The 144,179-nt window shown below is 37.7% G+C and overlaps 6 protein-coding genes and 1 long non-coding RNA gene across 8 annotated transcripts; 4 read left to right on the plus strand and 3 right to left on the minus strand.

The window, feature by feature from the left end:
• The first annotated feature begins 36,150 nt into the window (after positions 1 to 36,150).
• On the plus strand, positions 36,151 to 43,501 carry dmbx1b (diencephalon/mesencephalon homeobox 1b). The gene is made up of 5 exons (XM_082189499.1): positions 36,151 to 36,289; positions 38,921 to 39,074; positions 39,384 to 39,562; positions 40,275 to 40,644; positions 41,655 to 43,501. Exons 2-5 carry the CDS (start codon positions 38,921 to 38,923, stop codon positions 42,056 to 42,058), a joined length of 1,107 nt encoding a protein of 368 aa, XP_082045625.1. The 5' UTR covers positions 36,151 to 36,289; the 3' UTR covers positions 42,059 to 43,501.
• A 6,645-nt stretch (positions 43,502 to 50,146) lies between these two features.
• On the minus strand, positions 50,147 to 78,337 carry faah (fatty acid amide hydrolase). The gene is made up of 15 exons (XM_082136152.1): positions 77,968 to 78,337; positions 73,736 to 73,849; positions 70,712 to 70,855; positions 70,491 to 70,624; positions 68,567 to 68,773; positions 66,894 to 66,934; positions 66,684 to 66,808; positions 66,468 to 66,593; positions 62,028 to 62,125; positions 61,781 to 61,880; positions 61,611 to 61,654; positions 61,093 to 61,132; positions 59,805 to 59,913; positions 52,061 to 52,206; positions 50,147 to 50,821 (listed from the first exon to the last, which is right to left on the minus strand). Exons 1-15 carry the CDS (start codon positions 78,178 to 78,180, stop codon positions 50,675 to 50,677), a joined length of 1,788 nt encoding a protein of 595 aa, XP_081992278.1. The 5' UTR covers positions 78,181 to 78,337; the 3' UTR covers positions 50,147 to 50,674.
• On the plus strand, positions 52,147 to 53,882 carry LOC309474021. Its single transcript, XR_014197186.1, has 2 exons — positions 52,147 to 52,278; positions 52,868 to 53,882. It is a non-coding gene; the product is annotated as an uncharacterized lncRNA (long non-coding RNA).
• Positions 78,338 to 80,062: 1,725 nt separating the features above from the next.
• uqcrh (ubiquinol-cytochrome c reductase hinge protein) lies at positions 80,063 to 83,239 on the plus strand. Its single transcript, XM_082136278.1, has 4 exons — positions 80,063 to 80,213; positions 80,519 to 80,551; positions 81,357 to 81,518; positions 82,935 to 83,239. Exons 1-4 carry the CDS (start codon positions 80,169 to 80,171, stop codon positions 82,965 to 82,967), a joined length of 273 nt encoding a protein of 90 aa, XP_081992404.1. The 5' UTR covers positions 80,063 to 80,168; the 3' UTR covers positions 82,968 to 83,239.
• A 1,074-nt stretch (positions 83,240 to 84,313) lies between these two features.
• Positions 84,314 to 96,326, plus strand: lrrc41 (leucine rich repeat containing 41). Its single transcript, XM_082136149.1, has 10 exons — positions 84,314 to 84,509; positions 84,626 to 84,712; positions 85,069 to 85,139; positions 85,851 to 86,535; positions 88,578 to 88,805; positions 90,258 to 90,404; positions 93,976 to 94,074; positions 94,362 to 94,490; positions 95,786 to 95,858; positions 95,936 to 96,326. The coding sequence occupies exons 1-10, from the start codon at positions 84,422 to 84,424 to the stop codon at positions 96,153 to 96,155; spliced, it is 1,827 nt and encodes a 608-aa protein (XP_081992275.1). The 5' UTR covers positions 84,314 to 84,421; the 3' UTR covers positions 96,156 to 96,326.
• Positions 96,224 to 111,168, minus strand: rad54l (RAD54 like). Its single transcript, XM_082136136.1, has 18 exons — positions 110,872 to 111,168; positions 110,621 to 110,701; positions 110,296 to 110,400; positions 107,821 to 107,881; positions 107,581 to 107,716; positions 107,419 to 107,488; positions 105,855 to 106,143; positions 105,326 to 105,450; positions 103,499 to 103,649; positions 101,157 to 101,283; positions 100,999 to 101,073; positions 100,681 to 100,811; positions 100,471 to 100,581; positions 99,361 to 99,484; positions 98,236 to 98,314; positions 97,571 to 97,750; positions 97,289 to 97,452; positions 96,224 to 96,621 (listed from the first exon to the last, which is right to left on the minus strand). Exons 1-18 carry the CDS (start codon positions 110,872 to 110,874, stop codon positions 96,420 to 96,422), a joined length of 2,214 nt encoding a protein of 737 aa, XP_081992262.1. The 5' UTR covers positions 110,875 to 111,168; the 3' UTR covers positions 96,224 to 96,419.
• A 1,289-nt stretch (positions 111,169 to 112,457) lies between these two features.
• artn (artemin) lies at positions 112,458 to 139,939 on the minus strand. Of its 2 annotated transcripts, none has more exons than XM_082136242.1 (4): positions 139,683 to 139,939; positions 127,107 to 127,168; positions 126,386 to 126,563; positions 112,458 to 118,167 (listed from the first exon to the last, which is right to left on the minus strand). In XM_082136242.1, exons 1-4 carry the CDS (start codon positions 139,711 to 139,713, stop codon positions 117,743 to 117,745), a joined length of 696 nt encoding a protein of 231 aa, XP_081992368.1. In that variant the 5' UTR covers positions 139,714 to 139,939; the 3' UTR covers positions 112,458 to 117,742. The 2 variants fall into 2 exon arrangements, with proteins under 2 accessions (XP_081992368.1, XP_081992369.1); XM_082136243.1 differs by lacking the exon at positions 139,683 to 139,939 and adding an exon at positions 138,282 to 138,399.
• Between the last annotated feature and the right edge of the window lie 4,240 nt (positions 139,940 to 144,179).

The following is a 144,179-nucleotide window of genomic DNA, read 5'->3' on the forward strand; positions in this document are numbered from 1 at the left end:
TGCATTTGGATCTACGTACTTTCCTGTGTGTCCCCGTGACAGAATGACTCCGTCACCATATAGATCCACGCATGACATTAAATGAGTGTTATGCTTTGTGTGCTCATATCAGGGAGGAGAGTGCTGCGCTCCCGGTTAATTCCGGGGAGAGAACAGCACCCAGTCGCTCGCGGACAAGGAGGAGGAAGAGGAAGACTTCCCGTCTCCCTAATGGCCCGGAGGCTGTCCCCTCCGAGCAGCCCGCTGTCGTTCCGGAGGCCGTCCCCTCCGAGCAGCCCGCTGTCGTCCCAGAGGCTGTCCCCTCCGAGCAGCCTGCTGTCGTCCCGGAGGCCGTCCCCTTCGAGCAGCCCGCTGTCGTCCCGGAGGCCGTCCCCTCCGAGCAGCCCGCTGTCATCCCTGAGATCGTCTCGGAGCCGCCCACCATCAGTCCTGCCACGGCCAAGAGAGTGGTCTTCCTTTTTTATGCAGTGGCGGTGGCGGTACTGCAGGCGTGGAGGAGGCACAGGACGTCTGCCGATCCAGAGACTGTTCCTGAGCCTGTGTCTTCGGACAAGATGGCCGCTGCCGAGCCTGTGTCTTCGGACAAGATGGCCGCCGCCGAGCCTGTTCACGTCACGCCTGCCGAGCCTGGGTCTTCGGACAAGATGGCCGCCGTCGAGAGTGTTCACGTCACGTCTGCCGAGCCTGTGTCTTCTGACAAGATGGCCGCCGCCGAGCCTGTTCACGTCACGCCTGCCGAGCCTGTGTCTTCGGACAAGATGGCCGCCGCCGAGCCTGTTCACGTCACGTCTGCCGAGCCTGTGTCTTTGGAGAGGATGACCGCCGCCGAACCTGTGTCTTCAGACAAGATGGCCGCCTCCGAGCCGGTGGTGTCTGTTCCTGAGCCGGTGGTGTGTGTTCCAGTTCCTGAGCCGGTGGTGTGTGTTCCAGTTCCTGAGCCGGTGGTGTCTGTTCCTGTTCCTGAGCCGGTGTCTGTTCCTGTGCCATGGCCGCCCGAGGGGTCGTCTCCTCCCTGGCCGCCCGAGGGGTCGTCTCCTCCCTGGCCGCCCGAGGGGTCGTCTCCTCCCTGGCCGCCCGAGGGGTCGTCTCCGCCCTGGCCGCCCGATGGACTATCTGCTCCGCCCTGGTCGTCTCCGCCCTGGCCGCCCGATGGACTGTCTGAGCCGCCCTGGCTGTCTGATGAATTGTCTGCTCCGCCCGATGGGTCGTCTGTTTCGCCATGGCCACCCGACGGACAATCTGCTTCGCTCTGGCCATCGGCTAAACCGTCACCCCCTGTTTCCGATCCCTTCCATGGTCCTGGCCCTCCATCCCTCCCCCTGATCCTCCACCGTTCCACCTCCCTCCTGGACTTTTATTGTTTTTTTTTTGTTTCGTGTCGTGGAGCGTCTGGTAGCCGCTCCGTAGAGGGGGGGTTATGTCACAGTGTCTGGTTTGTGTTTCCCCGGGTGTCCACTAGAGGTCTCTTTCCCTTCCTGTCACCATTCACTCTGGAACCGCAATTCCCATAATCCTTTGTCTGTTCTCATCACTCATCATTGCATGCAGCTGTTTCCCATTACATTGTTTAGTTTCTGTGTATAAATACCCTGTCTGTTTTAGTCCTTGTCACGGAGTCATTGTTAATAGTCACTACACTTCTGGTCTGCGTTCTTGCCTGTTTCTTGTTTTGTGTATTTGTATTTTGGATTGCTATCATGGATTTTGAACCTTGCCTGGATGACTATGAGATGGATTACACTTTATTAAACAACTACTGCCATACTGCATTTGGATCTACGTACTTTCCTGTGTGTCCCCGTGACAGTTTAGGTTTAATCAGTTCAAGATCCTCCACAGACTTTATTATTACAGCAAGGCTGTCCAAGATATATGCAAATGTAGTCGATACATGTGCTCAAGCAGACTCATATGTTTTGGGCTTGCCCAGGCTGTTTGATTACTTTAAAACTACTAACATTTTTGTCTGAGGCATATTTTATATTATCAGGCCTAGTTCTCTTACGAGAGGTTCTCTCGTATTGCGTAAGTTAGCTTACGCTACGGGAAAGTCATCTTTTCTCGAGATCTGAAGCCCAAAAATTATCCTTAATTTTTATAATTTTGTCAACGCAGTGCAGCAGCACGCAGACCTAGGGCAGGCTTACTAGCGTGCCCATTGGCTGCCCTGCGGCAACTGCAGCAGCCTATCGCTGAGCCTTAGACGTGACGTCACGTCCAATGAGCGCGTTTGGCGCGCCTCATGCGTCACAGCCCGCGAAGAGGGGGTGTGGCTTAGCGTATACAAGCGAGGCTCAGAGGCTGCTTCACTGATTTCTGTCTCTTCAGCGACGCTCTCCGCATCGCTGGACTCTGAGGAAGCCGCCGCCGTTGAAACAAGCGACCAGCACGCCGAGGATATCAGCCTGAGGAAGCCGGCCGTCTTCGCCGCCTTCAGCCTTCCATGCCTGCTCCGCTATCCGGCGGATTATATCCTTCTTTGCTCTGTGTTGTGTGTGTTTGTGTGTTCGCCCCGCGACACACTGCATCTAAAAGAGCGCGAGGCGTTGTTGCAAATGCCTCGCTCCCCCTGTCTCGTGCAGAGCCCCGCTCAGCGACAGCGACCGCCATGTGATCTGCGCTCTCTGCCTGGGCCTCGACCACGCAGCCCTCTCCCTTACTTCGGGCGGCTGCGAACTCTCAGAGGAGATGGTGATGTCGACCCTGCGGGCTCGACTCGCCTTGTTGGACCCTCCTCCTGCCTCCGGACCCGGATGCAGTAGCTGAGCGCTCGCCGGAGCCCCTCCCGCGAGCCTCGCTATCTCCTTCTCCCCCCCACCTCCTGACGCGCAGCGGCCGGCTTTCGCCCGCACTGCCGTCGCCTCAGGGGATGAAGCAGACAACGCTGCTATCATAGACAGCTGCTTACCCCCCTCTGTCAAGCCGCGCAAACGGCGCCGCTCACAAGGGATGTCAGAAACGGACGGTCTCGGGCTATAGCTTCCTTTACGTTACAAGAAAGCTGCCCCCCCTGTCACTGGCGAAAGGAGAGAAGAGTGTTTAGACCCACCCAGGTCGGACTAACCTCCATTCTCACAGATTTCTCAGTCCCCTCCTAAGCTCAGGCGACTGGAAATACATATATTGCAGTAAACGAGCCTGTTTTTTATACACGCACGCCTGCAAACAAACGCTGACGCAAAACATAATGACGCTCGCTCCTTCCCGCGCTCTCCCTCTCTGTTCGAGCCGCGCAAACAGGCGCCGCTCACAAGGGATGTCAGAAGTGGACGGTCACGGGCTAGCTTCCTTTACGTTATAAGAAAGCTACCCCGCGTCTCGGTCGCGCGCGTCACTCACCTCCATTTCTTACACATTTCTCAGTCCCCTCCTAAGCTCAGGCGACTAGAAATATCAATATTGCAGTAAACGAGCCTGTTTTTAATACATGCACGCCTGCAAACAAACAATGTCACAGCACATGATGACATCTTCCCGCTCTCTCTCCCTTTGTTCGAGCCGCGCAACTGCGCCGTTCTCAAGGGATATCAGAGCGTACGTCACGAGCGACGCTCTGTCATATGCTCGCGCTGAGAGCTTATGTGTGCCCCTGTGGCTCAGTGGCAGAACATTGTACTGGAACGAGTATTGCGTAACCCGCCGTGCTCGCGCCACGAGCTCATTCGCTTCAGCGACAGAAACCAGTGAAGCAGCCTCTGAGCCTCGCTTGTATACCCTAAGCCACACCCCCTCTTCGCGGGCTGTGACGCATGAGGCGCGCCAAGCGCGCTCATTGGACGTGACGTGACGTCACGTCTAAGGCTCAGCGATAGGCTGCTGCAGTTGCCGCAGGGCAGCCAATGGGCACGCTAGTAAGCCTGCCCTAGGTCTGCGTGCTGCTGCACTGCGTTGACAAAATTATAAAAATTAAGGATAATTTTTTGGCTTCAGATCTCGAGAAAAGATGACTTTCCCGTAGCGTAAGCTAACTTGCGCAATACTCGTTCCCTCTTCTAGAGAGAACCGAGGTTACGTTAGTAACTGATTACGTTTTGAAATGGCTGTTTTTGGAGTAGCCTACCCGTGTGGTCATGTCCAAAAACGGTCAAGACGCATTCGCTTTTGCATGTCATTTGACTCGGAGAAGAATATTACTTGATTGGAAATCAAGTAAACCACCTTTAGTTTCACTCTGGAGTGAATTGGAGAAAATTAAATATTCTCTTAGAGGATCTACCAAAAGTTTTTATTCAATATGGACTCCAATCATCTCATATTTTGAAAAGGGAGTAACTCTTCCCCCAAACTAAAATGAATAGTGAAATGAAAAGGCCTGTGCACCATGCATCGGATAACGCAATCAGACACAATGGGCTAATAATGATGTCAATTATTTCCTCTGTTTGTATTATCAGAACTTTGAGATTTTCTTTTTCCATTGTGGAATTTGTTTTCATTTGTTTATTGATTGTTGGTTTATTTTTTTTATTTATTTTTTTGTGTTGGGAGGTGGGTTGTGGGAAAGTGAAATTTTTTTTTTGGTTTTTTTTTTGTAAAACCAAAAGGAGCATTGTTAACTCTTTTGTATGTAAAACTTCACTTTGTTCTTCCTTCAGTAAAAATATTAATGAAAAATATATATAATATATATATATATGTGGATAAATATTGTTGTTTATATACAAAATTTTTTTTAGCCTTATATAAATGAAAACGATTCAATGTTCTTTCTTGTTTATTTAGTTAAAAAAAAATAGCATGGAAAACATTCCTCGGCTATTATTAGATTTTATTTAGCTTCATAAACATTGTGAACCTACATTGTGAAATTATGAAACGGTGGTTCTTCTGGGAAAAATAAACTCTTTCAGGCGATTTCAGAGCAAAAACATTAATATCGAGGTAAACTGAATATCATTTAAGAAGGCTGAATGATCCTGTATGATTGTACGCTTATGTGCCAGCAGAGGGTAGCAGAACCACGTGTTACATTTATTTTTTACACACTCTCTCACACACACAAATATATAATTCTTTACAATAACATAAAAAAGATGTTCAAAACAAAGTTTCACAATAATAATACCTCAAGAATATTGAGATATTTGAGCTATTGCAAAATCTCAAGGCTATGAACTGTTATCCCAGATTTTATATCTAATAAAGAATTTAATTACAATTTAATTAAAATATTTATTTTTGATTGCATTACTTATAAAATATAAGTAGATTCTACTATTTTGAGGACATAATTTGAATGTGTGAATAAATTTAAGTTAGATTGACTCAAATAATGAAGTTTGTCTCCTGACCACGCCTTCAACACGGTGGTTTGATGCTGTGACGAGTCAGGTAACGCCATTTTGTCGTGGTGTGTGTGTGAATTCACGGAGCTGTGGATGAGAAGTTGGACCATTTGTTTTAGCAAGTTCTATGGACATTTTTCCTGACATTTACCTTTTTATTGTTTGTTTGTTTGTTTTCCTCGAGAGTCCGTTTGTGAGCAGTGAAAATCAGTGTGTGTTTGTTGTTTTAGCTAGCTAGATTTCTCACTGCTTGAATCTCTCACCGTCGAGTTCGAGATAATTTTTTTCTTCTTCCTATTGTTTCTTCCTGCTGGAGGTCATTTTAAGTTAAATGAACTTGAATTGTTAAGTTTCCATTACCATTACTTTTTTTTTTTTTTTTTTTGGGGGGGGGGGGGGGGGCAACCAGTTTGCTCAAATTTAAGTAGATTCAACTTGTCTGGTTGATAACAGTGTGATGCATTTGTTTCCAAAATTCCCAGCATCATCTACCTGACCTATTTGCATTTAGACACATCTTTCCAAACCAATACCTGAGAACTATTTGAAACAAGAAAAAAAATGGAAAAAGTTGGAAGTTTGAGGGAAAATATATTACCATCTTTATGATTGGAAATCACTTTCTATCACAATGTTTTTTATGAGCACACAAATTAATCCATACAGAGAACTAGAGTATCTGACACGCCTATTGAAATACAAATTACGTCTTTTTCTTCTCCTGACAATGTTAATCTCATTCCTGAAAAGGGCTATATTAAAGACTAGGGGAGGAACTGCCGGTTTTTGATGAATTTATTAAAAGACCAGCAACAAAACAGACATCATTCATATTCTATCAGCCGATTGGCGGATTCATTTCCCCCCTCACTCCCTCCCTCTCCTTATTTTAAGTAGCGAATTAATAATATTGTAGACACAAGATGACAACAGGCACCGATCAATATGTTTTGTGGATGTATTCATACAGCCAGAAATGCTCATTTCTCACTGTCTGTTGCCTCGTCTCGTTCTCCTCGAGGGTCTCCGGGGTGATGCAAGAGGGGCCACAGGCTCTCTAGCTGATGTATTAGTTGGCATATGCAAGCTATGAATTATCAAGGAAAAAGAGTCAATTATATCCAGTCCTGAAAGAGAACCGAGCCGCTGTGGCCTTAGGGCCTTCTGCATTTATACAATCATTTCATGGAGAACAATGCTGAGGAGCCAAGGGACTCCAGACGGGTGGAGACGAGAGAGTGTCCGGACACACACACACACACACACACACACACACACACGCACACACGCACACACGCACGCATGCACGCACGCACGCACGCACGCACGCACACACACACACACACATACATACCTTGTGTTTTCATGTTTTATGGGGACTTTCCATAGACATAATGATTTTTATACGGTATAAACTTTATATGCTGTCCTCTTACACTAACCCAACCCCTAAACGTACCCATCACACAAAACCTTCTGCATTTTTACATTTGCACACACACACACACACACACACACACACACACACACACACACACACACACACACACACACACACACACACACACACACACACACACACACACACACACACACACACACACACACACACACACACACACACACACACACACACACACACACACCTCATCTTCACCACCCAGAAGGCTGAAAGCATATTTTGAACTCCTCGATAATAATCCATATTTATAAACAGTGATTCCTCATAGAGATTTAACGAAAGCTTCGCGCCCCACTTCTTTCTTCTCTTTTTCCCATTAAAAATCAAAATAGTTTCTGATTAACAGTGTGCCCTGTCTTGTGTTGAGGATGATGGCAGCATACGGGACAGACCATTACGGTCTCATAACCGAGACACGTTTCATTCCTTTTTGGTTTGATTTTTCCAGTCAAGCTGCTTGACTTTGAGCTAATGTAGATGCATAATGTGTTTTGTAAATAGAAATAAAATACATTTCCCTTATGATTAGCCTGTGAGAGGACAAAAATTGAGAGAGGTTTAAGGTGACTGTAATTTCACAATATTATTGTTTTTATTGCAGCCCTTGTGAGCATAAGTGACCTCTTTCAAAAACATAAAAATCTTGCTTTTTTTTTTTTTAAGTACCTTGCTATATCAAAATTATTTGCTTTGCAAAATTATTGCCCTTATATATCTACACTATATCTCCCCCAGGGGCCATTTCCCACATGCTGAGGAGCGTTTACCCAAAGTGTGAACTACAAGACCCCTGTGGAGGCTTATTTACAAGAGTTTTAAACTAAACAACCTTCTTTTGACAAATTGTGTTGCTCCATCAATATTCAATATGCATAAATGCATTTTGATCATCATTAACAAACAAAAAAGCATATGTTCTGTGTGTGAGTAGGAACTTTATCCCTGTTGTACCCTTGCAACTTACAAAAATTGAACATCAAAAAGAGCGTGCAATAGACCACACACACACAGTGGTTAAACAGTTAGCGGTGCGAATCATTACAAAAGTGCATTATTATTGAAAGTGCTTTATTACTGCGGTGTTGTCATGCGGATTTACATCCTTTGTGGGAAGGTAAAAATGCTTGTCTCACAAGTCTCTGTTTTATTTCTCGGTTTCATTCAGTGCATGCTTTCTTACTTATCCAAACAGCCGGTTGGTTTTGATTCTTCTAATCTGTCTCTGCCTCTCTCGGTACAGTAAGCATTTGAGAAAGCACTTATTGAGAGGGAAGGAGAAAGGCTTGAACCTCTCCTGAAGAGGTGAGCTCCATCTCCACTCAGGGCTTAAGTGACAGGTAAATTGCAAGTTAAGTGGGGAACACAGCCTTTTAACAAGAGGCTTCGAGCCGCTGCAAATCCTCCTTAGTCTCTAATCTGAATACAAAAGCTTGAGGCGGGGTGGATTAAATTTGACCCCTGAATGAGGTGTTTGTTCCAGCCGAGGAGCCACTTTAGCCGAGAGGAGCGAGCCAGGTTTACGTTTCCTTTTGTGCGACGCGGCCGCGTTTAAAAACAACAGGGCCACAATGAATTCTCTTCAGAGGCTCATTTTCCTCGGGACAAAGGAAAGAGTAGAGCCACCGGCTTCCCCCGCAGGCTCGCCTATTTAAACGACTCTAAAAGACTGTTTATTTAATTGGGGATGAAATGCCATAACGGGCTCTGCTATCGGTGGCGCAGGAAAACAAATCCAGCTTTCTTTGGCGACAGGCTGAAAGGGGAGAAGGGCTTCGGCGAGAGCAAGAAGGGGAAAAGCGCTTTTGGGTTGTCAACTTTTTAGAGGCTTAGAGTCAAACCTATCCGGGCTCAGGGAAGAGAAGTCGGGTGTTAGGGAGGCAAAATGACTCGTGATAGAAGGTGTTTGCGGCTCAAGTCGAGGGGAATCGTCTTCGCTCGCAGGATGAGGGTTGGACTAATTGATTCTCTGAAGTTTCCTGTCGTAGATTATGATTACAGGTACGACTGGATCCTTGAAAACACGCGTGCTCACATACACACACACACACCGTCACGAAAGCGGTCTTACAGAATCAAAGGGAAGATGAGAGCTGCCAAACATAGCGTGAAAATACTGGGATAAGAGGATGTGAGAGAGTGTGTGTGTGTGTGCGAATGAGAGGTGTTGTACTTGTCAAGCAGGTGCATTCAGGGGTCATATCAAACCTTTTTTAATATTATTTAGCTTTTTCTTAAGGTCCACTAACAACATTAGGAAAGTTTTTCAAAGTAGTTTTTCATTACCATTTTTCAACCTTCTCTCTGACCCTTAAACATGCCCTATTTTGCTGCTATATAAGGCCTATATATATATACACACACACACACACACACATGCATTCATGAGATCAAAAATACCAAAATAAAGTAAAACAGTAATACTGTGAAATATTATTACAATAACTGTTTTACATGTTAATATATTTTAAAATGTAATTTATTCCTGCGAATTTTCAGCATCATTACTCCAGTCTTCAGTGTCACATGATCCTTCAGAAATCATTCTAATATGCTGATTTGCAATAATCATTTATTATTATCTCAGGATTCTTTGATTGATTAGAAATTGATTTTAATTAGAAAACTTTTGTAACATTATAAATGTCTTAACAGTCACTTTTGATAATCTTTTCTGAGCAAAAGTATCCATCCGTCCATCCATCCATCCATCCATCCATCCATCCATCCATCCATCCATCCATCTAAACACTTAAGTTTCAATAAAAGAGGTCAATACATTTTAAATTTTTCAATAAATTTTCATACTACTTTGTGCAAAAACCAAGTAAAATGTGAGGACAGAAGCAGAGGTGAAACAGGCCAAGCTTTACACGACCAACCAGCGTTAAGGCGTATATCCCGCTGTAAGCTGTCATATAAGAGAGTAAAAGGGCTTGCTTATTGACCAAGACTTGTGCAGGCCCTGCGAGAGCCGTAACTCAAGCTCCCAGCATTCCCCTGCAGCCCCTGATCCTGTACAGTAATAATTGTACTCATGTCACGTGGTAATTATCATTGATCTACAGAGAGCGGGTCAGACGCACTTGGAAGTGATTCATGCCTGACATGGGACGGTCTCCCTCTTTCTCAGCCGGTAACAACAGAGATGAAGCACTGTTAGGGGACGTCTCTCCACCTGCGCGTCCAGCATGAGACCGCATCATAAAGCATAGCTCCTGTTTCTCAAGCTGAGAGGTTTATTTCGGCCCCAGACACTGACATTCACTCCTCGAGGCCACACGCTATCATTATCAAAATCATTACAGGAAACTATAAGACCATAAAATCCCAACTTTTCTAATCACAGACATCATTGAGATGAAAAGTGTTCATTTTGAGCTTGTGGTTATAGTGCTCTGAAGAATAAAGCACAAAAGCACTTGCTAGCCATAACTTCACATCGCAAGATTTATGAACAAAGTTGGTGAAACACATTAAGAGTAGCGTTTCAGTCAATGTGAAATAATATGCTTGTTATTCTAAGCAAAAGATTTAATTTGGTCGATGCAGAAATATAGCAGGACTGGGTATATTTTCTGATTAATCACAATTTTTAAAGTGCATTATCTCATCCTGAAGATGTCCCAAATCTGGCACCAGTCGCTCAGCACACAGTTTGGACATGAAAATAAAGTGAAGTCAGAGCTTGTTAAATGCATGTTATACACCTTGATCAAACAATTACGTAAACACTGAAACGTTGCTGCTGAAACACTGAACTGAGAGCTTGTGAACTGGCGATGAATAGATTTTGAAAAATTAGTGCACTCATTATTCAAAAGCTAATTTGACTTCTTTTAAAAATGATAACTGCCGTTATTCTAATGTAAAATCATAACAAGAGAGTGTGGAATTGCAGTCAAGCCAACCTGAGAAAACATAAGATTTCATACGATGAGATTCGTACAGAAACATAAAACTTCAAAGATGACGGTGACTGGCAATCAATGTTCAGGGTTAAATGTATAATGGAATACTTGTATTTTTCTTTTCGTCGGCTGTTTATAAAGCCAATGTGAGTGTAACCATTTTTCTTCCATAACAGGCAAATTTTGCATAAAAGATGTGTAAACTGCACATTTGATTTCATATGGAAAATTATTGATTTTAAGGGAAAATGGTACATTTTCACTCCATTAAGTGTCCTGAGTTATCAAAGCAATCACTGAGCAATACAATTTTCCTCTGGAATGAATTGAATATGAAATCAGCGCAACGTCTTAATTTCCCTATTTAATGAATCAGATGAATGTGTCTTTGCATTTCAGGCCTCCTTCTGTTGACGCGAGGGAAAAACCAATTGTGTATCTCTGTTTCTGTGTGTGTGTGAGTGAGTGTGTGTTTGGGAAGGGAGGAGGTGCAAGGTTGAAGGAGGTGAGATTGAGTGAGCGGGCCAGACAATCAGTTTTCTTTTTTGCGGCCATTGGAGCGAGGGGTGTGCATGTCACCATCAGACAGAACCCCATTTCCAGCGATTAAGCCCTCTAAAAATATTCCATTTGTCAGTGTCACGGCCCCGACACACTGCAGCCACTCATCCATGTCTGTTGACTATGTCGCCCTGCAATTTACATCAGCCACTGACAATATTATCTCACTGATAATGTCCTACGGCCCCCTGGCTCCATCAGATGTGTGTTCCAGCGCTCACGGCCCGTTTGCATGCTTGCTCTGCTCACAAAGTCTGCTTGTAAGGTTGACTGGTGGTTTGTTGTCAAAATTGGTATAAAAAATAACAAAAATCACTGCCTTTTATTTGATATGATTGTTGTTATCAATAGCCGCGTTTCCATTACCTTGAAATTGCGAATTGAAAATACGCTTAATGGAAACATCGCAATAACTCCCATTTATCGCAAAAAAGTTTTTACGCTCGTATGAGGAGGTTTTTCAGGCAATTCGAAAAAGAAATATTTTGCAAAACTGCAATGGAAACAGTTTTTGTGCATTTATAGGTCACCTGACGTAGATGACGCGGTGTGTTTGGACAGAAGACGAGACAGAGTTCTTTATTAAATTCATAAAAGACAAAATAATTGGATTCTAAACCTCAAAGAAATTCCACAATCAAGACCTCGAAGCAGATTTGAGGGAGAAACACCCATAAGCAGCTCATATGTGCCGGTCTCAAGTATAATAAGGGTCGTTCCTTATCATTAATGCTTTGAAAATACTCATACGTCTCCTTCGATTAATAATAATGGCTAATGCAGTGGCTGGGATTAGTAGGCTACATAAACCTACCAACGTCCGTTGCCATGGTTTTTGGAATGACTTATCGCGAGAGGAAAAAAAGAAAAAAAAATGTTGTCGCATAACATCGGTCAATGGAAACGCCGTCATTTTGCAATATTTTTTTGTCGACATTTAGAAAATAAATTGCAAACGTTTTGCGCAAATCTGTAATGGAAACGCGCCTATTCTGCCTAATGTTGTAGCATGGTTTTCAACTGATTTCCTATAGGAATTAAAAGTGTTTACATGAAAATGTCTATTTACACTTGCAATTACTCTCCTCTCTAGTAACTGAATATCCAGGCTATGGCAGGTAACACTTACATGATGCATATATGCATATGTATACAATATCAGAATATGACCAAATTCATGTTAATGTGCTGAAATATTATTGTGCGTAATAAATGGCCATGTTCATCTGATGATTAAAGCTTTATTCCGAAAAAGATTATTGGGATTTTTACTGTAGGCTATATAAGGCAATCAGCATATTCTGAATAAACAAGGTCATTTCCATTCTCTTTTGGAAATACTAGGAGATTTGCTTAAAAAAAAATTTAAACAATTTCAACTTAAAAAAGTAAGTTTAGTCAACTCAAATATCCAAGTTGTCACTTTGTAAAACTTCACATTTCAAGTTGACTAAACTTAATTTTTTTTACTTTTACTTACTTTTTTTTAGTTGAAACAATAATTTTTTACAGTGATATAAAATGTAAAAAAGGCATTATTGAGAAAAGTCAACGCAACTTAATGCTTTCAGATTTTTTAATTCTGTACTTAACTATTTTTTTAAAAATCCTAAGTAAAACCATGCAGGGTTTTTCCAGGGTTGGAACTACATGGCCCACAAGTTTGCAAGAGACTGAAATACACTAGAGGACAGATGAAATATATTTCCATCTTTATCTTCTGAAAATGTAAAAAAAAAAAAAAAAAGTGTTTCTGTATTAATAGGAGTCCATTACAATCTCCTGATGGAAAACCCTCGCTGTCCTGCTCATGTGTTTTCTCTCTCCTGACAGGTAGCGGCGTTCGCCCTGACTTGATGACTAGACTCAATCACCTGTGACAGAGTTGATTTGATGTCACTTGCCAGGTCTCTCCATTTGTTTGAGCACTTAAGAGGTAATTGTGTGACATCCTAGAACCGACGACTTGCTCCAGGAGAGCACGGTGGAGCTGATGAACCACACACAGGGTGGAAGAGTGAAGCTGTTATTAATGACATCTATTTTCTCCAATATCCACTGGGAGAGGCAGAGAAAGACAGCTATACTAGAAGAATTGTCATAGTTCATAACAACTATCAAACATACATATTAAGGTCATATTAAAAATCATGTTATTTACTAAACTTCATGTGGTTCCAATCCAAACCCACATGTTGTTAGTTTTTCTGTGGAGCACAAAAATATCATTTTTGAAGAATCAAGGGGAGTAATTAAAAGGACAATATCTGTAAGAATTTTTATGTAGCCTATTCATCGCTTTTTTTTTATTACCAATCACCTTTCCCGACGTCCTAAGTTGTCTATGAAAGCCTGCACTGATTTTATGTGAAATAAGTTTTTGCCGGGAAAATTAAAAGGATGTGACTTTTACGCGCGCCCGAGTGCCTCTCTTTCAAAGACACATGAAATAAAAGCATACAATGTTCAGTATAAGCAGAAAGAGCCATTCTGTAGACTGTGTGATGCAAAGAAGAGGGATTAATAAACTCACATAGCCATATCTATACTTATATAATCAAACTAACATAAAATTGTCATCTTAATACGCTGATTTCACGCAGCCGCCATTTTGAAATCGAAAGTGAGGCTCCGGTGGGAAGAACCCCGGAAGTAAAGATAAACAACAATGCCTTGGACTACCAACCTGAAGCTGGTGCCGCGATTTACACTACTGGATGTTAATACCCATTATAGGATATGTATCATTCCTGCTTCTTTTTTTACTTTCTGAATTATATATATATTAAAAAATATTTTATTTATAAATGAATTTCACTGTATATAGTCTAAAGTATGAAAGAAATGTACGTACAGTTTAAGAATAACTCATTTTATACATTAAACACAACAATACACCATCGCATTCACGACTCTCCTGATTAAAGGCGAGACTTCCGGTTTTCTTCCCACCGGAGCCTCGCTTTCGATTTCAAAATAACGGCTGCGTGAAATCAGCGTATTAGGCTTACCTCATCTGTCCACATGATGCCGGTGAATTGCAGAGCTGTTGTAATCAGATGCTTTCTTAACTGATGTTTTCTATCGCTGTCATTTGTGTTGTGTGTTTATTTTGATATGAGGAAAGAGCGCAGCACATATTTACATATTCATCTAAACGCTCTCAGCATAGCAGTGTGGACAGAGTCGGGATGTATGTTAACAGTATATCGCTGCCTATTTATTTCCAACTTCTTTTAACATCTAAACAAAGAACGGGAAAAAAATTCACATTGAGTTTGTCAACATTCAGTAGGCTATCATGTACGTTGCGCGTGCACGACTCACGAGCAGTAAGTTGCTGGCTGCAGTTCATTTAACGGCCACAGATGTCGCTAAAAACAATGGTTTCTGAATTCTACATTTAGCCCATTTAATGACATAATGTTTATTTTAGATTTTTTCTTTCAGTTTTTTACTTTCCCTAACACATTCTTCCTTCACATGCTCCTTGGTTTCCAGCCATATTATATTCCAGGATGAAGAATGTTCGGATTAAACCTGCTCTTGACCCATCACCTCAATTGTTCAGCCGTTTTTTGCCTCAGGCTAAAGAGAAACAAAACAATTTGAAAAGTGTTTGCAGTATATCTGATGAGAATGGCCATGCATTGTTAAGATTATTCACAGACATGGTGCATTCACTGTTCTACGCTTTCAAATACCAGGTTCACATGCAATGAATTCAAATCTCCAATCTGCCTTTTCTACTTTTGCACAATAAAATGAGTTCATTAGTGACCAGAGTTTAACTGTTGCAATGAAATCAACATATTAGACTCTTTGATTCATTAGAGTTCTATATAGAACCCTTGCGTTCTTCAGAACAAGGTTCCATATAAAAACAAACTATTTTTTTTTTAGCACAAAAGCGTTCTTTCACTTTAAAAATATTATTATTATTATTTACTTAGATAATTCTATAGTAAGTGGTTTTGAACACTACATTATACCTCACATCTCTTTCATTCCTGTGGACAATTAAACGTTTATGATGCAGCAGAGACAGGGTACTGTTGTAAGAAATGTAAAAATATAAAGAATCAAAAATGATTATTAAAACCAAAGAAAGAATATGGTTTATAATTTGATTAATGGTGTTAATGGATGTTAAAGGATAATGACTGAATCAGCTGTTTCTCCTTTAATTTCAAATTAAATAAGAAAGGGAGACCAGATTAGTTGGGTGCATATGACTTGTCACAAGAGCTGAAAAAAGTCTGTTTATTGTCAGGTTTTCCTGAGGAGTATAATGATATAAATGTTCAATAAGTGGGTACATGATTTCCTATAATTATATGCATTTTCCCTACAGATGAAATCTCAAACCAATGCCAGTTTATTTTCCCATGCACGCCAAAAGGCTTTTCCTCGAAACGCTGCTCTGATACATTTGTTTGCTATCTCAGGGAGGGATTTCAAGAGATTCAAAGCTGATCAAGACACAAAAGCATATAGCGGATAAAAGACACTTAGGTAATTGGTTTAGAGCGGCTCCTCAGTGTGCTAAAACTCATCCTCTTTCTTCTCACTTTGTTTTCTTTTTTATCACTGTGACTTAACTGTGGAGAAGAGAAAAGTGGGTGAGAAAGCAGAAGGGAAGACAAAGCTGGAAAGGGAAGAGGCTTTTAGGCTGAGAAGACGTGAGATCAGAAGCACTGAAGGCCTCTCTCTGCTTGGGTTTATCTGACTGAGAGCTGCAGGCACTTGCCATTTCATTAGTTGTATCATGTCTCACGTTAAGAAAATAAGGCAAAAAAAAAAATATATTTGGTACATAAATTGGAATTTGTGACATGCTTACTCTTTATATATTTATTTTAAAGAACAATTTTCTAATTCATGTATAATTATTATATACTATGGTTCAAGAGTTTTTAAATTAATACTATAATTATTATAATACTATAAAAAAATAGTAAAGACAGTAAAGACAATAATAACATATTTCAAATAAATACTGTTCTTTTGAAATTTCTATTAATCAAAGAATCAGTTCCCATTAAATTATGAAGCAGCACAACTGTTTTCAACATTGATTATAATCATAAATGTTTCTTGAGCAGCAAATCATCATATCAGAATGATTTCTGAAGGATCATGTGACACTGAAGACTGGAGTAATGATGCTGAAAATTCAGCTTTGATCACAGGAATAAATTACACTTTAATACATATTCACATAGAAAAAAGTTATTTTAAATTGTAATAATATTTCACAATTTTAAAGTTTTTACTGTATTTTTGATCAAATAAATACAGCCTTGGTGAGCATGAGTGACTCCTTTCAAAAAAAATCTTACCTACCCCAAACTTTTGAACAGTATCCTCTTTACTGTTAATTGAGAGATGTATTCATTTTGAAAATAAATAAAAAATTCAAAATTGTATTTATTTATTATGTTACTGTAATAGATACAATAAACAAGTGCTTATCACACATGTGATACTTCATGAAGTTGGTGACATTTTTGATTAGTTGACATATTGTTCAAAAAAGTTTTAATGACTTTTTATGACTACTATTACTCTAAAATATGACATTAGATGTTTCTACCATTAGATACTATTTACTATATATTAACTTAAAAACCTGATGGTGAAAAAAATGATCTCAACTACTTTTTACCAAATGTATGTCTAATAAACAACAAGTTTTTTTCCTTCTTTTTTTTTTTTTTTAAGTTGTCTTTCTAAAAGGTTTTGTGCATTTGGACTGAAATCCTAATGAAAAAAAACTGGTGTATGGGGTCAAGGACACTGAGTGAAACACAGCAAACACATAATGTCGTTCCTGACGTTCTCCATATGGAAATAACCTGTGAGAAAGGTGCTTACCGAGGACAGATAACAGCAAAGATGAGCAGCTATGGATTAGAGACTGGAGGCGATTATGGCCAGAAGGAGGTGTGTGTGTGTGAGTGTGTGCGTCTGTGTGTGTGTGTGTGTGTGTGTGTGTGTGTGTGCGTCTGTGTGTGTGTGTGTTGTTTGGAGGGGGGACTGATTCCACTGTGAGTGTGTAAGTGTGTGTCTGGGCTGCTGGATATAAAGGAATATTAATCTGGGTTTAGTACAAGCAGGACCCCACAAACGGCTCAAGCAAACAGAGCTTAGAGGAGGCCAAGCCTCACAGAAAGTCCTAAATCTTCACATTAGCTCCCCACGTTTCTTCTACTGAACCCATAAGCTCTTTTTCTAAAGGACATCACAAACAACTCGCAACCCCCCAGCACTACCCCTATACGCCACCCCGCACCCTCGCAGACCCACCAAATCAAGACGGATTTCAGAATCCAAGATTGCTGGGAATTTATAAATCCAAGACCCAAGTGTGGATCGCTCGAGATTAGACAAACCCCCTCCCGCCCCAGACCCGAGGAGGCAGGGAGCCTCCGAAAACTGCCTCTTCTCCCAACGCCATGTCCTACTTCTGCATCTGCAGCCGCTAGGGAGGCAGGAGACACTTAAGGAGAAAATGAAAGGCAGGGGCATTTAGACTATAACCTACATTCCCTTACTATTGCCATTTATATACCTCTGTTCTGCTTGACAGCAGTTTTAGAGCCGATGGATGGACATCGTTTGGAAAATGATGAGTTCTGTACCACAGTTTTATAGCTTTATAGGAGCTCTATACTCTATATCATGGTGAATCCTGGTACTTTCTATTCAGACTTAATAAAAAAAAAAAATATATATATATATATATATATATATAGGCCTATATAAATAAATAAATATAAAATATAGTAAAAAAATATTTGTCTGTTGTTTCAAGGCTGTGATGTTTTTTTAAATGTTTTTCTTTCATTTAGTATTAACAGCTTTTTTCTTTGTAATTGTTAATGACAATGTTAATAAAGGAGTTTAATTCGGATTAAATAGTTAAAAATAAAAAGATAAAGTATGCTTGATTTGGAGCTGATTCTTTATTCCCATCATTAAAATTTAGACAAACAAACAAACAAACAAACAAACACACAAATCATTTAATAATTTTTTTGTCTGTTTTATGTCTTTTTCAAGAATCTCATTTAATGTTTTTTAATTCAACAGTATTTTACTTTGTAATAAAAATGTTAATAAATTGCACTTTAATTCTGATTAAAATATTTTTATATAAGTATTTGGAGATGATGCTTTATACCCTATTCATTAAAATTCAGACTTAAAAATAAACAAACAAATGAATAAATCATATTTTTTATGTCTGTGTTTCAAGGCCCTCATTTAATGGTTTTATTATTTTATTTTATTTTATTTTATTTAGTATTTAACATAATTTTACTTATTAATTGTCAATAACAATGTTAATATAATGCACTTTAATTCAGATTAAAATATTTTTTATATTTAAAAGTTAGAGTAATCAGAATGTATGATTTTTTAATACCCTATTCCCTTCATTAATCTTTGTATTTTAAATAACTATTCTAATCTAATTTAAATAAAACTTTTAATATAATTTTCATATAGAACACCCTATAGCAGCTGCATAGCAACACCCTGGCAACCACTCAGAACACGTCATAGTAAAGTTCTGCATAACACACTCACACTTTCCTAAGAAAATGTAAAAAGTCTAGCACTGATATAACGGCTCTATAAGAGTTAAAGTCGAGGAAAGTGTAATGTTTGGGCTGTAGTGGCACAGCAGTCAGCAGGTAGGCTGAGGTGAAGGTGTGGGATTTAACTAGAGATACTAAACCTTATTCTGTCACCTGCAGTTCTCCGGCAGGGTGTAAACCAGAAGAAGCTGCTGTCCTGCAGAGTTTCATTAACCTGCCTGCATGTCTCTAAAACCCTGCTTTACGCTTAATCAAACTGCAGCCGCTGCAGCTTCAGCGCTTCACACGCTTTTCCCAGCATGCACTGCAGGACACGACACAGTTTCAGTCCAATGAGGGTCATCTGTAATAGGAGAGAGACAGGTCTGCACTGTACTATTATATAACAGAGGTCAGACATTAATGGATGCCAGATTTTATTCCAATTGACAAAATAATAATTTACAGTAAAAAAAAAAATGGTAACACTATATAAGGTCCCATTGGTTAACGTTAATGCATTAACTAGTATGAATGAGCAATACATTTGTTACAATATTTATCAATATTTTTTAACGTTATTTAACAACAAAATACAACTTGTTAGTTCATGTTAGATCAAGTCTATTAAATAATATTAACAGATTCAACTTTTGTATTGGTAGATGAAATTAATGCTTTAGAAATATTTTTTCATTGTTAGTTCATACAGTTAACCAGTGATAACAAATATTATTGTAACTAGAAATATTAGATGGATGGATGGATGGATGGATGGATATGCAATGCAAAATAGCATACAAGCATGCATACTATGCTTACTATTTCTGTCTTACATACCAGCAATGCTATTCCAATTTGAGCCATTTTTTTAAAGGTTGCATATTATTTTTATTATATCCACAAGAATGACCTGCAATTTATCAGATGAGAACCAATGATTCTCCTGAACCAGAGTCTTCTCAAGAGCAAAACTTTCAGACAACCGTCAGTCATTTTAAATATAATATCATTAAAAATAATTTAGCATCCTGTCAAACGTTCAAACCAACCCATGTTCTCGTTAACAAATGAAGAGGTTTCCCACATCCTCCCATCAGGTTTAGCGTGGTCTGCGCTCCGTTCCTTCAGTGATGCTGATGGTGTGGAGCCTGAGGCTCTGCAGTGGACGCTCACACAGATCAATCTTCCTCTGACACTTCATTTAGACTGCATTAATGTGGAATTAGGAGCCATTATGGCCATTGGCAGGCCTTGACAGTCCTGAAACGTGAGCAGTTATCCAGCCTCCTGGGAACCGTCGTGGATTTGAATGGCCCAGATCAAGCTGATCCAGCCCCCGCTACAAAGCTGGAGAAGTCATTTGATTATTTAGCTCCACATTTTCATTCAGCACTGTCATCACTGTTTTCAGCCGGCTAAAGGAATGTGCAAGGATTTTTTCCTTTATTGCTCTCTCTCTCTCTATTGAGTGTAAATGAAATGCTGGAATGATGTTATCAACCACACAACAGCAGCGAACTGTTCGGACAACAGTCGACATCCCAGTGCTGGTATCAATAGGAGTAATTTGTGGGTGGGACGGGTGGGACATGTCTTTGACAGGGTCGATATTGCATTACCTCTGTAAATCTGTACACACAAAAAAAAAATGGTTCTTCAGCGGTTCTTCAGGGGTTCTTTGCGGTGGTTAAGGTGCTATATAGCACCACTACCATTTAAAGAACCTGTTAAGCCCAGTTTGGTTCTTCAGCGGTTCTTTAGCAGTTCTTTGGGGTGGTTAAGGTGCTATATGGCACCTCTTATGGTTCTACATAGCACCATTTGACAAAGGTAGGTGCTATATGGCACTTAAAGTGGTTCCCCTATGATTACAAGCCAATGAACCACTTTTAGTGCTATTTAGCACCATTTTTGTTTAGAGTGTATCGTTACTCATTGGCCACTATGCTGGATTAACCCTTGTATGGTGTTCCCGTTTTCATTTTTTATCAAAAGAAAAATGATACAATTAATTATTTTTTCAACCTCAGACTCATTGGCCTCGGCTCATTTTCTGTGAAGAACATATATCAGAACACATTTGTAATGACCACACACTGTACACCCCCCCTATACATTTATATTACACAAAGGATGTTCGGGTCCACTGGACCCGGGACTAATAAAAGTGTGGAAATTTTAGGTCCTCTTTACCTTTACTCTGTCCTACTCCTGTCAGGGCTTGCTGATATTGTGTGTGTGTATGTGTGTGTGTGTTCTTGTATATGGTTTATGAGGATACAAATGTGTATAATGACATGGGTATTACAACGTAAACATGGTTTATGAGGACATCTGTGTCCTCATAAACCAAACGGCTTAAAAAAAACATACTAAATGGTGTTTTTTGAAATTCAAAAAAGGCCAAACGTTTTCTGTGATTGGTAGGTTTAGGGGTTTAGGGGTAGGGTTAGGGGTAGGGTTAGTGTAGGGGGATAGATTATACAGTTTGTACATTTGTAAAACCATTACGCCTATGGAGAGTCCCCTTAAACCACATATCCAAGTGAGTGTGTGTGTGTGTGTGTGTGTGAGTGTGTGTGTGTGTGTGTGTGTGTGTGTGTGTGTGTGTGTGTGTGTGTGTGTGTGTGTGTGTGTGTGTGTGTGTGTGTGTGTGTGTGTGTGTGTGTGTGTGTGTGTGTGTGTGTGCATGAGTGTAAAAGTGAGTTTTGTTTCTACCCCTGCCGTTCCTGCACAAGGTTCAATTCTTAAATGTGATCTAATAAAAGGTAAAGGGAACATATGAACCATATATGCTGTTTATATTGCTTGTAATTGGGATGAAGTAAACATCTGTTGAGTATTTTTAAACATAAATTGTTTGATTATCTTGAATTAAAAACCAAGAAATGCAGCGAGTCCACCAGACCCACGAACACCGGCTGAATAACAAAAATATGAACACCACACAAGGATTAAACAGCGCTATACGGTAGATTTTGGAGTTGCTCAGAGTGCATCAGTGTTTTCAGACCTGATTTTCTTCATAAAAAACACTTACAAATTCACCTCTGAGACTTCCAGTATCTGAGAGCTACAGAACTAGTCTGAAAAATAGCTAATGCTAGATAGCAGCATTTTTTGTGTGTCACTTTCAGTGACATTTTCGCCCCATCACCTGCTAAATTCTGACCTTGCTCTCCTGTCACAATTTAAGCCAGGGACAGATAGTTTGGCTTCACACTGTTTTCTTGCCTCAGTGTGACTCCTTTTGATTTGTCCGCTTGCGTGGCGTCTTCAATCACACAGTAATTAGGATTAAATAAGCAAAAGCTATATGCAAGAGCAAAAGCACATTATATGTCTATGCCACGAACGTGGCCTGTGTAAAAATAGCTCGCCACCCCACATGAAAGCCATATGAATGGGCGACTCGATAATCACATCACGGCTATCTTTCAGACGTGAATGTACGAGATGACCCTGTCCGCCTTTGCATTGGTGTGTTATTATAAATGCAGTGTGTTTCCCCCCTCCTCCTCTCACTGTTAGTGACCAGGCGAGTGAGAGGCACACCGATACTCCTTAAGCAGCTTTGCTCTTGGGAGGAAACCTAATCTTCTCTTTTAACGCCATCGCAAAGCTCCTCGCAGACTCTGAAAAGAAGGGGTGGAGTCGCGTGTAGAGTATCTCTGTCCCCATGAGACAGCGTCGCCCTGGCCATCACACTCCAGGGAATTATCCCTATACGCGGGGTAAATCCCTCCGGCCTGCCCCTGCAGCGCCTCCTACAGGGAGGGTGTATATTCAGCTCGCTTATTTGGTTTCTTAACAACTGCATTGAGAGAAAAGACACACAGGCTGAATCCCAATTCCCATACTATATCCATAGTATATAGTGTGCAAAGTTTGGTTTAGTGCATCCCCAAAAAGGATGCAAATTGCAAGCAACTTAATTATTCTAATTCCAATTAACCAGTTCCTTATTGATTCTTTTAGTACTTGAAAGGAGTATTTAACAAATCTGTTCACATGTATGTGGTCAGTATTTTATATTTTTGAAAGAAATTAATACTTTTATTCAGCAAGGACACATTAAATTGAATCCTGAAAATCCTGAGAAACTTGTATCATGGTTTCCACGAAATTTTTATAACATTGAAAATAATCAGAAACGTTTCCTGAGCATCAAATCATCATATTAGAATGATTCTAGTAATGATGCTGAAAATTCAGCTTTGATCACAGGAATAAATTACAGTTTACAATATATTCACATAGAAAACAGTTATTTTGCATTGTAAAAATATTTCACAATATTACTGATTTTACTGTATTTAAAAAAATTTTTTTTTAAATCAAAGCATTAAACAATCTTACTGACCCCAAAATGTTGAACGGTGGAAAAACAATAGCCAGTATTTTGGCAATAAGTGTTAATGTTTCTTTAAATTAAAGTACTATTTATTATGAAAAAAAAAAAAAAACATTTGTTAATGTTTATCTTTAAGTTTAACAATTTTTTTTCTTTGAAATGTGGTTGCAAATAATTGTAATTGTTAAAGTAATTACATTTTATGGTAATAATTATAGTTTTATGTAAACAAATGGTCCCAAGTCTGGCATATCTCAAAATTACTTTTCCATCACCAGCAAATGATATGCTTTCAGTGTAAGAATGCAGCAATAGCACTAAATATTATTTTCTGATTTGATTAAAGCATTTTGAAATGTCCATGAATATTTTCCCTATAAAAATTTTCCCTCATAACTCAGTACTCTTATGGTGTTTATGCCACCTATTACCGTCAGGCAATAAATAGGCCTAATATGTACGTAAATAAATATTTTTATTTATACACTTCTACATACAGTACATAATGCACATGCATATTACTTTATTGTTTTTTAATTTAAATGTTATTTAAATGTTCTTTCTATTCTCTTATGTACCCAGAGCCCCAGGAAACCACAACAAATTCCTTGTGTGTTTGCGCACACTTGCCGAATAAAGCTCATTCTGTGATTGTGATTGAGTAAAAATAGAAAGACAGAAAAACAGAGACGTTCCACAACACCAGCGTGTCTAAGACACGCGTACACAGTGCTGACAGATACAGACACAGCTCTCTGTACAAGAGGTCACGGTAAATATTAACTCTGACAGAGCCGTGTGACAATCTCAAGAGGTTTCATGGGAAGAAGGTGTGAGAGATTACATATCCAGAGATTCCTGTGAGGAGAGACAAGTGACATAACTTTTCATCTCACAAACTCCTGGACTGACTCTCTGACCTTCTCTGCCAGTATTTTCCCAAAAACAAACGCACACTCAGCTCTCCTCTCTTCAGAAAGCACAGACTCTTGTGTACTTTACCCTTTACAGCTATTTAAGTAACTTGTTAGTTCGTCTCTTAAACATGCTGTGGTTGCTCTGAACATATGGCGTAGCGCTTTTGACCAGACATTTCTCGGCTGAAGATTAAAGTGACCATCCTTCTAGCATGTCTGCGTGAAAGAGAGCGCGCTTAGATGATGCTAGCGCAGGTCAAAGTGAAGGCAAACTGCAGGTATTTTTAATGAAGGTGTGACATTCTGACAGGACTCTGATAATACAGTCCTCACACTAGCTTAAGACAGACAGGAAGTATATAAGGAATTTAAAACCAAAAGAATTAACCCAGGGCAACAGCTCTGACAGCTCTACCACTGTACCATGGAAAGTACAGCCCATTTATTCTATTTCAAACACTGCATTTTATAAGCTTAATGTGTTTTATCATGCATAAGTGCTAAAGTTTCAGAAAGCACGGTTACACTCTGTTTACTGACCGTCTGATGCATATAATTGTCATGGCATGGTTCAAAACAAAGCTGAGAAAAGGATCTATGGGCAAGCAGTTTTATTAAAGAAAACAAAAACAATCCAAAACAGATAAAGGACTTCCAGAACTAAACATGGGGTATAAATACAGTGAGAAAACAAGGAACAGGTGCGACAAATCAATCAACTAATAAGTAATGGCAACAGAGGAAATGCAGGAATCTGAAAATACTCAAAATAAGTGAACAGAAACACAGAATCTGTAACAATAATGCACACAAAAATGTTTTTAATCAGTCCACCTGGAAGCAAAGTTGTGTTTATAGCATTTTTGATGAAGAACTAATCACTAGCTGGCTTTGCCGTTTTCCAGGTGCATCAAACATTTTTAGAGAATATTTACATTTTTTGTTCGAGACACTTTCATATAGGCCTATTAACGAGATCTCCACAAGCCGGGCTGTATATTCTGCTCTGGTATGCTTGTGAAATGATCTTGCAAAATTGAAACAAATGTAAAGCAATGTTCCATTTTACAAAACAATACATTTATACAACATTTTTCAACCTTTTCTATTTTTAATGTATGTAACAAGGTTAGATGTTGTGGGAAGAATGACTTTATTAATAAAAGAAACAAATACAAAACGAAAGTAAAAGACAGCAGCCGCAGTTTAAACCGCCGTTTAAGTTGACGTAGTTATGGTACTTACTCAAATAAGTATTGAATAATATTAATTAACATGTACTTACTATAGAGTTACAGTTAGGGGGTAACACTTTATTTTACAGTGTCATTGTTACATATGTTACATGTAATTACTGTAGTAATAACTATAAATGATGCATAATTACATGCAATTAACCCTAAACCAAACCCTCATCCTAATTCTAACCCTATAGTAAGTACATGTAGTTAATTATTATTACTCAGTATTTAAATGTAGGAATTACACTGTAATACTGACAGCTTAAAATAAAGTGTAACCCAGTTAAGGTTTGGTTTAGGGTTAGTTACTTGTAATTATGCTTAATTTACTGCTATTACTATAGTAAGTATGTAGTTACGTGAAACTATTTCACCTTAAAATAAAGTGTTACCAAATTTATTTGTAATTTACTTTCTGTTCATTATTTATTTGCCATCTCAGTCTTTGATTGCCATTTCTTCTCTGTCTCCTGTGCCTCACCCTGAGACAAACACAAAATAGTACAAAACAATTATTATCTTTACAGTAAAAGGGTTAAGCAGTCTGTTAAATGAATTAATCCACATTAGGAGTCTCACAGCTGTTAGTTTAATGGAGAGGCGGAGAACTAAGTTCATCAAGTGAGCACTAATAGCTCTAAATGCCCAATATGAATATCAGAAGCGCTGGGGTGGGGCGAGGTTTCTCATATATTATTCTTGAGAAGTCTTAGACACACTTGTCACCAAACCAAAAGTAAAATACACACACACTGTACAGTGAATCACCCAGGATTCTATTTTGGGGGGAATAATAGTATTTTTTCCCCCTGCCGGAGCCTTTCATGCCATTTAGAGAGGTGTTTAATAAGGATGGGCACTAAGAGGATTATGATCCCATTTGGCCATGGCCCCGTTGAGATGAGGGGTTGTGGGGGGGCATCCTTCTCACTGTCAAAACTCATTTCCCTCATAAATGATCAGCAAGATGACAATCCCATACTGAAATGTGCTCCAACCCCCCAGCCTCCTCTCCTCACTGGGTTAATGAAGAGCGAGAGCGAGCCGTCCTGATCACACCCGGTCTAAACTCATGTAAGGATGCAGAGAGAGAAACATTGCTCTTTTTGGAGATATACACTCTTATCCCTCTGGTGCTTTTTGCGTGTTGGTCAAAAATGACAGAATTTTTTTTTTTTTTTTTTAATGAAATGTACTATATTGAAAAAATTATTTGTTGTAAAAAACAAAACTGCATGCATTTTGCAGAAGAGCATTGTTTTGGTTGTGCTTCAGCTCTCCGTGACTGCGGATGAATATAACCCTTCACAATAGATAATGCTTTACAATGAACTCTGTTAAGAGAGATATGGCAATTGTTCAATAAAATACCCTAATCACCCGTTGAGTAATAAAAACACCATCTCCACGTCGCATTTACAACATTTCAAATCCTTCGGTTCTCACCATCTCCGAAAAGCCAAGCCAATGTTGATTCTTGTTTTATTACGAGCTCTTTCTCTTTTCTGCTCTTTCTCTCCTCTGCTCAGTGTTTGTATAAAACGAGTGAATCCTCTGAGGTTGGAGATTTAGCTGCTCCATGTCAACCTTTCTCACTCGTTGTAACAACTAACCTATGCCATTCATGCGTGAAAGTAGCCAGAGCAACTCTATTTACGGATATGACGAGACACACACGGACGATGTGACGCATGTACACAGTTTCCTGCGAAAACCATCCCGACAGGTCTAAACACTTATAATAGGCGTACCATAGTGAATCAGGGTAAGACAAAAACATCTTTTGGAAGAACGATTGACTCTATGTTCATTTTGAAGAAGAAAAAAGTTACATTGTGTACCTTTATTCCTTTGGCCTAAGACGTTTCACCATTTGTCTGTTTAATTTGCTTTTCTTTTCTTTGCTTTGTTTCAGGTAAACTTGATCACATTATACCATTAAAGACCCAAATCAAGCAGGAGCGTATCATCACTATTCCTGCCCTGTGTCAGTGACCTCATGATATCTTCGCCTCTTGCTTTCTTAAGAAAAGACGCAAGCTTCATTTCCCACATAAGAGTCAAGCTCTTGACTGGCTTCCCTATTCCATCCCTCCCTCTCCCTCTTTCTCTTCTCTTTTCTGCATGCTCTGGCTATTAAATGCATCTTCAATTCAGCAACTTTGAAGTGGCACTCCAGGAAATGCACTCAATCAATTATAAATGAAATAATCTCCTTATAATATTAGAGATTTTAAAAGTGTAAGAAATGCCGCCAGATTAAGGAACCCAAATCAGTTTTAACAGTATCTAAAGTGACAGCAGGAGAATCATGGGAAGGAATGGGGAGAAAGTTAAAATGATTATGTAGATCTGTGTCACGGGCGAATGTTTCTGTAAATCCCTGCAGGATCTCGCAGCACAGTGGAAACAGATTATTCCCAGCCTTATTTAAAGAGCTGTGGCTTTTTTTTTCGAATGGGAAATATTTATATAAATTTAAATATACTGCTCCTGCTATACTTTCTCTCTCGTCTGTTTGAACCAGTGTCTCACCACTGAGTTATTGTGGACAACTGGCTGTTGCATGTTGCAAATTATTAAAATAAATGAATGTAATTTAATTTAAAGAATTACAAAGTAAAACATTAACATTTTGGTCTGAAATGTGAACAGCACAAACCTTTGAAGAAAAATCAACATTTGATTAATGATTTATATGCAAACACTGAATTCATTTGTACTAACATTATGATTCACTTTTGTAGCTATGCCTGTTAACTTTGTCATCATCTATATGGTAATGCACACCTAATAAAAGCAAGTTTTAGCAGATAAACATTTAAAATCAACCAAACAGTTGACAGGCCCCATTGACTTCCATAGTATGAAAAACATATTATTGAATTAAATGGCTAACATCAACTGTTTGGTTTCCAACTTTCTTCAAAATATCTTCTTTTGTGTTCAGCAGAAGAAATAAATTCATACAGTTTTGGATCAAGGGTGAGTAAATTATGACAGAATTTCCATTTTTGGGTGAACAATCCCTTTAATAGGGTCTTTAAATGGCCCCATTTAAAATGTATTGTATAATAATTATTAAAAATAATTTACAGATTGATGTTTAAAATAGTTTTAGATAATACATAACACACGGCAGGACTGTGAAAAGGCTCAGTTATAGTTTAGATAAACGTAACTGATTTTTCCAGGTGCTCCTAGAAAAAAGAGGACTCCCTTGTAAATAATGAACGCTATTATGTGGAGCGGTGAACTTGCATGCTGTGCTTGTCCCGGACAACTGCTTCCATCAAAAATGATTTTGAAACTTTTGGATGGACAAAAAAATAACACTGCATGGAAGCATTACATGTGGAAATAATTTGGACTGACCTCAGCTGGGTTTCACTACCACCGTATCGGTCAAAAGCTGGACTGTGCAGCTGTCCCGGGGCAGCAAATCAATTGATCATTAGGGGAAGATAAGTAGGCAAACACATCCATCACTGCTCAGTTCACTAGCACCCCGCTGCTACAGTGAGCTACAGGGATTATCTGTGTTTAGGCAAGCGTCTGAGCGGTGTGTGTGTGTTCCCCGGTCAGTCCCTCATCTAACAGGTTGCTCTCACTCATTACATGGTTAGTTGAGCCCAATGAGGGCTCTTTCAGCGAAGTGAGAGGCAGGCTTGGAGGGTTCATTCGGTGTTTGCATCTGTGAAGGAGTTAGACACACTTGGTCAGCGGTTTGACAGCCTTGACTCCACTGAAGCAGCTACGATCCCTGTGGGTGCGCACACACACACAGAGAGAGAGAGAGAGAGAGAGAGAGAGAGTTTTCAAAAGAAAATGTGACTTATTATTTCTCCAATTTTACTATTAAAATAACAAAATAATGCTTTGAACTGAGGATGTCTACCACATTTCTGTAATAAAAAAGGCATAAAAAGCCTTAAAATAGAGTTTTATGTTTTTTTATGTTTTTCTTACTCTAATATGCTTTGTTTGCTCAATATCAGATTGCCAGTTAGCCATTGCAACAAAACACTGACAAGTGTATGACTTGATTTTAAGTGCAATTTAAGTTTAAAAAAAGAAGAGAGACAGTGTTGGGTATTTAAAAAGAAAAAAGAAAAAAAAAGTAATTACCTGTGAAAATTATTCAAGCAAAAAAGCAGCACAGAAATGTTTCAGTCTCAAAGCATTTAGGTCTACATTGAGAAATTGTAAATATTGATGAGATTAGATACTTCATGTTTTGTTTATGTTTATCACCCTCTTGGGTTTCACTATTTCAATAGTTCACTTTAGACATCCTAAGAGTGCAACTATATGTCAACTAACTCTCAGAGGATTAGTAGACTGTTAGGTTAGGGTTCGGGTTAGTAGAAAAAGGCATGTCATTGCAAAGTTACTTATAGTCTTAGCAGATATTAAGCAGACAGTCTAATACTCGAATGAGAGTTAGTTAACATTTAGCAAAGTTACTTATAGTTCGTAGAATATGTCTGAAGTGCCTCTTCAGAACACAAAAGCAGAGGTTTAGTTTGTTTAGTTTTTAGCAAAAGTACCATATATATTTTCTGTGCCAAATTAGTTTTCAGGAGATCTTTTTGTACACACACATCATATAAATATATATTGAAACATTTTTTTGAATATGAAAATGACTCCAAATGAGATTTGAGAGTCCCAGTGTAAATAAATATCTGTTTCTTACCAAAAAGCTTTTGAATGGCTAAAATTCATTAGTCATTTCAGTTTAGAACAATATTAAAATGAGTATAATAACAGAATTTATTCTGTTCATTTAAATTCCTCTATCTTTTACAGATCTTCAGTGTGGTGAACCTGATTTAAGTGCAACATGATCCTGGATCAACATCTTTGTTGATCCTGGAACAACATCAACCAATCAGATTTGAGGGACAAGATTAAAGTTTAGCCTTAGATCCGGGGTTAGGTGCTTCTCAGTGTTATTCACACATCATTTCCTTCTGATTTTAGGGATGAGTTATAGATAGGGTTAGATTTAGGAGTAGGAACTACTTATTTTGGATGAGAATGTTGTTCCAGGATCAACAAAATATGTCCATATTTTCCTCTCAGACTGAAGTCTGACTGAATTTGAATCCTCAGTCACACACAAACTGGAAAAATTACATTCTCCCTGTGTCTTAAGGAAGTGCAATTGAAGCGTAAAACACTTAAATGATTGTTTAACAATCCCATCAAGTGCTTCAAACACTCATTTGGATTAGCTTCTGAGTATAGTGTACTGATAAGGCTTTTTATTCATCAGACTGGTCTGTCTTAAGATACTTACAGAAAACAAAGAGGTCAGTAGAAGCAGTTTGCTCGAGGCGTTGGTGTGTGTGGCTGTGTTTAGACTCCAGAGAGTCATTGCATGGCTTGAGTCAGACTCCATCAGCTCATTCTTTACCTCAATATCCTTCTGAAGGAAAGAATCAGGACTACAACGGCTCTCTCGTGGAATGTTTAGTGTGAGGGAGAAAATGGAAGACTTCATCGCTAGACTCATAAAGTGGCCACTGAGGGTGAGATTTAGGAGGAAATCGTATTTAAGATTTATACCAGTTGCAGAAATCAGTCACTGTAATGCAACAGATTTCAAGGCCCAATCCAGACCTATTCATGCTCCAATGGAGAAGATCACTGAGCTGATCACTCAACTGGTTCTGCTTCAACAACCAGACACCAACAAACCTGTAACCCATATTTAACGTAATCTAGGTGGTATTTCCGTTTACATGTTAAGGCCCGTTCACCTCAAAGGACGATAACTATAAAGATAACGATAAAGGTATAGTTCTAAAAATAATTCTCAATATTAAGGAATATGATTTTACTATCCTAGTTGCATTTTATAAATTGCCCTCTTGTTGATGATGATCAGCGCAATTTTTGTTGAAGAAAAACGATTTTTACAAATAGTACAATGATTTTATTAATCATTAATGGGCCAGAATGGGCTTGTAAAAACAGATTAGATCTGCTACATACATATACACATACTGTACACACACACACACACATCACTGTAAAAATGTAAGTGTTCGTGCTGCCTTAAAATGTTTAGTCAACTTGAAATGTGAAGTTGTACAAAGTGACAACTTGGATATTTGAGTTGACTACACTTAAAACTTTAAAGCAGCTCAAACACTTACTTTTTTAAGTTGAAACAACTTAAAAAAACATTTTTTTTACAGTGATATATATATATACAGTAGCCTACATATAAACAGACTTTTAACTAGCTTCAGAAGGGGAAAATAGAAGAAAAAAGAGGTCATGTTAAGATACTTTCTAGAAACAAAACTAACATATTTATTGAAATAAATCCTAAAATTAAATTCTGTGAAAGTTTGAAATTGATAGTGCTTTGTTATTGAAAGAGTCAGATGGAACTTTCTCTATAACTTGGTACTTTGTGTCACTAGTGGCCCTGAAAGCCTGTCAGAAATGCTTAGTTTCTCCAGGAAAATGGTTTGTATGGATCTTTGCTCCGGGTCTTGCCCTGTTTCTGCACAATTTCTCTCCACCCTCTTGTTTTTTTTCCCTCCTTTTGTTTAAGTAAAGCTAGGATTAGGGAAGATTTTCCCCCTAAAGTAGTGGTTTGATGGTGCTTTTATCCCCTAGAGTTGCGAAGACGGTGGAGCCCCAGGATTAGACCAACACAAAAGGTGTTGTTGTGTCCGGCCACAGGCTGGAGGGAAGAAACTCAACTGCCAGTTTCAATATGTCAATGTTCTCAGGATGGGAAGTTGGCCAAATCAATTGAGGAGAGCTCTGGTGTCCAAATACTCACGGTTCAGACGCAGTTCAGATTTTGGGCTACCAAAGTTACAACTCTTCAAAATCCTTCTTTCAGGAAAGAATCCAAAGAATGTCCCATGTGTTATATCTAGAAAAACAAATCTTAAACAGTTAGAGTACACTTAAACATCTCTATAGGTCATCTATAAGTGCACTCCTAAAAGTTGACCAAATTCCCTTTTAGCAGATAATACGTATTTAAAGTGTACAGACTTTTTTTATCTAAGAAAACGGATGGTGGTTGCACTTTATTACAGTATTTGCACTTATGTGTATTAACAGTGTACTTACCTTAGAAAGTGCTGGTTAGTAACTACATGGGTTAAGGTTAGGTTTAGGCGTACGGTTAGGGTTAGCTATTACCCAGTTATTGTAATTACTATAATAAGTACATATGTATACGTATATGACTGTAAAATAAAGTGCTATACCCAAATGGCCAAGAATGAGAATGCCATACCCAAAAACCACTTTCACTAGCAAATTATAAGCACAATCTATAACCTATTATTATTTACTTTGATATCCACCCAAACTTCCTGCTTCTGAAATATTCCAACACTTAAAACAAAACTGTGTTCGTTGAGCCATTTCATGGATTTTTACAGACAAAAACTAGTTTCTGTAACTAAAAATCTTTTCAAAGCCATCGCTATGCCTGAGGAGAAAACATTGCCAGACAATCCCTGTCTCAAAACAGTAACATCATACTGTGTGTTAACATCACACACACACAAAAACACACACATCTCAACCTTCAGCTCAAAGTGCATGTTAAAGAAGAAAAATTCCAGTGCTGTTTAGCATTATTGAGGAAGGATTGATTGATGGCAAGTGTTATTTTGGCTCCTTTTAATCAGATTCAGCAGAAGCCAAAAGAAAACATTTTAACCAAATGTCTTAATAATAACACTTTTAACGGATTGCTTCTGGCAAGTTGTTTTGCTATTCTTGTCACAAGAGTCCCCAGGAAGCAGTCAACTTAGATCCATTAATCAAAATTATTAATATTGCCTATATCAGCACATGCAATACCCTTGACAAGAAACAGAGGTTCAACCCTCTACCAATGGCAAAGTAGGTTGTTTACAATCGAAACACAATAAGAGATAATTTTGCTAGCGTTCCCTTATATGTCTCTCAAAGGAAGACTTGTTCGAACTCCGTCCAAAAACCTTGGATGCATCCACATCCTAAACATGAAATTCGAGTAGGCTAACTAAAACCTTGCGTATTGCATTTGGCTCATTGGTTTAAAGTTGGTTTTACACCTCATTGAGTAAGCTTGCACATTTTGGCTGGTCGGTTGAGCTTTAAGAGAGGATAAAGTTTTGTTCTGAAGATCTGGCATGCGAGAGCATCATCTCCAAGAGGAAAGACGTTAAATCATCTAAAGAGGCTTTCTGTGATGGAGCCTGTTCATAGTAAAATACAGAGATATATAACAGACTAAATATGTTAGCACAGATGTGGGCTAGCATAGCAAAAGTGGTTATAAACGGTGGCCAGTGCAAAATAACCTCAAACAGTGATACTCAACTTTAGCCATGCAGTTCAGGACACTGACAAATTTCACATTTTAAAAACTCTTCATCTTTCAAACCTTTGTACATGTTGGAATGCGTATAAGTAATGTATTAAGGAATTGAAAACATCTTAGTGGTGTTTAAGGCAAGTGTCGCTGCAATTACTCGTAATTCACTGAATGTGAATTGCAGAGAAAAAGCAAAGTCATTCACTTTCAAAGGAGCATTATTGCTTATCATGACTTGAGTGGAAGTCTACAAATGCTACAACTAACTACTAGAACTAAATAACTAGAATATATGAGAACAAAGAAAGCTCACCAGCTAATAAAATGTCATACCAAACAGCTATTTTTAACTGCTGAGCCTGCTGCCATGGTTCTTTATCATGATGCCAGGTACAGTCAAAGCTAAAAGTTATTCACCCTCAATTTTTACCAAACCTGTATGAATTTCTTCTGCTGAACACAAAAGACTTAGCCAAACAGTTGAAGGTCACTGAGTATTAAAAAAGGAAACCACAGAACTCAATGGGGCCCATCAACTGTTTGGTTATTGACATTCATAACCAAGAAACTGGACATTTAACTGGACGTTTAAAAAAAACAAAAAAACGGACGACTAAAATAATGTTCGTAACTTAATGGAAAGTTAGCAAAACTTTCTTATAGGCTAAAACAGTTAGTTCCAATTCTTGATTCTGATTGGTCAATAGCTGTGTATTATTGAAAAAACTGGACATTTAACTGGACGGTTTAAAAAGTGTGTAGCCTACAAATGAAACAAGCTTTCTTAAAACTTTTTTTTTTTTTTTGGTAGCCTAATTATGGTAAATCACATAAACGCAGCGTAATTCTTATTGGTTGGGTAGCACTGAGAGTTGTTATTAAAAACTGTCAAGATCTGCCGAGAAATTAAATAATTTTTTGGCGGGAATGTTATTTATTTTTCGACCGACAAACCCTTCAGACGTGCCGGACGCATGCGCATTAGAGTCTGTTGAGAAAAGGAGGAATTCCTTCTCGCTTTAATTGCTTTAAAAGCGGTCTTTACACAGAACACTACCCAGCTTTACCTCCTATTTAACTTATTATTTCCACAGATTCAAAAGTTAATCGGATTTTTCCCCTCTAGACCTTAAGCAGATGTGGACTAAACAGGCGCTACAACGAACCGGATGAACTTCGAATAGACCAGGAACCTTATAGGCCTACTAACAAAAGTAAAGGTTTTACTATTTTAAATAAGTTTAGATTAAGCCGTACAGAGGAACGCACTAATTCCTATGATTTATAGTAGACTATCCTAAATACAATAGTTTATTAAATAAATAAAACACAAAAAAAATTACTAAATAAAAAAAATAAAAAGATTAATTAATTTATTATTATTATTATTTTCATCTATAAAGGCTTTAATAATTTAGCCAAGACTGAAAATATCACCCTGAATCTCCAATTTTCCCCAGCATTTCAACAAAATATTAAGCTTTACATTGCAGGGCCTCTTCTTAATTCCAGCCTAAATGTTTCCCCCCTTTAAAAAAAAAAAAAAAAAAAAACCTTTAAAAAAACTGAAGAAGAGAAGGGCATTATTGTTTTAATCCTCTTACCATCCGTCATTTTAAGAGTGTTTTAAAGGCTGAGATGGCGTCTTGTCTCTAAATCCTCCGGGCCGGGAGAGATTCTGCCATCTATTAGAGATCTCATTCTCTCCTCCTCCTCCTGTGCTTCGGTCCCTCTTAAAATCAGCTTGTCAGACTCAGAGGTGGAACGCAAATAATAGTTTACAATTATTTACCCCTCCACATTTTCACAATTAGATTCCAGCTTGAAAATGTGTCAAAGTTGTTCTTTATAGTTTATGCTATAGTACATCTGTTTTTGCACTTTCTTATTGGTGTAACAATAATAAATCAAATGTATTAATTCAAAATTCTACCTAATAGAAAGATACACTCTAAAGAGCACTCTGAAAAATGCTGGGTTGTTTCAAGTCATGTTTGGGTAAAAAATTGACAAATCCAACCGTTGGGTTAATTTTTTTAACCGGTACATTTTTATTAATTTAATTTTTAAACCCAATGGTTGGTTTAGTCAATTTTTTACCCAAACATGACTTGAAACAACCCAGCCTTTTTTTTTGTCTTTGTATCTTTTTGACGTTTAAAACATTTGAGCTATTTTAAACATGTTTAAAGTATTATTTATAATTTAAAAATAATTTATTTATAATTCTTAACTTATTCAGTCACTTGTCATATATTTATAAAAAGAGCATAAAAAAGCATACCGTTGCACAGGTCAGCATGAACCCGTGAAAACTGGAAGAACTGAAGGTGACGGAGAACCGCTGACTGACAGCGAAATTGGCCAATCAGGTTCCGCTGTGACCTGATCGCGCTCCTCATTGGGCGATGGGCGGGAGCTTCCAGCGCTCTGACCCGCGGAGGCTGTGATATTTTTTGAGGACTAACATCAAACATTCTTCAGAACAGAGCAGTTGTAAACAGTCTCGGATACGTTTGACTTCCAACGGGATATTAAACTACAGACAGACTGGGAAAAATCACTTCTGTTCAGTTGCTAAATTGTTGTCACAGTTCGGAGGGGGGAAAACTTCTCAGAGAGGTGAGTAAACACTTTAAAAATTCATATGAGCCCGTGAAAATCAGTTTTAAAAACTGCTTTCATGAGTTTATGTGTTTTAACATACACATATAGGCTAACCTAAATTTGTTTATAATGCGATTTAAAATATTATTTTAGTTATTATACCTTCTGTATACCTTCTTTCAGGTCCTAAAGACTTGAAACTGACCGTTTTAAAGTCTATTATAATAGGCTAAAATTATTTGTTAATAACTTTAACAAACATTGAATTACAAACTGTAGGTGGTGAAAGTGTGCAATTGTTAAGAATATATTTATGATCGGACTCTTACAAATGAGTTTGTCTGGTGCAACCTAACGTAGCTAATTCAGTCATATTAAATAATATTTTAAATGTATAATTTAATTGGGATTTTAAACCTAATAAAAAAGACCATTAGTTAATGTACATTCAGATTAGTTTGAAATGACAAAACTTTGATTTATATGGAGTATATTTTGCAAATATTAAAAATATTCAAATATATATTTAAACTAAATGTAGGCCTACATTAAGCCCTGATTTACTCAAATGCTGGGTTGTTTCAACCCATGGGTGGGTCAAATATGGACAAACCCAATTGTTGGTTTAAATTTTTTAATTAGGCCTACATTTTTAAACCAACGGTTGTCCATATTTTACCCAAACGTGAGTTGAAACAATTATTTTAGAGATAATTTGGAAGAAAAAAAATTGAAGACACAAAAATATGTTGCAAACACAAAATTATTTTAATCAAAATGTGTCGGAAATATTGTGGCGGGTTGTCAAAAAAAAAAAAAAAAAAAAAAAAAGTGCACGAAGTGTCGTCAAACACAAACTCGCGTCCATCAGGTCAGACTCAGTCAGACTGGTTAGGAAAGCTATATTTGCAGCAACATTAGGCGCATCTATAAATGCACACACACATCTCCAACAGAACCAGCCCAGAGGCGACAGAAAGAGCACCGACTGAGCTCAACACCGGGAGGGACAGACACACACAGTAAATGTTTAGCAAAGCACTTTTTGTTCAGCCGAATTAAAGTATTCCCATGTGGCTGGAATATGATTACACTGGGGAATTTAGTGTCAGTGACACAAATGCCACGGGCTCTTTAGTCAGGACTAAATCCTAAACCCTCAGGCTGCTTACACTTATTCTTGCTTCAAAAAATAATTATGACTAATAAAGAGATTATTACACTGTAGCCAATTATCACCGATTAAAGGGTGATCAAACTGCAGCTTAATGATGGAAAATCCGCACAGTCTTCTGAATAAATTCAAATTCAATCATCTGCTATTATCTACCAGGCCTAATTGTTATTTATTAAACGCAGTTAAAGCGATTTTTCATTTTTATGACAGATATTGTCAAATAGGCCCTCGAGCAGTTCTAGAGAATGCGCAAAAATTAATACACTTTTTAAAATGTCTTCAACATACCCAAAACGAATTATTCATATCTGGCTATATTTAATTTGACAGACGACCTATCAAAAGTCAATCTGTCACGGCTGCTTGCAAACTGAACGAAAACATTCATCATCGATATACGCCATCATGATGAATAAAATGTTTTTGCTCAGTCAGAATAAAAAAAATAATAAAAAAAATAAAGTAAACAACAGCTTTTCCATATTCTTTTTTTCACGCGTTTTCCAATTTAATTAAAGTGAATGCACACAAAAGTTAGGCTATAGCCTATACCTATATAAGCTAATATTAATTTGTAAAAAAGTTAGTATTTGCTTAAAATTATAGAAGAAAAACAAAGAATTAACACGCACTTTTAGCACAAAAAATGATTCGATTCAAATTAAATAAAATAGCGAAAAATACGTAGCCTGTGTTAAAACTGTTGTGAGCGTTTTACAAGAAAAATATGAAGAGAAAGTTTATGAACACACACAGATGGTGTTTGTTTACGACTCATACACAACTTTTGTTGTAAGACAAAGAGTGCAATGCACATATTCTGTGAAAGACATTGGCCTATATTACAGGAAATAATTATTTCTTGATTTATGAGGGAACTAATTTATTTCATTTACAATTAAATAAGGTATGCGATAAATAAATTATTAATGTATTTATAGTGAATAGTGAAATATAAGATGCATGTGGAGCAGGTATATTAGCCTATATAAAAAATAGAGTTGCCTACTTTCTTTAAAATTAAGTTTCCAAGTTCTTTTTATTTTATTTATTTTTTAGTGATTCCATAGAATAACCATTTTGAACCACCTTTCAGTGAGAATATCTTAAATTAACCATTTTTTCCCCCTTCTTGGTGTGAAGAACATTTTTAATAATCTAAAGAACCCTTTTCCTATAAAGACTCTTTTGTGCGATGGTGAGATTCCATGGATGTTAAAGGTTCTTCGTGGAACCATGAATGCCAATAAATAACTTTTTTTAACAGTGTATGTTCAAATTCGGTCAGTTAGGCCTATTTATTTTTCAGGTGGTGAAATTATTTCCATGATTCAGGTCTCTTTATGGATATAGGCCGCGTTATGACCATCACATGCGTGAGATGCAACATGAACTCGTAAACGGAGAAGTTAAATGATTATTGTAAGTAACCATGCAAGTAATCTTCTGCATGTTCTGTCGTTTATCAGATGCAGCACTACGGGGTGAACGGCTACTCTCTGCACGCCATGAACTCGCTGAGCGCCATGTACAACCTGCATCAACAGGCCGCGCAGCACGCGCAGCACGCGCCCGACTACCGGCCCTCCGTGCACGCGCTCACCCTGGCGGAGAGACTGGCAGGTAACCGCTCACCTGAAATGTCAAACTCTTTGATAGATAGATAGATAGATAGATAGATAGATAGATAGATAGATAGATAGATAGATAGATAGATAGATAGATAGATAGATAGATAGATAGATAGATAGATAGATAGATAGATAGATAGATAGATAGATAGATAGATAGATAGATAGGTCAAATTCTTTGACTGATAAGATAGATGGATGGATCGATGGATGAATAGATAGATCGATAGATTACCATAATTCTTCATCTTCAATGTGTGTGTGTGTGTGTGTGTGTGTGTGTGTGTGTGTGTGTGTGTAGACATCATCTTAGAGGCTCGGTACGGCTCTCAGCACCGGAAGCAGCGCCGCAGCCGGACAGCCTTCACCGCGCAGCAGCTCGAGGCGCTGGAGAAGACCTTCCAGAAAACTCACTATCCGGATGTGGTCATGCGTGAACGTCTGGCCATGTGCACCAACCTCCCCGAAGCTCGAGTGCAGGTCAGTTCACAGCCGATGGGAAATCATTTCAAGATCAAAAAGCACATAAAAGATGCCAGGGCACAACACAAGCTTGTAGTGTTGGCAAAATGATCTCTAATGTTACATATTATGCACCTTAATTAAGTACAGGCATTAGACTAAATGCAAAGAAAATACACAATTAGGAGTTTTATTTTGTATTAAATTTTTTTACTAAATTGTATCTATTTGCATATGTAGGTTTTAGTGACAAATACATATTAGAAACTTTCCTGCTTTACTCCTATCTATACTCTGAAGGTTTTTACAAAGGGGTTTGTTCATGTATAATTCACCTGTTTTATATTTTTTCCCTAAAAACATGGTGAAAATATATTTTTTTTCTTGCTGTCGATAGTATTTTCTAAATTATGGAGCTAAAGAAATATCCAAAATCCCCTCTTTAAAAAATCATGAACACTACAAAAATGAAGCAAACGTTTTTTGCATTTTTCTACATTTGTGCATACTTTAGAGACTGTCTCATTTGCATATTTGAACATAACATTTCAGAAATCTTGAAATACAAAACAATTTTCTTGATGTACTGTGATTACTCATTTGGGGATGTATGGTCATACCTATCAGTTAAAGTTTTTACCCTATATCACCAGTGGTGTCTTGCCTTAATTCAACGATTCCCTTGTCAACCTTTAAAGATTCACAAACACCAATTTCTTCACACTAACAGGTGTGGTTTAAAAACCGCCGTGCGAAGTTTCGCAAGAAGCAGCGCAGTTTGCAGAAAGAGCAGCTCCAGCGGATGAAGGATGCCGGGATGGAGAGCGCGCAGGAAGAAGGAAAAGAAGAAGCTCCGCCCATTGAGGCTCAAGCCCCGCCCTCTCCTTCAGATGGGCGTGGCCCCACGTGTGCCCCTCCCTGTGAGCCGAGTGAGGAGGTCAATGTCACCTCACCGGAACAGTCAGGGGCGGAGTCAGGGGCGGAGGACATGACTGACAGAGAGGATGAGTCGCTGTCAATCAAAGATGAAACAAAAGAGGCGGGGCTTCCCCTGACAGACGACACTTCACCTTCTTGCAAACCAATCAGCCCTAAATTAGGTATGAATAGCTATTTATGTATGATCTTTCTTTCACAATGTTTAAAAGGAAACGCTTTCAAATAGATTAAAGAAGTGGCATCCAGAATTAAAAATGAAATTGCTGTCGTAATTTACTCAATCACATCATTCCAAACTCCTCCGGGGAACACAAAAGGAGAAACACTGAAGAAATGACAAAAAAAGCACCTCAACAGTAAACGATGACAGAATTTACACTATAGGGTAAAAATCTGGGTACGTTGATCATTATTTAGATGTAAATAAAAGCCTAAATCAAGGGGCCGTTTACACGACACCGGTTTTCAACTGAAAACGGAAAACTTTTTAATGCGTTTTGGCTGTTCATTTACACGACAATGGCCTGAAAACGCAAGGTTTTGAAAACGATACCATTATTGTCTCCATGTAAACAAAAAAAAAACACGAATATGTGAAAACGGTGCGTATTACATGTTTAGTCTATTGTTGTTGTTTTTTTTCAAAGTGACATCGCCAACTACTGGCCTGGCAGCAGAATACAGTGTTTTTAATCATTTTCGGCAACGTTGTCGTCTTTATGCGAAAAAAGCGTTGTCGTCTTTCTTTTCATTATATAAAGCAATCGTATCTCTTCTCACAAAACTTGGATTAAACCGCTAGATTCATTTTACAAAGCCTTTATAACCTTTTTAGATCTTTTAAGTTTTGGTGACCTGGACTTTCAATGGAGAGACAGAAACCTCTCAGGCTTCATTAAAAATATCTTAATTTGTCTTTCGAAGAATGAACAAAGAAGTCTTGTGGGTTTAGAACAACATGAGAGTGAGTAATTGATGACAGAATATTCATTTTTGGGTGAATATTCCTTTATAGGAAGCCTATGTGTCATTGGTAAATTAAACCAAAGTCTTATAGTTTGGAACATCAATGACGTTGAGTAAATGACAGAATATACATTTTTGAGTGAACAGTATCTTTAAGAATGTTGAATGCAAATGGAAACAGTATTACATTGTCATCTCTCCGCAGATGATCCGCTTGGTTCTCCGGCTCTTCCCTCCTCCAGTGGTGGAGTGGCTCAGACTAATTCCTACGCCTCGTCTCCTCTCAGTCTCTTCCGTCTGCAGGAGCAGTTTCGCCAGCACATGGCCGCCACCAACAACATCATGCACTACCCCGCCTTCGACGTGTCCACGCCCTCCTCCTTACCCTACCTGGGTGTAAACATGAACATGGCGTCTCCGCTGGGATCGCTGCCGTGTCAGCCCTACTACCAGTCCCTGTCCCAGGCCCAGCAGATGTGGAGCGGCCCTCTGATGCAGGGCTCTGGTGCTCTACCGGCCCTCAACAGCAAAACCACAAGCATCGAAAACCTGCGTCTGAGGGCGAAGCAACACGCTGCATCTCTCGGCTTGGACACGCTTCCAAACTAACCTCTCAATGTCCTGTGTCCAAGATCTAAAGCCTGGTTTGCATGTGGTATTAAGATGTGTTTTGGTCGATCGGATCACGATTAGACGAGGGAGACACATTCCCGTTCACACCTGGTGTTTTAATCCGTCTCTTTTGTCCACTTTTGTCCTGATTTCTTTAAGGAGAGGGTCTATGGGTGGGTTAAAGTATGGCTTTTTTCAGATCTTTCGATCTAATGGACAAAATAAGCTCATGCAATTTACATATGAACGTGAAAGGAGACGACGGAAAAACACACGGAGAGCATCAGCTTTAGTTTCTGCTCTGACACACACAAGACCAGCCGAACGCTGTGAGTGTGTGTTAGACATTAGGAATGGTGAGAGAACATTGTGCTTGGTACATTTTTCATCTTCAAACCAAACTTGGATCTTCAGCCGACAAAGTTTAAATCCCATCTGGCTAGAGCTCTTCCCATAATGTTCACGCATTAGTTCAGTAGACGGAGAGTAGACGGAGAGTAGACAGTCTTTTGTGGCTCATTCGACCACATGAACGTTTACACTATGAAAGCAATCCGTTCGAATGTGTTTCCGACTCCCTCTGGAAGTGTTCAAAAGTGGACAAGCTCAAAACGTTTTACACCCTGTTTACACCTGTATTTAGTGTCGTTGGATCCGATCAACCAAAACACATCTTAATACCAGCTGTAAACAGGGCCTGCACAACATTAGTGTGCAGAAATCACGTGACATCTGGCTGAGCTGGAGCTGTTTCATTATCATTTAGCATGGCGGAGTGAAGTTTGGACGACTTTGAAATGTTAAGGTCTGGCTGCATGGCAGAGGCGTTAAACTTTTCCAAACACCCCTTGCTTTGCACTTTGAAATGCAATTTTTTTTAAAATTAAATTCATTTGTCTCTGTAAATAAGCGTATTAGGGTCCACAGCCTTAGTAGAAGGTAGTGAAGCCTCCCGTTTGTATATTTGAAGAAATGTTTAACTGTCTGTGGATCTTATAAAGGGACGTAAACGTATGGATGAAGCTTCTGCTAACATCAGAAAGACTTCAGCATCACCTGGACTGATGTTCTTGATGTCATGCCATGTGATTTGTCATCTTAGAGTCTAATGGAATTGTTTAAATAAATGTGAATAATTTATCAGTGAAATGAAAGGGAATAAACCACATATATGAACTGAATCTGTAACAGTAGTTTTATTGTTTGATGAGTCTATATTTCAGATTTATGTTTTTTCTTTTCCATTACACCTGTATTTGACGACATTTAATGCACACTTTTTCTGCCACTGAGTCACATTCATTTCATCCTGCTTTAAAAAAAGTTATTATAAGAATAATCATGCATTTCTTACAGTTCCACCATTAAAAAACAATTCTGTAATTTTACGAGTAATTACAACAGAAGCTAAATTGATCATGAATTAGTTAAGAAAGGTAACTAACATTAGCTATAGCTCTACAACGGCAAAAATCATAATTAGAGATTTATATAAAAAAATAAGGAAAAAGTTACATCAGAGCACTGAGCTCAAATTAATTTGAGGAATGCAATATTTATGAAGAAATTTACAGAGACACATTGATTAGATTTTTAAGCATGCTCCTTTCTCATGTTTTTTTTTTTTCTCTAAAATGATTTTCTTTTAAAATCCATATGCATTGCATTACTTGCACACCATTTCTAAATAAATGGATGGAATGTAATGTTTTCTACATGTTTTTTCCACTCTTTTGCATGCATGTTCATCTTGATAACAGATCCAGTGAAAAGCTTAAAACGAGTGGATCACCCCACATCACCCCGGCGAGGCCGTCGCCACCCTCCTGTCAGAGGTTTGGCAGCTCTGAAGCACAACTCCTGCAGTAAGGAGATTAACACGGGTCAGGATACCAGTGGATTAAGTTGAGGAAGAACAGAGGGATGGAGTGAGAAGACATGTCATGTTCAGACACCTGTTAACAGCCCATACTTTATATGCTGGCACTCCAGTGAATTTAAAAAAGATGGATTTCATTCTCACTCCAGGCAGAAAGGGGAGGAGAAAAGACAAGATCTTTAACAAAAGCATAATAATGCATTGGTTCTAAAGTGGTGTGTGACAGACAGCGTTGAAAAAAATTATAAACACAAACAATAAAATGTAATCATAAATAGGACAAAATGCTTATTAACTTTTAAAAGGGTGCAGGGAGTTAACTCAATTTTTTTTTTATTGTTACTTGAAATAGGCTAAATGAACGATAACTATAATAAAATATACAAAAACGTCAATACATAAGCAATCCTTCTTCCAAAATGTATGTGTGTGTGTGTGTGTGTGTGTGTGTGTGTGTGTGTGTGTGTGTGTGTGTGTGTGTGTGTGTGTGTGTGTGTGTGTAGCAGGGGTTAGTTGTCACAATGCGCGAGAAAGATTGACATGGAGCCGCTAAATCTCTTAGGAATCACCCATTTTAAACAAACGCCGAACAAAGGAGAGTCTGCTGGCAAAAAGAGAAAGAGAATCAACATTGGTTTGGCTTTCAGAGATGGTGAGAACTGAGGGATCCGAAATGTTGTAAAAGTGAGGTGGAGTTGATGGTGTTTTTATTACTCAACAGGTGAGTAGAGTATCTAATTGAACAGATAAATTGCCATATGTAGCTTTAAAGAGTTCATTGTAAAACATTATCTATTGTTCAGTCATTACATTATAGTTGCTGCTAAAAAAGAAAATCAGTGAAGTATGGTGTCTATTAATGGGTAAAGCTACAGTAACGTCTTCAGCTAGTCAGCTTGAGATCCTTTTCATCTAAACTGGTAGTGAATGTTTTATGAGAAGTAGATTCATCTTTCTATCTCTTTCTTTAGTTATGAGAAAGAACCATATTCATCCACACACACAGAGCTGAAGCACAACCAAAACAATGTTCTTCTGCTAAATGCATGCAGTTTAGTTTTGTAAGCGCTAGAGGGCCGAAAGATACATGGTGTACTTTTAACCTTATTTTTTAGCTAGGTGCCAACACTTCTCATTTTAATTCAGTTTAGCTTGATGTAGTAAAAAAAAAATATATATATAATAATAATTATAATAATAATGATGTCAAAAACATACAAAAAAATCACTCAAATTTAAATAAAACTGAAATATTTTAAAATAAAAACTAATTGAAAGTATATTGCTAAAAACTAGTATCTCATTGATACTAAAATAACGCTGAAAGTGGGAAGAAAATACTTCCCAAACTTTTTGTTAAAGGCTGTAAAAAATAAAAAATAAACTTTTCAAACTACATGAAATATGCTTCACTTTTCTTTGCACAACAAAGATAAACATGGTTTGAATTCTTGGCCCTTTAGACCATTCAAAAGAGTGCATACTACTATATGTAAATTTTCCTATTCAGTCTATGCCATGTTAATAATGTCACATTTGTGGGTTCTAGGTCAGGATAAAAAAAAAAGCCAACATTCGATTTTATTTAGTTACTAAATCTCTGAGATAAAAATCTGCGTCCTGAAGCAAAGCCAGTTGAAAACCACTGCTTCAGTGATCATTAATGTAATTCATTTTATGACATACAACACGTTAAATCTCTTGTTTGACACTTTTACAACCAATATTTAGTGTGTGCTGGTAAGTGTAAAAATTAGCAGTTTTTGGGTTGGGTGTTTTTCATCTCTCTCTCTCTCTCTCTCTGTGTGTATGTGTGTGTGTGTGTGTGTGTGTGTGTGTGTGTGTGTGTGTGTGTGTGTGTGTGTGTGTGTGTGTGTGTGTGTGTGTGTGTGTGTGTTAAGCTGTTGAGGTCCTCTCGAGCTCTTTGATGTGTATCAGGGTTGTGCTCTGTTATAGGGATTTTCTGAGTTGACAGCTGCTTGAATATGTGGCGGTACTGCGATGGCAGTGGGTTAAAGAATGCTGGGAACAGGATTAGGATCATATTCTGGCAGTGGCTGTCAGTTCATCAATGGGCTCAGGTTCCCCAGTGACAGCTCTCCTTTGCTGCACGGCTAAGACCTTTAGAGGAACCATAAAGGAGTGTGAAAAGGGGCTGTTTCAATGGCATGGTATGAGTTTTGTTCTAACCTTGCTGGATGTGCATAAAGTAGAGGAGTCAGGAAATATCAGTGGGGTGCGTCTGGTTTTAACACTCTGGAGGGTGTGAGACTTCGCAAGAACAAGCATTTATTTGGAAGTATTCATAAAGTTATAAGTTTAAAGGAGTGGTATAATGCCCTTTTCACAAGATGTAAAATAAGTCTCTGATGTCCCCAGAGTGTGTATGTTAAGTTTTAGCTCAAAATAGCCCACATATATTTTTATATAGCATGTTAAAATTGTCACTTTTTGAGGGTGAGCAAAAACGCACTGTTTTTGTGTCTGTACCTTTAAATGCAAATGAGCTGCTGCTCCCGGCACAGGGGGTGGAGCTTCAAACCAGAATCAGATAAAGATGGAGAGACTCAAAAAGTGACAACATGTAGAAGCAACAGGACATTTCTGAATGGTTAGTTGATGAATTTATGTAGCTTATGTGTAGTTATCTTCTAGTCATTGATTTGCATATTCTGTCATGATAATCTATAAATCGTGCTATCGTTTATGTAAATTTTAGGGTTAGTGATGTCACTAACCCGGGAGGAATGTGGTGTAGTCTCTATCAGCCGTGTCCTTAAAAAGCAATTTCTTTAAAAGAAAATATCTCCCTTTGCTTTGAACTTTGAGCGTTGTAACTTTGCAGATGTTGTTTATGCTCAAACAGCAACATTACACACTAACTAAAGTTAGAAAAGTCAAATCATAATCAACCACCCCTTTAAATGTTCTCCATCTCAGTGGGTTTAGAGCTTTAAAGGGTTAGTTGCTTGAAGTGAAGTGTGCTTACATTTGACTTATTTTAGTTTATTATATGAGGTGTGCATTATGCCATCAATTAAATAAAACAACAGAAAAGGTGGATTTTTAGGTAGGTCTGAATTCTAACATGATTTATTTACTGTCAATATCGTGACCAAATTAGACCAAAACACCTACAGAACCTTTTCTTATGCACTCGCCCAAGAATTGCACGAGGTCTTTCCGGTATTTTACTTTTATCATTGGTTATTGGTTAATAATACTACCTGCAATATCTGCACTTCAGGTCATGGTACACATCTTTTTTTGCTGTGAAATCTTTACGGATTTGAATGAAGTAACCAAAAAAATGTTTTAGATTGTTAGTATTTCAAGATGAACACTTACTGGACTGAAGCAGTTTAGTTTTTCTTGGTTATCTATAGAAAAAAAAAAACACGTTCAAATGTTTGAATCAAAAATGATTCAACAGGCTTTTGAGGAACTTATTTGTTCGTCTCTCAATCATTAATGTAATGCTTTGCAATAGGCCCCTATATGTTTTGAGGAGACCCATTCCATGTAAATAAACCATTTATTAAACTCCTGATATGACAGAGTGCAACTTAGACAAAAGAGAGAAAATAGCTGAACTGAATTCAGTGATTCGTCCAGCAGAAAACTGAACTCGGCCACTATAGCAAAGCATTCTCTATAGTGACGTGAAGCATCAAACTCCTCCACGCTCTCAGAGTTAAGACAACAGAAGAAGCCGCTCAGCAGAAATCCAGAAGGTTTAACTCAGATTTCCCATAATTCCACTCGACAGTATCCTCACTTGAAAACTCTGCAGTCTTTACCCCTTTCCATCTGACCCGCCCGACGACTCACTCTGCCAGCCCTGCAAAACAATACTTTCACAATACCGCCGGACTTTTATTCTTGCCATGGCGTTATATAATTCCAGGAATTACTGACAGGCAAGGATATGCTAAATCCTCTTCTGCTCTTCCTGAAAGTGGATGAGACAGACTCTGCGAGCAGCGGCTCTCTTTTCCGCCTCCTGACTTGGTCGGTAATCCCGATACGCACTGTCTGCATTTTTACTGTATGTGTTTAAGCGCATTTGCAGAGCATTTATCTCCCCAATGTAAACCAATTTGGCTATAAGGGCTTCGGGGCGAGCTCACCGCGGAAGGAAAGAAAGGAAAACTCAAACGTAGCAGAAGCGCTGTGGGGGGTGGTGTGACGTAGAGAGAGAGAGAGAAGAAGACATGGCGAAAGAAAAGAAGAAAAGAAGCAGAACGGCGCAGGAGAAAAGAGAATCTTGTCCAGAGGCGATGCTTCCCGTTTGTGCAATAAAAACCACAAAGCCGCCAAAACCCTGAATCACTGAACTGTTGAATCGCAGAAATCTTTACAGTCATCGTTATCGTTATCCTCTAATCCAGCGGTACGTCCCTGGCCAGACATACTTTTCAAGTTTCAGTGAGGCGTCTACTGTACATGCCTGAAACATCTGCACTTACAGTTTTCTCCACTGCTTGTAATCTAAAAACTACATTTTGTCATTTTCTCTTCAGAAACCCTCGCCACCATGATGCCCTCGACGTCGAGTTTAGCTCAACCTTCATCAAACTCTGCCTGTGACTTTCTAGTAACCTTCACTCTTAAAGGGATACTCCACTTTTTTTTGGAAATAGGCTCATTTTACAACTCTGCCAACAGTTGAGTTTTACCGTTTTCGAATCCATTCAGCCGATCTCCGGGTCTGGCGGTACCCCTTTTAGCATAGCTTAGCATAGATCATTGAATCGGACATGACCATTAGCATCTCTCTCAAAAAAATGACCAAAGAGTTTCGATATTTTTCCTATTTAAAACTCGACTCTCGATATGACGCAGCGCCTGAAAATAGGTCTAATAGGTTAGACAAACTTAGTCCCGGTCACGTTGGAAGTTACGATCTGGGGACTATTTTCAGGTGCTGCGTCATATCATTACGCCTGCTGGACTCATGGTACGGCAGCAAAGTTTCTTGATTATTACGCAGGAATGAGAGTATAGTTCCTAGCCATATCAGCCTAGAAAAACGCAACTTTTCATTTTCTGTCGGTCTTAGTACACGATGTAACTACAGAAGAGTCAAGTTTTAAATAGGAACAATATCGAAACTCTTTGGTCATTTTTTTGAGAGAGATGCTAATGGTCCTGTCCGATTCAATGATCTATGCTAAGCTATGCTAAAAGTGCTACCGCCAGACCCGGAGATCGGCTGAATGGATTCGAAAACGGTAAAACTCAACTTTTTAACTCTGGGGGAGTTGTAAAATGAGCCTATTTCCAAAAAAAGTGGAGTATCCCTTTTAAAAAAAAGCAGTGGATTTGTGAATATCACAATGATAAATAACTGATAAAATGTCATTTGTAATTGTTTTAGTTTGATATACCAAAATAAACGTTCAAATATCCGACAATTAAATTACATCAAGTATTTTCATGAAAAGAAATTAGTATGGATATTCTGATTGAAACTGAACACAAATATTGAGAATGGAGAAATTATACCGATTAGTTTCAATAACTACAATTATTATTCATTCCATATCAATATTCTTCATTTTTTCACAATTCAAAGGTATAGTTCTTCCAAAAAATTTTAATTATCCCATAATTTACTCACCCTCAATCCATCCTAGGTGTATATGACTTTCTTCTGAAGTGAAGCGATGCATTTTTTATAAGGAAAATATCCATATTTATAACTTTAGTAACTATAATCATCTTTTGTAACACTAAATGTCTCTACTATCGCTTTTAATCAATTGAATGCATCTTTACTGAATAAAAGTATTATTTTTTAAATTATTTTTTTTAAACCTTACTGATCCCAAAAGTAGCGTATCGTATGTCTCCATGTTACATTATTAAATCAATGTTTTTTTGAATACATTTCTTTATTCAGGCCAGAATTAGAGCTAGGGTTCATTTCAGCAGTGGACCCGGAAAGAGAACAATATAATGAGAAGAAATCAAAATGTCCCTAATGAGTTCCCATCCTTGATGACTAATGCAAATGAAGAATGTAAAATGTGTGCAAAACCCAGAACAGACAAATATTTACATTACACTGGAGCTGATGGTGTCATGTGTCATTAAGTCCAGTTAAAGCCTTCCCAACCAAAGTCATCATTCAGGGCAGAGAAAACGAGCAGCGCTCATCTCATACCGACAGACAGGCAAGGAACACGCTCTCGGTGAACCTGTGATGTACTGACTCATTTTAGTTTAATGAATTTGTAAGGCATTAAATTATACAAAATGATACAGATATGAAGAGATGCATTTAAATCCTCATACAGGCTTCATGAAGCTGCATTGCTTCTATACTGACTGCAAATATTCACGCTTCATTTAAACAGTGAAGAATGATTGAAAGTTATTTGTTTATTAAAGGTGAAGTGTGTAATTTCAGTGCCACCATCTTCACCAAAAGTTAGTGCAAAGAATTAAGCCCAATTTCAAATAGTTTCTCGTTGTCTGCCACTGGTTGGACAAACCGATCAACCTATTAATGTCTTTTAGTCATTTTTACATGTTAATCTGATTTAAACATCATTAACTCAACACACAATCTCAAGGACAATCAGATGTAAACATTAATGAAATACATCACACTACAGTCTTGTTGTTAGTCAAAAGCATCATCAGCTATGGTCACAGATTCTGCGCCGGCCCGTTCATGACTCTCCTACGACTGAACCGTTAGCCGCTCAGAAACACGCAGCTGACTTTCAGTCATCGTGTTTCCTGGTGAGTTTTGGTGAGTTTTTGGCTGTGAGCCGTTCCACCTCTCTCATAAAGCGCAGACACATTTCATCCTGCCACGGTAGAGATACACACTGTACTGACACAGGGAGACCTACGCCATCCTTCACTGCCTGAAAACACACACACACACACACACACACACACACACACACACACACACACACACACACACACACACACACACACACACACACACACACACACACACACACACACACACACACACACACACACACACACACACACACACACACACACACACACATTTGCATCCCATGACATATTACTGATATTATATGATGGGTTTGACTTTGTAATGCAAAAGTAATGCAAATGCAAAAATGCTAAACTTTTAATTTTGCTTAACTTTTAATTTTTTAATTTTTGTTATTTATTCAAATAGCAGCCAATTAAAGTAAAAAAATCTGCTTAAATATTGCTTTTTTCCCCCCTAAAATGCGGCTTTGATTTTTATTTTCGGGAGAAAAAAAGCAGCAAAATTTGTCTTTGTTTCTACACTTTCTGTTGAATCCTGTTATGAAGTGACAATACACCTTTAAGAATAATGGTTTGATTTAAACATTTTTAAATAAATGATAACAAAAACAATATTTTGGTTACACTTATATTAGCCTTGTCAAGCCCTATATATATATATAATAATAATTATTATTTCACAAAAATATTTCATGGCACAAATTATTGTTGACAATAAATAATGTGGTTGGTGCAATTACATTTGTTCACTAAGGTCATTTCTACATTGACCATTCAACCTGCAAACATTTTAAATTAATTATTAATATTTTTTTCCCCATGTTATAATGTGTGATTTATTTCAAAGCATACCAAAACTAAAGTAAAACTACCAGAGTTATCAAATTTACTTATTCAAATTAAATGAATCCCAAACATACTGTGACAAGGTTGAAATAATGGAGTGTTTAAGAGTTAGTAAGAAAAACAAAAAAAACACTCAACATATATTTGGGAATACTGGGTAATAGTTTTAAAAATTTGCTTATTTTTTGTAATGAAATGATTAGACATTTAAAAAAAGAAAAGAAATTCTCCACATAAGGGCCCAAAAATATACACAGTCCAAATAGTCCCATATGGCTTTACATTGGTTACTGGAGTTAGGTAGAGCTTTACAAATATCACATGTCTGTTTTATAAAATGTACATGATCCCAGTCATGATTCTGTATTTGTAATTGTGACTATACTGCCGCCTTGTGGTTGTCAGGCATACAACTCACAATTTTTCACAACACTTTAAGGTTGACAAAAACATCCTATGGATTTAATGCAACTTAACTTCACTGGTCTTGCACTGTGAAAACCAACCTTAACGAAGAGTTTGTCCCACACGTCTCCATAGACACCCGTATACTGACTGAGCTGTGCTTCGTCCTCTTCCGTCACTGTAGACACGGTCACGGTCCCGGCTGGGAAGTTCAGCAGGTTGTACAGGGATGTGTAGCTGAGAGCACCTTCAGGAGTGGAGAAAAATTACTGCATCTAGGTGACTGTTGAAGGCCTTATGTAATGCTGAAATCATGACTGTCGAGTTAAAGCTGCCGTCGGCAACATTTTTTTGATCATATTCAGTGTAATCGACACTATAATCCGACAGAACAACATAAATAAGGTGGTTTTAGAAAAAAACCCGAGCTTCTAACTCCACCTGGAGCGTGTTATTTGTTTTGCAAAAATCCAGCGCTCCCGCTTCATCAGGTCCAATCAGCGCAGGGGGGTGTGAGATCTGACTGTCAATCACAGGTCGTGCACACGCCACAGATCCCCCCTCACTCGCGCACGTTAATATCACATGCACACGCCACGCCTGAAGTTCGCCTGGAGATTGCATGAAGCGTGATGGCGGAGAGAAAATCTACTAACAAGCTTCCAATTCCTCGGTTATTGCTATCTATGGATAGATTAGCCAGGGCAGCCTATCTCCGAGTCCATGGTGTTGATAGATGCTGAAGAGATGGACGCGTTCACAGAAAATCAGGTACACACGCACAGTGACGCACTGACGAGCACGACCTCGATGGGAGGGTGCTCGCTGGTAGTGGGGAGGGGCATGAGAGTTGTAAACATTAAACATTTTGGCTAATCGACCCAATCTGCCAGACTTGCCGACGGCAGCTTTAATAAGTAACTTTAAACCGCAGACACCTACTGCATAATATCAAACAATCTACATCAGCCTTTTTGTTAAAGTCACCATGAAATCAAAATAGACCATTCTTATTTCTAATGGAATATTGCAGTATTTGTTATAAATGATACATCTGTCTACATAATTAGGTGAAAATCAAGCTTTTAATGTTGTTTATGTGTCTATGTAGTGTTTTTAATATGCTTTAAGACAAGCCATGTGCACATTCATAAGTCAACACCATTGCTGAGTATTTTCTCCTTAAAACTGCAGTGAACCAAAGACAGTCTCAAAAACACGGTTTGAAATCGCTGGTGTTTCTGACGTCACAAACTACCTTGTAACCAATCAGATCAAAGCGTGATCGTCAACGAGTGGATCTCTGAGCTGCTGTGAGTGAGTGGAGGCGGGGCTAATTTGCATATTCATAGAACAGTGTATACTTACTGAGGCAAGGGTGTCGAGTTACATTCAAGCTATTTTAAGGCATGAAGAATTTTTTTTCAAGGAAAAAAAACCTTTAAATGTGTCATTTTGGTGATCAAAGATGAGTTTTAAGGGATACAATTATTGACTACAGGGGGACTTTAACCAAAATGACTTTCCCTTCCTCTTGCAGGATCTCTTCTCTTCTCTGATGATGAGGGCGGGGCAACCTGTCACTCACATGAGATCAGCCAATAGCAAATCACAACCATCCAATCAATTCCTCACGGACAAAATCAAGCCCCGCCCACATTTGTTCTTGTTCCAGAAGCCGTTTCACTCGGGTATACGACACAATAGGGAAGAAAAGTGCATCAAAACTTGTTTCAGGCTGACTTTAAGTAAATCATGAAACAGGAAACACATTTTTGCTAGTTGTAGATTATGTTGATGACGTAGAAGATGACGTAGGAGCTCTGGAAAAGTTAGAGAGCGCAGGTGCGGAAATAAAGCACATGTGAATGTTGATAATAAAGAGCAGACCTGAGTTCTACACGAGGTGTCAGTAAGTTTGTATACACATATGTACATGGTGTCAGAAGTTAGCCTAAAGTGACTATGGCACAAGGACTTCGTAAGATTGACCCCCTCATCTTTGACGAGAACATTGCGGACAATTGGACTACGTTTAAGCGCGAATGGCGCATATACAGCAACGCCGGTCTTTCCGCAGCAACCGAAAAAGTGCGAGCATACACATTTCTAAACCTCGCTGGTCCCGATGCCCAAGATAAATATGACACGTTCACTTTCGAGGAGGAGGAAGATCCGGAGGATTCAAAATTACTGGTAAAGAAATTTGAAGAAATCTGCCGGCCTGTAAATAATGTAATTATGGACAGACATGCATTTAATACAACGAACCAGATGCCGCACGAAACAATCTAGTCCTACGTTGCAACGTTAAAAACACTAGCCAGAAAATGCGAATTTGGCACGTTGCACGACAAACTGATTAGAGATCGATTGGTATGTGGCATTCACAATGACAACATCCGCACACAGCTGCTGAAATAAATTTTTTTTACTTTAAACTCAGCTATTGAAATATGCATGCTACATGAGCAGTCTGAAAAAGGAAACAAAGAAATAAAAAAAGAAGCAGGTACCAAAGAGCTAAAGAAGGAAAGTGAAGTTTGTGCAGTGCAATATTTTACGTGTTCTAACTGTGGTGGCCAGCACTCATCTGACCTCAGCAGCTGTCCAGCCTTCAACAACCGCTGTAATGCGTGTGGGAAATGGAACCACTTTTCTAAATGCTGAAGATCGAGCAAAACCCGCATCTACAAAGGATCAGAACAAGGTTCATCTCAGTCAAACAGAGCACCCCACACGATACGCAGAGGAGGACAGACACATAGAATTAGTGAACTAGATGCACAAATTGCATATGAACCCGCATATCTGTTCTACTGTGAAAGTGTAGAGGTGCCAGTTGATAAGGGAGAGATATTTACCATCCTGTCCACTTCCAACACAGGGAAGCAACTTGAGGTGAAGATTGACACTGGAGCCCGGTGCAATGTACTGTCCAGAGGTGTTCTCCAGCACATCGACCCAGGCGCTCATGTCGACCACAGCCATGTAAGTCAACCTTGTGGCCTTTCGCGGTCAGATCATAAGGACTCTAGGTGTCACTAATGTAAACTTCACATGCGGGACACTACAGTTCCATGTTGTCGACAATGATGTAAAACCTCTATTGGGCCTCAGAGACAGCATCAAATTAGGCTTTGTGCAACTTGGCCCGAATGTGCATGATCTCCAACAAGGGGACCCTGAGCTCACAGAGTATAAAGATCTCTTTGACTGCAGCACCATAGGCAAACTACCGGTAATGTATCACATGCGCTTGGACCCCCCTGTGCACCCTACAATATGTGCTCCCAGACGAGTGCCATTGGCAATGAAGGACAAAATGATCAATGAACTCAATAGAATGACTGAACTGTCATTAAGTCAGTTCAGGAGCCCATTGAGTGGGTCTCATCTATGGTGGCTGGCTGCACGTAAGAAAGACGGTGCCGTAAGACTGTGTATTGACCCTGTCCACCTCAACAAGGCTCTCCTCAGGCCACATCATTCCATGAAAACAGTGGAACAGGTGATCGCTGACATGCCAGGAGCCAAGGTGTTCAGCATCCTTGATGCTAAGTGTGGGTTCTGGCAGGTGCCACTCAGTGAGGAATCATCAAAGCTGACAACCTTCATGACCCCAGTGGGCCGATATGCCTTCCTGCGCATGCCCTATGGCAGGGAACGGCAACTGGCGGCCCGCGGGCCAAAACTGGCCCGCCAGCAATATTTTCTGGCCCGCCGGATTATTTTGGTAGTCCTAAATGCTGCATGCTAGATGCCGTAGTCGCGGCTTTATGCCCTGGTCAGTTAGAAGGTGACCCACATACAACACCTCAGACACCCGAAAACGGCACTTGTCAGGGTTAAGCTTAAGGTTTACGGCACGTATTCTGTCCATGACCTGGCGGAGGCGCTGGTCATGCTCTTCTCTTGTGCTGCCCCAGACGAGGATGTCGTCAACGACGATCGCACATGGTTGTCCTTCAAAGAGCTGCTCCATACACCTTTGGAAGACTTCACTACCCGTGGATATCCCATAGGGCAGGGGTCGGCAAGTAACTTTGGCCGCGGGCCAATATTTTTGTGCATGCGCAGGAAGGCATATCGGCCCACTGGGGTCATGAAGGTTGTCAGCTTTGATGATTCCTCACTGAGTGGCACCTGCCAGAACCCACACTTAGCATCAAGGATGCTGAACACCTTGGCTCCTGGCATGTCAGCGATCACCTGTTCCACTGTTTTCATGGAATGATGTGGCCTGAGGAGGGCCTTGTTGAGGTGGACAGAAAACCCGTCCTTATTGTTTTTTTTCATTTCAGTTCAGGAAATAAATAATGGAAAAACAAGTCATTTTTCATCTTTTTATTTTTGGTTTTAATTTGAAAAAAAAAAGATTGAATGAATGATCCACGGACGGTGACGGACACATCATATTCCACAATTATAGGCCTATATAAGAGTATTTAATTTGTATCCATAGGCCTACTCCGTGTAGCTGGCCCGCCATCTACTGGCTAAAAAAAATATTGGCCCGCGGCCAAAGTTACTTGCCGACCCCTGCCCTATGGGATATCCACGGGTAGTGAAGTCTTCCAAAGGTGTATGGAGCAGCTCTTTGAAGGACAACCATGTGCGATCGTCGTTGACGACATCCTCGTCTGGGGCAGCACAAGAGAAGAGCATGACCAGCGCCTCCGCCAGGTCATGGACAGAATACGTGCCGTAAACCTTAAGCTTAACCCTGACAAGTGCCGTTTTCGGGTGTCTGAGGTGTTGTATGTGGGTCACCTTCTAACTGACCAGGGCATAAAGCCTGACCCTACAAAGACAGATGCAGTCCGTTCTATGCCAACCCCAGAAGACAAGCATGGAGTCCAAAGGTTCTTGGGCATGACAAACTATTTGTCAAAATTCATCCCAGGCAATAGTGAAACTACAGCAACCCTGCTAGAGTGGTGCTGGCAGGAGCACCACATGGCAGCATTCACCAGACTTAAGGAGCTACTCACGAGTCCTCCTGTACTTCAGTACTTTGACGTGCATCAGCCGGTGGTATTATCTGCAGATGCCTCGCAGCATGGCCTGGGTGCTGTCTGCCTCCAAAAAAACAAACCGGTGGTGTTTGCCTCAAGAGCACTTACAGAGACTGAGTCACGCTACGCTCAGATAGAGAAAGAGATGCTGGCCCTTGTCTATGCTTGTCAGAAATTCCACGACTACATATATGGCCGTCCAGTGACTGTCGAAACTGATCATCAGCCTCTCATCACGATTAAAAAAACCCCACTGCACTCAGCCTCTGCACGCCTTCAGAGGATGATGCTTAAGCTGCAGCGCTATAACCTCAACGTAATTTACAAGAGAGGCAAAGAGCTATACCTAGCAGACGCGCTCTCGCGTGCACACCTGCCCTCCACTGACTGGGCTGAAACTAGTGAGGATTACGATGTGATGACAGTGGAAGTTCTCTCCTCGAGGAGAATGGTGGAGTTGAGACAGGAAACACAGGCAAACTATCTGTGCAGGCGCCTATCTGAGGTCGTTGCCGAAGGCTGGCCTGACTCAAAGAAGCTGCCACATGACCTCAGGCAGTTCTATGCCATAAGAGATGAACTCACAGTTGATAATGGCCTATTGCTCCGTGGTCAGCGTTTCATCACTCCCCACACACTGCAACACTATTATATCAGACAGCAGCATCAGGGTCACCCGGGCCTAGAAGCAACAAAACGCAGGGCCAGAGAAACCATGTTTTGGCTCCAGAGATGGTTCAAAATTCTGCTGCTAGACTTCTAACTGGTGCCCCCAGAAGGTCTCATATTACTCCCGTTTTGTTGGCTCTCCATTGGCTCCCTGTAAAATTCAGGATTGATTTTAAGATTTTAGTGCTGACTTTCAGGGCCTTAAACAGTCAGGCCCCACAGTACATCAAGGACCTTTTGAGCCCATACTCCTCTAGCCGCACTCTTCGGTCCTCTGGCCAGAACCTGCTTATGGTCCCCAAGACTCGTTATAAGACCCGAGGGGACCTGTCTTTTCAGTCTGTTGCCCCCAGACTGCGCCCCTGTCTCTGCGTCTGGCAGACTCTGTTGACTCTTTTAAAAAAGATCTGAAGACTTGTTTATTTAAGAAAGCTTTTGGTTGATGGGTTTTCACTAGTGTCACTTTGATTTTACATATGTATATACATTTTTACAGTATATTGTTTTGTTTTACCTTTCTCGTGTACAGCACTTTGTGATTTTATCTGTGAAAAGCGCTTTAGAAATAAACTTTACTTACTTACTTACTTACAGATGTGCTCCTTTTAATGCCCTCAGACCACACCAAACAAAGGAGCCCCTTCAACTGCATGATATACCAGACTTGCCATGGGCTCTCACAGCAGCGGACGTTTTTGAGTGGGAGGGGAAAGAACACCTGGTGCTCGTCGACTCTTACTCCGGCTGGTTTGAAATAGACCAACTACCAAACGTGACCAGCGCGACCATTATAACCAGGCTAAAGCGCCACTTTGCCTCCCATGGAGCTCCTCAACAGCTAATGACTGACAACGCAGCATATTTCACAAGCAGGGAGTTCCAAGAATTTGCCCACATATGGGACTTTTGCCATGTCACCAGCAGCCCCCACTACCCTCAATCAAATGGGCTAGCTGAGAGGGCTGTACGCTCAGCCAAACACCTGCTGGAAAAGTGTGCACGTGATGGTACGGATGTATATGCAGCACTGCTCAATTTACGTAATATACCAAGGGATGGGCTGCCCTCATCAGCCCAGTGCCTGCTTTCTCGGCGCACTAAGACTCTCATTCCCATGACCAAGGTTATGCATGTACCAAAGGTAGAAACACAGGTCCTGGCAGCTCTGACACGGACCAGACAGAGAGGAAAGAAACATTACGACAGATCAGCCAGACCTTTGGCTTCATTGCAAGCAGGGCAGACAGTGAGAATGCAGACGAACAGGGGATATGACAGATTGGTGACGGTAATAGGAAGAGCACAGCAGCCAAACAGCTACCAGGTTCGGTCCGGAGATGCCACATATGTGAGAAACAGGCGCCATCTACTACACACACCTGAGCAATACACCCCTCCCGAACAATACACCCCTCCCACAACAGCAGAGGCCTCACTCAGCACCAACAGCGAACCTCTGCCAGAACACCAGCCTAATGGCGAACAGCCGCAATCAGAACAGGTGCAGGAACCACCCGTAGTTGTCACCCGTTCAGGAAGAATATCAAAGCCCAACCCCCGGTACAAAGACTACACTACATAAGTTTAGAGAGGTCCCTTTCCTCTGTTGCAGCAGCCCTGTTCTGTGTGGCTAAAATAAATACAATAAAAATTAGCCGTTTGGAACAATGTTGTATTCTGTTTTGCAATGTTAAATGTTTTACCTTATTTTGAGTGTCAGGTCATACACTGCTTCCAGTTCTACTGCACTTATATAGCAGAAAAGGTTAGGGCTAACTGTTACTATATATATATATATACCCATCATTAAGAAGGGGGATGTAGATTATGTTAATGACGTAGAAGATGACGTAGGAGCTCTGGAAAAGTTAGAGAGCGCAGGTGCGGAAATAAAGCACATGTGAATGTTGATAATAAAGAGCAGACCTGAATTCAACACGAGGTGTCAGTAAGTTTGTATACACATATGTACACTAGTCACAATTAAATTAACTAGTAATAATAAGGGAATTGAAAGCTAAAAGCAATGAGACGTGGGATGTGGCACAGTGATTAACAAGACAAATTAAAAAATTGCACTACATGACAAAAAGGTTGCCATCCCCAGGTTTACAGGCACAAAGATAATGTAATAGTAATGTAAATGTGAGGTAAGTACTGGTGATACGGCCGCTGTAATGTAAATTGTAGGCTGGTCCGATCATAGGACACAACAAAACGTCCACATTCAGTCTCCTCCACTCTGCTATCACCTCATCAATGTATTCCTACAGATGAGAAAAATGAAAAACCTTTCACACATTCTCAAAATACATACAATCATGTCAGAATAAGAATCACTTTTATACACAGTATGTGCCAGGAAGATTAACTTGCTCAACTGCAGGGAGGCACTGTCAATCAATGTTGGGGGTAACGAATTAGAAGTAACGCGAGTTACGTAATCGGATTACTTTTTTTAAGTAACGAATTACTTTTAATTTTACAACAAAATATCTGAGTTACTTTTTCAAATAAGTAACAGGTTTCTTTGTTTTCCCATGTATTGACTGACAGCTCAAAAGCCCCGGGATTATGGTGCGTTCAAGTCCTCCTGGGAAGTTCGTATTTATGAGATGGGAAGTCGTGTTTACGACGGTATGTGCGTTCAAGTCACTTTCGTCGGAGTAAGATGGCGGTGTATTTTCTCTTAATTAATTACACAAAAACACAGCAAGGTTCTTAAACTCTACTTCAATGATGAACATAAATGTGCATCAGGTGTTTTGCTTTTTTATGTTTGTAATTAATTTATGAAGCCACTGTAAATTTTATCGTTACATATTATATTGTTATATTATAATGGCATCATATTCTGTGCACTGTGCAGGCAGTTAGCTTACTTCGCAGTAAGCCTGACAACATCACTGTTAAACACCTTTAAGTATTGTGGTATTCCGTCATAAACATGATATTTGTGCTTCTTTTTTGTTTTTAATGCTGAAGTAAGAGGGATGAACTTTCTTCTTCTTCCAGGTCCAGAATCTCAGCACAGCTGAAAGGTTTGTTTGAGTTGCTGTACAGACGTGAATTTGCATTCCCAATTTATGCAATTAGTTACTTTTTTAGGGAGTAACACAATATTGTATTACTTTTAAAAGTAACTTTCCCCAACACCGGTCACAATAATACACTGAAATGAGGACACATAATAATCTTTTTTTTCTTTCTTTTTTTTGTCAGGATGGCATTTAAATGTTTCCTAGCAGGGATTATAAATGGTTCCAGGAATGAAAATGAAGAAACAATGTGCATAATGTGATGCTTCACGTGATTTAATGTGCTACAGCAATGACCAGAGAGAACCATAGGCCTGTGATAATCATTTCTACAATCTCAGTGGTGTTGATGAAAGTTGTAGAAGACCACGTAATATTAATAATAAAATAAAAATAATAAAATTCTACCTCAATATTTACATGATGTCTCCATAATTCTGCTATAGACCTTGCAAGAGAAAAAAAAAGATATTAAAGGAATGGTATCATTTCAATTCTGCTCAGTTCTATTGTGAAATATTATTACAATTTAAAATGACTGTTTTCTACGTGAATATTTGTTAAAATGTAATTTATTCCTGTGATCAAAGCTGAATTTTCAGCATCATTGCTCCAGTCTTCAGTGTCACATGATCCTTCAGAAATCATTCTAATATGATGATTTGCTGCTCAAGAAACATTTATGATTATCATCAATGTTGAAAATAGTTGTTCTGCTTCATATTATTGTAGAAAACATGATAGATTTTTGTCAGGATTCTTTAATGCATAGAAAGTAAAAAAATTCACAGTTTGTAATAATGTAGAGGTCTTTACTGTCTTTACTGTTTAATCGTAACTTAAATTACACTCAAGAACACAAGACTTATCAGTATAATTATATTCATTATGCAAATTAATATTAACAAAAAATATCTGTAGCTTACCCAACTCCAATACCTGCTTTCAGGCTTGCAGACAACCGTGGAGACTGGAGAAAGTAATCCAAACATAAGAGTTATTATACATATAGAGTTATAAAACATATTAGCTTGAATAAAACAGATTGCTTAATTAGATGCAAACGAGAAACAGAAACAACATTTACAGAACTCACAACAGGCTTCAGAACAACAGAGAGTAAATTCTTTATGAAGCCTGGGATCCGCAACAGGGCGGCCTGATCCCGGAGACACGGGTCAATGGGGCCTGACTTCCTGAAATCACACACATATGAATACAAACATAATGTGTGATTACTATGAATCAAAGATGACTACAGCGTCTTTAATGAGGCCAGAAACACTGAGATAGTTCTAATGGATATCAATCATGACGTGTGAATGTGCTGATACCAGACGTACAGATGACTGTAGAGCGTACTGCCTCCATCAGCCAGGACCCCTTTAAAAGCAAACTCAAAGAAGACTTCGTAGAGCCGTAGAGGTGGGAAAGGAACAAGCTGGAATGTGAACAACACACCAGACCAGAACATCAGACCTGCTTTTCAAGTCTGCAGATCTCAACTTATCACACATGTTCTGTATAATGTATAGTGTTTAAACCAAAGCGGCAACCTTTCCGGTCTCTCTCTTGAATCCAACACGCATGTGACTTAAACTGTTAAAATTAATCGACTGGCCGCTAGAGACAAAGAGAGTCAATCCCATAGACCTCCCATGTTAATATGCCCAACTTTACGGCAGAAAAAATATGTTTACAGCCTGGTATAAAAAGTGGTTTTGGTCTATATAGCTAATTTTGCCCTTCATGACAACTGTGAGGGGGGGGGGATTTTTTTTATAACTTTAAATAATATAATTTAAATCCGTTTAAATTATATTAAGCCTTAAAGTTTTGCATAATTAAGGGCAGGGCCACTTGAGTGACAGGTGTATTGCCACTGCTGTCACTATAGAGACAGAGCGCAACGCGTCATAATCTGAAGACCACGCCCACCAAGGGGGAAAACAAACCATTCCACTGACTTTGCATTGCGAGAGGCTGCCTCCTTGTCATTTCTTGCTTCTAAGAAAAGACAGAATAATGCCTAAAAGCTGCTATGTGACAAGATGTACAGCAAACAAGCTAAGAAACCCAGAAATAAGTTTTCATAAGCTGTCGACCCCAAAAAACGAGCGTTTGAGGACATAAAAGTGGATACAGGCTGGAACGAATGGGTCAATTGCGGGATCCTGACACTCAGTATGCACTAAAAATACACTACGTGTGCAGTGAGTTAAACATTTGGTCACTGGTGAGCCAAATATCCAAATGTCAGTTTTATATATTATATTTCTGTGAGATAAACCATCCTGTGTTGCCGATTACGGTCTCCTCCAGCGGACGTACGTTAGTTCTCAGAGTAATGAGACACGTGACGCTCTGTCTCAACTGCCTGGATCCACTTTTATGTCCAAAACACTCGTTTTTTGGGGTCGAGAGCTAATAAAAACTTATTTCTGGTTTTTTTAGCTTCTTTGCTGTACACCTTGTCACACAGCAGCTTTTAGGCATTTGTCTGTCTTTTGTTAGAAGCAAGAAATGACAAGGAGGCAGCCTCTCGCAATGCAAAGTCAATGGGGACGGTTGGTTTGTTTTCCCCCTGGGTGTGGGCGTGGCCTAAATACGCTCTGTCTCTATAGCCGTTTGTCTGCTGTCTATTACCTCAGCTAATCCCGTCTCTTTGTCCATTTTCGTTTATACGGGAGCAAAGAGTATAGAAGCCCAAGAGGCGAAACTCTGTTGTGTTATGGGTAACAGTCTGTAGATGGCGCTGCGGAGGCGCGTCCGCCATTATGGAATGAAAGCTGCTGAAATCGTTAGCGGTAATAGATGGTGGTGTCTGATTAATTACTGAGATCTTGGCACCACTTCCATTTTAGTACTGTTTATAGTTCATGTGTGCACTTGCTAGATTGCACATCTTTTTTGTACCTTTCTGCCTGTAATAGGACATTCACAGATTGTTTTTGTTCTTGCCATTGAAACGTTCACTGTGTGCACTTTCACTGAAGATGTTGAAAAAACAAGTTGTTAATATTTTTGTGATATTTTATGTAAAAGATTAACTGTCTTTAGAAATGTTCATTTATAATTGTATTTATTTATTTATTTTTCCAAATCATATTATGGTGATGTTCACTAATTTCAAAATCAACATTTGAATAAATATCTTATTACTGTGTGTCTGCCTATATATTATTTAATGAATTTCTGTTATTCATATAACAAGGAAAATGCATAATAGAACATAAATATTGATAGATTAAAGGTTTGCAGTAATTTTATAATTGTATGTATCTTTGCAAACCATAAGTGGCAGGCTAATGAAGCCGATTCGGTGGGGGACATACCCTTACGAAAAAGTACTATAGGAATCTTATAGTATTTTGGGACAAAATATTATAGTAATCTTATAGGACTACTATAGTAATTTGGGACATACTATAGAAGTACGATAAGACTACTATAGAAATACTATAGCAGCTTTAAAATATTATACAGAACATCACAGAAGTATGAATTTCTGTGCATCACAGAAGTATGTTATGTTCTGTAACACCTCTATAATATCCTAGAGCCGCTATAGTATTTCTATAGTAGGCCTAGTTTTATAGTACTTCTATAGTAATATTTTGTCCCAAAATACTATTTTCCTAAGGGTAATTAGGCCATGCATAACCAACCATAACCAACATTTTCTGTCATTTAACGTCGGTCATCCTCATTAATGTATTTTAAATTGTTTAAAATATGACTTTTAACAATTTGTTGTTAAAATGACTTTTAACAATCATATCTAAACGAATTGTTTATATATGACGGCCAGAAAAAATTACGTTTTGTTATGTTAAGTTGGTTCAGTGCCATTGACTCCCATTATTTTTTGGCGTTTTCCTTCAGTTTTCAGTCCATAATGGCGGCCGCGCCGTCACGTCATGGGGGCAGCTGTTGCTATGGAGCGTTCTATTGAGTTTCGCCTCTTGGGCTTCTATAGAGACAGAGCGTATTTAGGCCACGCCCACACCCAGGGGGAAAACAAACCAACCGTCCCCATTGACTTTGCATTGCGAGAGGCTGCCTCCTTGTCATTCCTTGCTTCTAACAAAAGACAGAAAAATGCCTAAAAGCTGCTGTGTGACAAGGTGTACAGCAAAGAAGCTAAAAAACCCAGAAATAAGTTTTTATTAGCTCTCGACCCCAAAAAACGAGTGTTTAAGGACATAAAAGTGGATCCAGGCAGTTGAGACAGAGCGTCACGTGTCTCATTACTCTGAGAACTAACGTACGCCCGCCGGAGGAGACTGTAATCGGCAACACAGGATAGTTTATCTTAAAGAAATATAATATATAAAACTGACATTTGGATATTTGACTCACCAGTGACCAAATGTTTAACTTACTGCACACGTAGTGTATTTTTAGTGCATACTGAGTGTCAGGATCCCGCAATTGACCCATTCGTTCCAGCCTGTATCCACTTTTATGTCCTCAAACGCTCATTTTTTGGGGTCGACAGCTTATGAAAACTTATTTCTGGGTTTCTTAGCTTGTTTGCTGTACACCTTGTCACATAGCAGCTTTTAGGCATTATTCTGTCTTTTCTTAGAAGCAAGAAATGACAAGGAGGCAGCCTCTCGCAATGCAAAGTCAATGGAGACAGTTGGTTTGTTTTCCCCCTTGGTGGGCGTGGTCTTCAGATTATGACGCGTTGCGCTCTGTCTCTATACTCTTTGACGGGAGTGATGCACTGCCAAGTCAAGATGGCGTCGGCCGGCTCCGCCCACTTTGGGCTTGACGTCAAAAACACTACGTCCATATTTTTTAGTCTGTGGTTTAAACCTCAGATATATTGGGTCCACTGGGGCGGTAAATAACGATTATTTTGATAATATTTAATTATTGCTTCGATTAATCGGATGAATGTTTTTTAATTAATTTCTATTATCTGTGTGAAGTCTTGTTTTGCCTTAGTGGACATTTCTGAGCATTTATTTTCCCAGTTTATCATTTCTGTGTTGTGCCGCGCGGACTGTTATCTGTTTATGACTGCTTGTTGACCTTCCTCTGTTTGCTGTCACTCTCTGTTCCTGATAGTTTGCTGCCTGTCCTGCTCGACTACGATTATTGTCCGGCCCTCGTTGATGTCTTCTGCTGGTTGCCGACCCTTGACTGTTTGTTTTATTCTACTGTCTTCACTAATAAAGCTTCACATGGATCTCAACCCAAGCTCGCCCGAGTCTGCGTTACAGATTCCCACTTTTAAACAGAAATTAAAATGACTAAATTAAAAATGATAAACAAAAGCAAAAAAAAAAAAAAAAAAAAAAGCTAACTTGTACAAGGAATTTAGTAACATTTATAATTAATATTTTTTTAATATTAATTTTAACCCATTATTTAAAAATAAATAAAAATGTCACATTGTATATGTTGTCCTCCAAACAATGTGTGATATATAATGGATATAAAACCAAATATACACACACATTTACTCATTTGAACATAGTTATTAATTATTACATTCACACTACAACAATAGTCCCTGCTCTCATAAAAATACAATTACTGGTGTTACATGTAGAATATGAAAACTACATATCTTTTTTATTTTTATTCTTTATTTTAGATCTTAAAAGCCATTATAATGATGTTACATCCAGTAAAAAATGGGTGATCTATATTTTACAAATACATAACTATTTGTTGCGGTTTAATGGTTTGAAAAGGGCATATCCTTTGCTTGCCAACAAACTGCCGATGGCTAATATAACAACTATTAATGTAATGTAGTTGTGTACCGTGTGTCCCGCACTCTCCAGCAGGGCTTTAGTCTCCCTGAAGGCCCTGGCCATGCTTGGAGATGGCTGCTGGAAACCATCGTTCTCATAATACCCAATCCTCAGGGGCTCTGAGCTTTCATACACCTGTTTCATAAGAGGAAAGTATCATAGATTCTGCTTTCACCTATAATTGACCTATAAATAAGCATTTGATGTGCTATATTTATACAGGACCTTTTGGTTGAATGGTATTGGAGGAACATTGGGATCCAAAGTGAACATGTCTTGGCAAAGCAGTGCCTGCATAAACAGAGCCACGCTCTCGACATCTCTTGCCAAAGGGCCAATAGAGGACAACACTGTAATCCAGCACATAGCACATATTATATTTCGGTTTATTTACAGTTCAAAACTAGACCAGCAGTTTGATAAACCTGATCTTACCTGACTTCTGGCCTTTGACACAAGAACTGATTTCTTGACCACTAAACAAGGATGATATAAAAAAATAAAGCAAATCAAAGAACAAGAAAAAACAAGTAGATTATATGCACAACATCTCAACAAAAGAGCTACAGGTGAATCTCACAAAAAATGTCAATCTAAAATCAAAAGAAAGAAATAAGAAATTCTATTATGATTAAAAGAAATTTAGCACATTTACTGTGACTTTTGTGTCCCTCTTTAACATATAAACGTTTACAGATATGTTATTATAGGCATTATAGGCCCTGTGTTACCAAATTCCCCTTTTTATATTAGTAAATATGCTAATTTTAATTATAAAAAAAAACATATGCAAGCAAATTCTAGTATTTTTTCTTTCTTTTTGTATTTTTTAAAAGATATTAATAGATATAATGCATTATTCAAATACTTGAAGTTGTTTTGTTATGCATGTTATGCATCCACCCTGTTGCCATTATAACTATCCCTTAAAGGGATAGTTCACTTTGAAATTAATTTTTGGTATGTTTTAGCTTACCTCAAGGGCATCCAAGATGTAGGTGTCTTTTTTTCTGCAGTAGTTTCAATTTTGATATTTTTAGGTCAAACCGTTCTTGTCTGTCAGTCATATAATGCAGGTTGATGGTCACTGTCTCAAAGAGCATGCACAGAGTCCAAATTAAAACAATTCCCCGTCGTCCAAATTAAACAATTCCCCATCGTAAGTACACATTGATGGCCTAAGACACGAAACGAGCGGTTTGTGTGAGAAAACGAACAGTATTTATATAGTTTTTACCGCTTATACACAGCCATGTCCAAGTGATCTGATCTGACATGTACGCAGACTGGTGCATAGATATATACACTAGATGTCGCCTTGTCTATGGCAGTTCATTGGAACGAATGTCTTTAAGGCGACATCTAGTGTATATATCTATGCACCAGTCTGCGTACATGTCAGATCAGATCACTTGGACATGGCTGTGTATAAGCGGTAAAAACTATATAAATACTGTTCGTTTTCTCACACAAACCGCTCGTTTCGTGTCTTAGGCCATCAATGTGTACTTACGATGGGGAATTGTTTAATTTGGACGTCTTGGATGGCCTTGAGGTAAGCTAAAACATACCAAAAATTTATTTCAAAGTGAACTATCCCTTTAATGACCATAATCATACTCTTGATTATGAGATTATGTGTTCTTAATCAGAATTTACACACAAAAAATTATGATGACCATTATGATCAAATTATGATCACCATCACTATGAAGTGACACCTGTAAAATGTAAATGTGTTGACATGTTTTTTCAAATGTTGTTAGATTTGTCTCTTAAATGATCAACTCTGTTGCCTTGACTTTCTATAGTAAACAATATGGCAAATGGGCATTCAATTATATTTCTAATAAACACCATAGTGTCGTGATCTTGAGCACAAGGCTAGTAATGGCTCAACATCATGAAACATCAACCCTGTCACCGTTTAAACATGGCAAAATCTCAACATACATTAATTTACCTTGAGGTGGCAAAAGGCATTTTATAAAACACTTATTTGTCTGACAGAATCTTTAAAAGCTATATTGTGATTTATTGTAGCAAGAACTGCTATGAACCCTTTGCTTTGGAAAATGAAACAAATGTGACCAAAGGCACATACGAACCTTAGCCTCTTCGATGTGGGCTTAAATCCACAAATCCCACAGAAGGCTGCTGGGATACGAATGCTCCCTCCAATATCAGTGCCAATGCCCAGGATAGATCCGCCTCCTCGTATCAGAGCTCCCTCTCCTCCAGATGAACCCCCAGGCGTCTTCTTGAGGTTGCAGGGGTTCAAGGTTTGCCCATAAATGGGGTTACTGCACTCATAACTACAGTAGATACAAATACAAATACAGGGGTTGGTTACATAACAATACATCGCGTCACAATATATCGCAATACAAAAATGCAACAATATGTATCGTGGATAGTGACAATAAGTATTGTGTATAGTTCACCCAAAATGAAAATTACTATGTGAGAAAAAAATTAAAGTTTACAGAGTTTTAGTGTCAGTACTACAATAAACTACTATATATAATGTTGAATATAATGTATAATAATGCAATGGAGGAACAGGTGTGGGTCCTAAAAATGCCAAATATCGTATGTTACCAGTAAAAACTATTATTTTTGATATATCTAGTCAGTGACAGAGTGCAAGCATATTCGTCTAAAATAATTCTAATTTTCAGCTTCAGAATCATGAATATTTTTATTCTGGTGTCACTATTGTCCTGTGCATTGGGTTATCAGCACCAAGTCCAAGCCTATTCATTTCCACCCCCAATGTACTGTATAACCAAATTTAGCATTTTTGTTATATTTTGTTATAATATTTTTGTTAACCTTTTACCTCATGTCTTGGGAGTATCGCAATAATATAATATCGTGATATGAGGGTATCATTACACCCCTTCAATTGAATTAATTGAAAAAGTCTCAATGGATACAAAGGTACAAAATCGCTTTCCAGAACCTTCACTCTCTCAGTTCCTCTGTGGTAGAACGAGCTTTCAGCCTCTACCTGATTTCCTGAGACCATCACAACCTTCAAGAAACAACATTCTCACTTCTGCTCTAGTTTCTGTACTACTCTAGCTGACCCCTGAAACTTGACTTTTGTCTAATTTCAACTCTCATAAAATGTTTAATGATTGTGGAGCCCCAGGTGTTTATGACTGAAGTTAAACCACTCTTGAACTTATTTTTCAGTACAAAGGTCTTATCTTGAAAATCATGGCTCAGCACAAGTTAAGCCTTTCATATCACACATTTCCCATGTAATAGCAGCCCATAAAGCCATAATACCATCATTTTAACAGATGCTAATAAGACCTGTCATTTGAAGAGCTCTTTTGTGAAGTCTCTGTTATGAATACTGAGGTCTGCAGGAGAGAAATGAAGTACTAGTATATTAGACTAGTCCTTTTAGAAACAGCATACTAGCTTTTTTAAAAAAAAGAAAGAAAAAACAGGCTGAACAGGCTTGCATGTCTCTATTCTATAGAAAATAGTACCAAATAAATTGCTTTGCGAGGTGAAAAGTTCAATTTCATGAAGAAAGGTCACTGCAAAATGAAAAAAACCTCAGCTTTAGGAACATTATTATTATTATTATTATTATTATTATTTGTTGCATTGTGACAATGATGTAACATGCACATTTCCCCCCAAATTCTCACAATGTTTTATTTTTATTTTACTAAAAAAAGCTAAATTAAATTCAGTACAACAAACACCGACATTTTAAACTAACAACTGTACTTTACAATTTAAGTAATATATTTATTTTCCCATTGTAATGAAAATACGTTTTCACATTAACAACTGGAGGATAAAGGTGCTTACTGTCATTAATAATGTCAGAAAAATACATATTAACTTTATTGACTAAGCTCCAGTAAAAGAGCTGCTAACTGCACGTATTCAGCCTTCATACTCTCTCATTGGCTTAAGATTCATTCCCATGGCTCGTCTTGCTCTGCAAATCATCTGATATCAGCAGGTTTTTTCCCACAGGAATGATGTGCAGTGTTTACTCACCTGAGAAGGCCTTGTGGTATGTTGGTCTTGATGAACGGGATGGCGCCCTGTTTCTTTAGCACTGTAACCACCACACTGTCCATGACCGCAGGCTGATCCAAATGACCCACAACACCACATGAAGAATCATGACCCTGCACACGCAAACAGGAAGTTACGTACACCACAAACAGGAAGTCACCTCTCTTCACCTGCGTAATCCTCTGTTCTCTTATATTGACCTTATATCCAACGTTGTCCTTGATGCTGATCGGCACTCCATACAGAAGACCTTTCTTTGATTGAGTGTTGATTTCGGTCAGTTGCTCCACAGACTCCATTAAGATCTCAGTGCTGCAGTTCAGATTCTTGTTCACTTCCAGAGCCTTTGAAGTGTGACATTACACATCTCAGTTTGTGATACCAAGTGGTTTCATTCAAACACGCCTCAGCAATAAGCGCTGATAATTGCTTATTGTTTGCATATTTTTTTCTGCTGCTTTTCTGCACTTTTTTCTATCATCCCAAAGTAAAAAATAAATAAATACATATATATAGTAATAAATATATATATTCTTATGGAAGCTTGTTTCCGCCACATAATAAAACATTTTAAAAGATAATTGTGACTTTTTATCTCCCAATAGAGATGTAAACTCGCAAATCTGACTTTATTTCTCAGAATTGCGAGATATAAAGTCAAAATTGTGAGATATAAACTTGCAATTGCGAGTTATAAAGTCCAGTTCTAAGGAAAAAAATACCCTCTTTTTTTTGCGACTTTATAACACGCAATTGCGACTTTATATCTCAAGGTCAAGGTCAAGGTCACTTTATTGTCCCCGAGGGGCAATTATTTGTCCAGCCAGCAGAAAAACACAAGGACAAAACACACAGCAATACAGCAAAACATAAAATAGCCAGTCTCTGAAACACAATAGTAAAGAAATATTTAAAACAAATTGTTTAAAAATCAAAATAGAAGTCGGGATAAGAGAGTTTTTGAGTCTATTGGACCTGCATCTGGGCATGGAGTACCAACGGCCTGAGGGAAGTAGCTTAAACTGGCAGGACAAGGGATGGCTAGGGTCAGCTGCAATAGATTGGGTCTTCTTTGCCACTCTGTTGGAGTAGATGTGGGAGAGAGAGGGGAAATTGATGCCCACAATCTTGCTACATTCTCACAATTCTGACTTTATAACTCAAAATTGCGACTATATCACGCAACAGTGAGAGAAAAAAAGTCAGAATTTTGAGAAAAAAAGATGCAATTACGTTTTTAAATTTTTTATTCTGTGGTGGAAACAAGCTTCCATATATTCTATATATATTCTTTTTTTTTTTTTTTTACCACATAAGTATATATGCACGTAGATATATGATTGCAATCATGAAAACTCTCGCATGCTACTGAATATGGCAATGTTAATGTATTTGGTCTTGGCGGACTCGATTCTCCTGCTGGTATTGCGGCTGCTGAACAGTAAGTATGGACTTGCTACTTATAATAGATACACAGACAAGCAGTCATACACCAATCCCATAGCAGATCTGGGCAGGTGGAGCTGGGGAGGTGGAGGGGTTCAGAAAACTCTCAGGACTAGCCTACAGCAAACACTGAACCAGGCTATTTAAATGTTGAGCAAGCAATCTCATTGGCTGCAGAATCAGCAGAGATAGAGTCCTGCACGCGGGCAACCGCTAATATTTGATGTAACGGGTAGATTCATATTTGCATTGTCATTTGCGGTGCAGGAGCGGGCCGGGAATCAACAGGCACGGCGGACTGCGGGTCCAATAGCTCTGACTGTTTCAACTCAATCCGGTACCCTCTTATAAGCAGCTGCTGTCCAACGGTCCCGTGCTGGTTTGTGCTCACACTCTCTGTTAGTCTGAAGACCGTCAAAGGTTTCTAATTACAACGTGATTTGCAGAGATGAGAATTGTAGCCGATCGCGCTCACTTTGCTCACTTTCTGTATATAATCTAATCATAATTTGAATAAAAGTTTTATTTTTCATGCTGCTAAGAGGACCAACGGCCACATACACACTGCAGAGTTGCAGGAGAGACAACCGCATTTAAATGTAGAGTGAATCTGCTAAAATATCCCCGATAGCCTATTACATGACAGTGAAGGCTCATATTTGGCTATGTTCTTTTTATTTATAGAGACTGTAATTTACAAGCGTCTTCATAGCCTGTGATTTATGCATATTTGTTCAAAATAGCCTGTATGGGTAGCCTAGAAATCCAGACCTAAATCTAAAAGATTAATGGTCTGGCGTCGACTAATGAAAATTCGGCCAGCTCGAGGGGCGGCACCAAGCATGCATTTGAAAATCTCACTGCACGCAATTGGATAACACTACGACCAATCACAACAAGCCCCATACGCTTAGCTACCAGCGGAGCTAACTGGCTCTTTTTTATTAGACTCTTGCTGTATCCGGTCGGCAAAACAGCAAAAACGCCCTTCTTGCAAAGGAACAATTAGAGCGCCATCTTCTGTTCCTCTTTTAGATAAATAGCCAAGTCTAACTCGTTCATTGTAGCGGCCAAAGCCGTTTCAAACAACTTGTGTTCATCCAAGGCCATCTTGCAATGTTTACTAATGACTTCGACGTCGCAGCGGTGTCATCATCTCGCCTCTGGCCCGCCTATATCAGATAACCCGATGTGATTGGTGCAGCTCGGATACAAGGGCATATTTAATGAGCATCATTACTCGACGCCAGAGTAACTCGCTGAGCAAATTCAACTTGTGCTCTTGTGAGAACTCTGGATTTCCAGGGTACTGTATGGGCAGATCGTTCATATGATCCAGGCAAAAGTTTTGTATTTTTTACACGACGGATACACGCTCTTATCTTTTTTCTGTTAATTATTACTATGTTGCGCTGCATGTCTATTTTTCTTAAATGCATCAACTCAGAATGCCTAATGTTGGTTTGATTTCCCAAATTATGACCAGATCAATTCAAATGAATTATTTTCCATAATACCATAACTGCAATGTTACATTTTTAGAAATGATAGCTTTTCTTTCTTGAAGAAGAGACATATTTATTACTTATTTAATGAGATTTATAATATGAGTAAAAATGTAAACTATTAGTAAATGGCATCTAGAAAAGACAGCAAAAGATGGATCAATGTTTAAAAAGATTTACAATAAAAGTGATTTGTAAACCTCTGAAGCTGGGTATAAACTCATAAATCCCATAAAGAGTTATGGACAGGTAAAATATGGCTGCAGTCACAACCTTTTCCATGTAAGCATGTAGAACAGCATCCGGCTGCAGGGAGCCGTCCTGGAGTTTCCCAGTGAGCTCCGACAAAGACAGAGATACTATTGAACTGCTCTCAAAGTCTGGGTTCTGGAAAGATGCAAGAAACAAACATCAGATGTTTACATATTCACCTAGGGGAGACTGGGGCTAGTTGTCACAGTGGCTTGATCTCACTAACTTGAGGAAAAAAATCCAGTTACACAAATGCTTATATTGTCTAGAGGTGGTTTTCTATGCTGGTTTCCAAACATTTAGTTAAAAATATACAGTGGAGAGAACAAGTATTTTATACACTGCCGATTTTGCAGGTTTTCCCACTTACAAAGCATGTAGAAGTCTGTAATTTTTATCATAGGTACTCTTCAACTGTGAGTGACGGAATCTAAAACAAAAATCCAGAAAATCACATTGTATGATTTTTAAATAATTAATTTGCATTTTATTGCATGACATAAGTATTTGATCACCTACCAACCAGTAAGAATTCCGGCTCTCACAGACCTGTTAGTTTTTCTTTAAGAAGCCCTCCTGTTCTCCACTCATTACCTGTATTAACTGCACCTGTTTGAACTTGTTACCTGTATAAAAGACACCTGTCCACACTCAATCAAACAGACTCCAACTTCTCCACAATGGCCAAAACCAGAGAGCTGTGTAAGGACATCAGGGATAAAATTGTAGACCTGCACAAGGCTGGGATGGGCTACAGGACAATAGGCAAGCAGCTTGGTGAGAAGGCAACAACTGTTGCCGCAATTATTAGAAAATGGAAGAAGTTCAAGATGACGGTCAATCTCCTTCGGTCTGGGGCACCATGCAAGATCTCACCTCGTGGGGCATCAATGATCATGAGGAAGGTGAGGGATCAGCCCAGAACTACACGGCAGGACCTGGTCAATGACCTGAAGAGAGCTGGGACCACAGTCTCAAAGAAAAGTCTCACTACGCCGTCATGGATTAAAATCCTGCAGCGCACGCAAGGTCCCCCTGCTCAAGCCAGCACATGTCCAGGCCCGTCTGAAGTTTGCCAATGACCATCTGGATGATCCAGAGGAGGAATGGGAGAAGGTCATGTGGTCTGATGAGACAAAAATAGAGCTTTTTGGTCTAAACTCCACTCGCCGTGTTTGGAGGAAGAAGAAGGATGAGTACAACCCCAAGAACACCATCCCAACCGTGAAGCATGGAGGTGGAAACATCATTCTTTGGGGATGCTTTTCTGCAAAGGGGACAGGACGACTGCACCGTATTGAGGGGAGGATGGATGGGGCCATGTATCGTGAGATCTTGGCCAACAACCTCCTTCCCTCAGTAAGAGCATTGAAGATGGGTCATGGCTGGGTCTTCCAGCCTGACAACAACCCGAAACACACAGCCAGGGCAACTAAAGCCTGGTTCACACGGCAGGATAATTAGGCCGATTTTAGCCCCGATTCACCCCTTCCGACAATCTTAAGGATGTTCCGATTATCGTAAAATAATCTGATCAGATATTCCTGCCGTGAGTGGTGTGTTAAGGCTGCTCTCGTCTGCTCAGAAGGAAGTCGGGACCGCTCCGATCTCAAATCGGGGATATCCAACATGTTGGATTTATTTGGCCCGATTTCTTCCCGTGTGTGGTGTCCCCCGAGCACGCAGCCTGTGGACTGTGGAGTGTAGCCAATCAGAAAGCGAGGTGACGAGGCGGCGAGGAAACACCGGGAAATATAATCAAAACAGCCGGCGGCATGGCGCACCAGAAAGTCCGGTGGACGTCAGAGATCATCGCCTTTTCTTTTGATAACGTTTTTTTTCCGGTTAAAAACAAACTACAAACTATTGCCACTGCATCCTCTTCGTCTGCCATGATTTTTTACTCTGAAGTCACGTTTGATCTCGAGGTATTTTGCGCGATTTCCCGTCTGATCTGGGAATGCTCGGGAGTCAAATCGGTTCGTGTGTGATGTGTTGATTTTCCCGTGTGGCTGTGCACCACACACTGTACGACCAAAACTGTTAGACCCGTGATTTTTTATCCCCGTGTGTGGGGTCTCTCAGGTTTGGAAAATCGGCCGACAATTTTTAAATCGTCCCGTGTGAACAAGGCTTAAGGAGTGGCTCCATAAGAAGCATCTCAAGGTCCTGGAGTGGCCTAGCCAGTCTCCAGACCTGAACCCAATAGAGAATCTTTGGAGGGAGATGAAAGTCCGTATTGCCCAGCGACAGCCCCAAAACCTGAAGGATCTGGAGAAGGTCTGTATGGAGGAGTGGGCCAAAATCCCTCCTGCAGTGTGTGCAAACCTGGTCAAGAACTACAGGAAACGTATGATCTCTGTAATTGCAAACAAAGGTTTCCGTACCAAATATTAAGTTCTGCTTTTCTGATGTATCAAATACTTATGTCATGCAAGAAAATGCTAATTAATTACTTAAAAATCAATCAATGTGATTTTCTGGATTTTTGTTCTAGATTCCGTCACTCATAGTTGAAGAGTACTGTTACGCCTGCCTGTTTACCCCCCTGCTGGCTCTGCTACACAGTGCAGACGTTAGTTGGGCAACAGGTGTATTTAATCCCTAATTAACTCACCATAGGTGTTAGTATAAAGACCTGTGACTTGGAATGAGAGCTCTCTCACATTCTTTCTTTTGTATATGTATAGGAAAACCTGCAAAATCGGCAGTGTATCAAATACTTGTTCTCCCCACTGTATAGGGGAAGTTTTCCAGTATCATAATATTTTTTGTAATATAATATCTGTTAAGATGAACACCACACTCACATACATTAGGTCAAAAGTCAACAATATAGTGAAGATAAATTGAGGGTTGTTTTCCATAAAAGTCAGATGGGGGAAAGTTTTAATTTTATTAATTTATGAAAAATGTATGGATTGATTACTTAATTTAATAAATTATTTAATTGTATTTAATTTGCTTTAAATTGATTCATTATTTTATAATAGAAAAAAAAAAACTATGGATTTTTGTTACCACCTCCCCTTTTACAGTAACATAAATTTAGCTAAAAAATGATATTCAGCAGTGGCAGGTTCAGCTGTGACAACTTACACGATATAGTGACAACATGATCATTTCAGAGTTTCAATAGCCGTGAGAACCATGACTTCCCTTGATCTAAATGCATGACATGCATATTCATAACCACTTACTCTATCCTCCTGGGACCCAAGAATAGACTTTTGTCCACTGTAGTGGACATTATATTTTAGTGAATTTCTCTGACATCATACATGTCACATGACACAACCTGGGTGTCCTGTAAAGAGCACATTCAGGGCTTTTCAGAGATACCAAATGTTTGGAGGTTTCACCATGAAAACAACTTCTCCTTGGTCTTTAAAAATGTCTGACATTAATTTAGTGATCAAATGTAGCATTCTTATGGAAATATGATAATATATTGTAATTATAATTTAAATTGGACAACTTTTCAAATTGTATTTCATAAAACAACATCTCAGGAAAATGTTATGGGGTTTCAAATAAAAAAAAATACTTTCTGTTACAGAACAATGATTGATTTCAAACGTGTCCACTGTAAATGACATCAGGACTTAAATCGTCTTTATCAGGCATTTTAGGAGACACAACAAGTGAATATGGAAATAAATTATACATCAATATTCCTATGAAATATTAGATATTATTATTAAAATGTTGCCAATTATTACTCCAATTATTACACTTATTTTTTCATTAAATGTTGTTCCAAGAACACTTTAATGTGTAAATTAGATACAGTGTATAGATACATTGCATTGAATGGGAATAGTAATTTACGGCCATTTTACCCACATATTGCATAAAGTAAAATGGTGTATCAATTCATTCCGTTATTTCTTTCATAACATAGTTGAGAATAATCTTTATACAAATTTTGGTTGAAAAAATCCTGAAACCCCAAAATGTATTGGTGATTGAAAAAAAAAATCCCATTGTTTTTGCCTATACATATAATTTCTTGTCATTTTATTTTTTAAACAACTTAGTCCTGGCGTCCACTACAGAGGACATAGCATAATGTATGAATAAAATATTATTTTTCAAAAAATGTTTTTTTTTACCATTTGTTTATTGTGCTCTAAACAGTGTGATGACATGGAAAAAAACTAAAGTAAAAAAAACTTTTTTTTTCTGGGTCTCAGGAGACTATACATAATGCATATTGCATTAATAACTGATGCATGTTAGATTTTTATTACCTGTATTTTAAATTGTTGCACCGCTTGTTCAGCCTGTTGAAGTGATTTATCACGTCTCTTCCGTGCGTTTAGTATTTTCTTCTGAATCTTCTGGTTATTTCTCCATTTCCAGAAGAGAATTAACGCACCTGTACCGCAAACTGTGGCTGCAAACACCGGCGTCCAGTTAATATTCATATCTGAGGTAAGTTGTTGCAAATTAAAACTCTCCATAACTGTTGCTCAATGTGTTGTGTGTGTAGTCTGTCTCTGGGTCTTTAAGAACTCTAGTAGTGTTAACCACAACAAATGAACGCCCAATGTTACAACTTTTAACCGATTTCCTGTGCGAATGGAGATCAGAGCCCTTCGATAAAGAGGGAGACTACAAACTGCGCTCAAAATGGCCGATCCTGACTGGGAGAAAGGCTGTTCATTTGAATGGAAGGCAAAGGCTACGTTTACATGCAAAACACAAGTGTATTGCCAATAAAAAGATTAAGGAATTGCCATTATTTCAATTGTTCGCTAAGAAATCCTTTTTTCTTCACCTTTATTTTTATCTCCATGTCTATAACTCATGAATATTAATTAGGCCATGCTGATCTCACCTTCCTAGTAAAAATGTGCCTTATTATTATTATTATACATATAATTATTGCCATAACGTGCATTTAAACAGTCTATATTTAACTTTTTTATTGCATTAATAAGAACATTAACATAATATACACTTCACAATGTATTCAACTATTATATTCATAATAGCATTAAGGAAACAACAAAAAGAGAAAAAAAGGGGGAAACACTAATTATACAAGAAATTACCAAGAGAAAAGGATTCAAAAATTATAAATATCCGTTTTCCTTTTAGGGCCTCAGTTTTAAAAAACATACGATGCAGGTTTATTATTTGTCCATTTTTGTTTATGTATATGGTATTTTCCATACATAATTATTAAATTAATCACCAAATTTTGCTCCAAACTCTTACTCTTATACAATAAAAATATATCTTTACCAAATAGCTGAATCTTTCATTTTGTGAGTTTAAACATCAGATATGGATTCTTCTTCTATAGCCTACAAAAGACACATGTACAGTCTCCATGTCTCAATGGGTAAATCAAATTAATAACTTTATATGTAATTTCCATAAATTCTTTCCATTCAATCTGGTTATACATTGAATTCCCAAATGGTTTGCATTTAGGCCGTGATATTTTTCTGCATAATGTTTTTATATAAAAGCTATAAAAAAAATGTTTTATCTTTAATCTTCACACTGTTAATACTTAACTGATCATAGGGAGATAGACTCAGAGGATATATGACCTAATTAAAGTTGAATAAGGCAACTAGGAATGGCATCAAATATTATTGCAAACTCTTTAGCAATTACAGGGATCTTATAATAATTAAGGAATTCACAGTAATTAAATAGATGCCTATTAATCTTAAATAGACTAACTGTCTCACCAATATTATACCATTATCATACTGTAGATTAGAATAAGGACTTGTTTTTAAACGTAATATATTTGTTGTGGAGAAAAGTTATGTTTAAAAATAAGCATCTGTAATAATAATAATAAAAAAACAATTTAAAAAAAACAATAAAAAAAACAATGAAAACAAGAAAGCTTTACCGGAACCTTATTTATATCAAAATTAAATAAAAAAAATTTTTTTTTTTTTTTTTTTTTTCAAAAATCTATTCAGCGAAAATATTCCATAAATATATTCACAACAAAATGGTTATGAAATTATGAAATTAAACAAAATAGTATCCACTTCTATTATGACTGATTGTGGAACATCTAATACAAGAGCTGTAAACACTAAACCTGATGACCCTTCAGTTTTGGATGATAATATTCTACCTTTTAATGATTCTCCGAGCCAACAGGTGGCAGCAAAGCATTCACAATGTAACGCAGATCAACGCTAGTCGTATTTAAATGTGGAAATATGTCATATTTTACATACGTCTCTCGCTAAAAACTACACTTTATTCAATATTACTGTCGCATACACAATTATACACAAATATTGGTGTTTGCATGGCATGAACGCGGTGAACCGGAAGTTGGCAGAGGTGGACGTCTCTCTTTGCATGAACGTCTTTAAACTCTTACAACTTCCGGAAAGTGTCACGCTGTCCTCCATCGGCGATAATTACAGTCTACAGAGGGTCACTTCTGGAAAACTGAGCTAAAATCATGGTTTTCGAAGACAAAATGATCATGAACGGAGAGCCAGAGGAGGTATATTAGCATATAGTGTTTTGCTGAGCGGTTTAAATGTAATTTAGGGGGCAAAGGAGTCGCTTTATGTCGAAACGTTCTGGTTTATGTGGCCGAGCCTGATCTATAGGTTGATTATTATGTACATATATACTATTATTGCATGCTTCTGCTGTCTAAACTGTTGCGTGAGATTTTGCCTTAGTCTTTTACGTGTAAACACACTCATCCTAGGTATCCCATGTATTACTTTTATTTTCATACTATTCATGTGTGTATATATATGAATGAACATGTAACCTATTAATATACTTTGTTGTGTTCAGGAGGAGGAAGAAGAAGAGGAGGAGGACATGGTGGTATGTCTCTTATGTATTATATCAACATTTTCTGACCAATATTATATTCCCACATTATGTCCAAATCAATCCATATGAATTTAACAAATATTTACCAATTGCTTTAAAGTGGTGAATGGGTCAATTCCATAAACTTTCACTATTGTGCCCTTGATCAAGACCTCAGGTTATCTCAGTAAATGAGTGTACTGTAAACCACTTTTGAATGAGTAAACTATTATTAAATACAGTAATTTAATTAATAATTTTTAAAAGAGTGAAATTATTATTTGGAATTTTTAAAATGTAATTAAGGTGAATCTCATGAAAACAAGTTATGTCCAGGTAATTTCACCTCAAAATCAAAATATAACTACAAGAGTCCACAATGTGTGTGGAAAACATGGCTAAAATCTAAATAAATAAATAAAAAACAAAAAGTAGATCCTGTGGATGCCTTTGATTTTGTGTGAATTTCCTGGATCTCAGCTGTGCGGTGTTGAGGGTGTTGAGGTTATAGCGCCCTCTATCGTAACTGAAACAAATTTGACATGTATCCTTCGTGTTCTTGCATACCAAATCCTATTCACTTTGGATATTGAAGTCCCAAGTTCCAGAACATTGTCTCATATCTTATATCAGTCATCCCTTTAGGCTTGTGTCTGGATGATATGCACAATTTACATTTAATCATTTAGCAGACGCTTTTATCCAAAACGACTTACCAATGAGGATACAATTGGACAGTATACAAGTGCTGTAACAAGTCTCAGTTAGTCCATGCACCAGGTTTGATGAAGAATGTTGTTTGATATGTGCTCTGCAGGACCCTCTAGAGGTCGTGAGGGAGAAGTGTGAGCAGTCGGAGCATTGTGTTCACGCACGCGAGCGTCTGGAGGCGTGCGAGTCCCGGGTCGGCTCACGCTCAGAGACCACAGAAGACTGTACAGAGGAGCTCTTCGACTTCCTACACGCTCGTGACCACTGTGTAAGGGTGCTCGTGGCTGTTAGATGCCATTAGCTATGCTTCCGTCCACCTACTTTTATGTGCATTTTGGGATATCACATTAAAACAACGCTGGATGGAAACACTAAGATGTGCATAAATTCTAAAAACTCTCATAAATCGAGGCCAAAAAAAAAAAAATGTCGATAAGAAGACACAAGCATAATCTACAATGGAAACACATTTACTAAATAAATATAAACTCAGGTGACTTTGCCTCAGCAGAGGCTGTGATTGGATAACTGGACTAACCTGCGGTCCAATCGCATCACAGCATCTCAGATGTTGTTTTGGTGGCTCTGAAACTAAAGTCTGTCATCAGAATGATTGGGTTTAATTCCCTCCGTCTTACAAGATTGTTTCCTCAAACACCAGCATCCGAACGCAAGAGAACATGACAGTGTTTATTGTGTTTCGTCTGACGTTCTGAGACGAACTCATTTATCATGGAGGAAAAAAGAGCCACAGGTTCTTCCTCAATTGCAGCAACCATTTTCTTTTACTGATAGTTTGCGCCGATTTCCCAGGAAGTGACGATTTTGTTCTCTTGAACACATGGGATTGAAACGCTGCTTTATTCATAAATGTTTTATGTGATGCTCCAATTTTGCACGTATTTTAAAGGGATAGTTCACCCAAAAATTCAAATTATCCCATCATTTACTCCCCCTCAAGCTGTCCTAGGTGTATATGTCATATTAAAAAAAATATCCTGGCTCTTCCAAGCTTTATAATGGGAGTGAATGAAACCTGAGATTCCGCATCAATCCATTATAAAAGTCGCAAAGCGATACGTTATTGTAAGAAAAATATCCATATTCATTACTCTATAAACTAGAATCACTGGCTACCGGAGTTCCGGTGGGAGAGTGACCTTTGACCCGACGCATGAAGTAATGACGAACGTGGAAGCACAGAGGATAGAGAATCGAGAGTTTTAAAGATAAATGTGGGAGGAGCTTGAATTTGTTCCCAGCTCTATTTGTTTGAACCGTGAGAAGCGTCAAAGCCTAACTCCTACATCCTACGTCAGGTCAAAGGTCAAAGGTCACTCGCCATGCGACGGGTATACACATAGGATGGTTTGAGGGCGAGTACAAAAAGAACATTTTGGAAGAACTATCCCTTTAAAATCACAACTGTGGGTGGAAACATAGCTAATGATTGGTAGAGAGGTTTAGATGATGTACTTAGCATTTTAGGAAGAGTCTTTTCTTTTCAAATGACAGTCTCACACCTTCATTCACACCTACCAAAAATGCTAAATCTATCATTATTTAGAGAAAATTCTCAAAATCTTCTTTTGTCTGACAGAATTTTTGCTCTTAAATGAACTGTTTAAAATAATTTGTGAACATAATTACATATAACATGTTGTTCTGTTCTTGTTTTCTACAGGTGGCCCACAAGGTCTTCCAGTCAGTCAAATAAATGGAGCTGTTTATAGATGGTTGTCTGCTTATAGAAATACAGTGCTCGGTTATTTATGTAATGTGATTTTTGACCCAGATTCAATATTTCCCTGTAACCGATTCCATATTGCCGAGTTGTGACTGAAGTATTAATAGCTATTCTCTTTTTTCTTCTCTCATATGAAATAATGTGTCCTCTGTTGTTGAGATCAGTAAAGAGGTGATGCTCACACAGAATTTGGGTTTGTTGCTAATGTCAAATAACAGAAAACAATAAAGATCTAAAAACAACTGCTGTATGCAATACTTTATTGCCACTTTATTGTTTTTTGGGAACAAATGTGTTTCGGTGTAAGGAGCGCCGCAGCAAAGAAGCATCAACAGTAGACCTGATGAAAATGAAAACAGGTAAGCATCAAGGAACATTATAAATGAACTCGAGTAGTCATACGTGTTCAAAATAATGTGCTGGTGCTTGTCATGTCTTCTCGTGCTCTCTTGTGCTTTTGAAGAATCTTACTAATTTATTTAGAAAAACAATAGCGAAGTGTATATAGAATACAATAAGATGCAACTTTTCACAGGAATAAAATAGAAAGGTTGCTATGTTTATTCAAAGGGACATATATAATGGGACAATTTTAATGAAGAAATTACAACTTTTTTGTTTTATGTAATCAGTGATTTATTGCTTTTGGAGAACCTTTCATGAGCTGGAGCATAGAAATACATAATAAAGGCCTTTATTATGTAAATCTATGAGCTGGAGTGTTGGACTGGGCGGGACCTGTACCACGTGTTCCATACAGCGCGTTTCATTGGCTACAGCAGCGCCCGGAAGTTAGGAGTCGACGCGTTCTTTGCATAGAATTTGAGCGACTAGAATGGAATTCAACATGAAATTACGTTGTTTTAACTGGCGGGACTTAGCAGCCCAAACGTGTCTTTACTGAGAGTTTTTTAGTTTGATGGATATAAAGATAATATTCAGATGTAACTTGTTAGAATAATATTCATTATGTAAACTATAAAAAATATGTTGTCACGTGGTAACTGTTACTTTTCTCAGCGCTTGGCAATTCGGCCCAATCGCAGTCGTGTGTGATGGGTTATTACTGAAGAAGGTTTAAAAATATATATTATTGTATAGAGCTTTATGGCAGCGACTTTACATTTGCATATCAGCTATTAATTATTTGAATAAATAAATTTAAAAGATTATACTTTGAAGTGTATAAATATCACAAATACGCGGCGGGAAAGATTAAGATTAAATGCAGTTTATTGAAAAATCCGGGTTTTGAGCAGCCGAGCTCCCCCTGGAGGAACATTAGCCTTCAGTCCCAGATTTCCTTCCAATACATTTTTATTTCCGAAACACACATTCTGTCTATGGAAACACATGACGGAAGCAAAACAGTAGAAATGTATCGAGCACGCGCTCGGTTATAAGAAAACAATCTTTGTGCAAAAATGGGAGTTTCAGATGGAAGTTCGTTGGTGCAAATGTGCATCGTGAAAGTTGCTCAAAACATCGATCTATTAGAAAGAAAGGTTTTGAGTGAGTTTTACTTATAGCAACAATTATTGACTTGTCAATCCCTATTCAAGACTTAATATGTAACTTACGTGACCAGTTTGACATTTATAATATTGTTTCTATTTTTCTTGATCTAGATCTGCCTGTCTCTCTCCTGAAAGACTTGCTGCCACATCTAAACATTTACTATCTGGACAGGATTGAAACTGCCGCTGCCACTAAAGGTACAATCATTCATTCATACATACATATGAATGAAGAGCATCTGATGAATCCCAGTGTGTTCTCTTCACACACACACACACACACACACACACACACACACACACACACACACACACACACACACACACACACACACATCAACTGTATATATACTGTATATATGTATGTGTGTGTGTGTGTGTGTGTGTGTGTGTGTGTGTGTGTGTGTGTGTATGAGTATGATGCATGCTATGTGTATGATATGTAATAGTGTAGAAAATGGATTCCTTTGAATTAAAATGTTCTAATACAGGCCATGTTAATGAAATAAAGTTAGAGTGTTATATTTAATGCTAAACGCTGATGCTCATTTCAGGAATCTCCACCTCTGTAATTTGGGCAAAAATATGGAGAGATCTGGATCAGACGTGGCGCTGGAGATCGAAGGTTTGTTCTTCATATGATCATCTCTGCTAGACTAAATCCTGGCTGGCATCATGTGTGATGTCAAGTTCCTTACAAGTATAACTTACATGGCCATTAAACTTTTAAAATGTAAATTTTATATATAGAGAGAGAGTTTTTAGAGCAAACTACCAAGTCAAATTCTATTCAATTGCAATGTACATGGGCAATAAACATTGTATTTTATGTAGTTTTTTGTGTGTGTATTGCTTTATTTTTATTCTGGATTTGTAGAGCAAACTACAGTCAAATTCCTTATGTTAGACATTTTTATTTTATTTTATTTTGTTGTGTAATATTTTATTATTATTTTTTAGAGCAAACTACCAAGTGCAACTTACATGGCCAATAAACCTTTTATTTATTTATTCTTTTATTTTATTTGTGTATTATTTTTATTTTATTTTATTTTATTCTGGATTTTTGACTGGAAGTCAAAATCTGTATGTGGACCTTTTTGTTAAATTTTTAGAGCAAACTACCAAGTCAAGTTCCTTATAAGTGCAACTTACATGGCCAATAATTTGTTATTTTATAAAAAAAAATGTGTATGATTTTTTACTTTTTTTATTATGGATTAATTTTTTTTCTTATATAGAGCTTTTAATTTAATTTTATTCAACCCTCGGTCCCCATGAGACCCGTGTTATGAGCAAGTGCGCTAAACCTGAAATGTGATTCTGTGTTTTTCAGTCAGCGCCGCTCACTCAGGACTGGAAGCAGCGATGTTTGGAAAGGCTCTTTCACATGCTCATGTTCACCCAGGTCAGACGAGCAGGATCGTACCTTTCCAACCTCAGCGACTCCTCCATCCTCTCCATGACCGTGAAGCACGTCAGAGTCCTCTCTCTAAACACCTCATCCAAAAACATCTGCAGGCTCGCATCCGGTGACCTGCGGCCCATCCTGAGCGCCCTTGAAACGGGAGTGACGTCCCTCAGGTTACTGGATGCCAACGCTCTGTTCAAACACGGGCGGAAACACGTGTTGTTTATCCTCCACCGGCTCCTGGACCACGGCTCTGTCAGAGAAGTGGTTCTGAGAAGAAACCCAGATTCATCTTTTCTGCGCTGGCTCATGTCCAGGCACAGGGGTCCTCAGGGGTCATCAGAGACTTCCCACGCCGACGGCCATTGTTCAGTAGAACATGATGGAGAGCTGGAGGAACCCGCAGCCAAACGTCTCGCTTTAGACGTGGAGGAACATCCAGAGGTTTTGTGCAGTGAGTTTTCGTCCTTTAGCAGCCCTGCTGACCACTGCCCCAAAGGCCAGATCCAGTCGCTTGATTTTGAAGTGTCCAAATGTGAAATCCTGACCACGGTGTCGCATATCCTTCCTACATGGGTGTGTCTTCACACACTACATCTTCACAGTGACTGTAAGTACATCCTGATACTTAAATATGATATCTAGTTTTTCCTAAACATCTACACATATGGACTAGTCAGGTGGAAATATATATATATATATACTGTATATTTGGGCTGCACAATATATCGAAATTATCGAAATATCGCAAATGTATGATATGCATATCGCAACAGCTTGCAATAACTGGGGTCATGAACACAATCAGTATATATATAATTCATACAGTGAAAACTAAGAAGTGTTTTATTTTTACATTTGATAATTCAGTTTCTGTTGTTAAATAAACCTAATGTAGGATAACCTGAACCCCTGAACCCCGTGGTTTACACTGATGTTAAAATAACACTTCTTATGTTTCAGTAAAACACTGCTGTTCACTTTCAGAAGTTGTAGGGATGTTTTCTTGTCACAAAAAGAATGTGAAACACGTATGTAAGTTATATAATTTTAAATATATTTGAAAGATAATTTAAGTTTATTTTACACACTTTTAAGCATTTATCGTATCGCATATCGAATATCGCATTATTTAATGAGTTATCGCATATTGCATTTTTCTTCAATATTGTGCAGCCCTAATATATGTATACACAACTGCTTAAAGGAGAACTTGGTAACTTTTTTAACTTAATAAAACTGTCTAGAAATCATTTGGATGGTTAAACAACCTGTTCTGGTGATATTGGTGACTTTCCCAGCTCCCCCCAGCGTTCCCAGGCGGAAAACCAACCTTGCAACTTGGGGACTACCGTCCCGGCAAGATAGAAATTGGAAGTCTCGTGAGAAGCGAGAACTAGAACGAGAACGAGCGCCAAACACGAATTGCTTTACGGCAATTCGACATAAACACACACGCACGTATGATGTATCACCAGATGACCCACCTCGGTAGACATAGCTCGACGCGATACAGTTGGCTTGCTCCGATCAAAACAAACGCACATGAGCAGCGGTAGAGAGGGGGAGGAGGCCGCCGCAAGTGAGTTTTTACGACCTTGTTGTGAAATATACGCCCCCCCACAGCTGTAGGGGGAGCTGGGGGGAAAACATGCGACAACAAAAGGGAAAATCAGTGAAGAAGTGACTAGAGTTCGCTAGAGTTGCCGAGTTCTGCTTTAAATGTTCTTTGGAAAAATCTTGGGAAAAATGTATCATGGTTTCCACATACAGAATCAGATCAATCCTGATTCCTGTCCCAATCCCAATCCTGATAAAGCTCTTTCTGATTCTGATTCTGATTCTGATTCTGATACAGTATATTAAGCATCACAACTGTTTTCAACATTGATAATAATCAGAAATGTTTCTTGAGCATCAAATCATCATATTAGAATGATTTCTGGAGGATCATGTGACACTGAAGACTGGAGTAATGATGCTGAAAATTCAGCTTTGATTACAGGAATAAATCACACTTTAAAATATATTCAAATAGAAAACAATTCATTAAAAATTTTTACACATTTTTTTTTTTTTTTTTTTATCAAATAATTTTTGGTGAGCAGAAGAGACTTCTTTCAAATGCATTTAAAATCCTACTATCCCCAAACCTTTAAATACACTTTCCGGCAAAAAAGAAAAGAAAAAAAGTTGCTGTTTGGATTTAAAGAGGCAAATGTTTAAGAGTCTATGATTGAATCATTATTGCAGTGAATATTATATGGGTCAACATTTTTAAATTTTTTTTTTATGCCAAAAATCATTAGGATATTAAGTAAAGATCATGTTCCATGAGGATATTTTGTAAATTTCCTACTGTAAATATATAAAACATTTATTTTTGTGAGTGAATGCAGCACAATCGTGAACATAATTGAACAACTTTTCTCAATGTTTCGATTTTTTTGCACCCTCAGATTCCAGATTTTCAAATAGTTGTATCTCGGTATTTCATAAAATTGACCCATGTGACTGGTTTTGTGGTCCAGGGTCACATATGTATATATAGATTTTCTTTTTTCTCTCTCTTTTGCCCTAGTCTGGCCCTAATCTGTCCGTCTCTGCAGGATGGTGTGAGGTAAAGCAGTCGCTCTGTGTGTGTCTGTGCAGGGCTCATTCAGGAGGAGGAGATGTCAGTGTTGGTGCAGTCTCTCAGACGCTTGTTCCTGAACCCCGGCTGCTCTCTCACAGATCTCAGTGTCAGTCACGTTTGCGGTCACACACACGTGATCAGCGTGCTGAGAGCGTGTCCGACTCTCCTGAGCCTTTCTCTGGAGATCTGCCCTCCTGCCGACAGAAACACTCACGGCCAGCAGACGCATTTCTCTCAAAGCAAAGGTGAGTCAAACTAATACAGATGGAGGAGATGTGGATATGCTCCAGTGTTCATGCATAGATAGATTGAACATCGCTAGTTGATGTTAACTTTTAGCCAACAATCTAGAGGTGGAGTAGATATTATATAAAATCAATGGCATCAAAATATTGGATGGCAGAAGAAAGAAATTGGAAATCCAAAAAACCAACAACAACAATAAAATAAAATAAAATACTCAGATTTGGCCACATATGATTTGCTATTTAAAAGGCAGGTTTTTTTTCTCCCTAAATCCGATCAAAGGCTTTTATATAAATTTTTTTTTTGCCCAGAATTTCTTACAAAATAAATGATCAATGCTTTGTTTTGTCAGACAGTAAAATGTTACTGAGCAGGAGCTGAATCAGTGCAGGGTTATTATTGAAAACTAAAACCATAAAAATAAATTTTTTGTTACTTGAAATAAAATAAATGTTAACTAAAAAATTAAATAAAAATAATAATAATATATATGTACATAAATACATATATATATATATATATATATATATATATATATATATATATATATATATATATATATATATATATATATATATAGTTTTCATTTAATTGCCAAGGCACACTTTTTTCTTATTTTTATTTGTATAATTTGATTTACTAAAATAAGATTAACAATAATAGAAAAAGGGGGGAAATTACTATTAAGACATATTTTTAACAATTCTTAAAAAGGACAAAAACCAACAAACTTTAAAGGAACCGTATGTAAGAAATGTATTTCAATTAATCATAAAATGGCCCTGATATGTCACTAGACATTAAGAAATCATGTTCATTTCAAATACTTATATCACTGACAACAGTAGTCCGGCCAGGATATTGTCATTATAAAAGTGAAGTTGCAGCCCTCGACTGATGTTGATGTTGTCATGTTGTGTTTTGGCCTGATGCTCCACCCTCCACCTATCTACCAATCACGAAGTCAGTAGTGTTTCGGCATCCGGGTTGCCAGATCTGCTCTAGTTACCACAGCTGCAGATACAAACTTGTCGGATAAAAAATGTCTAACGTTACGAAACCTAAAAGATCTCGTTATGAATCCGAAATACGTCGTGACAAAGTCCGGAAAAAACCGTACTGTGTAGGACTCGTCACTTGCGTTCCTGCTGGATCCTGCCGCCTATCTGGCAACCTCGAGTCAGGGGGGAGGGGGAGGGGATACACCGCTCTACAGTCATTTGAAAGTGATTGCAGTACCAGTTTTGGCCACAATCGTACATACGGTTCCTTTAACAAAAATTTGAATGTAAAATAAAAAAAAAGATTCATAATACTAATAAAACCAATATAAATATCTCAATTATATTAAAATAACACTGCCAGTGTCATCACTGTTAACTGATTGTAACTGAAGATATGTTTAATTGGGTCTGTAAGTTTGAGATTGATGATTGAGTGTTGATCCACAGAGCTGTGCCTGGAGAAGCTGTTGGTCAAATCCACCGGCCCGATGTCAGTCAAGTGTTTTCTTCCGGCGCTGACGTGTGCTCACAAACTCACCAGCCTTCATCTCACAGGAGTACACATGTCTTCACGCTTTTTCCACACGTTAGCAGGTACAGACATTTACACACGACCTCAACGTCCTTCCGGCACCCTTTAATTAACATGCAGAACTCTAAAATACTACAGAAATAATGTTCAAAGAATATACTTAATTGTGAACTGAATGCAATGTTTTCAGACACTGATGCATGTTAATTGCAATTACAGTTTTTCTCAGGCGCTTTGGTGCATTTCTCACATCACTGTTTACATTTGCACAACAGTTAATGCAGTTCTCAAAACAATTAGTACAAACTGCAAAACCTAGTTGATAACCTGCAAAAGCGTGTCACTTGCTCAAAATGGAGATCGCTCATTCCTCAAAAGCAAGTATTCATGTCAATGAAAGTGTCAGTGTCATCAAGATGAAAAGTCCTGACACCATTGTTTATGAACAAGATAGTCAAATGGCTTTGTCATGTTTTCATTATGACAGTTTACTCTGTAAATGTTTTCCAATGCAAAAAAGTCAGATCTTGGTGACATACCTGAAAATGCTCAAGACAGCACTGTATACTATTTGCACAGCCATCTGAAAAATACAGTAAAGTGACACATTACTGTATTTAGTGAGGTAACTGAGTACAAGACACTGAATATGTATGTTTCACATTTTTACTGCATATGCTCTTTGCTATTCTAATTTGTTCACAGCATTGTGCAAAAGAACAAATACACCCTTATTTACAACAAACATAAACTCCCTTTGGGTAGAGCTGTGCACAACTGGAGACAATATTGCAGTACATATTGGAACTGAACATACAACATACATAGTACTGTAATCATTCATGCACATCCAGATCATTGGTTGCAACGAATGCTTCACACACCCCTTCTCAGTCATCAGTGAAAGCTGAGATTCACCTGAGAGAAATTGTTCAATTTAGGAGACATTTTCAGGAAAAATTGTTTTAAATTTTTTTTTATAAAATTTGCTTCACAGATTTTGACAACTAGTTCAACATTTGTGTATGTAATGACTCAAGCAATGAAATGAGGACTATTAGTTTTATGTGGAATGACTATTCAGCATTCACAAGTATAGTTAATTTTGACTGACATGACATAAGCAAATGATAATGTTATAAAACAGCAGAGAGTTGTATGAAAGCAATTGATGCATCTCCAAAAGCATTTGCAATTTGTTAGAAGGAATGAGAAACTGCTACTATGATGTGCACAAATGACTAAATGTTGTGGAGGTTGAACTAACTGTTGTGCAAATGTAAATAGTGATGTGAGAAATGCACCAAAGCGACTGAGAAAAACTGTAAATGAAAATGTATTAGAGTTTAAATGGTAACAGTTTTACAAATAGCTCTTGTTTCTTAACATTAGATAATGCATTAACATTTACTAACAATGAGCAATACATTTGTTGTAGTAATGTTAGTTAATAACCGTTCATTGTTAGTTCATGTCAGCTCGGGTTCATAAATAATATTAACAGATACAACTTTTGAGTTAAATATTTTTTTTTTTTTGTAAATGTTGAAATTAACATGAACTATGAACTAAGATGAATCTGACTTGTTTTAGAAGTGTTTTCACTGTTAGTTCATGTTAACCAATGTAGTCTTGTAGTAAAAGTAAGTAAAATGTATCACTTTTCACAGATAAAAATCACAAAGTGCTTCACAATAAAATATAATACAGTAACAAATTCAAAATACAAGAATATTAAATACAAATAGAAAACATAACAAACAACCATAAAAAAAAACAAAAAACCTTGACTAACTAAAAGCCTGCTTGAAGAGCAGAGTCTTCAATTGCTTTTTAAAAGAATCAACAGAGTTCGCACAACGCAGAAAGAGAGCCTAGGAGCCACTGCCTGGAAGGATGGGTCCCCTCTAGTTTTAAAATGAGTGCTGGGAACCAGTAATAGCCTCTGATCTAATGACCTGAGACTCCGGGTGGGAGTGTGAAGCTGTATCAAGGCAGTGATGTAGGTAGGAACTTGACCATGCAGGGCTCTGAAAGTAAGGATTTTTTAATTGATTTCTGTACTGGACTGGTAACCAGTGAAGTGCTGCTAAAACGGGTGTGATGTGTGCTCTTTTCTTAACCCTTTAAGTGTCACCCCCCTTTTTTTGAATGCACATTTCGAACTTAAATGGTTGTAATTAAAGAATGCTTTGGAGTATAGACGTAAAATTGGTCTTGTTTTAAAGAAGACATTTGGCAGATTTCTGTAGAAGTGAAATAAATGAAGAAAGTGAAACAGAAACAAAGTTATAGAAGTTTGAGTTTATGAAAATGTACAATGTAAAAAATTTAATAATTCATATTTTATATAAAATATATATTTTTAAAACCTGGGCAACTCTAAAACTGCAAAAAAAAAATCAAAGCCAAAAATCTGAAAAAGTTGTGTTTCAAATTTTAGGTTGATATCTCAAAAAATGAGCTTTCAGTAAGATTTTGTTTGGGCGCAGTACCAAACATTTCCACTAGGTGACAACCAGACTCCATTACTGCCCATATAAGGGCGCCTCCATTTCCTTATGTGGTTTGAGTGATCTGAACCATTATTTCCACAATTTTCATACAATTTATGAAGTAGACATTCTATTCAGAAGTAGTATGGGAAGTTTGGCAGATTTTGATATGAATTCAACCTCTGAGAAACACTCGTATGTGCATAAAAGAACACGTATGTGCGCTATAGCTCGCTGCCACATCACAAATGGTGAATCTATATATTTTTTCTTTATATTTAAAACATTTTCAGACCTTTTTTTTCTAAAATAATTCAATGGATGTTATCTTTTGGACTCTTGGCATAAAAACAAACTGAGGATTGTACCATTCTTTCATGATTTTTGATGTTCATTGCTATTTCAAAATAAAGGTCTGAACATGCCATAGGAATATGAAAATATTCTTGTTGCAAATTGATTTATTACGGCTCCTCTGTAATTTATTTTGAGAATCAGTCACCAAATATGAAAACTAGAGATTGTAAGCTTTCAAATGATATACAGTTTGTCAAGATTAGTTTAGGTTTAGTATAGGATATTAATGTTTTAAATATGTAATGGCTTTGGGCCCACCGGTCGGCCGGTGACACTTAATTAATAATAAAGTGTATAAAATAAGTGTACTTTTACATTTTAAACATGATTTAAAATGTTCTTTAAAGCAAAACCTTATTTGACATTATTGCAAAGTGCATTTTTTAGACGTGTACTTAATAGTTGCTTAAAAGTGGCCTTTTATTTCACTGATATTATAGTAGTTTTTTTTTTCAGGAATATACTCTTAAGAATTGAAGTACAAGTGCACATTCAATACAATTAAGCGCACTTCTTTTACACAAAAGCAGAGGCCAAACAAATGTATTTCTGACGTAATGTTGAAAAAAATGTCATAATAATGTAGAAATACTTGCCTTACCTGATTCTAGCAACTTCTTTAGTTTGACTTGTAATGTTTGAAAATGAATCATGTCAGTGTCGTATTACAAAATGTTTTTCCCGACTAAATGCTAATAAGCTACAAACTAGTTTTGTTTTATACAAACACAGTTGATTCATATGTTAACATGATATATGTCTCTTTTTTTCCCCCTCATAGAATCTAATCCTTTACTCAAAGTGTTAAACCTGGAAGACGTAAACCTAGCTGACTATCACCGGGAGATTCTTCATTTTCTGGAATATTCTGTGCTAGAAGGTACAGCAATAATGCATAAAAAAAGCTCATAAGAAAAAACAATCCAAGTAAAAAGTCTTTATTCTTTCATGGCTTAGATTTAGGTGACAAGCGACATCGTGTGCCGTTGAAATCGAAGCCATGAAAGAATATTTTTCTAAAATTAAACCAATTACTCGAGTGCCTTGGATTGTTTTTTCTTCGGAGTGAAACCATCCCAACACCCAAAGAGCAATGAGATACATTAAAAAAGCTAGCCGGAGTCTTGAAACGAATGCCTAATGCTTGTGCTGTGGATTGGCTCTCAGATCTGTCCTTGAAAGACTGTCGGCTGCTGGATAAGTGTGCCGTGAAGAAGGACTTCCTGCTGCCGTTCGTCGAAGCGCTGAAAGGCGTCTCGTCCCTCCAGAGCCTGACGCTGGCCCAGAACCGACTGGGTAAGACTCAAACTCGCTCCGTACGGCGTCGCTGTTATTTGTATTGAATACTTTTATTCAGCAAGGATGCGTTAAATGGATCAAAAGTGACAGTTAAGGGATTTGTAACGTTACAAAAGATTCTATACATCAAAGAATCCTGAAAGAAATGTATCAGTTTCCACAAATATCTGAAGCCGCACCACTGGTTACAACATGGCTAATAATGGGAAATGTTTCTTAAGCAGCAAATCAGCATGATTTCTGGAGGATCAATCTAATATGCAGCTTTGTGTGAGCAACAGACTAAAATATGTTGATTGTCTAAGAAGTTATTAAAGGGATGGTTCGGAGTAAAATCAACCTAGGGTCCTTTGCACCATCACCTCGAGCCAAACACCCCCCAGAAGCCTTTTTCCCTTGGTCGAACATTATTAAAGTTAGAGCTTATTTAGAGATATCAGCCGGATGGTTTAGTGCAGGCGCTAATGACTCCAAGTTTGTATCTCGTAAATTACCCCACTAATAATGCCCGGAATGGTACCAAACTTCTACAGTAGTACAAATAGGTTCTGTACTCATAAAACGAGGCATTGGGAAGTTTGTAAGTACATCAGGAGTTTATTTAAATAACACTTGCCTGACGGCTCATGCTACCGCTAACCCGGACGTCGACGTCACTTCAGTGATTTGGGAAAAGTCCTTTGCAAAACTCACGCGAGAGTATAAAAACGTTTCGCTGAATTTTGAAAGTGTTATAAATGCTTGTATTTTCAGATCAACTCTTAAAGTATTTTGAATATCCAGTTATCAATCAATTTTCATGGAGTGTTAAATTCACTAGCTTTTCCCTTACACTTGTGAGTTTTGCAAAGGACTTTTACTGGCTTTTCCCAAATCACGGAAGTGACGTCGACGTCCGGGTTAGCGGTAGCATTAGCCATCAGGCAAGTGTTATTTAAATAAACTCCTGATGTACTTACAAACTTTCCAATGCCTTGTTTTATGAGTACAGAACCTATTTGTACTACTGTAGAAGTTTGGTACCATTCTGGGCATTATTAGTGGGGTAATTTACGAGATACAAACTTGGATCCATTAGCGCCTGCACTAAACCATTCGGCTGATATCTCTAAATAAGCTCTAACTTTAATAATGTTCGACCAAGGGAAAAAGGCTTCTGGGGGGTGTTTGGCTCGAGGTCATGGTGCAAAGGACCCTAGGTTGATTTTACGCCGAATCATCCCTTTAACAAATTTGTGCTTTGTGAAATAATACGGGGAAAAATATGACCAAACTTGTTTTTCTTTTTCCAGCATCAGGTGTCATAGAGATAGCCAACCTATTCTCAGGATGCCGTCCCAGCAAAATCACAAAATTGGACCTTAGGTAATACTGGTTTTGTTTGCATGCATCTTCCACACATGTTTGTTTACACAATAAACACAATGTGTTCTTTCACACAGCTCAAACTTCATTCTTCCTGCTGAACTTCTGGAGTTTGCACAGCTGCTGGAAACATGCAGGCCAGTTCAGCGACTGACACTAGACCTGCGCTTTAATCCACTGGATCGTGACCCTGAGGTCAAAGGTCAAGCTCTGCGAAAGCTCATTCCGTACTGTAACATATTAACGGATGACTGGGACTCCAGGTCCACCATGGCAGATCACATCAGTGTGATGTGACGAACTCTTTAGCTGCCTTTTGAACAAAATCCTGCAGATGTGAGTGAGAAACGACCAGCACAAACACCTTGGATATAGTGCACGTTTAATGACGTTGATAGGGACAAACGTTGGATTTGTTTATAAATGCACAGAATAAATAAAAGGAGAGTAGAAGGAAGAGAATTTGAATTACAGTGTCAGAATCTCCTACGGTTCCCAGATCAGCTGATATCAGTTGCACAGTGTTCAGCCTGTATGATCTGACGCGTGTCTTCATGATGCTCAGACGAGTCCTCTCTGGTCCTCATGCGAGCGCTGGTGAAAGACGAAGGAGACGGCGGCGTCCCAGGACGCCTGCAGCACCGGGTCCTTCAGACCTCTTTTATCTGAACAGTGCTGCCAGTTGGACAGATCACTGGTGCAGTCCGAATCATCCGGCGGAGGACGCACCTGACGGTTGTTTATACAGCGCCGGCAGCGAAACCTGACACACACACACACACACAAAAAAGGGATTTAAATACAAATGCCTCTTTTGATAATCGTATTATTAGAAATGCATTTTGAGATCTATGAATGAATTTAGTCAAACAATACAGCATTAGGTGTTAGAGGTGAAGTATGCAGTTTCTGCAACCCTAGGGGCACACAGTGGATTTACACAAACTTGCAAACACCACTTTTGTGTCGCACCTCCCAACTCAAACACAGTTAAGGGTCTTAACAGGTAAAAGTAGGCTAATTTCAATAAAAGGTCCAATACATTAGGAATACTTTTAGCTGTGTTGCTATGTGTCATGAGTAAGCAACTGAGTAGACTAAAGCCCTATCCGGACAGGACTAGTTTAACATGGAGAGGTGGGGTAAAGTAATAATTAGCAGAGAAAAAAAAAAAGTTCAATAGAGAGATATAAATGTTTTGGTAAAATCAATGCCACATTTGCATTCGTGTAGATATTTAAGAAAAATTGCATCCTTGCTTGTATAATATAATGAACAACATTAAAATCAAGAACTCGCAAGGAATGTACGAACCAAGTCTTAAATCGATCTCTATGCACAGTCTGTGTCGTCTATATTTGTTCTTTATGCTAGTAGGTGCTAAATCCACACTTGTACAAAGGTGAGAACGTCAGTGATGAAGCGTTTACCTGTCATGTGTGTCGCTGACTGTGTTCTCGTTGAGTAAGAAGAGTTCTCGCAGCTCTCCAAGAGAGAAATGTCTTTCCACATCCTGTTCTTCATCTACTACACAACTACTCAAAGCTTTCTTATGAGCCTGTCTCTGTAAGATCTTTTCCTCTATCGTTCCAGTCTAACAGAGAGGGGACAAGAAACAAGCTGGCTAATGATCCAATGATGAGCATCTTGTACAAGACTCAAGTGACATTTATTTTAGTTATTTAATTGGGAAAACATCTCTCTGAACTCACCGACAGCAGTCTGTAGATGAAGCAGGTCTTCTTCTGTCCGTCTCGCCACACTCTGGCCATCGCCTGCTCGTCATTGGCTGGATTCCAGTCAGGGTCGAACATCACCAGGCGATTTGCACCAATCAGATTCAGCCCACAGCCTCCAGCCTTGCTGCTCAGCATGAAGATGAACTCTGGACTCTGGAAGAGAGGAATTAAAGTGCTAAAGCTGAAATAAAATAATAATATTATATAAAAAATAAATAATAAAATAAACTATAAATATTAGATGAAAAGCAAACTTATTTCAGTTAGCTCACAAGGCAACATTTCTGTTTTAAGTTGAAGCACTAAAATTAAAACTGAAATAAAAAACTAAAAAAAAACTAAAAAAACTGAAAACTGAATGTATATAAAAGAGGTAATTAAAAAAAATTAATTAGTTAATTAATTAGTTTTAAGTTTTAAAGTTGAAGCACTAAAATTTCTAACTGAAAATTTAAATTTACCTAAAATCTAAAACAAGCTGAAATAAAAATAAACCTAAATAGTGATTAAAAAAAAGAAAAGCACAAAATGAAATGATATATTTTTTACTATAATAGTATATAAATAGAACTAAAATAACACTGTGTTCAACCTGTCATTTGAAGTCTTATTAGAGTATGAAATGGAAACAGACTTACAGAGGGGGTGTTGAATCTCTCCACAACCTTTGCTCTCTTCTTGATGGACATTGTCCCATCCAGTCTAACGTAAAGGTATCTATTCATGAAGAAAAATATATTATTAAACCATCATAAGCAGTGCCGTCGCAGGTGGGGTTGCATTCAGGCCCTGTGCGAACTTGAAATGCGAGGCCCTGCTCTTTGATGTGGATGCTCAATTGCGCATGAATAACAGTCACACGGACGTAGCTGTTCTAGTTCTATTGCACGCATAATCTCGCTGCAATACGTTTTTATTAAGTAGAATAATACAGCATAATCATGCACATAGTCTCAGCTATGACTTTTTGCTATTTATTTCAGAGGGGAAAAAAATCAACTGTGCAACAAGTCCTTTACATCAAGTCAGCTCGAGAATTTGTCCGAATACATAGACTACATAGATCCGCCTACTTAACCAACGTATATCTTAATTGTCCAATGGTAGAACTTTCGCCAAACGTGTCAGAGGTTCTGGGTTCGAATCCGCACTCGTATATATATATATATTATTTTTTTCTCGTATAACTTTAGTTTTTTTTTTTTACCGATTATGTTCATCAGTGGTTGTATATCAAGCAGGGACACATTTGTGTGCATTATGTTAGAGTATCCGCAATTGAAGCGCGCGTCCAAAGGAAGACAGTGTGGCGTGTGCGCGAGCCACGCGAGAAAACACAGTATCCGCGCCACTGATCGCAGCGGCAACGAGCACTTTGATCACTTGATAAAAAAACACATTTCAGCGCTAGATCGTCTCTTATTTAAAAAAACGAACAAAATGAATGCTCTGCCGGTTAACTGGAGATGTTTTATTTATTTGTAGAATTGTTACATGCGAGATGTTTTAAAAAGTGGTGAAAAAAAAACCCCAGCAGGATTGCGAGGCCCCCTAGTGGCGCGAGGCCCTGTGCGGTTGCACAGTTCGCACAGTCTATGCGACCGCTCTGATCATAAGGCTGAATGGTAATATTTTGGATCATGGCTAAAAATTGTAGATAATGTTGTGTACATCAATAGGGAGGCAGAGGGGGAGAATACTTCCAGATCAAGGCCGCTTGCGCTCTACACTGAAGTTGCATTTATATGATCTGAAATCCTCACCTTCGGGTTCGACACAGCTTTTCAAAAAGGTCCAAAGTCTGTGTGTAGTTAGAGACCAGAACCACTTTATCACTCGTTGTTGTTCTGGTCATCGCCAGGATATAATCCAGTACCAGCATCTTCCCTGAAAACAAGGCAGTCATAGATCACGCTCAGACATTAATAAATCACGGCTTAAATGCCACACATTAGGGGGTTTGGCCAATTTAAAATATAACCTAGCAAGACTTGTACCCTGTTGTTTTACATTTGGTTTTATTTGATGTTGATTGATTGAATTACATAGGTTCAGATTAATATTTAATATTAATATTTTAAATAACAGATTAAATTGATGTTACAAATAAAAGGGATTTGATTTTACATTGTTCAGAAAAATGCAGTTATGAAGGTTAAAAACAAATGCCACAAATATCGTCAACGCATTTAAAAAAATTATTTCTGACACTCGTTAAATATTACCAAAGTTTAGGGTCGGTAAGACTTTTTTGAAGTCTAATGTTTAACAAGGTTGCATTAATTTGATCAAAAACAATAAAAACAGAAATATTCTATTCGAACATATGGTAACACTTTACATAAGGTTCATTAGTAACATTAGTTAATGTACCTAACAAAGCAATACATTTATTACTGTATTTGTTAATCTTTGTTAATGTTAGTTAATAAAAATACAGCTGTTCATGTTAGTTCACAGTGCATTAGCTAATGTTAACAAGATTTTAATAAAGTACTAGAAAATGTTGAAATGAACATTAACAAAGATTAATAAATGCTGTAATACGATACGTGCAGTTCATTATTAGTTCATGCTAACTAATGTAGTTAAGTAATGAAGTAAAGTGTTATCGAATATAATTTAAAACGTAATTTATTCCTGTGATCAAAGCTGAATTTTCAGCATCATTACTCCAGTCTTCAGTGTCACATGATCCTTCAGAAATCATTCTAATATGATGATTTGTTGCTCAATAAACATTTCTGATTATCATCAATGTTGAAAACAGTTGATCTGCTTCATATTTTGAGGATTCTGAACAAAGTTTAAAAGAACAGCATTTTTTTTTTTTTAACAACAACTTTTGAACGGCAGTGTAAGTCCGAACTGACCTGAGAGCTGTGGTTCTACTGCTTTAGTTGAATAATTTTGTGGGAAGAGGTCCATTGCTCCATCAAAACCCTCTTCTCCTGCCAGACACTTCTCATAAATCAAGGCAGGATCTAACAGAGAACAAAACAATTTTTTGCAGTTTTAATGTAACGGGAAATGAAAAAAGGGCCGATTATGTCCGAGGTGAAGAGGTCCTGGTCCACACTCACGGTTGCAGAGCTTCTTCAGCGAGGTGATGGACGACAGAGAAGACACCGTGATCTTGCCGGTCTGCAGACTCTCGACAGGTTTGGACTGCTTCAGGAATAACTTGTACAGCTCTTTCTGGAGAGGAGTAAGACTGAAAAAACACAATTATTATTCTTTATTGCTTCCTTTAAGGCAAAATAAAGTTAAACTTACTGTGTAAGTGCTAATGATGGCACACATGCATGAGGTTACTAATCCCTGTATTAAACACTGGATGTGTTATTTCGAGCCTTGCTATTACAGAAAGTAGGGAATATGACTATCAACTGATCTCTTACTTGCAGCAGACGACTTGTTCGATCTTCACAGGCAGATACTTGGAAAGAATATCTGAGGTTCTTCGAATCAAACACCTTAAACAAAGCAAACACAAGGTTTAATTGAAACGATTTGAATGGTGTGATGGAGTGGCCGGGCCGTTTTCTCTCATGCTCACCTGTTTACAATGCTGATGAGTTGCTGGAGTTTCTCCTCTCCGGCAGCTCTGTCTTTATCACTGGCGTCTGCGTCACGACCCTTCAGGATTGGAATCTCAAAACGTTTCTTAAACTCCTGAGCTGTGCCTGAGAGAAGAGACGATTGAAGAAGCACATACATATAAGTCCTATTCGGACGGGATTAACTTTACAAGGGTAGATGGAGTGATGTAATTTTACCACAGGACGTCTGTAATATTAATGGCCAATTCGCACGGGATAAGAGATCTCAGTAAAACTAGCAGCAGTGACGTTAACTCGATTTGCACATCGCCGTCACCCTCCTGTCATCATGTGTGTATTAGAGCTGAAGATCTTTGCCCGAACCCGACGGGACCCGATGGGACCCGACGGGTTTGGTCGGGTTCGGTCTTAATTTCTATTATTTTACACGGGCTCGGGCTCGCGCTTCGGGTTGCGTGGTAAATGAGCGGTCAGGTGATGTGTTTAGATTAGCGTGAAAATGGATCTTGAGGAGGTGAAATGGAGGCTGGTCTCTGGAGGACTTATTTTATTTCTTTGTTCCAACTTCCAAGTGGCCTCTAGCCTCCATTAGTCATGAATAAATGATGTTAAAAAATGTATAAATTACTCCTTTTTTTACGAAAGACAGGTGCTGTGTGCGTGCGGCGCAGTCTCTTTTTTTTCTTTCTTTCCCTTTTCCGCCGAGTGGTGCGTGTGCCGGCTCGCGGTGTGAAGCGCGTGTCCGCGCTATTCTCCGACACTCTTATCACTGCTGATAGACGGCCTTTTGGACAGTCGGGCTGTAAACGGGTTCGGGCTTTTAAAAAGCTGTCAATCAAAATGTACTTGTCGGGCTCGGGCCAAACTCTGTCGGGCTCGGGCCTTTTCGGGCCGAACTTTTAAGGCCCGATTACAGCTCTAGTGTGTATTACGTTGCTTCCTGAAATCACGAGCGCAAACATATGACCTATACATATAAAACAGTTATGTCCAGTCGAATGATGTATTAAGGCGAGATACGGCAGGCAAAAACATCGTTTTTTTTTTTACTGGTCAATTTTGAGATTTTTGGATAATTGTCTTCAATAGCATGTCTTCTTTCAGACTTGTGGTGAAAAAAAGTCAGAAATACACATTTAGGTCTTTATTTTACTACACTTTGTCTGTTTGCGTCAGTAGATTTCTCATAAATTCAACAAAAGTTGGCGTTCTTAATCCTCCCGCTGCTCCGCGATCTCTGTCTGCTCCCTGTCATCACATGCACCGCTGGAAAGCTCTCTCTCTTCTGTACAATCCTGTCGGATCCAAATATGGTAATTTCCTTTTTATCAGCAACCAATCGTGAAAGTAAAAGGGCTGAATGCGCAATCTCATTGGCTGATGATAAATCTTTAAAGCCTGTTTTCTCAAAATGATTTTTCTCTCATACTCCCAAGTCTGAAATCTCCACTTCAGTAGCACCTCTATATACACCAAACTCGCCAGTCTTGTACCTAGTTATATTATGAAGACATTTACAGAGGGATTTGTAAATATATTATTCCTAGCCTGATTTATATAACATTTTATTCCAAAAAACATGGCGAAAATAATTTTTATACAGACAGTATATTCTGATTTACAGGATAACAAAAGTAGATATCCATAAATCCCTCTGTAATTTTTTTCCCATCTAATATCTGAACACAATGAAAAAATAATTTATAATCAACTGGGAAAGTTTCATGGTGATATCTGCTAGTTAAAATTTTTACCCTATTCACCTGTAGTGTCTCGCCTTAATTAACTTCAGATTGGATTGTGCTGGTAATAGGCACTTAGCTAACGCTAAAAGATGTTTCGTGGCTCTAACAAGTGCTTTCGATCTTCTCTCTGATCTGAATGTGGAAAACACTTGAGTTTTGCCACAGACTCATCCCAGCATCTAGAACGCGACTGAATGCTTCTTCAAGCGTCTCCATACTTGAAAAACCGCGGGAAACTATTTTTAAACAGGAAATGATGAAATATTTACGTACATATTTACAGCGGGTCTATTCGCACGGGATTAGTATCACCTGAGGTCATTTTCCAGACCTTTTTACTGAAGGTAAAAGTCGCCGTAATCTTTACTGACATTGTCCGTGATGATCACTGAGATGCACATTCAGACGGGACTAAAATCACAGAGAAGCTCTGGTAATTATTACTTTACCCCACCTCTCCATGTTAAACTAGTCCCGTCCGAATAGGGCTTTAGAAGAGAGATGGATGATTATTGAAGCACACACAATAAATATTGATTGAGTAAAGTTCTCCACAGGATCATGTACAAGTGAAATGATCAAGAGTCTCTTACCAAGGATACCAGAATTTACGAAGTGCACCAAACTGAAATATTCCAGTAGGTCGTTCTGAATGGGTGTTCCAGATATCAGCACTCTCCTTTGAGCGTTCATGGAGTTCAGCGCCTGGTACGTCTGATTGTCTGAGTTTTTCAGCCTGTGACCCTAAACAAACAACACGGGTACAGTCATACTGGATGGAAACCCCATGATACACTACGTTCAAAAAGTTTGGGGTTAGTACGATTTTTTTAATTAAGAAAAAGTCTCAAGGTTTCTATAGTTCATCAGCAGGAAAAAATTGTTCCGAAAGTAATTCCAATGACATTGTTTCTCTGTGTCATATTGTTATAGTTGTGGTGTGAACTCTGCTATTCTTTTACAATGCTTTTTAGAACTATATCTTTATCGTTATATGTATCGCCCTTGGTGTGAAGAGGCTTTTATTCTCATCAAAGCCACATTTATCTGAACAAAAATACAGTAAAATCAGTATTATTATGAAATATTAATACAAAATAAAATAAATGCTGTCTACATTGATATATTAATCATTCTAATAATATGCTGACTTGGTTCTCAAGAAACATTATTATTAATGTTGAAAAGAGTTTATTTTTGTGTAAACCATGATACATTTTTTTAAATATATTTTTCTACAGCATTTATTTGAATTAGAACCTTTTATAACATCATAAATGTATTTACTTTAACTTTTGATCAATTTAAGGCATCTTTGCTGAATCAAAGTATTCTTTTATTAAATGGTATTCACTTGAGAAAATGTCCATGACTTTAACATTTTTTATATATACTACCCTTCAAAAGTTTGGGGTCAATAAGATTTTTTTATGTTTTTAAAAGAAGTATCTTCTGCTCACCAAGGCTGAATTTATTTGATTAAAAATACAAACAAAAACAGTAATATTGTGAAATATTATTCAAATTTAAAACAGCTGTTTTCTATGTGAATATACAGTAAAGTGTAATTTATTCCTGTGATCAAAGCTGAATTTTCAGCATCATTACTCCAGTCTTCAGTGTCACATGATCCTTCAGAAATCATTCTAATATGATGATTTGCTGCTCAAGAAACATTTATGATTATTATCAATGTTGAAAACAGTTTTTTACATTTTTATTTCATGATGCTATGATGAATAGAAAGTTCAAAAGAACAGCATTTATCTGAAATCTAAAGCTTTTGTAACATTAAACACTACCGTTCAAAAGTTTGGGGTCAGTAAGAATTTTAATATCAATACTTTTATTCATCAAGGATGAGTTAAACTGATCAAAAGTTACAGTAAAGACATTTATAATGTTAGAAAATATTCTATTTTAAATAAATGCTGTTCTTTTGAACTTTCTATTCATCAAAGAATTTTGAAAAAAAAAATTTGTGCACAACTGTTTTCAACATTGATAATAATAATGAATGTTTCTTGAGCATCAAATCATCATATTAGAGTGATTTCTGAAGGATCATGTGACACTGAAGACAGGAGTAATGATGCTGAAAATTCAGCTTTGATCACAGGAATAAATTACAGTTTAAAATATATTAAAATAGAAAACAGTCATTTTAAATTGTCATAATATTTCACAATATTACTGTTTTTATTTATTTTTATCAAATAAATGCAGCCTTGGTGAGCAGAAGATACTTCTTTTAAAAACATTAAAAAAATCTTACTGACCCCAAACTTTTGAACGGTAGTGTATATTTATCTTACCTTTTAAGGTCTGAAAATAACAATTTTAATTCCCTAATATTTTTAGGCTTTCGACGTATCGTTTTCATTATTATGTACTTCTTAAAATTATTATTGTACACTTACCTCGTCACAGATAACCAGTCCAACTTTGCCTTTGTGCAGGACTTCAGTGTGGAGGCGGAATGTTTCATAGGATATTATTAAAATAGGAGTTGGCACTCTTATGCCATGCTGGGAGATGAAGTTCTCTGAAACAACACATGCGATGACATGAACGTGAGTGATTCATGTAGTGAAGCTGAATAACAGAGTCCTTCAAAACAGAAGATGAAGTATAGTGACCAGCCAATATGGGGTTTTTAAATGACTAAAATTAAACATTTAAAACACTAATTTTGTCTCGTTTTCAAGTAAAAAATAAATAAAAAATTATAAATGTGCATAGGAAATGTAATTGTTTTAGGTGCAAATTTAACACGAGTTAGTGAGGCTTATGCATAAAATAATAAAACAATGGAGTAAGAGAAACAATGAATTCAAGATATATTCTCAGGAAAGTCTTCTTGATCAGTTTTGCATCTGAAGTGAAATTGTCTTGTCTTAAAGCCTATAAATAACTCCTGTTGTATCAAAAGAATGAGAAGAAGAATACCAAGTTTGCGATCTATCTCATCCTTGGAGCCGCCATCGATGGCGACAGGCTGCACGCGTCCACCCAGCCATTTGGCCACTTCATTGTACCAGTTTCGCACGAGGCTGGAAGGGGACACTACGATGACCTTGTCGATCTCAGGTTTGAAATCAGGACTCTGTTTAAGTAAAGTCCACATGAGAGCGATGCACTGCAGAGTCTTTCCCAGCCCCATCTCATCCGCCATAATACAGCCGTATGAGTTTTCAATCCGCCTTCCTGTCACACAGTCCCACAGGAACTTCACACCCTACGGAAGAAAATTATAGGGATTATCTGAGAGGTCTTTCCCAAAAATATGGGATAAAGATTTATAGAAGAGAAAGGGTTATAATCAGGGCTTGACATTAACTATTTTGCTCACCAGCCTCAGTGGCTAGTGGTTTTCAAAAGTTACTAGCCACAATTTTGACCGATACCAATGGGAAAAACTGCCATACAGATATGTTTATTATTATCTCATAATTATTATTATCTGCTGTCACTTTAAGACCTGACGCATGGATCCATTATACTGTTACACATGAGTTTTCGTTCTCAACGGTTTACATTCACATAAAACATAACTGACTGTGTTTATGTGAATACTCACTGGCATTTTGACATTATTTTGTGTGTATTTGACAATTTAAGCCCAATAAGCAGCGAAAAAGAGCTCAATTCAGTACTGTGAGGCGGCTTTATGTTCACACACTTAGGGTATGAGCACAAAATCTGCAGGAATGAGTACAAATATGAGCAATACACGCAATAACACAGCGAAATTCAAGCCCTGTAAATGCAACAATATTGATCCAGAGCAAATTAAATGAGAGAGTGAGAGGAAGAGGGTTTGTGTGTCACTCGCTGTCAGAGAGATGAGAGAGAGAGAAAGCACCGATTGTATCGTGTATCAATAGACCTTGTGTAGCTCCGCCCCTTTTCAGCGCTGCGCTCGTTGTCTTTTGTCTTCCGGTCTGTATTTTCACAGCGATCTTGCGTGTTTATTAATGAACGGCTCGTTTTAAAATCTTCCCGGTCGACTGAAATTTGTTAAGTCATCTGCTTTAAACATCACAGTCCTCATGATAACTTTTGTTAATTTTACATTAAGTAAATCCACTTCAAAAGCTAATTACTCCTGGACAGCAGCGCCATAGAAATATACAGAGCGACTGCAAAAACGGAAGTTAAAAGACAATATTTTAAAGATGGCGGCACCCTCGCTTATTTCAGCATCGATACGTTTAGAAAAATCTATATTTTTGACAACATTACATAGGACTTAGTTTATTATTTCAGAAATGCCTTTTTAAAAGACTACAATTGAAAATATTATATATACAATTCAACCCACCAAAGTGGCAAGTAGGAGTGACAGCATTACACGCCACTGCTGAAATACACCCGCATTTGACGGGCGTTAATGTCAAGCCCTGGTTATAATTATGGTGAAAATATCTGACTGATATTTGAGACCTTTTGAGGTTCTTCTGTAACAATCCACTCACTGCACCCCTATATTCTTCTATATAGCAAATCATACCTCTCGCTGATGGGGCCGAAGTACTTTAGTGAGCACTGGATCTACAACCACATGCACTGGTAACTTCTCCCTACAAAACAAGCAATCACAAAGTGGATCATGTCATTGGTGAGGAGCTGCAACATAAGAATGATAATCTGATAATCAACAGATATGACTGACTTGTCTGCTTTGATGAGCTCGTGAGCGCTGATGGCAGGCGGCTCGTACAGAACCAGAGCTCCGTCTTCAAACGGGTCGTGTAGGGCCTTCCTCACACCGGCCCGCTTCAGTCCCAGAGCGCGCAGACCCAACGGGCCTGATCAGAGCAACACAAGACCCTCTGAACCTCTACAACTCGCTTAGCATCACACTAATTACTTCATAAACAAATACATAAACGAGCTATGAGTACAGACTTACCTGTATAATTCTGAATGGGGACTTTAAACGGCTTTGATAAGATCTTGCGAATAAAGTCTTCCTGTAAAAGAAATGAAAATAGTCAGTTAATTATAGTAATTATAGCTCATTATCGCCCGGTGTCATAGACAAGGCTTATTCTAGTCCTCGACTGAAATGCATGTTTGAGCCATTTTAACTGAATGCAACTTGCATTGATGCATCTTAAAATATGTCAGTGCTTTTGTTTTGTCCCGAGATGCACAGCAGCAATGTTGTTTTCTAAAGCACGTTTATAAAAGCTATTTAAATGTCCTGAATGAATGAACTAAGGCTTAATCTAAGCACTGTCTGTGAAACCGGGCCTATATCTAAATGATATTCTCTGTGTTCAAGAATTTACCAACAGCCTTGTACATTTATAAGATAAAATGATATTTTATCCTGCTTGACTGCACTGACACTATTGGATGAGAACAAAACTCGAACGGAATTGAGCTGGATTGAAGACTCAAAGCAAATAATGACACTAATTTCTTCTATCCACCTTATTCCTGCACCCCATGACGCTTTGCGCGAATTATGGGTGTAACTTCCGTTAAGCTGTAAACAATCAGTGAAACGCTCGCTCTATGAACGCTATACAAGTGTCACAATGAGATGACATTAATCTACTCACCCTTCAACCATCGAACATTAAAAGGAAATTTAAAAGTGTAAAAGCATCAACAAGGTACTTTCAACAGACCAAATAACCCCAAAAGCGCGTCTTTCACAGCAATAACGGACGGGTTAAATATCACTGTAGTAATATATATATATATATCTGTATTATGTAACTTATGTTGCCTTAATCAAAAATGTTCATTAACTTCAGAATTATGTGATACTATTTCCAAGTGATTTCCGTCATTTTGACTGATAATAAATTTAATTTACCTGTGAAAACAAACCTGGAAAGAGACGTGAGGATTTGAGAAGAATAATGAGAGATTCTTCGTGCATTCCAGTGAATTATTAATGGAATATATCGTTAATTAAATTCGGGAGAACAGACCACAAATGTGCAGCATATGTTGTCCTTTTTCATACTTTTACAGCGGATTGCAAAGGGAAAAAAGAAAATAATCATGAGGAAAAGAAAGCAGCGACTGAAAAGAGCTCAAGCCATAGATATAATGGTAGTGGCGCACCGCAGGGGTGGTGTGGCGCAATGGATAAGACACATGCCTTTGGTGTGAGAGACCCGGGTTCGAATCCACTGTGAGACACCAATGTGTCCCTGAGCAAGACACTTAACCCCTAGTTGCTCCAGAGGCGTGCGACCTCTGACATATATAGCAATTGTAAGTCGCTTTGGATAAAAGCGTCAGCTAAATGAATAAATGTAAATGTAAATATAACATGTCATGTTAAAATACCAAGTATAATGTTATTCTCATGATGTCTGAAAATACATCATGAAGGAAAATTGACAGCTCATCCAGTCAAACTGACGGATCCGCTTTATTTGTAGCGCAACCTTATGATTTGAAATGATTCGTTTCAGCCTTTTTGAATGGAAGTTCCCCAAACCGGAAGTGCCACACATAATTCAAAAAACTCTTTAAGCTCGTCAGGAATAAGGTGGATAGAGCTGCTTATTGGACTCAGTTATTGAATGATTTGAACTCATGTCCAAGTTGTGATGAACTTTACACCGCAATAGAGTGGTGCAAGTATGACCTCAGAACCCGAAAGTCTTATTCGCCGCCGGTTCCATCAAGATTTTAGTCCTCCAGGTTCTGACGTCATACCGGCACCACTCTATTGAACTGAACATCAACACTGAACTGACTTTAACCATGGTTTTACTACAAAAAAAAAACATGCTTATTATAGTTAAACCATGGTAACTACAAATTAACCACGTTTCTGCAACACTAACCATAGTTAAACCATGTAAAACTGGAACTCAATCTGCCAGAAAACTATGGTTACTACACTTTTACTATAATAAACCATGGTTGATTTTCGTAAGGGACTTGAGCTGAATAATGATGTCACTTCTGTCTTTTATAGAGCAGAATTTCAATTAGTCTCACATTTAATGAAGTTTGTATGATTTAATCATTAGTTAATCACTGTGAAGCTGCTTTGAAACAATCTGTATTGTATAATGTGCTGTATAAATAAAGGTGATTTCAGGGTCTAATGCAACTTTCTGTTAAATCTATCCCAAAAAATATAATGCATCATCCCAAAAATGGCCTTAACTGTCTGTTAGGATGACGTGACTGACATCTTGATGTGAGGACAGAAGTCATTCCAGCTTTAAATGTAAAAGAATCACTGCAGTTTAAAAAAAAAAAAAAAGGCTGTACTCACACACTTACACCCAAAGGATTTCATTTTTTTTTACCATTTTGTAAGGTTTGTTAGATTTCCAATGTGTTACAAACAAGTCTAAGTGAATGTGCCTCTCTGTATTTAATTTTAATTTTAAAAACAACTCACATGCACATTGCCATCTGCGCAGAAGGGTGTGTTGGTGAGCGGCGTCAGGGGTTTTCTGAAGGGAGAGATTAAGTTTTCTCGACAGTTTCTCTTACTCTGTGATCCCTGTGGGAGTGACACAAGTCAAATCAATTCAAAGTGTGCTTTATTGGCATGACAAATGTTACAATGTATTGCCAATTAAGCATTTCTAATGTTTACAGTGAATCCAGAAAACACAAACACACACATACATACATACACTAATATAAATATGAACAATTTATAATTCAGTGTGTGTGTGTGTGTGTGTGTCAATCAAGAGCTTTAGTTGTGTCCCACTCACGACTTCAGGCTCCCAGTCCTCATCGTCTGAATCCGGCCCTTGTTTCCTCTTGGCCATCTGACTGGGTGCTAGACTTCTCCTCTGAGGTTATTAATAACATAAGTAGATTTTACTGAATTATCTCAACACGAATCAATAACAACAAACAGAACTTACACTAAACGTAGGCTATAACGTTAGCACACAAAGCTCACCGGTATCTAAACATACACGAATCGACATCAAATTAAAGGATTAATATAGCAACTTACCATTCTGAATCAGGAATTTAATCCATCTTAAATAAATTCATTCAAATAAATATGCATTTTCTTTTTCCCCAAGTCTTTTTTTTTTTTTTTCTGAGGCGAAAATGCCTCAGGCTTTAAATAAATAACTTAACTGATCCGTTTAACGAAATTCCCACACCATCGTTTTCAACAACAACAACGAATATAGTATTTAATAAGAAATTAACACTGACATATTAGTTAGAACTGAAAATGAAGTCGTTGTTGTTGTTGTTGTTAAATACTGGCATGTTTGAGAGTCCCGCGCAATGCACACTTCACACTCTACGGCAAACGGAAAGGGACAAACTTGGCTTGACATGCGTTTCGAAAATAAATGCTTCTGCGAACTCAGGCTGTGACAGAAACAGAACGAAAATAGCATAATATAATAAAAATATAAAATGTACATGTACATCACTTCTGATTTAAACAGTTAATAAAAAAAAAAAGTATAACATACATTTATACGTTTTATATTTATATTAAGATAATATAAATATATACAATATAGATTTAAATTGTTATAATTTTCCATTAGGCTACATGATAGGATTTGTCATTAGGGAATAAGTATGCAAATGGCATCAAAACGCAAATATATAGAGTTATAATGTCTTGATGATTGTATTTTACTCAATTCTAAGGTTTTTTGTTTGTTTGTTGATAACAGCTAATAATGTGTTTAATCATATTATCAATGTAGGCTTATGCACTGTAGGTATTTTTACTTTGATTAATTTGCATTTATAGTTTCTATTCTTGTTAAATTCTAACCAGTGTTGGGTGTAATGCATTACTAAATAATTGGGCTAATTACTGTCATTTAATTACTTTTCCCTTGAAAAGACTAAGGGATTAGTCTTATTTTTTCTGTTATTCAATTTCAGTTACTTCTGATGTAATTGCATAAAATACTGTATAAACTATAGAACAAATATATATATATATATATATATATATATATATATATATATATATATATATATATATATAGTGGATTTAACATCAAACTTTTACGTCTAACGATAAAATATAGCCTACATTTTAATGTAAACTTCTCCCTTGTCAGTTCAAGAATAATTTATGCAATTTCATATTATTTTTTTGTTTGTTTTCATATTATTTATTCCAAAAAAGACTAAAAAAGCAATTTCCTATAAATCTTTGTATTGTGCATCAATGTTGATATGGGATTTCTTTATTAATTAGTAATACGTGTAGCAATACTTTTTTAAGAGAACAGTAATCTAATTACACTGTTTAAGAAGTAATTAGTAGCTAATTAATTACTTTTTAGAGTAACTTCCCAACGCTGCTTCTGAATGTTTCGAGCATCTTTTAATTGAACTTCCAATGACTGTCCACTAGATGGCGCAGTCGGGTAGTTTATATAGGGGTCAGAAGTCAAACTGCGGAAAACAGTTTCATTAGAACTCTATGGAGAGCAGAGGGAATCTATAATGTAAATGTTGGTGCAAAGCAAAAACACTAAATGAAACACGTACGACACAAAGGTAAAATGTATATTTCTCTTTAAATGCATCATCTGTATAAAAATCTGAGCAATAAATTCCAGGTATATACACTTTATAAATAATAAAAATATAATTATGATAACATGTACACAAAAAACTACAATAAATACATCAAACAATAGCAGTAATTTCCCTTAAATAAAGCAGGGGATGCACAGCATCCAAAGGGAAAAATGATGTCATCCTTAAGGAAAAGAATGGACTGCGCTGCTGGGAAACAGGATGAGCAGTTCAAGACTATAAAACACAGCTTTCCTCAGATCTCAGAGGATCAAAACTCAAAACGTCCCAGATTATTGTGGAGAACATTAAAGCGTCGCCCAATCTGACATCTTTCAAATGCTGGGAAAAAAATAGTAGATAATCTATGAGATCTATGATCTATGAGTCAAAAACAGAAATGCAGAAACAAACAAGGCCAAAACACTGCCAGGAATCGAACACAACATAAGGTTATTAAACTGATGTCAGTTGTATGAGGTTTTCTAATAATATCAATACAAAACATTTGATAAAATCCCTGTTACATTCAAAGGCAGTAACAATAATGGAATTTGTGATTTCGTTTTTTCATAGAGATAAATGTCTTCAGGATCAGGGTGAATCTCATGAGGACACGTCCTGGTCACATTTAACCACAAAATCAAGCAGAAAACAGAAGAAAAGGAAAGAAATCATGCGGAAATATATTGATTAGATTTTAATATGTAATACAATCAAAAAGCATGTACAATAAATACTGCCACAATGTATGAATACCGGTGTTATTTTATTATAATTGAGATAGCCTACTATTATAGTTTTTAATTAATATTTTTTATATTTTCAGTTTTCATTTTAATTTCAGTTGAAGTTTTAGTAATTTTTTTGTCATTTTTATTAGTTTAGATAACATAGTTTTAGTCATTTTTATTTCAGTTTTATTTTTAGTTAATCAAGGTAAACTAAATGAAAATTGCAAGTGAAACAAAAGCTGAAAAAAAAAAATTACAACTTTTTTATATTTTATTTATTTTAAATTTGTATGGTTTCAGAAAACAAATTCCTGTATAGCATTTCTGTTGAATTCCAGGTGAAACATGATCCAGACGTGTTCTTGACGGGTTTCGTGAGATTCACAGGAAGTTATAGTGTCTTTGAAAACATTACAAGTGATATACAAGTAAAAGTTAAAGTAAACCATGATATTAATACAGTAACTGTGAGAAGTGGAATAGAAGCGTGTGACTGTCGATTAAAGAGGTGCATCGCTCTATCTATCTATCTATCTGTCCATCCATCCATCCATCCATCCATCTATCTATCTATCTATCTATCTATCTATCTATCTATCTATCTATCTATCTATCTATCTATCTATCTATCTATCTATCTATCTATCTATCTATCTATCTATCCATCCATCCACCATCTCTCTATCCATCTATCTATCCACCTATCTATCCATCCATCCATCCATCCATCCATCCATCCATCCATCCATCCATCTTTCTATCTATCTATCTATCTATCTATCTATCTATCTATCTATCTATCTATCTATCTATCTATCTATCTATCTATCTATCTATCTATCTATCTATCTATCTATCTATCTATCTATCTATCTATCTATCTATCTATCCATCCATCTAGCCATCCATCCATCCATCCATCCATCCATCCATCTATCCATCCATCCATCCATCTAGCCATCATTTATCCATCTATCTATCTATCTATCTATCTATCTATCTATCTATCTATCTATCTATCTATCTATCTATCTATCTATCTATCTATCCATCCATCCATCCATCCATCCATCCATCCATCCATCCATCCATCCATCCATCCATCCTCTGTCTGTCTATTGCTTTGGTAGATCATTCACCTTGGCTTGCATACAATAAGTCAATACCCAAAAACAGAACAAAAATGTGAAATGTCTCAATTTAAATACAATTTGGTAAACCGGTATAGTCTTGTGTGCGATGAACCTGAGCCAGGGTTAGACATGACCCAAGAGCTGAAGACAGAAGTACCTCACGAACAGACTGTACGTCCATCCAGTGAAATCTGGCATCCCCCCTGACAAAGATCCAGCCCATAACAGAACATGCACATATAAACAGACATTCACTCCAACAGAGAAACAAAAATAATAACAATGCTGATCATTGCGTTGCAAAAAGTAATGATCAATTAAAGAGGTATTTCTTGAGGAGGTTTGTGAATGTGGCATCAGGCTGTCTGTGAGGTTGGTTGTGTTTGTGCAAGTGTGTAACGCCAAGGGCACATTACAAGACGGTCACACACCGACCTGAGCAGTTCAAACACTCAGGGGACACGGGTTTGCTTGCAAAAACATGCATCATATTCACTAACCAATCGCAATCCAGATGAATGTGCGCTGCTACAGCATCAGTATACACTAGTGTTCAAAGGTTTAGGGTCGGGAAGAGCTTTGAAGTTTTTTTTCCCTTTTGCTCAACAAGGCTGCGTTTATTTGCTGAAAAATACAGTAAAACAGTGATATTGTGAAATACTATTACAAATTAAAATACCTACTTTCTATGGAAGCTTGTTTCCGCCACTGAATAAAAAAATAATAATTTAATTGCGACTTTTTATCTCACAATTCTAACAATTTTTCGCATTTTTTGTTTTTGTTTTGTGGTGCAAACAAGTTTCCAAAATTTTCTACGTGAATTTATTTTAAAATGTAATGTATTCCTGTGATCAAAGCTGAATTTTCAGCATCATTACTCCAGTCTTCAGTGTCACATGATCCTTCAGAAATCATTCTAATATGATGATTTGCTGCTCAAGAAACATTTCTGATTATTATCATTGTTGAAATGTTGTGAAAACCATGATAAATTTTATTCTTCATGATTCTTTGATGAATAGAAAGTTCAAAAGAACAGCATATATTTGAAATAGAAATCTTTTGTTTCTTTACAGAACGTTTTAATAAATGTTTTCCTGAATAAAAGTATACATTTCTTACTGATCCCAAACTTTTGAACAGTATTGTAAATCAGATCATCGTCATTCTTATAAATGCAAGCACGGTTCATTTATATGTGAAACAAGCTTTTTATAGAATAAAACGTTGAGCTTGTCCTGCATATGGAAAGCATGCGGAATTTTGTTTATAAGAGTTAAAAATAGTTTGTGTACATTTCCAAGCGATCATGGCAGTAATTCATCTAATGATGATCAGATGATGGAGGAGAGCGTTATAAGCGGGCATTCATCCAGACATGCCGTGTAATCGAGCACGATCTCATCATATATATATATATATATATCAGAACCGGCCTGCAAAACGGGGAAGTGCTGCATGTTAACTGCGTTCAGCACGAATGTTTGGAAGTTATCATACACGACTCGCAAACATAAGGTGACACGCTTCGGTCTTGCAGTGTGCTCTTGGCTTAAGGAAAGTGTGTGTATAATAAACACACGCTAAGCTGGTAAGTGAGTTAAAGCACCTTCTGTTCTGTCGAAGTGAACCTTCATGGTATTCTTAAAACACACTGAATACTCAATCGGTAACACTCTCGAATACTGTTCCTTCATTAATGTAATTAATGTCGCACAATTAACATTCTAGTATCTACTATTAACTAACAAGAAACTCTGATTAACAAATTAGTAAGTAATAGCGCTCAGTAGAATGTGGTAGTTCACTATTAGCTAATCAATAACTATTTTTTTTTTCATTCCTCCCAGAGAACTACTATATTCTGGTTCATAATTAATATGAATAATGCATAATTTATAATAAAAGGTAATGGTAACCCACTAGTAATGATGACTCAAGTGTTACTACATCCTTCTAAAGGAACTACTAATTATTTGGATCAGTATTCTGAAGTGAAAAACATGATAACTATAATATTGACTGAAGTCACTGTAAGGTTTTGAGATGTTTATAGGATTTTGAATAGTAATAACTTCTGATGGACTTGGTAACACTTCAGTCATTACTAGTGTGTTTCCATGATCTTCACTTTAGAATTCTGATCCAAATAATTAGTAGTTTCATTAGAAGGATGTAGTAACACTTGAGTCATCATTACTAATGGGTTACCATTTCCTTATATTATACATTATGCATTATTATTATTAATTATGAACCTGAATATAGAAGTTCTCTGGGAGGAATGAAAAAAATAGTAGTTATTGATTAGCTAATAGTGAACTACCACATTCATCTGAGCGCTATTACTTACTAATTCGTTAATCAGAGTTTCTTGTTAGTTAATAGTAGATACTAAAATATTAATAGTGCGTTACTCATTTGTTCCTGTGTAGTTATTTATTCATTAAAGGGCAATTCTCGCCAATATGCAATCTACCTTTTGTTAATCTACCCGAGGCGAACTTTCGCTTAAAACAGTCAAAAATAGTCGATCTCCGAGTGTGAATTAACTGACTCTGAATTTTAGTATTGCTTCTTATATGACGATCCTTTTTCAAATAAGGTCAATACTGATTTTCTCTAACGACAAAACCACAAATTATCCGTGAATTTATATGGAACTAAGCTTTAGGAGCTTTCCCTCTTTACTGTCCAAATGCTGGCGGACACAGCGACAGTGAGTTGTTCAAAATCTTTCTCTTTAGTAAACTCTGTGAACACAAACACTGTTCTCAATGCTGGAGTTTATGTGTAGAGCTCCTGGTGACACTTCCAGCACAGTTTCATGTTGTGTCGAGCCTTCTTAGTGTTTTAAAAATAGCGATTTTGATGCTATCATAGTCGTGCCCCATCACTCCCATTCAAAAGGCAATTTGACCGAAAACGAAAATACGGTCAAACTTAAAAGTGGCGTTTCCATCCTAATTATGCTTTTAAATGAAAGTTTGCCTCGGGTAGATTAACAAAAAGAGCCTAGGTTGCATTTTGGCGAGAGTTACCAGTATTCCAGTAAGGAACAGTATTCTAAAGTGTGTGTTACCACTTAATCTCATAACGCCTAGAGGCAGATGATGTGAAATGTAGGCCTTCAAGTTACTTTTCACGAACTTTCCATGTGGATCTGGAGCAGATCCTGTATCTGAGGACCCGCTTCATCACAGGGAGTTTTTATCTCTCCGGGGTCAGAAGATATACAGACCTCTAGGCTTTCTGTCCCTTAACCCTGCAGGACGTGCTTTATTCCTGTGGTTCATGTGGTTTCTCTGCTCACGATGGCAGATTCTCCGCGTTTGCACCGCACAGCTGAAGCGCTCGTGCATCACCGATTCCTTGCACCGGAATTCTCCTCTCTTTCTACACCGGAGCTTTGGATTGACTTTACCGGCTGTGTTTCCTCGGCTTCTCATCCCACACAGCTACAGTTGGCCGCTGAAAGCCATTTGATGGTTTGCCAGCTGGTCTGGGCGTCCATGAAAGAGACAGTCTCGAAGCGCGTCGGTCTGCAGCAGGGGTGAGTGCTCACTTTACGGCCTGAAACGCTGCCGTTATCCGTGAGCACTTTCAGGGCCAGGTCGTAGTTCTTACGGGCGCTCATGCATGTCCCCACGCAGTACTTAAACATCACGATCTCGTCCGAGTCGTAACCGAGGCCCAGATCACGCACCTTCATCTCCTTCTTCTCCAAACGACAGTCCGGGTTGCTCCGGCCTCGCGCGCGGTTGCGACGTTCCTTGCGGTTTTTAGGAGATTTCCGTGAACTGGAGGAGTTTGTAGAGGAGGATTGCCAGCGGACTCGATGACCCTCACCTTCTTCGGCCAGAGACGTGTCTAAGGAGACAGAAAACACAAGCTGATAGTAGAACTAACCACAGCATGTGTGACCAAACATGAAGATTCTGTCATCATTACTTATTTTGTTACAAACCCGTATGTATTTCTTTCTTCATGGGTGACACAAAATGACATTATTAGAATATTTTGGCTGCTAAATTGGGTCTAGTCAGTTCAAAAATGAAAAAGCACCATTGAAAATATCATTAATTATGCAAGACTTAGTTCTGGTCCTTGAATCTGATTGGTCGAGCAGCTGAGTGCTAATATAACAGTCCAACATGACTGTTTGGCTCTTTCTGCAACTTTCATTTTGCAGGTTGATTTAACTTATCAAATGTAGAAAAAGTTGCCATTACATCAAGAATGAAATAAAGTCAAATATTAGGCCATTTAGTCTGAGTTCACTCAAAATGGTCAACTACATTTTTTGAGTTTTCTCTACAAAAAAAAAAGAAAAGAAAAGTGCAATAGGTAATGACAGGTGACATGAATCATTAATTCAATCAAATCAATAAAAAAAATGCTGATTCATTCAGGAACGTCAGAAAAGTGACGGTCTTTATGAATGAGTAATTGAATTAAGGTGACCAAACGTCCTGTTTTCCCAGGACATGTCCTGTTTTCATGTCCTGTCCTGGCCGTCCTGGCTGTTTTTTATAAAGTGATGAAAATGTCCTGGTTTTCATTATTTTTCATTGGGCCATTAAGTGTGTACTTTAAATACACGCTTGCCTTTGCACACAAAACAAATGAAACTGGCTTCGGCTTCGCCCCGTCTTGTTATAATCAGCGCGTTCCTCAATCCACAGCGGCAAGCAGAGATCACGTCAGAATACAGAGGCCTGTGTGTGTGTGTGTGTGTGTTCATCTCAGCCTCATTGGTCTGTCACTACTCTGTCAATGTCAGATATTTTGAAATGACCAATCAAATCAAAGTAGGCGGACTTTACGTTCACAGAATTTTAGCAGCGTGACTCGACACTCGACAGCACTTCAGTTTACGGTCAAGTGCGAGATAAGATGTAAGTAGCTAAAAGTTAAAAAAAATAGTTAAAAAAAGCCCAAATGTAAATTCACAGATGATTTACAGAGAAAATTCCCGTGTTTTCGTTTCGGTCGGGATCCGTGTAAAGCAGAATGCATGAACTGCAAAGCTGGCACGTACGTGTCAGTGTCAAATAAAGGTGCTAGCGACCTAGAAGCCCACATAAAGAAAGTATAGGCTACAAGAGAACATCAGGAGGATTGAAATTGTTTTTTTTTACTGAAATAGTGTAGTAGATTTTTTATTTTAGTAGTAGATTTTTAACCTATGGCCATGAAAAGAAATAGTGTCATGTAAACATTTTTTTTTTATAGTATTCCATTGTTGCGGGCCAAACATTAAATGGAAAGGATGTATTACTTTATTTATTAAAGTACAATAACACAGTTGCAAGGTTGTGAATGCATTTGTCAAGTATTTTTTGATGCATTCACCCCCAAACACGCCCCCACCCCTTAACCACACCTCCCCAAACCACGCCCCGCCCATCCACCACGCCCCCGTCCTCTTTTCTGAAAACTAAAATTTGGTCACCCTAAATTGAATCATTCATTCAACCAGTTAAATGGAAGTAACATTTGGTCACTATATGCACAAGAGCCAATGATGTTTGATGTAATTTACTAATGGCAACATAATGGATTTGACATCTACAGTGGAGAGCAATATTTTCAATGCATTTCTGCTCCTGTTCTATTATCAAATACACTTGCACATGCATTAAGTTTGCATTGACTACTTATCATACCTTTATGATACTTTCAGTGTTTTTTATGAACTTGACAGCACCTGTCCTCATTCATTATATGGACCACAGTGGCTAGTCTTTTCTTTTACACACACACACACACACACACACACACACACACACACACACACACACACACACACACACACACACACACACACACACACACACACACACACACACACACACACACACACACACACACACACACACACACACACACACACACACACACACACACACACACACACACACAATCATCTTGTGTTCAACAAAAGTAATTGAATAGAAGTCATCCAGGTTTGGAATGACACTGGCATGAGTAAATGATTTTGAGGTGAACTATTTCTCCAGAGAATACAGCTTCTGGCACGTGGCTCTGATGCATTAAAATAGTCTCCATTCCTGGCAGCGCAAGGCATATCCGCCCACTGTAATGTAACACTGGCATTTAAAAAGGTGATAACACTAGTTGCCCTGGTTCACACCTCAACAGCTGATTGTGTAACGGCGCACGTCTCTCCGGCGAGATCACCGTACAGTGTGAAATTCCTCCTGCTGTTACTGACACTGCTCTGGACTATTGTTGTACTGTAACTCATGCAGGATTGAAAACATCCCACGACATGCCACATCATGTTTATAGAGTTTTGTTTAAAGATTAGGAGAACCTTAGAAATATGATTCAAACTTTCTCCAGGCGAAGATTGCCGTAATTAGCTTCTAAGGGAGCGATTTGCTGTGTCAAAACCTGCACAGAGGAGCTTTGGATTATTTAAAGTGGAACACAAAATTGATAAGTGAGAGAGAGCTGAGATTATTCTATTGCATGCATGAGCTGGGGAAAACATGTCGAATGTACTGGGTGTGAAAACACATAAAATACAACATCTGTGTGTCTCAATAAAGAAATAATCCTCCCTCTTAAAGGTGAAGTGTGTCATTTTTTGCGATATTAAAATACTTTCTCTTATCCCAAGTAAATCAGACAGAAAATATCTCTACTACTTGATTGATATTGATACTTCCAGTAGGGGTTTTCTTAGGTTCTGTTTACACCTTGTATTAAGATGTGTTTTGGTCGATCGGATCACAAGTGGACGAGGCTAAGTACAGGTGTAAACAGGGTCTAAAATATTTTGAGCTTGTCCACTTTCAGACACTTCCAGAGGGAGTTGCAAACACATTAGACCGGATTGCTTTCGTAGTGTAAACGCTCATGTGGTCGAATGTGTTCAAACAGCCACAAAAGACCGTCTACTCTCCGTCTACTGAACTAATGCGTAAACATTATGGGAAGAGCACTAGACAGACGGGGTTTAAACTTTGTCGACTGAAGACTAAAGTTTGTGTTGAAGATGAAAAACATACCAAGCACAATGTTCTCTCTCCATTCCTGATGTCTAACACACACTCACAGCGTTCGGCTGGTCTTGTGTGTGTCAGAGCAGAAACTAAAGCTGATGCTCTCCGTATGTTTTTCCATCGTCTCCGGTCGCGTTCATATGTAAATTGCGTGAGTTTACTTTGTCCATTAGATCAAAATATCTGTTAATCGGATAAAAACACTATTAATTTACCCGCCCATAGTCCCTCTCCTTAAAGAAATCAGGACAGAAGTGGTTGAAAGAGGACAAAAGAGACCAGGGGTAAACGGGAATTTGTCTCCCTCGTCTACTCATGAATTGACCAAAACACATCTTACGCCCTATTTACACCTTACAAACAAATATTTGTATTACACTCCAAACAAATATTTAAGCCCATTTTTAAGATTTACGAATTTCAATTGTAAAGTAAAATTCCATCAAATTGAATAAAACATTTTGTATAAATCATAATGGAACAAGGGAATGGACCATTTCAGTTTATGCGACTCGTATTCATAAGTTTAAATGTATGAATATGAATCATATAAACTGAAACGGTCCATTAACTTTTTCCATTAAGATATAAAATACTAAATATTTTATAAAGTTTTTTTTTTTTTTTTTACTAATTTAAAAATCTTAATTAATAATTTGATATTTGATATGAAATCAGTTCAATTTTATGGAATTTTACTATACAGTTGATATTCATAAATCAAAAAAAAAGAAAAAGTTTGAGTGTATATAATGCTTATCCAATCATTAGTTAAATGTCCATTTAAAGGTATAGCGGAGGATCTTTCCAAATTTTAGATAAGACCCGCCCTCTCCACTTTTTGAAAAGTTTGATTGATTCACCAGAATGATTGACAATTAGGAGGACCAATAGTTTAGACTACCCACCAGGAAGTAAAACATCCTCCGCTATACCTTTAAATATTACAAATGTCCAAAGAAAATTCTACACTACTGTTCAAAAGTTTAGGTCATTAAATACATTTAAAAAACTTTTTTTTTATACTTTTATTCAGCAAGGATGCATTATAATGATCAAAAGTGACAGTGAAGACATTTATAACGTTACAAAAGATTTTTATTTTAAATAAATGCTGTTCTTTTGAACTTTCTAGTCATCAAAGAATCCTGAAATGAATCCTGTTTTCAACATTGATAATAATCAGAAATGTTTCTTCAGAAATCATCATATTAGAATGATTTCTGAAGGATCATGTGACACTGAAGACTGGAGTAATGATGCTGAAAATTCAGCTTTGATCACAGGAATAAATTACATTTTAATATTTATATTCACATAGAAAACAGTTCTTTTAAATTGTACTAATATTTCACAATATTACTGTTTTAAATAGATGCAGCCTTGGTGAGCAGAAGAGACAATTTTAGCTTTTTTGTGTGTATTTTAGTGTCCAGTCCGCATCCACTGAGAGCCGGGTGTTGGAGAATAAGGTTTAATTCAGTGGCTGAGAAATGGACAATATCACGGTTGATTTCCTCAGTGTAAACACTGTGACCCTATAAAAACATTGCTCTGTTTGTTTGCCCAACATGTCAACTTGTGGCTCAACCAATGTTGATCATGTTTATCATATTGCACAAAACAATGTCTTCATGTTAGCATGGACATGTCAGCATCAATTGTCAGAAGATCCTTCGAGCTCATTAAAGAGAAAACAGGCAATCTCATTTAGGTCTGTATGTGTAGTGCATGTCCTCACAAGAGACACTCACGGTAAAGTTTGCATTCCACTCGTGTTTCTGCATTATTATGGCACAGATCCCCCCCCCCCAACACTGAACATAAGAAAACAAACAAAAATATAATAATTTGCAAGGAATTCGCCTTTAAGCAAGGTGAGAGCCGTTAGGGTCAGGGTCACAGGATTAGGAGTACATGGTTACACTTTATTTCAATGGTCTACTTTTGACTTTCTATAAACTATAAGTAACTTTGCAACAACATGTCAGCTAACTCTCATTAAAGCATTAGACTGTTAGGTTTGGGTTAGTAGAATAAGTTGACGAGTAGTTGCAAAGTTACTCATAGTTAGAAGAATGTCTAAAGTGGACCACTGAAATAAAGTGTTTCAGTGTACATAAACATTTCCATGTCACATTTCACCCAAAATAAAAGAAGAAATCATATTTTGCATAAAGAAAATGAAGCCTATTTATGACCACTAAAATATTAACCATTGTGACGACATCACCACATTTAAGCACATTTCATCTCCAAATTCTCCTTACTGTAATGCAAAGTCTGAATGTTTAACTTCTTATTGTGTTCAAAATATTAATCTATTTTTTATTTATTTGTCTATAAATCACAACGCAGTCAAATCTATTTTTTATTTATTTGTCTATAAATCACAACTCTGTCAAATCTATTTTTTATTTATTCGTCTATAAATCACAATGCAGTGAAATAAACTAGGAGTTTAAGCAAAACGTTTTTTTTTTCGTTTTCTTTTGAATTTGGGATGAAGTGTGATCAGGTTTCGTGAGATTGGCCCAAGTGTTCCAGACAACAGAGAGTGTAAACCAGACTTCCCAAAGGATTCAGTCCTCGGACAGGTTAGACAGACAGTGTAATAGTAACTCCGTAAGAAGCCTGAGAAGACATGAAACAGAACAAGTCTTCTCAGACCGACCTAATCGAGACGGCTTCCCATACGACAGTAAAGGCACAAAAGAAATCTCAGTTGTTTTTCCTAGCCAGCAATAAGAGTAAAATTCAGAGTTTTGTTTTAGTGCTCAAAGTCTGGAATGAAAAGTCAGAGATCTCAATATGAGCACAAACATTTCTCATCAAATGCTGAATTATCTGCTATCCACATTAATTTGATAGATCTATATACACTCACTGCATGTCAACTACTCATTCGTGACTATTTCTATTTCTCCCAAGGAATTATAAGAGAAGCATCTGAGACAAAGTTTTATTAAGATTGATCTACGTTCAGTGCAACATCCACGAGCTTTAGAGAATCAGCAGCCGACACACTTCGTGACAACGTATAATTTTGAAATTGCTCACATCTATCATCACCAAGTGTAGTTGATGGCTTAATTTTACTGTGGATACGGACCAAAAGTCTCCAATTTTAATAACAGGCTTTGCAACAACGTCAGAGGTGGATGAGGCTTGTAAATTCAAGTAGATAAAATGGGGAGGATGTCACAAGAGTCATATCTGTTCATTACTTGTGTTTGTTTTCTCTAACAGTGTTTTGTATGTTAAATTCGGTCCTTTAAAATGCTCCTAAATAAGGATCATCTTTGTGAATTGTGTCCTTTGGTTTAAAAGACAATGTTCAGTAATATTATCGATTTAACTGCAATGACACTATCGCATGAGAACTAGTAAGTAAACCTGGCATTGTTCGTTATGAATATTAACTCTTTCCCCGCCATTGACGGAAATTTGCTGGCTTTCCATGTTTTCACTGTTATACGGTACGGGGCGCAATGACACGCGAAGAAGAAAGCCGAAACAAGCGATGTTTCGTAGTAAAATAACGTGATCAACATTAAACAGCATATAAATCAAAACTGCCTAATATTACTGAATGAAATGTCGACCCAGGATGAGATATAGGACTGTGAAGCTATAAAGGGTGTTGATGGACTCGATCTACAACATCTGTGTTTTGGTCATCGTTCTGAATCCGATCCAATAATCTTTGACAAAAATAAAAAAAAATTGCTAAAAACTTTGCTTTTTTTAAATTACATTTTGCCACATGCAAGTGTTGATTAAAAAAAGGAATGCATTAATCTAGAATAAAACATGCTTATATATATATATATATATATATATATATATATATATATATAAAATGCTTTTTGTTTAAAAGCAGAGGTTCTGTTCTTTCTCTTAATATATTGCATGTTCAGATATTCAAACAACAAAATATTCTGGGGGCCATGAAACTTTTGTGAAAATGATCAAAAATGCTGGCAATGGCTGAAACCTGTTTCAAAAACGCTGGTGAGGAAAAAGTTAATAAATAAGTCGCTATAACAATATAAGTATCTGTGGCTAAAAGCATCGGCTAAATGCATAAATGTAAATAAAAATAATGTGACTTTTTGCATTTATCAGTATCATCATATATTTGTAATTATTACACATTATATATTTTCGCCCCAAGGGCAAGATTACCACTTAATATAATCATAATATATTCTATATTATATAATACATAATATAATATAATCAGGGTTTGAAATTTTAACCCACCGGCCAATTTGGCTACTAAATATTTAAGTTACCGCTTACCGGCCATTCAGAACTTCTACTAGCCCCCAAAAAAAGAAGAAATGAACCAGATTAACTACGTCACAGCTTTTATATATTTTCATACATTCATTTCATATTAAAACAAAATCCTGTCATCCAGCAATCTCCTCCTCTCCTCATTTATTCTCTTTTCTTTTTTTTCTTTCTTTTTTTTACCAAACATGTGTTTTAGGTGGAGAAACATGTAGGATGATGTAAAGAACATGTAGGATGTTGGAAAATAGCCAATTTTTTTTTAATCTTTGCTATTGCTGTAATGCAAGTGAACAAGCGCGCCGTTATGTGTTGCTTAGTGACGTCTGTGTTCAAGTAAGCCAGAAATGCACAGATTCTGCGCAATACGCTGTATTTAATAGATCACGATGACTCACGAGTTGAGTATTTGCGCTAAATCCGCACAGATTTGGCTTGTACGAACTTCCCCAGCAAAGTGAGTAAACATAATAACACGCCAAATTGGCAAGTGATTTGAGAGCGTTACAGGTGTTAATTTCAAACCCTGTATATAATATATAATAGTTCCCTTAAAAATTTTAATTATGTTATCATTTGCTCACCCACAAGTTGTTTCAAACCCTTATGAGTTTCTTTCTTCTGCTGAACAGGTTTGAAACAACTTGAGGGTGAGTAAATGATGACAGAATTTTAATTTAAAGTGAACTAATCCTTTAAGTAGAAAGCGTGACAACTATCCCCGGTTTCCCACACACTGTCTATAGTGTACTGACCGTGCAGTCCGGCCCATGGTGCTCTGCTCTGCCTCTCATCCAGGTCTTTCTGCAGGCCGGGACGTTCCGGACGGTTTGAAGAGGTTCTCGGCTTGCTAGGACGGGGTTCTTCTGTCTCCTTCTGCAGGAAATGTCCATCAACCAGACCCAGAAAACACACGAACACCAGCAGCATCACCTACAGGAACAACAGATGAAGTCAGCATCAAAACTGGCACAGCTCGTATGAACTGAAAGAAAGCCAATAACACGTACAAAAACAAGAAATAATCGCTAGTAGGTTAATCTCCCCGCGCTGTCGCAACCTGTCCAGCACTCCTCTGTGTTATATAAACCCTGAGTAAACCGATCCGTGATGTCCGATCGGCTTATTCACATGGATACGCTTCCCACCCCCCAAACCTGAAGAACAGCAGACCAATGATCTAACACAGCCAACACTTCAGACTCTTTAATTGCTTAAGAAACACCCAACACCGTCGTAAATATTTCAAGGTTTGCTTTAATGAATGAGTGTCTCTGGAGTGTCTGACTGAAGAGATCCGATAAGCTGGAGTGAAAATGGACCGCGTTTGACACACAAACGACTCCCATCTGACACGCTCCTGACACGCTTGGTAATGTAGTACAGCAAGACCAAACAGGGATCGAGATGTTATGTCAGACAGCATCAAAGTGTGTGTTTATTTATTACATATTTAATGATTTGAGGAATGCTCACCTTCCAGTTTCTCAGGTGACATCGGGCCATGCAATTCTCCGGACTTCTCCACCCTTTGCCATCTAGAAAGCAAAAGAAAAGATTTAAAAAAATTTTTTATATATATATGCATGAAAATACACCGGCACTAAAGAAGTAGTCCTTTTTTTGGGATCAACTTTTTATTGTCTTTAGAAATAGCATCCATTCAAACACACAGACAGACAGGGAAGGGGGAGCAACAGACATATCATCCATAATGTAACAATATGAAAGAGTGAGAATAAAAGAATAAAAAATTAAATTAAAAATACACCTTATATAGTCATTCCTTTATGTAGTCCAATATGTTGGAAGAAACACATTGCCATGCATCAATGGTACTAGGTTTAGCCGTGTTAATTCGTGCTGTTGTACATTCACAAGTCACTATTTTATGTAAGCTATGAATCCAATATGTTTTTGCACACGTGTGGAGTAAACCAGTTCTGTATTATTGTCTTCTTTGCAGCTGTAAACCCAGCAAACAACATTCTCTTCTGCAGTGCACTTATACAGAGATCAGAATCATCATTGAGAAGAGAAGATATAACCCTGGATTAGACATATAATCAATTTGTAGTAAAGAGGACAAAACCAAGTTTACATTAGTCCATAAGTTGAGAACAATTGGACACTCCCAAAGAATATGAAGAAAAGTACCTGATGATAAGGTGTTACAGATATGGCTGATTGCTGTTTCATTTTGAACCTCTTGTGAGGAGTTATGTATGCCCTATGGATGATTTTGAAATGATTGAGACAAATTTTTTGAAATTTTGATTAGATTAGACCACACCCTCTCCCAGTCGACAGATCAATTAAAATCAGATAATTCACGATTCCTAAAGAAGTAGTTCTTTACAGCCAACATGAATGTTCAACTCTGCATTTCTGAATATGATTTCATTGGTGGAAGGATCTCTGTAAACACTGCTTGTACAGAAAAGAGCTGTGTAAGAGCTATCCAAAAACAGCAGCATATTTGACAGACATGATGGTGATGAATGAATGAATGATGAATCAAAACACTTGTATTGTTCGTGGTCAAAAATGGGAGACTGATTTCATCTGTTGGAAACGCTTGGCACTGCTCCCAAACAAAATCTTACTGAAAGCTCATTTTTTGGAGAGATCAACCTAAAATTGGGAACACGGCTTGTTTAGATTGATGGCTTTGATTTTTATCACAGTTTTAGAGTAAAATGTGTTTTGGAAAATATATATTTCATATAAAAAAATTTTTTTTAACCTAAATATTTAAAACCTTTTTTCTCTTCAGTAATAATCTGCCAAGTACCGTCTTTAAAATGAGACCAAACTTACGTCTGCGCTAAATTCAAGATTTATGGCAGTTTAACTAGTAAATTTCATTTTCAGGTCTATGCTCAAAAAGAAAAGAAATGGATTATAACTACTGCATAAATATAATTTAGTACCATAAAATCCCCTTAATTAAAAAAAAAAAAAAATTTGACTAAAATATAGTACAGTCATCAAAATAAAAAAAATGACACGCGAACAGTACCAGAGGGTTAATGTGTCACAAAATTTAAGTTATTTAGCCATTTTCTATATTGTTAAATTGTCCTCTGCTAAAGGCATAGATACACTTATATAGACACACAAATAATATCAATTAGATTATATTATAAATAGATGTATAGATGCTAATTTGTGCTATGGAGCCGAATGTGGAGACTTTAGAAATTACTTTTCTACTAATCCAGGAATTTAAAAAAAAAAAAAAAAAAAAAAAGATCAAATATGATGATTCCTTTGCAAAGAACAACTTTAATAAATATTTTGGTTACACTTTATTTGGTAACACTTTATTCTAGTGTCCTTATTACATATGTTACATGTACTTACCATAGTAAAAACAGTAAATTATGCATAATTACATGTAAATAACCCTCAACCAAATCCTAATCCTAACCATTACCCTTTAGTAAGCACATGTAGTTAATTATTATTACTCAGTACTTCAATATATAATTACACACTGTAACAATGACACCTTAAAATAACCCTTTAAGGTGAAATAGTTACATTGTACTTACTCTACTAAGTATTTTAAGTACTAAGTAATATTACTTAACTACACGTATACTATAGCGTTACGATTAGGATTAGGGTTATTTGCATGTAATTATGCATAATTTACTGTTATGACTACAGCAACTACTTGTAGTAACGTGTAACTGTCACCTTAAAATGAAGTGTTACCCATATATAGTATATATATTCTTTTTTTTATTATTAAGTCATTTTACTAAAGTAAAAAAAAAAAAAAATTATATGCAAATAATTATTAATCTGCTTATACACGCATTAAACATTTTTTACACTTTCTTTTCCCTGAAATGTTGTGCAGACGCTCTATGCCGACGCCCTTGGGTTTCCTGAAAACTCCTTAGCTAAGCGATAGGACAATTTTCACCTAGCAACACCCTAGCAACCACACAGACCACCTTAGCAACCGTCTAGCATCACCCTAGCTACTACCCAGTACACCTGGCAATGCCGTGGAAACCACTTGAATGTGCGGCACCATGTCTGCATGCATTCCGCCTAAATTCACATTATAGCATCATTAATCACATCGCTCAGAGCGTTTCCTTGACAACATGTATAAACATGCAGACAGTGAGTGAACTGCTCTCCTGCTGCACTGAAACTGCACACATTTAAAGGTTGCTGCTATTAAACGATTAAACAACACGATGTGATGTAAGTCGCAACACAGTTCAGAGCTGACCTAGAGAGATGTTTTATCCACAGCCTTAAATATCTGTTTTACAGCACTCTGCTGCTATGAATAACCCGAAGGCTGCAAGCTGTTGTGTGTGCACTGACACAGTCTGCAGAGTTTAGCCGGTTAAATGAGTGACACAAAAGTTGGAAGAAGATTTAAAACACTCACTCTTCAATTATAAACTACAAGCATATACAACAATTAAAGCTGAAGTGTGTAATGTCTGCACACTGATGTCACCAAATAACCAAATAGATAATCCTGCCCCAATGTCACGCCACCGGTTGAGCCGATGTTTTAAAGGATTTAAATGATTTAAAAAAAATTAGATCTAGTACTTAAAAAATGAAGACAAACAGTATTTTGTCAATTCGAGTTTGTGAAGCATGAACATGTCAATAGTTATTGTGATTCTCTCCACCTGCTGACTTCATACATCCACTAAAAACACCAGCTGATATAAAGACTGCATGAAAACAGTGAAGAAAAGTGGCATTCGTCCTGCAGTATTTGATGCAGACACTTGTTTATCCCCCTTTACCATCAAATGCATTGACATTCAGACCTTTTTAAGTGTCAAGTCAGAGTCTAAATAGTTTCTGGGGCCTCTAAGAAGGTCATAGGTATGTATGTACTGTATGTAATGTATTTATGTATGTATGTGTGCATGTATGTATGCATGTAATGTATCTATGTTCATATGATGTGTGTATGTGTGCGTGTATGTATGCATGTGTGTATATATGCGTGTATGTATGCATGTGTGTATGTATGCGTGTATGTATGCATGTGTATATGTATGTATGCGTGTATGTATGCATGTGTGTATGCCAAGGTATGTATGCGTCTATATGTATGCGTGTATGTATGCATGTGTGTATGTATGCGTGTATGTATGCATGTGTGTATGCATGTGTGTATGTATGCGTGTATGCATGTGTGTATGCATGTGTGTATGCATGCGTGTATGTATGCATGTGTGTATGTATGCGTGTATGTATGCATGTGTGTATGCATGTGTGTATGCATGTGTGTATGTATGCGTGTGTGTATGCATGTGTGTATGCATGCGTGTATGCATGTTGCTTCTATCTATCTATCTATCTATCTATCTATCTATCTATCTATCTATCTATCTATCTATCTATCTATCTATCTATCTATCTATCTATCTATCTATCTATCTATCTATCTATCTATCTATCTATCTATCTATCTAATTTAAAATTCATGACCCGAAGAGAGAAAAGAAAGGTCAACAACTAAACATTTGTGACAAAGCAGCAAATCACAAACACACACGCCTACACCCGATCGAAAGATGTAAATAAGTTTGAGATGATTCACCGTTGAGCAACTTCCTTTAAGTTCAAATTAAGAAAGAACATCATTCATCACTGCGGACGGTTGTCAAAACATGCAGTAAACCAATAAGGGTTTTGATGTGGCTCAGTGTCTTTTAAAAAGATAAGAAACCTAAGTCAACATCCTCCTGGCATACATCAAACAGAACATGTACAAAGACAGACAGTGAAACTGATATGATAGTGTCTGGTTTCAAACAGACACACTGAGCTGCACGTGCCAGCCAATCAGATTCCTCCAATAGAAATGACTGGAACAATAATGCTGCATTCATTTATCTCGGAGGACCAATGTTTGGTGCTGGAAATGACATCACACCTGAGTTAACCGCATTCCAGTACACAGGTCAGAAAACTAAGATGGCAAACCTGTGTTGTGCTTGCTCTTTCAGAAATACAAACACAAAAAAAGCAATATTTTGCACAGATAATGCAAAAGTATCATGTCCACAATTAGAGGTTGGATAGGACTGTGTGCATCACTGAGTCTATTGAGACACAGATAAACACAAGTGCTAATAAACAATATATTACCACTGTTTTACTACGGTTGATGCACTGAGCAGCTTTACTGCGTTCTGAAGTCGGGATTGTTGTGGTTCTCCCGAGTCTCCCACTCGGAACTAGGAATTTCCCACTTCCGAGGACAAATGGAACGCAGCATAAATTAGCCACTAAACATGTAACATGACATTAAAGTAAAGGAGCAGGTGTATTCATTTTGTAAGATGTAAAACCAAAGGCAAATCTTGAACAAATACACAACCTTTTTTCTTTTTTTTTGCAAAGAAATTAATATTTTTGAGCAAGGATACATTAAATTGATCAAAAGGTTAAAGTGAAGACATTTATAATGTTACAAATTATACAAAAGATTAACTTTAAATGCTGTTCTTTTGAACTTTCTATTCATCAAAGAATCCTGAAGAAAAAATTATCATGGTTTCCAGAAATATATATTGATAATAATCATAAATGTTTCTTAAGCAGCAAATCATCATATTAGAATGATTTCTGAAGGATCATGTGACACTGAAGACTGGAGTAATGATGCTGAAAATTCAGCTTTGATCACAGGAATAAATTACATTTTAAAATAAACTGAAATAAAAAGTAGTTATTTCGCACTGGATAACAGATTTAAGCCGGCTATTTATGACAGTACTTTTAAAGATTGGATGAGTAAGGGCCTGACAGCTTTCTGCATAGCTATCAAAAACAACAAGATGAAGAGTTTTCAGGAGCTAAAGGATAGTTTTGATCTAAATAACCAGGATCTATTCAGATACTTACAGCTGAGAGATTACTACTGCAAAGAAATTAAGGGGTTTTCTTCTGACGTGGTAAACCCTCTTATTGAAATAATGTGTGGCGCTTATCAACAAAAGACTAATAAGATTGTGTCTAAATTCTATCGGAGTCTGATGGAGAACTTGAAAAACACTACACTTTATGTAAAAGCAAAATGGGAATGTGAATTAAAGGTTGTCCTCACGGAGGAGGAATGGTATCAAACATGTTGTCTACTCCAGACCTCCACCAACTCCCATCAGTGGAGAGAATTTAATTGGAAGTGTTTTATGAGGTTTTTCATCACTCCTTATTTGAAGAGTAAACAACTTGGGATACCTCAGGATTGTTGGAGGGACTGTGGTAGTAGGGACGCAAACCACGCCCACATCTTCTGGACATGTCCTAAAATTCAACCATTTTGGACTATCGTTAACAATACGTTACAGAAGGTGCTGGGACACAATATCCCAAAGGAATGTAAAGTTATGTTTCTCGGAAACATCACAGAAAGCGTGCGGAAGGAGGACCTTTATTTATCCAAGATTTTATTATCTGCGGCCCGAAAGGCTATTACTCGTCTTTGGCTCAAATCGAACATCCCAGATCTACAGCAATGGACAAGTTTAATTCAAAGCATTTTTATAATGGAAAAATTAACCTATACTATAAGGTTAAGAAAATCATAATTTAAGGAAAAATGGAGAAAATGGACCCATTTTCTGGCCTTAGAAACTACATAATTGTACTTCCCAATACAACTGTATACTGTGTGTTAATTTTGTGAGATTCTATTGAGTGGGTTTCTGGTAAACTGGTGCAAAAGATGGTAGAACTATTGTAAATGTAAGGATTATTGATCAGTGATTCCGAGGATCACAACTAGACTTATTTTTGTTTCAATTGTACTACTAGGTACCTCCTACTTGGCCTCCTTTGATTTTGTTCAATGTATGTTACTTTCTTTTTGTTTTGTTTTTTGTTGTTGACATAAAACTCCAATAAAAATGAAAGTATATATATAAAAAAAAAAGTAGTTCTTTTAATTTGTAATAATATTTCACAATATCATAGTTTTTACTGTATTTCTGATCAAATAAATTCAACCTTGGTGAGCAGAAGAGACTTCTTTCTAACACTCGTCTTGCACTGTTTGTGCTTCACACATGAAAGGGACAGGGACAGCGCTTTTTCTTTCAAAAAAATCGATGTGTGTTTATTTCGTCTTAAAATAAACATTAAAAACGCTACAAGAAAATCCCATAGACGTACTGTTGCTTGGAGAAGAGACCCAAGGCATAGAGACCAGAATATCACAAAAACTCGAGGATGAACTCTTTTCACTTTCACCAACCACCTAGCAACTGCCCCGAACACCCTAGCAACCTCCCAGAATGAGCTAGTATCGACTGCATAGCAATGGCCTTGCATCAGGGCGTCAGCTGTCCTCAGAAGTATCGTGAATAAGACAGACGGAGAGATGATCAGAGATGGACATTTTTATACAAGCCCGTCTGTGAACTAAGAGAGATGAGCTGCTCTGGAAAGACAGTTTTGACAGAATTTAAACACGTTTCAGTTTCTGTAAATGAAGAGGCGTCTGTTTGGATTTTCTACTGAGAAACTTCTGTGTGAGCGTGACAGTGGAGAACCAGATGTCCACACACACACATCTAGCTCTCATCTCCTTGTGTATACAGATACACACATCTGTCCGCTCCATTAAGATAAATGAACCTGCTCGCTCACATGATGAATCAATAACATTTTGCAAATAATAAAATCCAGCATGTGTGTGTGTGAAACAAATCAGATACACTTCTCAGCAGTGTGTGTTCCTTCTCTGTGGGGTCCAAGCTGTCAGCTGGAGAAATGGGAGCCAGAGGAGAAAACTGGGGTGGGTAACGTGTGTTATTGGGAATAATGAAGACTGATATTGAGAGCTCAACTGAAGTGACAGGACAGACAGAGAAGGGGAGAAAGAGATGTATTCTGACAAGTGTTTGTATTATTTACCCAGATGACATACAGAACATTCCACATGGCTGAGTTTGCTGACTGAACCCAATGCATTTTCACTCTGCGTACAAACACATACAAGCACTGTTCACAGCATATTGGTTCAGAGCTTACCCAGAGGAACATTTTACTGCAATAAAATGTTGCTCTTTCATAGTTCAGTATATGTTAAAGTCACCATTAAATCAAAATCGACAAATTTAGCTTTTTATGGTATAAATGATGGTAACACTTTATTTTACAGTGTCCTTGTTACACGTTACATGTACTTACCATAGTAAATAATAACAGTAAATTATGCATAATTACATGCAACTAACCCTCAACCAAATCCTAACCCTATAGTAAGTACATGTAGTTCATTAATATTACTCAGTACTTCAATATATAATTACACTGTAACAATGACACCTTAAAATAAAGTGGAACCTAAATGATTTATCTGTGCACATCATTATTGTGCCTCGTAATCTTGAATCAGAATAACTTCCTCTCCCTCTTGCATCATCTCTTCTCTTCTCTGATGACGAGGGCGGGGCAACCCGTCACTCACATGAGAACAGCCAATAGAAAACCACAACCATCCAATCAATTCCTCATGGACAAAATCAAGCCCCGCCCACATTTGTTCTTGTTCGAGAACCCGTTTCACTCGGGTATACGACACACACAATTGGAAGAAAAGACTAGTGCAGCTTCTGTTTCTATCAGTCTGCAGCTCTCGACTGCTCACCCACTTTATTTTTGTAACTTTAAGTGCTGAGAAAAGAACTATATTGATTAATTCATGCCGACTTTAATGAAAGTATCCATTTTTTATTTCTTCAAATTAGGAGAAATACATATATAAAAATAGACTAAATGAGTCAATAGTTGCTTTAAAGAGTATAAATATTATTAATATTGTGTACGCAGCTCAGATAATTTGGTCTTGGAAGACTTTGATGAGTATTATGACTGGTGTTAAGTTAAAATCTGAGTTCCTGTCTGAAACCCTACATGTGAGATAATTGAGGTATTTTTCTCAGGAGAAAGGAAGTCTGTTTTTATTGTTGTCCAAAACAAACAATAACTGCAGTCTCATTTGGATGAATGAATGAGGCATTTATATAGTGCTTTCATATACTACTGTACACCCAAAGCGCTTTACAATCATATCAGGGGATCTCTCCTCAACCACCACCAGTGTGAGCATCCAATGGGATGATGCGATAGCAGCCAGAGTACGACGGCGCCAGTGCACACACACACACACACACACACACACACACACACACACACACACACACACACACACACACACACACACACACACACACACACACACACACACACACACACACACACACACACACACACACACACACACACACACACACAAGCTGGTGGAGAGGAGAGAGAGGGATAGAGCCAGTTCAGTGGATGGGGATTATTAGGAGGGAATGTGGCCAGGACACCGGGGGTTACACCCCTACTCTTTACGAGAAGTGCCATGGGATTTTTAATGACCACAGAGAATCAGGACCTCGGTTTAACATCTCATTCGAAGGATGAGGATATAAGGATGGATATATTGTTTTAGAAAGGAATGAATGACTGAGAAAGCAAATTCAAAGCAGTTAAGAATCCATTGCATATTAATACTGACAATGATTAAGATTGTCAGTATTAATATGCAATGGATTCTTAACTGCTTTGAACTCATTCCTTTCTAAAACAATATATCCATCCTTATATCCTCATCCTTCGAATGAGATGTTAAACCGAGGTCCTGATTCTCTGATTGTCAAAAAACAATTAAGATGCATTTTATCATTTACATATGCAATGAATAATTTGATGCATTTAATTTGGAAAAAAATCCCAGTCAGAATGCACTAGGAGTGTTTAATGCTGTTGCGTTCACATTGGCCTCTTCACATTAGTGTCTCATACACATACCTGGAAAAGCTCTAGCTTAACTTTATCGGACTTCTGGGAGGAACTGAAGGACACACGCAGGTTTCTTTTATAAGTCCTCCTGGAAACCAAGTCATGTTTACAAGGTTTTGAGGAGGAATTAATCACAGAAATCCCAACTTTTTCCAGGTTAGTAGCATACAATCTTATAATGGGTTTTGTTCAAGGCGAATTAGTAGCAACTGTAAATTGATAATGAGCAAAAACTTAAGATGGACATCATTTTTGAGTCTATAAACATTTTCTTTTGGTGTTTTCTGTGTTTGTTTTCTGCTGTGCAATTACTTGTTAATTTCTCCATCATGGTCTATTACTTCCCCCCCCCCCCCCCCCCCATAAACCTAAACAAACGCACCCATCAGTCAGACGTCTCTTCCCGTCTGTATATCGTGCACCAGACTAGGCTACACAAAACCACAGTATTGAACTTTATGTAAGAATCTGCCCCATAGTGTCCCTCTGCCCTGCTCTGACCCCGGATAAGGTGTTTCTCATTATTGCACAACTAGGCTGTTCATTAGTGGAGTCTGTAATAAATTATCCAGCGGTGGACTGCCACACGGTGACCGCGGCCCATAACTCTTCCTAACACCACAGCACTCCTGTGTCCCGTGTGATCGCCTGACACTCACGTTTCCATGCTCTCAGAGTCACCAAAACCTACACTTGCTATGTAGTCGAAAACTGAAAACACACCTGACACTGAAAACACACCTGAGCTATTCAAACACCAACAGTTTACATGGTAAAATCTATGGGTGCTAACTAAAGTAAAATGCATTTAACTATATATAATTGTATCACTCTTAGGAAAACAAAAAAGTTCAGTGAGGTTCTATAGAGAACTCTAGGTATCTTGACTCTATTTAAAAAATAAAATAAAACTTTATGCTAGAAAGGTTCTAAAAGTGAAATGTCTTAAATAATACTTTCATGTTTAATGGGTTATTTAATTTTTTTCTGGTGATAAAGTATGTTTAAAATCTGCTTAATTCATCAAATTTAATTAAAATAAAAAATGAATCAAAACTAAATAATTAATTAAAACTAAATCCATAAAATTCTCAATGATGGGAACCGCTAAAAGGTTATATATAAGAAGTGCCGTACATCGAGTGTTAGGGGAGCAAAATATATTTTTAGCATTAGAAAAGGAGGAGAAAACCCTGTTTCAGTTTGTTTAGTTGTCCAATCAAACTCTGTATTTAGCACATAATTAATATGGACACATTTTAAATAGTTTATTTATAATATAATTTACTATAATTTTATATATAAATTATAATTATATATATTTGAATAATTTTATATTATATTAACTATTTAATTTTGTATTATTATTATTTAAAGCTATTTTATAAAAGTTACTATATTAATTAATTATTATAATTCCATATTGGATTTTAAGGACATCTCGGTTAATTTTTGAATAATAAAAACAAAAAAACATGTAAAATCTGGTTCTTGGAGCAAAAGCAGTTGAGAACCACTATATGAGCCACTAACACATTATTAAAGTAAACAGTGTCTCGGTGGAAACTCCATTCCTGGTGAGCAATTCTCCAAAAACAGAGAGTTTAGAAGTGATTAAGCGTTATTCCAGCTTTCAGCAGACAGTAACACTGAAAGGGCTGGGGTGCCTGCATTAGTGTCTCTTAAAGCAGGTGTGATTCAGGCACTTGAGCGTTAAGTGTCAGCACACCCAATTTATCAACGGAGCATGCTAAAGACATGAATGCATGGCAGATCATAACTAAAGAGACCCACCTATGATAATACAGGGGTTCCACGAAACTCGATCAGCGTATAAAGCACATCATCATCATGAAGCACATCATCTGTGCATCTTAAAAAAGAGCAAACCAATGACTCAGCATTGCTACTCTCACCATGATAGAACACATAACCCGAGAGAAAGGAATTGCCTTAGTCACATAAAACCTTGCCAACATACAAATAAATGAATAATTTTGATCCGAGGATTACAGGATACCAGGGAGTATAGCCTGCAGTCAATTTGGAAGTGTTTGCGATCTGATAGTGAAATGCAATATTACCTGCTCAACAAACTCTCATCCAGATGGGTGGAATATACTGTAGGAAGCTGCATATGGGACTGGTTCTGGAAGAATCTCTGCGCATTCCTATCAAAATCTTTTAAAAAGGTACTTACAAGGAGGGTTTGGTGTTCATTTATTCCAGCAGAACGTAAACAATGGAAAACAATCAATGCACCTGGGACCAGAAGTGACATCACATTCATATAGATCTTACAACTGAGAGTTTGTAATTACAGTATAGCTAAGAAGATCATCTTCATAGTCAAATATAAGACTTGAAAAATCACGAATGGCCATAATAAGATCCCAGAGATGAGAAAACAGTCCCTGGGATTCTCCCGGATTTCATCCCTTCCAGACAGGAAAACAGCTCTTTTACTGTCAGTCCCCTAAATCAATCATAAGATCAGTCCGCAGAGAAGAAGCTTGTCAAATACGCACAGGAATACACTTTAATGAAGTATTTTGAGGAACATTTTCAACATGTTAGTATGAGATTGAGCAGTTAAGCAGCTTTTATTTTGCTTTCATTTTCAGGGATCAACCACCTTTCAACAGATCCAAGAATAACTGATGTATTTATGTGGTTTTAAAAAGGAAATATTAAAGGGAAAGGGAAAATTGTTCAAATAGAATTTTTTTTAAAGTTACACGTTATATTTAGGCTACAGTGAAAAATGAGACCATAAAAAAAAAAAAATTTGAATTGAATATTCTATGATGAAAAATTATTTCTGAATCTTATGCTTTTGGGGATCAGCAACACAAAAGCAAGAAATTACATAAGTTTATTAGATTTTCGTATAAATAAATATATATCGGAAATAGGCCAAATGACGTGCATTTTCTTTGATAAGGGCCACAATTAGAAAGTAGCCTAAGAAAGATTCTGCCAACATAAATGTATATAATATAAATATAGACAAATTGTTATTTAAATACAATTAATGTAAATATAATATAAATGTAGTCATTATGCTAATAAAATTGTTCCAAGATGCGAATTTTATACCAATATGCTCTACTATAACATGATTCAAATTAAACAATAAAGATGTTAAGAAGAAAAGATAAGAAAAGAAAAAGAAAAGAAAATATATAAACCTACCGTTTCTGTCCTGATCGACCTCTCCTGTCATGGACTTGAGTGAAATAAATTAAGAAACTGATAAGTGAAAATAATCCACAGATAATGAAAAAGTATTCCTTAAAATGTTTCCTCTCGACCTCTCCTTGTAGTGATGATGCATAATTCTGAACATCCACGTTTTTCACATAAAACTGTCCAGAGCGACCAGAAACTAGGGTAGTTTGACTGACACAGATGCGTCTAAAACGCGAGATCGGACGCGTCCACGTCCAGGACAGGACAGTTCCTCACGAGAGACGCTCTCCACTCTAAACGCAGGAGCCAGTGCCAAAATCAAGTCCCATAAACACATGAGAGTTTTCAACCCCTGAGGTGTCAAATTCCAGCCCCTATCACATGGTACTCTACAAGCGAGCGACGCGACGCGACAAACTCCAGCGATCCCATGATAATCCTCGAAGCTGTAGCGCAAGCGAGCGCGTCGCGCGCCGCAGATTATATTGAGAGCGTTCTGATTGGTCGATTGGCTGCCTACGTCGGAAGTCCATCTCTTGCACTGGAGAACTCTTCGTTGATTATAATATGTACATTGTTGGAAATGTTCTAGATTTCTAAGAGATGCGTGTTTGCACTATTGTAATTTTTTTCTTGAATAAAAAATAAATAAAAAACCTCTTCGTTGATTATAATGAGCTGTAATGGAGGGAAAGAGGAAAGCTCAGGTAACGCGCTCTCTCACCTGCTCCTCGAGATACACTGCAGGATCCAGCATTTCTCTCACCACAGCCTCCACTATCAAACACCCTACTTTACTCTACGAGTTTACTTGATAATATCACTTTTTAATAATAAAATTTAAATTTCGGAAGAAAATGTGAGTTTCTTAAAAATCAAGGTTCTTCATTGGCATTTATGGTTCCATAGGAACCTTGAAACTTTCCATCACACAAGCGGTTATTTATAGTGAAAAGGTGCTTAAGATTTTTAGAATGTTCAATTCTTCACACTAAAAATGGTTCTTTTTTAGAACTGTTCACTGAAAGGTTCTTTGTTGAACCGAAAACCCTCTTTTGGAACCTTTATTTTTAAGAGTGTAAATTTCTATGCATAGAGTTACTGATCTAGTAATAGTCAAAACAACAAACCCACAATTCTGATATAAAATCCTGGACCCATTATCTATATTTTATATTTGTAAGTCTATTTTGTCCTTATGTGCCACATTTCAATACTTTGCTTTATTTTTGTTCAAAACACTAACCCCAAATATGTGAAATACTAATAGTGATGCTTGCTTTAGCTAACCATTAATACACAATCACACTAGATTGTTGCTCAAAGTGCTTTACAGACAAGGGGAAATTCATTAAAAATATATAATAAAATTAACAAGTAATAGTAATTAGTGCATGTAATAGTTACACTACAGACCTATAAGGATTAAGATTGCATAAAGCTCTTAAGTTTCACCTCCATTCATTTTCAATAAATAAATAAATAATGTATGTTTCAATTTGGCATGTAAGATACGCAGCCAATGAGCAATGCTCTATTTAAGGACCAAGAGAACATTAAAATCATTGCTATATTAAATAAACAATAATGAGACATTCTGATTTTAAGGTTAAATACCAAACACTGCGACTTTCTGGCTCAATCAGAAACTGCATTCTTCATGTGATCGCGTCACTTCACGGCTCGAACAGAAATCAGCACGCTAGATATCAACACCAGATTTATGACTAATAGAATAACTGACAGGTTAGCAATAGCAAACAACACTTTCCCACAATACAGAGGCGGGATTTCAGTACGGCTGAGTTTATCAAGATTGGCCACAGCTCAAGCTCTTCTGCGCCGGATTTTGAGCTGCTCTCAGACGGTGTGTGTGTGTGTGTGTGTGTGTGTGTGTGTGTGTGTGTGTGTGTGTGTGTGTGTGTGTGTGTGTGTGTGTGTGTGTGAGAAGCAAATGCCCGTGCCATCTGAAACAGACAGAGAAAGCGGATTAAAATGCCTTCCTCGGGCAGTGCAGGTGGAGCTTGACCTGATGTCTCCCTGGAAAACCCGTGGCAGGGCGTAAACTTAGTGGTTACAGATCTGGACGGCTGCTAATCCAGAGGCTGCAGGTTCAAATCGTGGAAGAGGTGATTTATGAACCACTAAAGCTGGCACAAAGAGACTTAAACTCTAATCTGGGCAAATGTCCTTTTAGAACAAATGCATAATAGATTGCTTTGGATAAAGTCTTTGCTCTGTGAATAACAAGCATTAAATGTGTGGTGTCTGCCCGTGTAAAACTCCCACCATGATGCCAGGATGATGTGGTTGTTATTGTCTTCTGAGAGGTTGCTATAGGGAATCTAACACATATATGTGTCCAGAAAGTACGTATACATTCAAATCTCCAGACTGAGCCGGCACAACTATTATTCCCAGAAGAACGTCGTCGCCAACAATTTCAAACTAGGAGACTGTCAGAACCCTAGAGACAAGACAGACACATTCTTAAGATGGACACATTGTGTCCTGCGCTGCGCACACACACACACGCACACACACGCACACACACACACGCACACACACAGCTTTAAGCAAACAAGAAAGAGCCCACCTGTTCGGACTAAAGCGACAAACCCTGCCCTCACCCCCCCCCCCCCCCCCCACACACACACACACACACACACACTATCTGGCACTTGTTTTGTTATGTACATGTGCAGTCATTTTTCACAGTGCTTATTATGTAAATTGTCATTTATCAATTTTTAATTCACTCATGTATTATATTTCCTCTCTAATTTTGTTGGTTTATTGTATTCAGTGTGTATATTATGTGAATTGTCAACCTTGTTTATAATATACTTTTAATTATATAATAATAGTATAATACTGTATATATTATTTAAGTTGCTGCCTTTAAGTACAATCAACTTGGATGTTTAAGTCATTTCAACTTAAATTACATTAAACTGACTTAAAAAAGCTTGAATTGAGTTGAATCATAAAAAAGTTGAAAATTGCTTAACTTATTTTTGATGAGTTAAACTAATGTAAACATGTTTTCATAATGACAAAGTATGTCATTTGTGCTGCAGGATCTTCATAATATTAGCTTTTATTGTGATTTTTAGTGAATGTATGAAGTCATTTCTCTTCAAGTTCGCTGAGAATCAATTTGAATGTCTCAATACACACAAATGTACATGTTGAACAGTACAGCTAACAAACCTCTTTTCTAGAAATGGTTTGCATGAAGAGTTTGGCGCTATCATTCTTTTAAATAAATGTAGCTTGGTTTGATATTGATATGTAATGCAAAGACATTTATACTTGTTAATTAAGGCATCAATTGTACTGTGGACTGTAAAGCTGCTTTGAAATGATGTGTATTGTGAAAAGCGCTATACAAATAAACCTGAATTGAATTGAATAACTTAAGCGATAATCAGACGCAGTAACTCAAGTCGCTTTGAATGAAAAGCAGCTGCTAAAATGCAACAAAGTACATTTCACACTGCATTTTTCCCAAGCGCTGTCTCTAACAATAAAGCAGGCCGTGAAAACCGACTAATGACGAATACGGTTTTATTTCGATACTCATTTACTCCAGTCGGCTTCTGTCAAAGTGATATATATTCGGGGATACGTTCTTCAGCTGCGAAAACAAAGCACTTTGCTTGTAACATCTTACAGTGTGAGGGAAACTGTGTCCCCGTAGTGTGATCACAGAGCCCAAGCTGACCTGCGCTCAGACAGATGTGATGGAGTTCGCTCAGGAAGCCAGACTGCATGTTTGCACTATTCCGGCTACACAAAGTTCTCCTAAAAAAACTCTAGTCTGGATAACATCAAACTAATTAAAACAAAAAGAGTGCTGTTTTTCCACAAGAAACTCCTTAGATTGGGTATATTTTGACAAAGTGTGCCAACATTAGGAGCCAGAATTTTACACTCTTTTTACTCTTGTGACCTGATATTTAATCAGGGCAATGAAAGAATAATTTACATTAATAAATGGCTGGGGAAATAAATAACCTATGAAATATGCAGCGTCTGAGCCAGTATGAAATTGCATTTGTTGACCAGCGCCATCAATCTAACACACACTGCACTCTTAGAAGAAAAGGTTCTATACGGAACCGTAAAGGGTTCCGTCAGGCGCTTCATATATAGAAACTTCTAGTGGTTCACATCATGGGATCATTTTAGGGATTTAGTTAAACCCATTAAACATGAAAGTATTTTGCAGTCATTTTTTTTTGCCTTATACACTCTAACTAGGTTCAGCCTGTTGGGTTATTTTATTGGGTTATGTGTAATATTTTTAACCAGTTGCTGGGTCATTTTTAACGTAAATACAAATGATGAACCCCCTCACATCCCTACCCAGTGTTGGGTCAATGTAACCCAATGTTGGGAAGTCTGTGCCAATTGCCAAACCATTTAAAACTGGACACATTTGTCAACTGTTTTTGGATGTAACTTTTCAAACATGAATATATAAGAATATTATGA

The sequence above is a fragment of the Leuciscus leuciscus genome (genome assembly GCF_965113295.1).
Source record: "Leuciscus leuciscus genome assembly, chromosome: 14".
Classification (NCBI taxonomy): Eukaryota; Metazoa; Chordata; class Actinopteri; order Cypriniformes; family Leuciscidae; genus Leuciscus; species Leuciscus leuciscus.

Excerpts from the sequence above, each read along its gene's own strand:
- artn (XM_082136242.1), bottom strand. The coding sequence starts at position 139,713 with ATGACAGGAGAGGTCGATCAGGACAGAAACG. Across the intron at positions 127,169-139,682 it reads GGTCGATCAGGACAGAAACG|ATGGCAAAGGGTGGAGAAGT; the intron begins GTAGGTTTATAT and ends TTTGCTTTCTAG. Across the intron at positions 126,564-127,106 it reads GTCACCTGAGAAACTGGAAG|GTGATGCTGCTGGTGTTCGT; the intron begins GTGAGCATTCCT and ends TTGTTCCTGTAG.
- lrrc41 (XM_082136149.1), top strand. The coding sequence starts at position 84,422 with ATGGGAGTTTCAGATGGAAGTTCGTTGGTGCAAATGTGCATCGTGAAA. Across the intron at positions 86,536-88,577 it reads ACTACATCTTCACAGTGACT|GGCTCATTCAGGAGGAGGAG; the intron begins GTAAGTACATCC and ends GTGTCTGTGCAG. Across the intron at positions 95,859-95,935 it reads ATCACAAAATTGGACCTTAG|CTCAAACTTCATTCTTCCTG; the intron begins GTAATACTGGTT and ends TCTTTCACACAG.
- rad54l (XM_082136136.1), bottom strand. Across the intron at positions 107,882-110,295 it reads GCGCAGATGGCAATGTGCAT|GAAGACTTTATTCGCAAGAT; the intron begins GTGAGTTGTTTT and ends TTTCTTTTACAG. Across the intron at positions 96,622-97,288 it reads GTCAGCGACACACATGACAG|GTTTCGCTGCCGGCGCTGTA; the intron begins GTAAACGCTTCA and ends TGTGTGTGTCAG.
- faah (XM_082136152.1), bottom strand. The coding sequence starts at position 78,180 with ATGGAGAGTTTTAATTTGCAACAACTTACCTCAGATATGAATATTAAC. Across the intron at positions 62,126-66,467 it reads TGGAGAGTGCGGGACACACG|CTTGTTCCTTTCCCACCTCT; the intron begins GTACACAACTAC and ends TTCACATTCCAG. Across the intron at positions 50,822-52,060 it reads GGGACAAACTCTTCGTTAAG|GCAGTGAAGGATGGCGTAGG; the intron begins GTTGGTTTTCAC and ends GTGTGTTTTCAG.
- uqcrh (XM_082136278.1), top strand. The coding sequence starts at position 80,169 with ATGGTTTTCGAAGACAAAATGATCATGAACGGAGAGCCAGAGGAG. Across the intron at positions 80,214-80,518 it reads TGAACGGAGAGCCAGAGGAG|GAGGAGGAAGAAGAAGAGGA; the intron begins GTATATTAGCAT and ends TGTTGTGTTCAG. Across the intron at positions 80,552-81,356 it reads AAGAGGAGGAGGACATGGTG|GACCCTCTAGAGGTCGTGAG; the intron begins GTATGTCTCTTA and ends TGTGCTCTGCAG.
- dmbx1b (XM_082189499.1), top strand. The coding sequence starts at position 38,921 with ATGCAGCACTACGGGGTGAACGGCTACTCTCTGCACGCCATGAACTCG. Across the intron at positions 39,075-39,383 it reads CCTGGCGGAGAGACTGGCAG|ACATCATCTTAGAGGCTCGG; the intron begins GTAACCGCTCAC and ends GTGTGTGTGTAG. Across the intron at positions 39,563-40,274 it reads TCCCCGAAGCTCGAGTGCAG|GTGTGGTTTAAAAACCGCCG; the intron begins GTCAGTTCACAG and ends TCACACTAACAG.